The sequence below is a fragment of the Dicentrarchus labrax genome, unplaced genomic scaffold, assembly GCF_905237075.1.
Source record: "Dicentrarchus labrax unplaced genomic scaffold, dlabrax2021, whole genome shotgun sequence".
Lineage (NCBI taxonomy): Eukaryota > Metazoa > Chordata > Actinopteri > Moronidae > Dicentrarchus > Dicentrarchus labrax.
In genome coordinates, this window is record NW_026136701.1 from 13,872,057 (window position 1) to 14,010,279 (window position 138,223).

The 138,223-nt window shown below is 40.1% G+C and overlaps 7 protein-coding genes across 24 annotated transcripts; all 7 read right to left on the bottom strand.

Annotated features, from left to right (window-relative positions):
* Positions 1-19,907: 19,907 nt before the first annotated feature.
* On the bottom strand, positions 19,908-54,846 carry LOC127360853 (myoneurin-like). Of its 3 annotated transcripts, none has more exons than XM_051395301.1 (5): positions 54,311-54,846; positions 23,572-23,671; positions 23,366-23,483; positions 23,008-23,266; positions 19,908-22,487 (listed from the first exon to the last, which is right to left on the bottom strand). In XM_051395301.1, exons 1-5 carry the CDS (start codon positions 54,602-54,604, stop codon positions 21,096-21,098), a joined length of 2,163 nt encoding a protein of 720 aa, XP_051251261.1. In that variant the 5' UTR covers positions 54,605-54,846; the 3' UTR covers positions 19,908-21,095. The 3 variants fall into 3 exon arrangements, with proteins under 3 accessions (XP_051251261.1, XP_051251301.1, XP_051251406.1); XM_051395341.1 differs by lacking the exon at positions 54,311-54,846 and adding an exon at positions 27,283-27,688; XM_051395446.1 differs by lacking the exons at positions 19,908-22,487; positions 23,008-23,266; positions 23,366-23,483; positions 23,572-23,671 and adding exons at positions 50,716-52,316; positions 52,481-52,730; positions 52,815-52,935; positions 53,025-53,115 and having other exon boundaries at positions 54,311-54,800.
* On the bottom strand, positions 29,663-49,683 carry LOC127360397 (RE1-silencing transcription factor B-like). 9 transcript variants are annotated; one of them, XM_051394876.1, is made up of 8 exons: positions 49,231-49,683; positions 48,555-48,650; positions 48,397-48,471; positions 38,877-39,186; positions 32,833-32,932; positions 32,638-32,740; positions 32,283-32,532; positions 29,663-31,480 (listed from the first exon to the last, which is right to left on the bottom strand). In XM_051394876.1, exons 1-8 carry the CDS (start codon positions 49,416-49,418, stop codon positions 30,119-30,121), a joined length of 2,484 nt encoding a protein of 827 aa, XP_051250836.1. In that variant the 5' UTR covers positions 49,419-49,683; the 3' UTR covers positions 29,663-30,118. The 9 variants fall into 9 exon arrangements, with proteins under 9 accessions (XP_051250836.1, XP_051250801.1, XP_051250903.1 ...); XM_051394841.1 differs by lacking the exon at positions 38,877-39,186 and adding an exon at positions 45,919-46,228 and having other exon boundaries at positions 49,231-49,681; XM_051395100.1 differs by lacking the exons at positions 29,663-31,480; positions 32,283-32,532; positions 32,638-32,740; positions 32,833-32,932; positions 38,877-39,186 and adding exons at positions 35,855-37,312; positions 44,449-44,877; positions 45,919-46,228 and having other exon boundaries at positions 49,231-49,665.
* Positions 54,847-59,786: 4,940 nt separating the features above from the next.
* LOC127365388 (angiomotin-like 2a) lies at positions 59,787-67,626 on the bottom strand. The gene is made up of 11 exons (XM_051403430.1): positions 67,443-67,626; positions 66,067-66,874; positions 65,402-65,570; positions 63,836-63,980; positions 63,653-63,742; positions 62,711-63,006; positions 62,430-62,605; positions 62,229-62,330; positions 61,914-62,110; positions 61,622-61,753; positions 59,787-61,152 (listed from the first exon to the last, which is right to left on the bottom strand). Exons 2-11 carry the CDS (start codon positions 66,786-66,788, stop codon positions 61,067-61,069), a joined length of 2,115 nt encoding a protein of 704 aa, XP_051259390.1. The 5' UTR covers positions 66,789-66,874; positions 67,443-67,626; the 3' UTR covers positions 59,787-61,066.
* A 17,539-nt stretch (positions 67,627-85,165) lies between these two features.
* aire (autoimmune regulator) lies at positions 85,166-91,707 on the bottom strand. Of its 2 annotated transcripts, none has more exons than XM_051405577.1 (13): positions 89,862-91,707; positions 89,494-89,668; positions 88,932-89,078; positions 88,674-88,739; positions 88,457-88,591; positions 88,235-88,371; positions 88,035-88,156; positions 87,834-87,903; positions 87,341-87,478; positions 87,111-87,232; positions 86,404-86,482; positions 86,098-86,196; positions 85,166-85,336 (listed from the first exon to the last, which is right to left on the bottom strand). In XM_051405577.1, exons 1-13 carry the CDS (start codon positions 90,006-90,008, stop codon positions 85,256-85,258), a joined length of 1,518 nt encoding a protein of 505 aa, XP_051261537.1. In that variant the 5' UTR covers positions 90,009-91,707; the 3' UTR covers positions 85,166-85,255. The 2 variants fall into 2 exon arrangements, with proteins under 2 accessions (XP_051261537.1, XP_051261529.1); XM_051405569.1 differs by having other exon boundaries at positions 85,166-85,339.
* Positions 91,708-91,795: 88 nt separating this feature from the next.
* Positions 91,796-99,833, bottom strand: rab6bb (RAB6B, member RAS oncogene family b). The gene is made up of 8 exons (XM_051405590.1): positions 99,632-99,833; positions 97,082-97,140; positions 96,341-96,394; positions 95,676-95,781; positions 95,175-95,286; positions 94,919-95,012; positions 94,072-94,138; positions 91,796-92,883 (listed from the first exon to the last, which is right to left on the bottom strand). Exons 1-8 carry the CDS (start codon positions 99,699-99,701, stop codon positions 92,819-92,821), a joined length of 627 nt encoding a protein of 208 aa, XP_051261550.1. The 5' UTR covers positions 99,702-99,833; the 3' UTR covers positions 91,796-92,818.
* Positions 99,834-102,751: 2,918 nt separating this feature from the next.
* Positions 102,752-107,629, bottom strand: espnlb (espin like b). Its single transcript, XM_051409463.1, has 7 exons — positions 107,615-107,629; positions 106,919-107,054; positions 106,177-106,295; positions 105,301-105,480; positions 103,987-104,356; positions 103,945-103,954; positions 102,752-103,853 (listed from the first exon to the last, which is right to left on the bottom strand). The coding sequence occupies exons 1-7, from the start codon at positions 107,627-107,629 to the stop codon at positions 102,752-102,754; spliced, it is 1,932 nt and encodes a 643-aa protein (XP_051265423.1).
* A 3,053-nt stretch (positions 107,630-110,682) lies between these two features.
* Positions 110,683-136,093, bottom strand: kif1ab (kinesin family member 1Ab). 7 transcript variants are annotated; one of them, XM_051400773.1, is made up of 49 exons: positions 135,895-136,093; positions 134,564-134,740; positions 131,870-131,943; positions 131,524-131,703; positions 131,325-131,393; positions 130,323-130,501; positions 130,070-130,181; positions 129,744-129,821; positions 129,517-129,582; positions 129,407-129,424; positions 129,216-129,294; positions 129,045-129,123; positions 128,504-128,646; positions 128,303-128,341; positions 127,047-127,177; positions 126,790-126,869; positions 126,021-126,096; positions 125,862-125,941; positions 125,666-125,772; positions 125,418-125,501; positions 125,075-125,255; positions 124,898-124,970; positions 124,720-124,810; positions 124,464-124,612; positions 123,428-123,606; positions 123,087-123,224; positions 122,856-122,974; positions 122,658-122,743; positions 122,361-122,496; positions 122,001-122,184; positions 121,428-121,518; positions 121,194-121,312; positions 121,048-121,103; positions 120,817-120,925; positions 120,107-120,173; positions 119,855-119,939; positions 119,658-119,763; positions 119,376-119,399; positions 119,108-119,222; positions 118,873-119,006; positions 118,686-118,747; positions 118,445-118,590; positions 118,057-118,245; positions 117,887-117,958; positions 117,090-117,199; positions 116,015-116,134; positions 115,549-115,741; positions 115,337-115,455; positions 110,683-114,457 (listed from the first exon to the last, which is right to left on the bottom strand). In XM_051400773.1, exons 2-49 carry the CDS (start codon positions 134,667-134,669, stop codon positions 114,400-114,402), a joined length of 5,091 nt encoding a protein of 1,696 aa, XP_051256733.1. In that variant the 5' UTR covers positions 134,670-134,740; positions 135,895-136,093; the 3' UTR covers positions 110,683-114,399. The 7 variants fall into 7 exon arrangements, with proteins under 7 accessions (XP_051256733.1, XP_051256692.1, XP_051256716.1 ...); XM_051400732.1 differs by having other exon boundaries at positions 127,047-127,246; XM_051400756.1 differs by lacking the exon at positions 128,303-128,341 and having other exon boundaries at positions 122,001-122,187.
* Between the last annotated feature and the right edge of the window lie 2,130 nt (positions 136,094-138,223).

The window sequence follows — 138,223 nt, forward strand, 5'->3', positions numbered from 1 at the left end:
GGCTATAGCCGTATTGAATACAGGCTGCATTTTATTATTATTATTTTTATGAATTTGAATACAAAAGTCTGTTATTTTCTGAACATGAAAGTTTCCTGTGTCAGAAACTTCCATTATCTGCACATAAAGCCAGCTTTAAGTTCCAAACCTACAGTTCATACAGCTTATTGACAAGAGGACAAAACTCATAACGATAACAGTGAATTCTTTTTATAGCTGCTGCCTACAGAACCTGTCACTGTGAGAAGACGAGGAGACGAGAGGGAAGGAGGTGACAATCACAGTGAGACTACCAGAATGAGAGAGTGCACTACTGAAACCACACATGCAGCTTTTAAATGGACTCAGAAGGTAAATTAAGAGACACAATTAGTGTCTTCTGTGCCAAACTAATGGGTGGCTGCCAAAATGGAGAAACAGGAAGAAGAAGATTTGAATAGATTCTCAAATCAAAACATCCACGTTATGAACAAAGGTGTGTGCCTGCACCCTTTATACAAGGTTGAGGATTCAAACTCTTAAGAACTGTCTTTTTCTCTTGTCTTTTCCCGGAGCTGAGCAGAAGCAGTGATTAAAACACTCTTAGTCTGGAAGTGAAGATTTAGTGAGCAGAGAAAGAGAGGGGAGGAAGAGTTGAGTGGAGGGGAGGAGCAGCAGTCAAGGCCTGTGCCAGACGCTCTGTTCTCACGTGGGATGGCTGTAATTAATTTGGACACTTGGCTGCTGGGTGGCATCAGCGATAATGGGTGTGTGTGTGTCTGTGTGTGTGTGTGCGTGAGTGTGTGTGTGCGTGCACAAGCCTTTTATCAGTGATGGCATATCCCCGCCCTCCTACTGTATGTTGCCCTTGAGGTGGCTATTTGCATTAGTGTCAGAGGAGGGCACATAAGCTAGCTGACACACAGACTCACACACTCAGTCAAACACACACTAGAATTTAAAGTAGTCATACAGTAAGTAAGTTTTCCTCCTTGAAGACAATTTCCACTGTCACATTTTATAATAAAAAGACATTATCAAGAGAGATTAGGTCTGAATAAGGAAATCTTTACGACTGTGGAAGTTGTCATTGATGCTCTACCTCTGCAGCCCTGCAGTTTGAATTTAAAGCATGGCTATTAAAAATTAATTCATGCCTTCTTTTCAGGGCCATAGGGGGCTGTAGGGTTGCAGGTGGTGGCAGGATATAATGAAAATAAAGTGGAGTAACATCCTGTATAGGTCACCAGTCCATCACAAGGCTAACATAAAAAGACACTCACTCATGCTCATAACTATGAATCAATGGGACAAGTGGTTCACCTAACCTGCATGGCTTCAGACTGTGGAAAGAAAGAGCATGGGAAACCTTCACCTTCCCTGGCACAGTATCCTGGGTCTTTCTTATATTCTTTTACATACTGCACACCTCAGACGGAAGTAAAATATTATCCACAGAGCACCGTCCATCTTTGTAAGGGCCAGGCACAAGCCACCTCCAATCATTTCAAGAAGTAATTGATAAAGTTGCAACACAAATCAAGACTGGACCCAAACGCAAGACACCACAGATGGCACGATAAATTAGGTGATTTATTGTGACTCACGGGTAGGTGCAGAAACAGACCAAAAAATAACAAAACCGGGAACGGAGTAGGCAGGGACAAAATGAACTGACAAAGAAAACAAGGGAACACAAAGACTAAATACACAGGTGAGGGGAAGGATAATGAGACACAGGTGAAAATAATCAGGACGGGGAAGATAATTAAAACTATAGCTAAAAAGACAAAGACAGGAAGTTAAGTCACAAGAGGAGGAAAATACAAAATAAAACAGAAAGCAATCAAAGAAAACTCAAAAACATGACAGAGAGGCATAAAACTAAACTCAAAGATCCACCTGATGTGCAAAAGCAGGCACATAACTCACACCCATACAGCAGATAATTATCATTTATTGATTTTATTTGGCCACTTGGGGGCAGGGCTACAAGCTGTAAACACAACACTGATATGTTATAACCGTACATTGTAGCAGTCCAGTATTCACACTGCTTTTAGCATTCCCCGATCTATCTGTCTATCTGTCTATCTGTGTCTATTGTTTGTTGCTACGAGTGACCCCTTTAATATTACATTATCATCAAGTCATTTGATTCATTGTTAATATAAAAATACTTATTAGTTCAAGAATTCACGGCTGGGAGCAGACAATCTCTTCTGAAATGTCATGCAGTGTTGATGGCCATCAGTACACAGATATATATGATATAATAAGACATTGAGTGCAGCTAGCCAGCAGCAGTGAAACAAAGATGAAAGTTCAGTTGAAGAAACATCCAGAAATATCCAGGGAGAAGATGCAAAACCTTTCTATGGATTTCCTCAAACTTTTATTTACTTATCCTTTTATTTATTATTTCTTCTGTTGCTGACTGAGGGGGATGTTTCAGCTGCTGGGATACTCCCGTCACCAACTGCAAATAAGAATTTCACACTTTCTGCACTCAGTTACGTGAAGTCTGAAGTTACTTTTATGCAGGCCATCAAAGAGAGGAAAGTCATGTACAACGTCTCACCTCTGCCCCTTTGGGGAATACAGTCACCAAAGGTATGATGTTGAATAAGGATTATGCAACTGTCATTGATGATTTTGACATACTGGTGTCACAGGCTGCCACTAGGTGTCCATCGTGGCAATCCAGGAGTCCATTGGGAAATGTCTAAGCTCTGTTCCTGAGGACATTTTTTTCTATGCATCACATATAAAAGGTCCACAAGCTGGTCCAGAACATCTTGTTCTTGCAGCGACTGTATGTAGATCAGACACTGGGTTAGGACCCCTAACCCATAGCTCTTGTGAAATAGAAATCCAGTTTGAGTAGCTAGGATATGTCCTGTCTGTGTGTACAGCATTTGTTTTGGTGCAGTTGTGTAGTATTTGCTCATCTGATGTGGTTCAGAGTGTCTCCCCATAGATAAATTGGGCTGTCACATTTAGGTGGACAAGAGTTCAGGTTTCTCTGGGTTTAATTTACAGTTAAAAGGATTGTGGGATCGACCACCAAGTGGGTTCAGCCACTGCATTAATACACTCAGTGGTCAGTATTTTTACTGTCTGGTCACATATTTTGGGTAATAAAAGAATTCAAATGCTGGTAAAATTAATCAAAACAAGGCTATTCCTCTGTGTGACTGAGCTCATTCTTGGTGGTGTAACAGTCTTTGTTATCTGCAAGAACCTCAGAGTCAGGGCCACTTATCCTCTTCAGGTGAGAGGAGCCAGTTCAGGTGGTTCAGGCTCCTCATGAGTCTGCATCTAGGGCTCTTTTCACTGGAAGCATGCCAAGTATGGCTGAGTGCAGACCCTGGAGGTACTGGAGGGACTTCTTAGATGGCCTGAATCATCCGGCAGCTCAGTATCCCAAGGCATCACGTCCACATTGGATGAATTTCCACCTCACGATTTACATGAAATGCTTATGTTTAGTGCTAATGCGAGACATAGTGTGCCTTAAATGTAGTGAGGATGAGCATTAAGCCGATGCAACTTTAATGCAGGAGACTGGAGTTATGTCTTTGTTTGCCAGTTGTCACAAACAACTGCACTCAAATCAATATTTGCATTTTAATTGACCATGATGATTATTATAACCATGATCTTTCCCTAACCTTAACTAAATATTTTAGTTGCCTAACCCTAACAATGCCATAAGATAAAACATAGTAGTGGCGTATAATATGTAACACTTAATCTGACATTTTCCATAATACAGTTCAGTAGCATCTTTCATTAGACCCCTGTTCCCAGTGGCGGACAGGCCATCGGGAGCACCGGGACATTGGCCCGCTCGGGACCAAAGGTTCGGTTCGGGTCGCGCTTGATTTTTAAATAAACAATCCGTCGTGCGGCTCATTAGGGTATCTGCCTCGCTGAAGCACACACAGGCTGAGCAGCAACGTTGGGTACAAACACACAACCTCCTCTCTTTTTCTGAGGCTCTCTGTCACAGCACTGCAGGAAGACACACACACACACACACACACACACACCAAGTTGCGCCCCCTCCTCCTTCCCTCCTCCTGCACCTGTAGTTCTACATGCTTTTACAAGAGGAAAGGTGGAGCAGAGAGGGAGAGGTTTAAAAAGCTAAAAGCACTGGCCCCAGATGCAGCGTAGTGCTGTAAAATAACTGACGTGTTTGTCAGTAAGGGAGCAGGTAAGACATTAAACACTAGTGGTGACAACAGACACACAACCATAGCCTATCCAGCACGACCAGCTTAATGAGGAAGTTCCACTTTGTGGAAGCTGATGGGGCTAAAACGGACTTAATAAATGTTTTAAGTTGTAACAAAGGATCTTGAAAATTTTAGAATATGGTTAACTAACATAGACACAACATAATAAATTATATGACTATTGAAATCCTTGTATTATATTATTTAATTTAACCTTTACTTAACCAGGTAAAATCCCATTGAGATTAAGAACATATTTGTTGTTATATGAACATAGCCAATGCATATAAAAATGGTCAATTAATGAATTTGAATAGCTGGAAAATTATGGGTGGCTTTTGGATTTTTCTTTACAATGGTGGAGAAGGGAGCAGTGTCAGTACGGTCAGGTTTTACATGAGTGAGTGAACGTTGCAACTTTTTCTTTCTTTTTTTTATTCACTGTGACTATTGTATTATATTTGAAATTTCTTTCTGTGTGTATTTTAAGTTTCCTTGTTTAATGTTACAGAGAATAAACCTACACATCTGCAGTGCGCCCCCTGTGTACCTTTCACTTGTGGTATGATACCATGGTTGACACAGTGGTCAAATTTATAACTAGTCTGGTACCTGTTACATTAAAAATAGGATTGGTCTCATGTTTAGGTGGATTAAAAGTGTGGTAGTAAATGAAATAGAATAGAAATTATGTGATTTGAGTAAAGGTTATTGCAGCACAACAGAAACATTTATTTTGTAGGGGAAATAAACAGAAAAAGCTGTGTGTGTGTGGTGTGTGTGTGTGTGTGTGTGTGTATGTGTGTGTGTGGGCACATGTGGAGCGTTCGCTTTATTATTTTACACTCTTACATCAGTAGGCGCCCAGCCTAACTCACTCTTGGTGTTTTGCGTTAATCGGGTGGTGGTGGCCTGGGATGGTATCAAATTCCCGGCCTGAATTATTGTCCCAGTCCGCCCCTGCCTGGTCCCCACTTATTTCAAACCCTAGACCCTCAGTTTGTAACGCAGGATTTCTGTTAACGAGTTTTAAGTTTCTCTTGTTTTTCTTTTACTTTCTAAAGCTGTGTAGTTGCCAATTGTGATATTGCATAAAGCAACTTTAAAAACTGTTTATGTCCTTCCCAACAATTTTTGCTCTGTGCTGAGCAAGCCTAGGTCAGAACCTCTGTCAACCTAATGCTATGGCTTGTCTATGTTGAAAAGACACATTTTGAAGATGGTTAAAAGAGATCCGTGACCGATATACAGTATGATCACATCTTAAGTTACCTAATGCTAGCAAAATGCTAGTTAACTAGTTAGCTAATCTACATCAGTCGTTTGCTAGCTAGTTACATCTGATATTAGCAAAACACTAGATTTAATTTTTCCAATATTGACGTTCTTGTCTGGATGGCAAAGGCATGACCCGTCATACTCTGACTCTGAATGGCTTACCCTGATATTCTTATCCTAACCCTAATCAGTTTCAGTCCTCATGCGTAAACGTAACCAATCCCAACCCATCGAAGGCAACAAGTAAATAGTAAATGGACTATACTTATATAGCACCTTTATAGTCTTTTGACCACTCAATGTGCTGTAAACTACATGCCACACTCACCCCATTCACATACATACACTGATGGCAGTGGCTGCCATTCAAGGTGCCAACTGCTCCACCAGAATGGAAACTAATCATTCATACACTCTCATACAGCATTGGGAGCAATTTGGGATATAGCATACTTACAGCTAGAGGAGCCGGGGATTGAACCGCCAGCCTTCCAATTAGTGGACGACCCGCTCTACCTCCGAGCCACAGCCGCCCCTCGAAGGCAGCAAGTACTAACCAGTCAGAGGCAGAGTAGTGTGGGCAGTGCCTTCGCCATAGTAGGATTTATAGACGGTTGGTACGGCAACATCTGGGGGAAGAGAAATTATTGAAGGATACCTACGATTGAGTTACTTACCACTGAGACCCCAAATGGATGAGGAGGTGGATATATTTCCTGTTTGAATGATGACTCAGTCCCAGCACTGTAAATGCATGTTTACCTGTTTCATAATGTAAAGAGGACAGCTAAAGGTAATTTACACCATCAGAGTGTTTACAGTCACTTGAAAATACACAGAAAAGTAGATTAGTATGAGGAAAATGTGGTGCATGTTTACTCTATTGGACTTGTCCACTTACCACAGAAGGACTTTGGTATGACTCATGCTGACATAAAATAATGTTCTGAGAATTCAAACTCAAAATCTGCTTTATTATAGATATTCAGAGTGCCCCCTAATGGTCCAGAGGGGATCATGACAAGCTGTAATCAAGAGTGAGTGCTGTCATTATATAGTATTTCATGAAATATTTGAATATCTGCTGCAAATTTATAAAAAAAAGCAAAAAGTAAGGATAGAAGAGAGACATAAAAATGGAGACAAATGAGAATATTTGAGGTGGAGAGGAAGTGAGTGGAAAAGAGGAAATGTGCATGTGCCACAGTCCTAATTAGTCAACCTTGGGCCGTCTGATGAAGGACAAACCATCGACAGAAGCAGGGCTGTGCCTGCAGGCAACCAGAAAGAGGAAACACACACACGGACACAAAAACACACACTGTCTCTCACTCTGCCTCTCTCACACACAGAGCTTTAATTAAATTTACAGATGTCAAAGCTCTGATCACGAAAGCAAACCCTCCCCCCTCCTCCTCCTCCTCCCTCCTGTCATTCATCCGTCAAGCTCTCCCTGAATCCGTCCCTTTTTTCGCTCCCATCCCGAGCCACGAGGACAGCTCTGAGTGGTGTGACGGTTAATACTGTGTCGTTCAAACTGAACCTCTCTCGCTTTAACACACACAGACACACACTCTCGCCTACATACACTCTGTGATGCACACATGCTCAGACAGAGAGAGTGAAAGTGTTTCCAGACAGCTATTGATCTGTTATGTGGCTGATAGGACAGTAATGAACTTCCTGTAGAACAAACAGCAGCCTGTAGAAAGAGAAATCTGCTCTGAATGTCCCAGGCACATCAAAGTTTTCAGACTGATGTTTTTTATAGTTTTTTATAGTCTACAGTGGCGTTTTGAGAGCTTGTGTCTTTGCAGCACATAACACTGCAGCACTGTCAAACAGTTTAGGGTCGTAATTCTGATTTTAGTGACGATTCTCTTCACTGAGGACACAATGGATGGAAGATGATATTTTAAGTTTTACCACTTTTCTTTCTTCTTAGTCTCCCCTAAATTATAGTTTGTTTGTGCACACACCAAAGCATTAAACATAAGGGATAATAAACTGCTTAACTATTCCTAATTACAGGTACAAGAACCCCATGGGGGTACATGAAAAGATTGTAACTCAGCCTTCACAATCACATATTTGTGTTTAGGAAGATAACACACACACACACACACACACACACAAATGGGAATACAAATTGCCGTTAGTGTGATTTTTCTCCCAACCATAGTCAGTTGTAACACCTGTGTAAAACTATGTGCTGCAATTAAGCAAGTAAGTTCCAATTAAGAGGATCAGCTAGTTAGAAGGTGAGCAGAGAAATAAAAATATATAGCTAAAATGGATAATGGTTCAAATGTCATATTGTTTTAATATTGGCTTAACAATCGACACTTAGTTCTTAAAAGCTGTAGGCTCTTATAGATGTGCTTCAGTAATTACTGAAATGATTAACATGGGTTTTATAATAAAAGTCTTGCAATATAAAGTCATTGAAGTGTTGTATGTTTTAATTGCATTTTAGAACAGAAAAGCTAATTTCTTCCAGCGTAATCATACTTGGATATTTATACCAGCAATTGCTTAAGAGCATAAAGAAAAGTAATTGATGTTGATTCAATATTAGTATCAGACATCTGCTCCTCAGTTACATGGAGTTGCCAAATAAATGAAACTGAGATCGTCTTGAGATGATTAACAGGATGGGAAAGACACAAAAAAATATGATATATTATTAACATTCCTTAGTCTTATACTGATATTCAGGCCTTTGGGTGTTGATGGTTGCCCTGGTAGAAAGCTGAAAAACAAAGATGATGTATGATGAGGTAAGGGGTCTGTAGATGATTATTGGAATTGGACAGCTTAGAAAAAACTAACCTCTAAAAATCATTTAAATGAAACAATTTAAAACGGGAAAAAAAGAGAAAAGAGTTGGCAATCACTGACTTAAACTAACCAAGAGGAAATTAATACCAGTTAAGACACCAACTCTCAAGGCCCTTGCTGTCTTTCATTATTAAAATCACCGAAAGACGTTAAAAACACACTCACTTACTCTGGCTGTATGAGGATGAAGCCCCCTTTGAGTGTCACGTTTGCTCCACGAACACCTTGTCAGGCACTTACATGGATGACCTGCGGTGCTGATAAGCTCCATCACCCTCTCTAAAGGAAATCAAGTGATCATGAAATAACATGGTAAAGACTGACCTTGCTTCCTCCTCTCTTAACAAAAGAACTAAGTCTCTTTGTCGCGCTTGTCTCTCTGTTCTCCTCTCTCCTCAGAGCTGTATCACCATTAAGGTAATGGAGCAAAGTCTGAGTGTGCATGTGACAGAGATACAGAGTATGTATGCCCTAAATGCCCCCGGCACCTCCTCTGAATTTAGAAAGGAGCCCATCAATCTTAGTGTCCAGCTGCCCGTCCACTTCCAATGACACAACAGTATCTGTATTTGTGGGTATGAGTGTGTGTGTGTCCTGAGGGGACTGTCTGCTAAAGGGAAGATAATGGCATGTAATGGAGATGAGGCTTATACTCTTTTTCTCTCTTTCCCTATCGTCATCCTTCCTTCATCCTTTCCTTTCTTACACATTCTTCACAGTCTCTCCCTACAGACAAGCCTGTAACGCTTCACCCTCTGACTAACGGACAACATGCTATACAGTTAATACCTCGCCCTGGGCAGCAGCTGAAGGTAAATCTTAGATATTCCTGCAGGATGCGCCACAGCCAAAGACCAGGTATACACTTCATTTTCCAACCTGACTCCATGGGAAAACTGAATCCAAGCAGAATTTTAAAATGTATTAATTTTGCCCGTCTGCTCTCTCCTCCTTGACGATAACAAGCTCTTAATCCACTTAGTTTTTTTTTTTTTTTGTCAGTTAAAAAACCCCACCGGTAGTTTCCAACTTGGCAGGGATCATTCACTCCGCCCCCCAACAACATGCATAATCTAAAATTAAAAAAAAACATGCCTCTTATCAAAAATGTCTACCCTCTAGTGAGAGTGTGGAGAAAATAAACTATAAAAACAGGCTCAGATAATATACAGCTCACAGAAACACACACATACACACGCAGATAGTAAATCATAAACATGCACATGTATAAATATAATGTATGCACACAAGCTGCTCCCATCAGCATTACTTACACACACACACATACACACACACACACACGCACACACACACACACACACACACACACACACACACACACACACACACACACACACACACACACACACATACACACATAGGGTTTCATGGAGAGCTTTAGAGGCTGGTTTAATAGACAGGGATTTACCTTTAGGATTTACCATAAGAGCCCTGTAATAAGAGAGACAGAGAGAGAGTAACACATAGCAAACTGTGAGCAGCACTGAGCTCCAGGCGAGAAGAAGCGATGTGTGGAGAGAACTAAATTACAATTTCAAACATTGCTTCCATTTATCCCTCCTCCCCTCCCCCCTTCTCAGTTGTTCTCAAACATCCTCCCTCCCCTGCTCTGCTCGCACCTCTCCAGCCTGAAGTTGAATTCATACTTCTGTGTCGGGGTGTTGCAAAGTATGCGGCCAGAGCAATTGATACAACACTCACATGCCAAATGGGACGTCCATTTTGACGCAATGCTTCTGACAGGACTGTAACTGCTTGTTTTTTTGTTTCTTCAACTTTGTTTATATGCTGTGATGTATTGAACTGGCACTTTTTGAAGTTTGTTTCCAGATAATATGACTGAAGTGAACGTAAGATGTGAAATATTTCGCATGGTGTCCCTTAAAGCTGGAGTGCTCGACGTGTAATGTCCGTTAGATCCACACATGCGTAACAAACTGGTCTTTTTTTTTCTTTTAAGGCAGTATGAGTGATTGAATATGTAAGTGTATTTCAAAGACTCTGGGTGTTGCAGTGTGTTACATCACTCATCAGTGTATTCAGCTATTCAATAATAAATATTTCAAACCGGGTATATTAATGAAAAAAATTAATTAATTAAAATTCATGCACATTAATAATTTGACTTTAGTTAGACGATTACATATTTAACTCTTTAGTATGGAGGGTGTGGAGGACCTTTTCTTGATGCCCAGATATTTCACTCCAAACCATAAATATGGACCTCATGGGAAAAGTCAGGTGACAACCAAAGTCAGTGGGATACATCATCTGAACCTGTATGAAGAAAATGTTGTGCCAACACATGAAAACGTACCTGCTAGTGTGGTTGAAAAACCTAGAAATGACAATGTCTTAAGGTGCTCTGTGGACATTTTCCATATAAAGGTAAATGTATCAAAGTATAATATCATATGGTTGTAATTGTTCAAGGTTTGACTGATTAGCTTCCACAACAAATCCACCATTTTGCAGTTTTTTGAGCATCATTTCAATAATATCTCATTGTAGAAATATGCATTAAGTTAGTGATTTCAGCAGGAGAGCACTGTATATATATATATATATATAGCCCATATCTTTATTTAATACATACATATTTTATATATTCTTTATTTAACCAGTTAAAAGAATAAAATCTCTTTTTCAAGAGTGACCAAACCAAGACCAAGAGGGCAGCATAAACATTGTTACAACAGTAAACAATACGCACAGATAAATACAACTGTCAAACTATAAATATGAGTAAACACAATATTCAGTAATTACAAGCTCAAAAAATAATTTTGTTGCATAAACAGGTACAATTTTCTAAAACAATTTAAATTAGTTAGAAGCTATAATATTGACCAAGAGTACTATTTTCTCAATCGTTTAAAACTGACTTAAATTCCCAGATAGTAATCAGCTCTGAAAGTTTCTAAAGTTACAGGAGGACCTTCATTACATCGTTTCAGGAAGAGGGGGCAACGTATTTAAAAGCATTTTTATTCATTTTTAACCTTGGAAATCTGTAGGACCACTTGCTGCCTTTCAACCACATCTCCGGGTCATATAAACTCATAAGCTGAGTCTTATAGTCTTATAGTCTATATCTTGACTTCTTTTACTGTTGAACATATGTGGTTTAAGTGCGTTTTATGCCACTGGGAATCGTGCTGTTTATGCAACACACTCAAGCAAAACATTGCCTGCCAGAAAAGAAAAGAACAAGGAGAATGAAATGAGGTTTTTGTGATATGAAACCCACGCAGTTCATACAGTATGTATAGCATTAGATGTATTTATTTGTTGTCACTTGGGCAACAGAACATCATAAATAATTTGTAACTTAACTTTCTAGTTTATTCTTACTTTTAAACCAAAACAGCACAAGTTCATGCAAGTGCATTGCCCTGGAAACCAGTGTTATGCCAACAAGGTCAGGTGGGGCCAATGATAATTATTTTAGAGTGCTTATCAAACACCATTACACACACCATATATCCTTTTATATGATCTCTGAATGGACTTCACTGAGGAGGATGTCCACATTGTCCTTGTGTTTATGGCACTATAAGTTGATAGAGTCACTGCTACATGATGTGCCTGATGTATCATATTCCTCTCTCTCATTCTCTACCCAGTCAAACAGCAGTATGTACGCTGTAAGGTCATCACCATGACTTCACCACAGGGTTCACGGCAAACAAACGACCCATGGACCCTGAAGAGGTGTCATTTGAGAGTAAATAATATTTTAGCTCTGCGTATCACTCACGACTACTACAAACCCCCCGGGACTTCATTTACAAGCAACATTAGGAGGCAATGTTGACAGCAGTTATCGCTAACAGTATTTTCACCATAGTGTGGGTTCTGCAATACCTATCATATCATTCACATATTGTTCTCATTCTTACCATGCCAATCTGAAAGTTGTTTGTCTGGAGCCCCTTGTGTCCAAATACCGCTGACCTCTAATATGAGAATAAGAATAAAGCAGTAATACTGGTAGCAGAATGACAGCAACAGTAGAATTTATATTATATTTGTGGAAGTTAGCATGCGCAGCTTGTATTTGAGCGACCGCACTGAGATGGAGAGATAACCCCGTCACTTTCTTCACTGTTATCTGTACTCAGCGGAGGTATTTAGCCTGACAACCCCTTCTTTGAAAGTGAATGATATTTTATACATATTCATGATTCCCATGGTGTATCCATCTCATGACCTTGGAATTACTAACTCATCTGCAGCGAGCGTGGTCTCTTTCTCTCTCTCTCTCTCGCTCTTATACACACACACACACACACACACACACACACACACACACACACACACACACACACACAAAGCCTTGAACTGAATAACATGTGCCGACTCAGAGCACTGAAGCCAACAATGTCTATTTTTTCAATCAAATCCAATTATTTCTCGTGTGACTTGTAAAGCAGTGGTATGGAAAGAAGGACGGGAGCAGAGATGCATGAGATGTGGAATGATAGATTAAAAGGTAGAAGTATATTCAGAGAAAATTATGCAGTGAATGTGGCAATGGCCACATGAATAAAGGAAAACAAGTAAATGAAAGAAGGAGTATTTATAACAGAAGAAAGGAACAAGGAAATGAATACATCTAGAAAGACAGTGAGGGACTGTATGTTACCTGGGTAAGGACAGAGGTAACACACAGAAGGACAGAGGAGGTGAGGAACAATAAAAGCTTATATAATTTCAGTGCTGTAAAGCTGGATCAAAGCATGACTCAAATTGCATTTTGTAATGTAGCATAAAATAGATGGCGGGAGAAGGGAATAGATGAAGATATTAGAGAGAGAATTGGGGTTGGCAGAGATATAGATTATAGTGAAGGCAAAAAAAAAAAGAAAGAAATTACACCACTTCTAGGGCCAGTAGATTTGTTGGCTGCCAGTGCTGTTTTTGATCATCTGAGGTCAGGGGGGACTGAGTATCTTAGCTTCCAGAATAAGAGGGAAGGGTCGACTCAAACAAGGAGCCATGAAAAAAGATTTGAGTCTTTAAAGACTCTTCTGCTATTTAACTTTCTGGATGTAACTATTGCAAAATTACAGCATGCATACATGTTTCCGTTGGATTATAATAAACATTATTTCGAAGGATGACACTTGGGCTGGTTTTGATTTACAGGACGACCAGCAAATTAGCTGAAAACCAGAGCTAACTGGGGTTGTAGTTGTTACGACTGTAGGGGTGAAAAAATAAGCACAGGCGCGCTTCGGACGGGTTTAAAATCGTTGACCAGATCATCCAGTTAGGCTGATAGAAATATTTTTCAGTATTTGTATTTGGTATTTGGTCCTAAACAAAAACAGTGGACAAAATAACATTTCAACAATTCATCAAGAATATCAGAGTTCATGGAAATCCATCTAATAGTTATTGAGATGTTTCTCAAAACCAGTAACATCAACTTCATGTTGGTGTTAGAGGAAAATCTGATTTATCCTCTGCGGCACATGAATGTCTATACCAAATTTAAAGGACCAGTGTGTTGGATTTAGTGGCATCTAGTGGTGAAGTCTGTATTTGATGTTTATACACTGGACCTTTACTGGCACTCCATCCAACAGCTGTTGAGATATTCAAGTCTGGACCGAAGTGGTGGACCTACTGATTTACCATCATACACACTGCCATGCCGCCAGCATGGCTGAAAACACAAATACAGAAGTGACAGTATGCTGCTTAAGATTTGTAAATATAATTGAGAAACAGACATATGTAATATGTAATAAATATTTGCAGTGTGACACAGGCTGTGTATATTGGTACCTGAATTGTCTCAAGTTTATTAATATTTTAAAACGAAGTTGCAAACAGACAAGTGACGGTGTCTGTGGATCCTACAGGGACATATTAATCTTCTGTGAGGCAGTGAGTGGAAATGTAATATGCCTGTGTCGATTTGGAGGAACACAGTAGCCTTGTACAGATAACTGTCTCTGTCTCAGGCTGGCAGTGTCACAGCCACTTGGGGGTTTCTGTCACCTCTGATTTTCCACACGCCGCCATGCTGCATGTGTGTACTTGTGAGTAACAGCGCGATTAACATTTAAGGGGTTGATTAAAGTTTTTGATTCAAATGACTGTAACTAAGTAACGGGAGGGGAACAGGAAGCAGTTGTAAGATCTCACAAACATGAGCTCGCTCTGTTTATCTTCTGACATCGACGCAAGTCTCCCTCCAGTGAGAATACGGTTAAAGTGAGAAGAAAGGGGGCAGGATTGTTAGGTGAATTTTAGGTGTTTTTACACATTTTATGGCACTAAAACTGCAAAAAAGGAGGAGGGACATTTATTTCTTTTACTACACTTTTTAATGAACATAAGCAAGTCAACACACTTTAAGAATCTGACACACTTGAAGTAATATGATATGAAAAAGGTGGTTTATATGACAGATATCTCTCCAGTTTTGTCATCATTATTCACCTCTGACATACGACTGAAATGATTTCTTTATTACTGTCTCTTTGTCTGTTTTACTTGTTGAGTACATTAGTATGCACGCCACTGACAGCCTAATGTTTTCATATTATGAATATGTCACAAAATAATTCTGGTGCAGCATATTTTTCTCTAACGCTGGATTTCCTTATCTGCTAGAGTCTGAAGGTTTGATCCCTGCCGAGGACAGCAACAGGCAGAGTTGCTGAATGCTGAATGAATGCAGTATGCTGGAGATGTTGATATTATCTGTCAGGTATCATTCCTTTTACACTGGAAACTTGTAGACCACGAACAGGTTCAGCGTTCCATGTCAACTTCAAATATGCAGCTCGTTGCCTTACCATGATGCATAATACTTATAACAGCACCTGTCTGAATGCATCTCTCAGTTGCAGTTACAAATCTTAAAATACCAGTGACATGAATAGATGCGATAAGGCATGAAATCTGCACTAGACAGCAAGAAACGCTCAATACTTCTCACTATGTTGTTTAAGTCAGTGTGTTCTTTTCTAAAAATGCTTTAATGAATGTTTCATAGGCAAGCTTCCAGTACTGCAAAAAAAATCTTTAAGTTTTTGTTCATCAAAAGGGTTTGTTCTATTAACAATGGAGCTGCATGCATGCGTATACACTAACATGTGTATCTCTGCTGTAAACAATAAAACTGCCATTTGAAACTCACACAGATTTAATGAAAGGGTTCACAATGCGGTGATCACATGTGGATTTATATTCAAAACTGACAACAGTATGGATTTTTTGGCCCCTCTCCCATCAAATTTATGCTCATCTCTGACTAAGATCTAACACAGCTCCCAACTCACGGAGAAAAGTTGTTGACATCCTTGACATACTACTCAGTCCCTGCTGGTTTGGATTGACGATGCTGCACTGTGACACAGGGTGCAAACTAATACTGCCAGTCAACCAGGCTGGATAGCAGGAGACAGGTGATTGCACTGTTGATGGGGGTAATTTTGCACAGATAGGGGGGGGTTACGGTAAATAACAGAATACAAATGTTGCGTGATTGATAAATACTGTATTACAGCACTCAGTCTTCCCACTGAACATCAGCAGAAGAGGAGCCCGTTCTAAACAATGAATGACAAAGAAAACTACTGCAGTGAAACTTTATATACAGAGGAAGAGATATCGAGAGGAATATGTATGCAAAAACCTTTCAAGATAAACAACAGAAAATTTTTTCATATCAGGGGATCGTTAAACAGTTCAGGTGGCTAATCCTCCCATTAAAAGATTTTTTTTTTAGATTTATATATGGTAGATATATTTACTCGCTTTCTTATCAAGAGATAGATGAGACTGATACTACTACAGCCAGCTGGTTAGTTTAGCTTAGCACAAAGACTGGAAACAGGGAGAAACAGCTGGCTCTGTTCAAAGGTAACAAATTCTGATTCCAGTCTTTATGCGGCTATCTTCAGCTTCATATTTAAAAGACAAACACCAACTTTCTCATTTAACTCTCAACAAGACAGCAAACGAGCAAAGAATGTCAAAATGATTCCTTTAAAGGACCGGTGTGTAGGATCAAGTGGCATCTAGCGGTGTAGTTGCAGATTGCTACTCACTCGCTTCACCCTCTGTTTGCGTGAGGGAGAAACTACCATGGCCGACTGTACCAGTTCCACACAGAACCCCTGTAAAATTATGTTTTTACACTTTTCTGCAGATTGAGCAAACAACATATAACTTGTAAATAAGTGAGCTTTAGAGGTGTGCATTTTGTTACCTTTGGAGAGAGCTAGGCTAGCTGTTTCCCTATAGTTTCCAGTCTCCATGTTAAGCTAAGCTAACCGGCTCCAGCTTCATATTTCCCGTGTTGAACTATTCCTTTAGAGGTCTGGTGTGTAGGATCTGGTCTAGCAACATGGCAGGTCAATATGGCTAACTCCATGGAAGGTGACCTGTGGCGTCTATATATAAAAACGGCTCATTATAAGGTAACAAAACATTACATGATTTTAGCTTTAAAAAAAGGATAAAGAAAATATTACACTTTATTAGACATCGGCTTTGAAGGTGTCAAATAGTTTATGACAGAACATAGAGAACCACAACACAGAGAACAGAAGACAGTAAAGGTGAACAGTCTAAAGTGCCTTCCAATAAACAACCAGTAACATTGCCTGGGAAGTGGTAAGTGAGAAAATGTCATCTTGTCCAGGTGGATTCCTGTCTGTTTGAACTCTGACATTTGGTAGACATTTGAGTTCCTGTGTGAGAAACCCATTTTCAGATCTGATTTCTCAAGCAAATAGGAAAAAAAACCTGAATGTAAAAGAAGTTTGTAGTGGCTCTAGCTGCTTGTGGAAATACTCCTCACTTTCCACTCACAGCTCATTTGATTTCAGCACCCCTCTTTCTCGTAATGTTCCTGACTGGAAGAAATGAACAGAAATACAAGTGATCTACACCGTACTCAGTGGATTTACGGTGCCAAATAAATATTATCCTCAGTTCACACTGATGGTTCTAGCTCATGCCAAAGCAGTTATTATCTCCATGATGCACTCCTCATCTCAAGTCTCAAAGCATCAATCTAGTCTTCTGTCAACAGAGAGCAGCTCTGATTGTTTAACTGACATCTTTAAAAGACCAGCTTCAAATCATCAGACCCCAGAGAGGGAGGCAGAGAGTGTGAGTTATACCAGTAGAGAGAGAGCCTGAGGAAGAAAAGGCAGAAAATAAGGGAGGAAAAAAAAACATGTCAGCCATTAAAAATAATAAAAAACATAAAAAATGTCAAGAAAATAGATGTAAAATGTCCTTGTGACGTGAGTAAATGACATTACTTTTGCCAGCATCAGCAGCTGGCTCTGTCAGGGCATCTTAGCTCCTATTTAATACTTTACTCTCTAAGAAGGGATATCTGCAAGACCGGGAGGTCACCTATAGAGCCTATATGAATGGAGAGGGAGAGATACTGCACTAAAAACCTGATTTCTATACTCCCAGGGAAGAGGAAAGGGAGAGAAAGGAGGAGAGGAGAAAGCACACTGACTCGTTGGACAGGCCAACTCAGGTATTACAGCAGAAATAACTGTGACCATAGTAACTGCCTTGGAGAGATGGGTGTCATCTAATTTATTATGCTGCTAAATGAGTTTGTGGCCCAAGGAGGACATCTAGTGGTAGTCCGGTAACTAGCAGGTAACTACAATCACTCGCTGACATTTAGTACATTTACATTTACAAGTACTGTATTTAAGTAAAGATTTGAGGCCCTTTCTGCTTCTTCCCACTACATTAAGCTCACAGCTTACAGTAAGTAACTTTTTTTGCATACAAAATATACAAAACTCTTACAAAATATGATGTTTTATTATAATTTCAAATATCATATACAAACACAGCGTGGCACCTATTTGATTTTTTTTTTTATGCAAAACCATTTTGGGGTCCCAGCTGGAAGTAATATGGGGGCCTAGATAGCTCAACTCTTCGAGCTGGTGCCCCATGTACAAAGGCTAACTCCTTGCCTGACCTGTGGCCCTTTGCTGTATGTCATGCCCTCTTTTTCTGCCCTCTTCCTGCTTATCTTTAGCTGTCTTATCTAATAAAAGGGCGGAAAGTCACTTCAGAATTTGTACAAACCAAACAATCAATTCATAAAAAAAAATAATCAGCAGATTAATCCACAATAAAAATAAGTCCCATACAAAATATTTCAAAATTAGCTCCACCTCAACAAGTGCAACAGTAACATTACACTTTTACATTAATGCATGAATAATAATCTATAAAATAGTCATAAACAGTAAGTGTTTTAAACACTTTGAACTTTTATTACCCTAGGGGAAAGTCATGGATGGTTTTTAATGTTGTGCCATTACTTGTAACCACCTGGATAAGTCAAATACACAGTTTTTACCTGAATGTGCTGATTTCAGAAGTCTCACTCTTATTAAATTGCAGTGTCTTGTTAGTTAATTTAGACAAGATGGAAATCACCCTAAACACATCACTAGAGCGAAGAGAAATGAAAAATACAATTTCCTGAATAATCTGTAATGCACGCTAAACTAATTACTGTGTTATTGGTTATACGCCGGCCTTGATTTCAAACCTCAGTGATGGAAAAGGAGCCAAAGTGCAATGTGACAAAATGAAGATGAAGTCTCAAATGAATTAATTCTGTGGCTGATTTCTCAAATTGACAAAATGATTAAGACCAATCAGGAGGCTCATATTGCTTTCTGTCTTGTTATTTTTATTAAAACCCCAACTGCGCGATAGTTTAGATGTGTTATTGAGGGCTTGTAATACTTTAAATAAAAGTATGAATCAGATATCTGATTTACACATCTGGTTGAATTAGAGACTTCAAAAAGACTCATATACGTCTATGTGCACACATACTTCATCCTCAAATATAGCTCTGAAATGTCTTAGTAAAGTACCAGGATTTGTACCTCATTACAAATCTCAAGAAATTCCTTTTATTTCAGTTCTCCAAACATTAGCCCACGTTTAGATCTGCAAACCATCAGCTAGATAATCCACAAAGCAGCCTCGGGCTTCCCCAGCAACAGGCTGACTCTTTCCCAGAGTGCAAAGCAGAAGAAGTTTCTGCAACGCTCCAAAAAACGTGACAGGCCTTGAAGCAAGCTTAAGCACTGGCACACACACAGAAAGAGGATAAACATGTAAGCGGGGGGGATTCATTCAGGGTTTCTGATCAAAGTGGGAACTCTGGACTACAATACACATACATTCAAGAATTTCAAGGTAGAGGGAAAAGTGCACTCCTTTGGCAATAAATTAAATCCACAGCAGCTCCATTAGAGTTGGATAAGGACCAGTTTGTCTGATTTGGTGTTTTTTAAAGTAGAAATGTGAAGAACGGTGAATACTCTACAAGCTAACAGGTCAGGTAAGATGACAAACTCTCAAAAAAGGCAGTAGGACACATTTATTTTTACGTTTTATGTAGAAATCTGGAGTCCCTTAACAGACCACGATACTGACTACTAAATTGATGCATTTATTGACATAATCATAGCGTCTATATGTTATGGAAAGACTTGACTTGAAACTATGTTTTGGATAGCTTTTTATTTATTCATTCATTTATTAAACTGTATTTTATACACTTGTGTTCTAATAACAACATTACCAAAGCCCTCCTCAGTGGTGCATTCAGGGAAGCTCTGAGGTCTGAGAACTGATATTTTGTCACAAAATCACTGCGCTGATGAACGCTGGTGTCGGAGAGGTGACAACCAGAAGGCAAACTGTGATCCAACATTGATATCATGAAAACACACTGTGGGTTGGGTCAGTTTGCTGCATTGAAATGTTGATGCACAAAAACATCTCAGATGACGGTTTGTCCTCGAACGTTCCAAGATGAGTTTAATAAATGTATAATTATTGGATCAGAACAGAACCATAACAAACTTTGTAGCATACTGAAGAAAATGGAAACCAAAATTAGCAGCAATGTAAACCGAATCATCAATTTGTAGTGAATGGAGTAAACAATACAAAACAACTGGTACGGGCCTTTAAAATCATCTCTGACAGTGAGGCCACACTGATTATCACTGAAGCTCGGGCTTAAGAGGAGAACAGACATTTTTATTAACACTCCAATACTTACATGTATTAGGTGGAACTACAGAGATACTGTTGTTTCTATAGATTTGAAGGCATTGTGTAAGTGAACATCGTCATTGATTGAGTCTGATTCATTAGCCTTAACTGGTAAAACTGTAATACTCATAAATCAAAACATGTAACAATGAACAATCTGAATACTTCAAGATACAGTTATTGAGTGAAATAAGAAAAGAAACTGTCAAAGTGTCGTAAGTAGAAAGGTATTTTTTTTAACAATATTATTACAATATATAAACTTGACCCTGACCCCATTTATTGCCCATTCACTGTCAGTGACATCAAATAATCGAGAGGGCTGGTCTCATTGGTGAAAGTTAACTTCTCTTCGCACTGATTTTGAACAAAAAAAAAACAACTTTTTTTTCTTGAAAGGAACTCGAGACTTAACATAAGCCCATGTTCAGCTAACAGGTTTAAAAGTATCAGTCTTTAGACTAAAAGACAATTTAATTCAGAGAGACACTGGCCTGTGTGGATGTTTTGTTTTTATATATCTACTCAAGAGATATCAGTCCAGTTCTCTGTGGGCCTCTGATCTTAATGGCTTCTTTCTTTTCACCATCACTCACACCAAATTAATCCTTCAGCTGTGTGTTTTAAGGTTTTTCACACTGCTACATTCTTCTTTGGTCTGCCCCGGCCTCTCGCCAAGCTCTTACCACTGCTCTGGCTGCTGTACCTCTTCTTCTTGGTTTCTTCCTCTGGGTCGAAATCAGTGTCACTGTCATTTTTTGGTCTTCCTCTTGATCTCGCCGTGCTCTTTCTCGCTGTCTCCTTCTCTTCTTCTTCCTCTTCCCCAGAGTCAAAGGATAAGTCGCTGTCTGATTGCTCGTCCTCACTTTCCTCATCGATAGAACCTGTTTTCTTTGACTTCTGCGCCTTTGATTTTCCAGTTTTAGTGTTCGAACGTGGGCCCTTTTTTTCCCCTTCCAAAACAAAGTCGCCTTCTGCATTCCTCTTCGGCCTTCCTCTGGGTCTACCTGTGCTCCTCTTTCTACTTTTTCGTATATCGGTTCTCTCCTTCCGCACCTCCTCTTCTGTGTCTTGTTCTTCTTCTACATTGTTGAACTCAGAGTCTGTGCCCTTCTTGTTCCCGTCGTCCTCGGCATCACCAGTGGCGCTCAGCCTTTCCTTGATCTTTTTTTTCTTCCGGCCGCGTGCAGAGCCCGACGAGTGGTATCGCTGGACATGACTCTTCAAGCTCACGTTGTGATTGAAGCTACGGTCACAATGCTGACACTTGTAAGGCTTCTCTCCCGTGTGCAGACGCATGTGGGACTTCAGGTGGTTCGTCTGGTTGAAGCCGCGCTCGCACACTGAGCACTTGTACGGTTTCAAACCCGTGTGCACTACAGAGTGTCTCCGAAGATGATGCACGTCCTTGAATTCAATCCCACAAACTCCACATTTGAACTCCTTCGGCGTTCTGTGATTTGACAGGTGGATTCTGCGTTCTTTACTGGTGGCGAATGTCTCCAGACAGTCTGGACATTTATAGGGATCTTTGTTATCTTTATGCGTCTGCTCGTGTTTTAGTTTGTCCAGCCTTGTTTTGAAGGTAACGTGGCAGTATTTGCACGGATGCTCGTAGGTTTCATCGTGGATTTTGCTGTGAGTTTTTAGAGAGATCTCGGTAACACATCGTTTGCCACAAATGTTGCAGGAATAGGGCTTTACTTTGTGCTCGCACGTGTGAGGCTTCAGAATACTGAAAAAACGTCCACACTCTATGCAGAGCTCATTAATTTTGAGGCCACCCGGGGAATCAAAATCTTCCTCCTCTTCTTCTTCTTCATCATCATCTTCGGTTTCTTCGTCAGACTCCTTTGTGAGCTCTTGAGCGAGCAAGATGTCCTCGGTTGGATTCCATTCCCCGTCTGAACTCACCCCGCCTTCATCGCCTTCCTCCCCGTCATCCGAGGGATCACTTTCTTCGTCGCTAAAGGTGACGATCTCAGAGAAAACTGTTCTGCTGAGGTTGTCGTCTGTTCGCATATTCTGTGAACAATACAATGATACAATAGCATTAACAGCAGAATATTATAGCTGAATTACCAAAAAGGAGGTGCAAACTGAGAAAATATTAAGATTCATTATTGTAATTAAACTGAATTCTAGAGCTGCAACTATTAGTCGATTCATTGATTAGTTGTAAATTATAATATATCTTAATGATCGATAAATTGTTTTGAGTCATTTTATAGGAAAATTGTACAAATTCTCTGATTTCAGCTTCTCTAATGTAAATACGTTCTTGTTTTTTTAGTCCTCTATGACAGTAAACTGATTATCTTTGGGCTTTGAAAAACAGTGTTCAACATTTTTCATTATTTTCTGACATTTTATGGACCAAACAACTTATTTATCAAACCATAAAGTGATCTGCAGATTAATACATAATGAAAGTAATCATTAGTTGCAGCCCTACTGAAATGTGAGCTCTGTAGTGTAGAGCAGGTTCTGAGGTCATTATATTGCAGGCAGAGTGTCGGGATATGTCTGAATATTCACGTCCTACCTTTTGGGTGTATGGAGTTCCTTCCGTGGCCCCTGTCAGGTGTTGATCCTCAGCTGTTGGGACGCTGGCATTGACTTGGCTTTTCCATTGGTATCTGTACTCACACTGAAGGCACTGTTGGTTCAAGATAATGAGCACCCCATAGGTGACCTTCTCCATCTGAAGTTTACAGTCACATGATGGACACTTGCGGCGGAACAACTGGAGGAGGCAGCTTTCATTAACAGCAAACTTTCCTTTCATCTGTAGAAGCGCAGCTCTAAAAAAAAAAAACAATAAAAAGAAGATTTAAAAAAGAAAACTTAATGTTAAATATAAAAAAAAAAGTAAGCAAAAATGTTGAAAAAGAGCAACTCACTTTTCCTGGTTTAAATCATTAATGACTCTTTGTTGTATTTGGTCAGATCCAGAGGCGACAGCATTTGAAACATCAGGTGACACTAAGACACCACTGGACTCAGGACTTCTTTTGACATCTACAAAAGAAAGTTTAGTATTCACATGAAAAGAAATAATAAATACCCTCCTCAGTTTTTATGTAACACTACATGTAAAGTTTCTTACCTCTTACAATATGTTTAGACTTTTCAGAGTAGGAAGTTGGACTGTTGCATGCGTTAAGGTTGTCACACTTAAAAGAAACATTTGTGGTTTCCACAGGCTCCTGTACGAAGGACAAGAATAAAAGCTTATAGTTAAAACTACATCCAGAGCTCTTTACAGGACAATAAACGCATATCTTTGACTTTATATGAGAATAAATGTGCACTGACTGGACAATGTGGATACTGAATGGCCAATGGCTACATTAGCCGGTAGTGCTCATCATACTGTATGCCTCCAGTTCTCCACCTGGGTTATGGGGACCCCTAGGGGTCCTTGAGGGGGTTTCAGGGCATCCACAGAAAAATGAGGAATATTATATTTCACTATTATTTAATTGGCTGAAAGTTAGAATGTAAAATAATCACTATTCTGTCCACAGATTTCACTGCTGATCTGCCAGTGAACTATACATCATATCAAATACGGGTCCACGGCCTGATGTGTATCAATTTGAAATGAGATTGAGAGCCACTGCTGTATGTGACCTCAACAGCCCTATGGGGATAAGTCAATGAGCCATTGAGCACCTGTCAGTGCAAGCAGCATTTAAATTAGGCTGCACAAGGACACACAAGATGTGGACTATAATTTATGAATATTTTAAAATTGATGATTTACTTCATGCAGACTTTACGCTGTGAACATGGAAGTGGACAGTAAATCTCTTAAAGAGGGATGTTGATGTTGATTTGTAGAGTACACTGTGATTATTGTGTCGTACAGCATGTAGAGTCTACATTGTAGACAGATTGATTATGTGGATGCACAAAGGGGTTAGTTACTATAGTTATGACTACTAACTGGGGAAGGCTAAAGGGTAAAAAGTATATACAGGATGTGTGGAAATATAGATTCCAAAATAAAGAACAGGGAGATGATAATCTATGATGCAATAACTATATGTGTCTGTTACAAAATTTAAGGTGAAGTGATTCCAGTAGTGTGAAATTTTAAGTATAATATTATATATTCAATTATTTAGGCCAAGATAATTGTCACATCAAATTTTCATATCTTCCCAGGCTTACTACTAACATTCCTCACGTGTTTATCTGAGAAAATTAATAATAAGGAACCTGTGTCATCTTTTATTATAGTGAAGAGAAAAAACTCCTATAACTATGTGTATGATTAACCCCTTATTGCCAGATTTAAGTTACAGTTATATCAAAAAATTAATTTTTTGTGTTTTTGCATTCAAGCAAATTTTCTGAAATTAAAAGCCAAAAATTCATGTGCTCTGCCGAGCCGACACTTCACGTTTCATCAACCGGATGTAGTTCACATTCGACCAGTAGATGGCGGCAAAGTGCTTCCAATACAATCCTTGGTATGTGTGGGATATTGGTGCGTTCTTTTTGTCCAACCGACTCGATCTGCGAGTCGATTTCCTGAGTTACGGACCGGAAGTTGTAAACAGAACGCACCGAGGTCGGAAAAACGACTCCTGAAGTCGTCTGAACTCAGAAGACCCCGAGTTCAGTTACCAAGATGGCTACTCCGAACATCACACGTAGTAAACATTGTGGTTTTCTACTATTTTAAGCACTTTTGTCTTTGTTGTAACCAAATGAAGAAGTCGTACACACAGCACTGTATAATGTTACCTATAGGCATGTCGCTACAGTCTTATTATGTGTTAAATACGCCTAATTAGTTATTTTGTAGCTTGTGCAGCTGAAATTGGCTAGAGACGCTCCATGTTGCTATGACAACAGTGCCGGGTCTTGAGCAGAAAGCAGAGCAGTAGCCACGGTAACGTTAACCAAAACAGAATATGTGACCTGCTCCATCATTTTGAGTCACTTTGACCCAGAAACACATTTTGAGTTTTCTTCATGGCTGTAAAGAGGAAAGTCTCAGCTTTATGGCGATACCAAAATTATTTTTCTACTCCAAAAATTGTATGAGACTCGCCCTTCCAAAGGTTGACTGTCACCAAACCTTGTTTTTGAGAAAAAGCGCTCTAAAGATAGCAATCAACATTCCGCCATATTCCAAATGAATTGAAAGACATTTATAGACAGTTTATATTCAAATAAATAAACTTTACTGCTTTACATCATTATAATCAGAGACATTGTATGCTACCATCTTCCTCCTGGCCTCCGTCACACTCACTTTCTTCGCCATCGCGATCGGAGCCGGCCGGTGTCGGTAGCGCGAAATACCGGAGGTCGAGCCGCCGCTGTCACTCTCACTCTCAGCTGCCAGTGCGGTGAAAAAGTCCGTAATAAGGTCGATCCAGTTGTCGTAGCATGTCTTACAGGAATTGAATTTAAAAGTCGAGCAATTTAGTCGTCGCGAAAATTAATTTTGTCCAAGCTGTCAATCAGTCAATCTGTCAATCTGTCTCCATGTCCAACTGACAGTTGACAGATGACGTAGATGAGACAAACACGCTAGCCGGTGTTTTGAACTCTGACACCTGTTTCGTTTTATTTATGCTAGCTATATTTATCCTTTGTATTTTACATTAATTTTGACATGGTATGAAAGCTGAGACTTTATTTAATTAGAAACATGTAAAAACTGAAAATAGACCAAAATTGTATTTTCTTGTAAAAACGTGTTTCTACACAAACGGGCCGCTGCGACATCCGACTCATTTTGATGGAACGCGTCACATATTCAGATATCAAACTGTGAAATATGATTGTGTAATATGTAATGAACATGTGAAATCCGCGGTGGGCACACCGTAAACCAGATAATCACTATAAACGTTCCGAAACGTCCCAACTGCCTATTGCAACCAAGCTCGTCGTGTTGTGTGCCAAACAGAACGCAGAAACCCGCGGTTACTCGTTTTCAAACACAGATGTGACGTCGCTCTCGAGCTGCACGTCGCGATTACAAGACAAAAGGAACGCTCCATATTGCATCAACAGGCATTAGTGGGATACATAGGCCACCTTGGTCTGAAACTTGTTGCAGGAAGAAAGCACTGAGCGCAACAGAGACTAGCGCTTCCACAGGATACACACTAAACAGAGGGCGGATCATTCAACCGAATTTGAAGACATTGACAACGAGTGCTTCTCTTCATGCTGAGTGCTTTCTTCCTGCAACAAGGTGAGTTCAGAGAGTCACTTCACATCTCAGACAGTCCCACTGGTTGCATGACTGTTTTCCCAAGATGGCCCCAGCCTGTACACGTGAATGCTACTGTTGTTCTAAACTATCTTTTTAATAAACTGTCTTTACAATTACAAAGTTCTCAATGCTTGGTTTACAGGTAGGGGCCCTCGTTATGCTACCGTGTAAGCGTGGTGCTATTTTGAGCCTTGTTAGTGGTATAGAAATAGGTTTGTTTTCACGTTACTGTGTGCCCCGTTGACCAGCGTTATAAGGTAACTATCGGTTTGTGCTAAAAATACTGGTCACGTTGGATTAACATTAAAACATCCCAGAGGACAGACCACCTCGGTACACAGGTGTTATTAACCTTCTGTTCATTTTGCGCCGCAGTTGTCCTTTAAACTGATATATTTCCATTATCCTGCTTTATAAGAGTGTCATTCTTTAGTTTGATAAACCTTATCAATGAAAACAAGGGGGGCTCTGTGGCTAATGGCCTGTGGTCTTTATGATTGATCACTTAATGTATGTATTTACATTGCACATGCATTAAACTGGATGTGAAGGGCTATCAGGAAGCAGACTCACCACACATTGTGGGCTCTCCAGAGGCTCCTCTGGCTCTGACTTTATACACAGTGACGGGACAACACCTGGCTTTAACCGAACCGAGCCAGTCTGCTGTACAAAGCAGTCAGCAGTGAAGTGTTCACAGCAGATGGTGATATCAGTCCAGGACGATTCTTTGAGCCGCTGTCCGTTGACATCGAACAGGAACTGGACCCACTCCAGTCTCCTCTCGGGATCCTCCGGTAACTTGAACCGCTGCGCACTGCGACGCCCCGACTCACACCCGACCACCGAGCACATCCTGGACCCCGGTTGGGTTCCTCCAGGTTTGAAAGTGAGCGGACAGCGTTACGGTTCAGTGTTTTATGAGTCCCGGTCGACTGCTTTCCAACGGCAACCGCGGGGTCGAGCTAACGGTTAGCCGTTTGTGCTAGTGGCTGCAGTGGTAACGGAGTGGGCGTGGTTCTGTGGCCGGGGTTCGCCTGGTTTTGTATCTGGCGTTCACCGGCGTTAAATTTTACTTTAAGATTACCTTGTATACAAAGGTTGGCGACAATAGAGCCACTATTAATGCTGTAAACTTCAATTATTTGAACTGAGACAACCTCAAAACTCGTCAGGTAACATAAAGCCTTCAGTGTCTATATAACCACCGTGTACAGTAGACTCAGTAACATGTGGTTAGACGCGGGGTTACAATATAATAATTACCTTTTAAAAAATGTAGTCAGTAACCCAATCCAAGTATCACAAAATTAAAGTAACGTCACCTCATTACTTCCCGTTACTTTAGGATGACCTAAACGTGAAATATGTAACCAAAAACAAGACAAAATAAACTTTAATAAGAAGTATTGATGAAAGTGTTTTCTATAAGACAACAGAACAATGTAACCTTTAAAAAGGAAATGGAAACTGGAAAGATTTTTAGCATCAGAAGTGTATTTTAAAATTGTTATCCTGCTAATAATCCTCATTTTTACTAAATACCACTGTAATCTGATTACTAATTTCCAGGTGGGGCTACTGAGTTTAGTAAATTTTACAGAGCAACACAAATTAAAAGGTCAGTTCAACCCCAATTACAAGACATTTCACAAGACATACTTCTATTTAACCTATTTTTATATCCATTTTGTTTTGTTTTGCAGTAGTTGTGGAGTGTCTTGTTGATAACATAACTTTAAAACCATTAATTAAACAATCCACATATTGGTATTTTTCTTTAATTACTGTAAGCAGTAAATGTTTACAGGATGAACTCCTCTACTGCTGCAGACTTTGTTTGCATAGTTCAACACAGAGATGTGGTTCAGGTCTGACCTGGGTTACAATAAATCTTATGTTTAATTTATTACTTATTACTTTACTATTATTATACTAATAATAAATTGGGCCAAATATAAACATTTTATTTGAGTTTAAAGTAAAAAATAAAAAATAAGTTTTTCTCTAAATTCTGATTTTAAACTAAAGAATTCTTAAACTTATTTTTACTTTAAAAATTTTCACATTTGGCCCTAATCCTCTTCCGTACCTATTCAATAGAATATTGAATTGAATGCCTTTCCAGAACTTCCTGCTGGCTAAAGTCAACTCCTGCTGCAGCTTTCTGTCTGATATGGAGAACTGTGGGTTTGTGGCAGGCAGTCGTTTCTTGCACAAATCTCATAAAAGACAAGTGACAAAAATAAGTTGTGTATATATATATATATATATATATATATATATATATGATGTTCAGTTTTATTCCAACTACACAACAGGTCAAACAATCTGTGCGACTTCAATGGGTTGTTCTCTCCCATTATAAAGGTTTCTGTGTGCATCTTTACTTCACAAACACACAAAGTGCTTAGAAGGGTGCATTTGATTTATTATTTGCATACTTTAGACAATGCACCTGTCTTACCCTGTATGTGGGCTATACCACTCACTTTAACAATTATTCCTATATAATTTCCAACCAAACCTCTACATTCTGCCTCCATCTAACTCTTCAGTTACCCAATACAACTATATTACTTACTGTTATTTCTTGCCTATTTCTTCACAGTACTACGTAATTAATGTCCTGTAAATTAAAGGGTTATTTCCTAACTTGGCCCCAGTGATATTTGGTTTGCAGATTTTTTTGTTTTTATTTGGGCAGGTTTTACAACATCCATTTCCGGCATTTCTGCCTCCACAGTGCAGGTTAACTAATTTGAGCCCGATCTCTATCCCGATTCAGTGTAACTTCTTAATGCTCACAACACAAATAAGACCAAATCCTTTCACTCTTATTGTTGTGGGGTGGAGACAGAAATATTGGATTTACACACTGCATGGATGCATGAATCTGCAAGGCCTGGCAGCTGCTAGTTGTTGTCCATGATGTAGCATTATTAGAAGTCACTTCAGTTTTCAAGAGTTTAATTTGGATGTCGCAAACACAGCAGCCAAAATGCATTCTGACATGTCACAGCAGAAAAAGCGAAGGTATAAACGTAATAAAGTTTATATATTTAGATGCTTTAATTTCAGGACCTGGTATTGTGCATGCGAATGACGGCCATGCTGTCACGGCTTCCCGGGAGACATGTATAATAAAGCAGAATATGCACATACCATCCATCCTTTCGCCAATGAACACATCCGATGTTTATATACAGTAAATGAAACTATTATGGAGTTACTGAATATTTACAACACAGGCACTTAACACCATGTATGTGTTAACAGTAAAAGGCAAAGAAAACACTCCAGTGTGCATGTGAAACGTCACGGAAGACCTTATGACACTCGAAAGTGTATTTCTCTTACTAAATGCTCAACTCGGTAACTGTTTTTGTTTTTCCAGCTCAATGTGTTTTTATGTGTCTTCAATTACTTGATTCTTTCTTGGTCTTCCTCTGCGCTTCCCCGAGCCCTTCCCACTCCTCTTGCTGCTGCACCTCTTTTTCGGTGAGTTTTCGGGCTCAAAAATTGAGTCACTGTCAGAATTTTTTGCCCTCCCTCTTGACGTGTTCGATGTCACTTTCTCGCTCCTTTCTTCCGACTCAAAGGATATGTCGCTTTCGATCAGCTCGCCCTCAATCTCTTCATCGCTGCAGCGGGTTCTCTTTAACTTCTGCTCCTTTGCTCCGCCAGTCTTTGTGTTTGAACACTGACCTTGCGTTTCCTCTGCCAGAACCAAGCTGCCTGCTGCATTTCTCTTCGGCCTTCCTATGGGTCTACCTGAGCTCCTTTTCTTTTTAGGGGTATGTATTGTCTCCTCCTGCTCCTCCTCTTCTGTATCCTGCTCCTCCTCTACATTATCAAGCCCTGAATCTGCGCCTCTCTTGTTCCCGTTACTCTCAGCATCAGCAGCGTCACTTTCCCTTTGATTGATCGTTTTCTGTTCACGTCCAGAATTGGACGAGTGGTAACGCTGTACGTGACTCTTCAAGCTCACGTTGTGATTGAAGCATTTGTCACAATGCTGACACTTGTAAGGCCTCTCTCCGGTGTGCAGACGCATGTGGGACTTCAGGTGGCTTGCCTGTTTGAAGCCACGTTGGCACACTGAGCACTTGAACGGCTTCGCTCCTGTGTGCACAGCTAAGTGTCTCCGGAGAGCGAGGACGCGGTAAAACTCAATCCCACAGATGTCACACTTTGACTGCTGGGGGCCTCTGTGATCCTCCAGGTGGATTCTGCGTTCCTTGTATGTGGCGAATGTCTCTGGACAGTCGGGACATTTATAGGGCTTTCCCTCAATGAGGTGAGTCTGCTCATGTGTGCGTTTGTCCACCTTGGTTTTGAATGTAACGTGGCAGTATTTGCACGGGTGCTCATAGTTTTCATCGTGGACCCTGCTGTGAGAATTTAGAGCGACCTCACTAACACATCTCTTCCCACAAATATTGCAGGAAAAGGGTTTAATTATATGTTCACACGTGTGAGGCTTCTGTTTATTGAAAAACATCCCACAATCTGTGCAGAGCTGACTGTGTTTGTGGGCAAATGGAAGATAATAATCATTTTCGCTTTCGCTTTCCTCATCAGATTCATCATTGTGAAGCTGGTTGTCTATTAAACTCTCACTCGTTGGCTTCCAATCCTCGTCTGAATCCATTTCACCTTCATCGCCCGATTCCTCCGTTTCATCCGTGGGATCGCTCTTCTCAACAATAACAGCAACAATGTCAGAGACCCCCGTGGTAGTGCTGTGGTTGACATCTGTTGACACTGTCTGTGGAAGATACAATAACAAGAATGGGTATGAGGAAAAAGTCTGTACAGGATTAATATGGAACCAGACAACCCTAGAGGAGCAAGAACAGATAGTATTAGGATTTATTGCACTAACTGGCCTATTTGGAGGGCTGCAACTAACAATTCATTCCTCATTATCAAACAATCTGCAGATTATTTTTTCAATTAACTGATTAATTATCTGTTCTACATAAAGTACAAAAAATAGTAAAAAAATGCTGATCACGCTGCCAAGAGTCCAAGGCAAAGTCTTCAAATGTCCAACATCTAAAGGTATTCAGTTTACTATGATATATGATGAACAGAAGCAGCCAAACCAGCACTCCACTACACTATTTTTGCTTGATAATTGACTTGAATTGGTTGTATTCACACCAGGTTCATTTGTTCCAGAGCAGGGGAAAAATATTATAAATTGTTGCATTTTAGTTCTGGTCCGGTTCCTGTTCACACTGACTTTTTGCAAACGAACGAACAAGAGTAATACGGACGGTTTGGACAGAAGTTTGGGAAACAATTTAATGCTTCTGATGTGTATGTTTATGTTCTTTGGTGTCACACAGAGCTCACAAAGAAATAACTCATCAAAAGCATTATAGTTATGAATAATAACATAGAGACGGGTTGACTCATGGCTCACTGATGCAAGTGGGTGCCCAGGTGGTTGTAATGTTATGGCTCATGGGTGTAGCTTGTGTATGGTTTCAGTTTAAAAACTCGGATGCACAATTCAATTAAAAAGATATTAAGCTGGCAGTGGATACGTTGTAGCATCCTACCTGTTGCGTCTCTGGAGTTACATCTATGCCTCCTCTCGAGTGTTGATCTGGGACGCTGGCGTTGACTTGGCTTTTCCACTGGTTCCTGTACTCACACTGAAGGCACTGTTGGTTCAAGATGATGAGCACCCCATAGGTGAACTTCTCCATCTTTACCTTAGAACCACATAACGGACACTTGCGGCTGAACAACTGGAGGAGTCGGTTTTCATTCACGACGTACTTCCCTTTCATCTGTAGAAGTGCAGCTCTAAAAAATTATTCAAACAAAAATAAATAAATAAATAATGAGACACAGGTTTAAAACGCCAGTCTGGTGCAATAAAAGGACAACTGTTACAGAGGATGAACTTACTTTTCTCTGATCATATCAATGTTCACAATATTTTGTAGCATCTGTCCATAATCAGACATGAAACCATCTGAAGTAACACTTGGCACTGGGCTTTCTCCGGCAGCTGCAAAGTACATTTAAAGTTTATTATTCACAGAAAAAGAAAACATTTGCCGCTCAGTTTTTATTAATTTATAACAACGTTACGTTTCTTACCGAATGAAATCAGTCCTGATTCATCAGAATAGGAAGATGGACTATCACATGTTTTAGGTTGATCACACTGAGGGTCAACTTCTGGGGTTTCCACAGGCTCCTACAGAGTAACACAAAAAAGAAAAAAAGAAACTAAATAAGCATAGACTGACTATGAATTGTGGTAACAAAGGCTACACAGAACACACCAAAAATGTGTTTGGTTGATTTATACACTGAAAGTACCTTAATACATTATTTATTTTATATACGAAAATGAATGAAAGCTTAGTGTGTACACCGACACAAAAGGCCTGTAAATGTGAGCAGAGGGGGTAACACAGTATCACATTCCTTTAGTTATTATTATTATTATGTTATTATCTATATACTGAGGACATGGCAAGTGCTCATTATACAGCATCAACAGTACTACAGGGTTCTGGCTCAATAAAGACACATTAAACATCCTGTCAGCACAAACAACCTTCAACTGGGGGCAATACAAATATTTAAGTGTGAATCATATAATGTACTCTACATGTTGCATTTAGTATTCCTGTTATAACTCTTAATGTGTTTCTTAATTAATCAGTTATTTGTAAGAAGGAAATTTGGTATATAAACACTAACATACTTGCTTATTACTGATGTATCTCTTTAATAGTGAAAGGAGGAACAATAACTATAAATATAATAATATAAACTGATCAATAATTATCACTCTGATAAGACCCTCGTTTGTTAATACCTAAAAACACCAAATAGTTTACCAAAAACAACATGTGCTTGTACTGTGGCTCTGGCCAATGATTAATTTAAATCATGTATTAATTCAATAAGAAATTAATACCCATTTAAAGGACTTTATTAGGAAAAAAAGTGTGAGTGAACTCCGCCCACTCATACAGGTTTGTGTATCAAAACAAACAAACCTCTCAGGAAATATGTTGTCAACAGTCTGTAGCATTGTTTTGATCTGCTGTGTAGGTGGGAGTGTGTAACTTCAGTGTCTTTCTGTGCACTAAGAGCCGGAGGTTTGAGCTCTTCAAGCAAAATCCCCCACATATTTTAGTCTCACCTGAGGAGGCTCAGATTCATCCGGCTCTGATTTGATACACAGTGACGGGACAGCACTGGACTTCAGCTGGACTGTGGCCGTCTCCGGAGTCTGCTGTACAAAGCAGTCAGCAGTGAAGTGTTCACAGCAGATGGTGATATCAGTCCAGGACGATTCTTTGAGCCGCTGTCCGTTGACATCGAACAGGAACTGGACCCACTCCAGTCTCCTCTCGGGATCCTCCGGTAACTTGAACCGCTGCACACTGCGACGCCCCGACTCACACCCGACCACCGAGCACATCCTGGACGCCGGTTCTGATCCAGTTTTTAAAAGTAACCGGACAGCGTTGCGGTTTCAGGGGGGCTGAGGACAGACCACCGTCCCACACATGAGCTAACGGCTAACTGTATATCTGCAGCAGTGGCGGGCAGTGTTGACAGCGGGGTGGGCGGGGCTTAGTGTCAGGCTTCGCGTGGTTTGTTATCAGGCGTATCCCGGCGCAACATAGCGTCAGACAACTAACCAGGAGTGCCCAAAGTTTTCTCCCTTGAAACTTTATGGTGTGCCACAGGCCAACAGCAAACAGCTACTGTCAGTGGTGTAGTGGTGAACTGGAGAAGTGGATGTAATCTTAATTTATGCCCTAAATTTGATTTTAAAGCAGCCCATCCAGCAAAGGATAAACACCCCGTGTTATAAACAGTGACATGTGAGACTACAACTGCATATTTAAGAAAAAAAGGGCCAGTGGTATTTGAACATTGTCAGTTAACTTCTGCTACTTGACCCCAGGCAGTAAGGATCAATATGAAATTAACATTAGCCACAGAACAGGGTGAGACAGCCACATATATTATGCATTTTGAGTGAAATATTCCCTATTCCCTACTTACTTTTATTTACTTTTCCACTCCACGCTATGTCTTTGCCATTGTTTTTTGACCTTGCAAAACTAAAACATCACAAACAACCACCTAGATAACCCTGAGTGTCACTTAAAATAAAAATAATAAATATCTAACCACTTAAACACACCAAATTGTCTACCTTAAAAAAATAACGTAATGTTTCTCTAACTAATATTTGTTTATTAGTTAGATAAAGCTAGAGAGTGGCACTGACCTCTTTTATAATGAATAATTTATATGATGTGTTCATGTAATAAGCAAATAACAGGCAGCACTTCTGTCAATTAATGTGTGCTAGACACTGTGTGAATGAACTTTGTGCACTCAAGACAGGCTTGTACATAAAAACAAACCTGGTGTCAACAGTTTGTGTAGGTGGGAATGTGTAACTGAAGTGTCTTTCTGTGCACTAAGAGCCAGAGGTTTAAGCTGTCAAAGCAAAATTACCACATATTTTAGATGGTAATTATAGGCCAGGTTTCCTATACAACAACAGAGAGTATCGACTAATATGGGTTGAACCACTATATTAAACGAGTTATACTATAAAATGACAATACAGAAAAGCTAATACTCAAGTTGACCACATGGTGGCTCTCTAACATCACAGGAGCAACTATTCTTACACAGGGAATGGAAATATTTATCATAATAACAAACTAATAGCAATGTACATTGATGCTGCACCAAAGTATGGGCTTAAACTACATTATTTACTGAATCAACATACTCTATAAGCAAAACAGATTAACAGGGTACATAGGTGTATCTCATGCACACAAAACAGCATTTGGAGCGCTCGATGCAGTAAAACTGGCCATGATGTATATTTATACTCTCTATGGCCACTCCGGGGCTCCGTTGGTTAATGAAGCCCATAAAAGCCAATTTTTCTAACAAAATGTCACAGAGCCAGCTACTAAACTACTTTTATTTGGGACAGCCTCATTAAAACAAATATAAAACGTTATGTATGTGGATTATTCAGGGGAGAGAGAGACACTGTTGGAAAATATATTAGTTTAATTTTAAAATGTAACAAAGCTTCGTACAATGATGTGAACACTACAAACCAAATTCATCTCTTTATTAGACAGATATCTCAGATACCTCAAAACATGGTAAATTATACCAAAGTAGAGTGAAGACAGTGAGAAAATGTGCCTTTTAAAATAATAATTAACTGACTCTTTCAAGCTTTAGCCAATATAAATAAGTGACACTAAGGAGACCATTTTTCATTTCATTTTCCAGTCCCACAACGTTAAATACACACCCAACACTACTGAGAATCAATGCTTTTATACCAGTACAAAAGATGACCTGTCAGATGTCTGTAGAATTAAATGAACCTCTCAGCAGAGTGTGTGACTGACAGAACAGAAAGGAAGATCAGCCCTGTTTAATATACTTTTATCCAATATGATCTCATACTTTAAACATCAGGTAACACATTTCAAAAGTACTTTCAAATCCAACCAACAGCTTCTCTTCACAGTAAAAACTAATGTTTTGTCACATTATTTAATTTTCTCAGAACTCAGTCCAGTTCTGTATAAATGTCTACTTTATATATTATTTAAACCGAATTCTTTAAGAATCTTCACACCACTAGATTTTTTCTGGGTCTTCCTCTGCGCCTCCCTGAACCTCTACCACTGTTCTGGCTGCTGCTTCTCTTTTCCTTTCTTTCTTCTGGGTCAAAGTCTGAGTCACTATTGGAAGTTTTTGATCTGTTCCTTGATCTCGCTGTGTTCTTTATCGCCTTCTTGCTCGTCTCCTCTTCCTCCTCCTCCGCTGAATCAAAGGACATGTCGCTGTCACTCGGCTGGTCCTCACTAAATTCATCACCGCGCTGTGTTTTCTTTACCTTCTGCGCCTGTCGTTTTTCAGTCCTTCTGTTTGAACACTGACCTTCCACCTGAACGTCCAGAGCTACGCTGTCTGATTCATAGCGCTTCGGCCTTCCTATGGGTCGACCTGTGCTTCTCTTATTTTTCTTCTCCTTCGGTTCCTCCTCTTCCATTTCCTGTTCTTCCTCTGCATTATCAAGCCCTGAATCTACACCTCTCTTGTTCCCGTTACTCTCAGCATCAGCAGCGTCACTTTCCCTCTGATTTATCGTTTCTGTTTTCTGTTCACGTCCAGAATTGGACGAGTGGTAACGCTGTACGTGACTCTTCAAGCTCACGTTGTGATTGAAGCATTTGTCACAATGCTGACACTTGTAAGGCCTCTCTCCGGTGTGCAGACGCATGTGGGACTTCAGGTGGCTTGCCTGTTTGAAGCCACGTTGGCACACTGAGCACTTGAACGGCTTCATTCCTGTGTGCACGGTTAAGTGTCTCTGGAGAGAAAGTGGTGTGACAAATTCAACCCCACAGAAGTCACACTTTAACTTTCGGGGGCCTCTGTGATCCTCCAGGTGGATTCTGCATTCCTTGTACGTGGCGAACGTCTCTGGACAGTCGGGACATTTATAGGGCTTTCCTTCACTTAGATGAATCTGCTCATGTGTGCGTTTGTCCACCTTGGTTTTGAATGTAACGTGGCAGTATTTGCACGGATGCTCATAGTTTGCATCGTGGATTCTGCTGTGAGATGTCAGAGCGACCTCACTAACACATCTCTTCCCACAAATATTGCAGGAAAAGGGTTTAATTATATGTTCACACGTGTGAGGCTTCTGTTTATTGAAAAACATCCCACAATCTGTGCAGAGCTGACTGTGTTTGGGGGGCAGCGGAGGATTATTATCACTGTCACCTTCGCTTTCTTCATCAGATTCATCATTATGAAGCTTTTTATTCAGTAAACGCTCATTCACTGGCTTCCAATCTTCATCTGAATCCATTTCACTTTCGTCGCCCGATTCCTCCGTTTCATCCGTGGGTTCGCTCTCCTCTTTGATATCAGCGACCCCGGTGGTAGTGCTGTGATCTTCATCTGCTGACACTGTCTGTGAAAGACACAAGAACAAGAAGTGCTATGGGTAAAATGGAACATACACATTAGGATTTATTATATTAATGAATCAATTTATAGGACTTTTTTAAAAATCATTTTCATTATAAAAACAATCTGCTGATATTTCTACCGTTTGATTAATCATTCAGTTTACTAAACAAAAAATAATAAAAAAATGCCAAGAGTCCAAGGTGAACCTTGAAATGTCTTATTTTGTCAGAGTACATAATTTAAAGATATTAAGTTTACAATGATTTATGATGAAGAGAAGCTGAGAAATTACAGCATTTTTACAGTTTATGTCTGATAAAGAACTAAACCATTGATCAATTACCAAAATAATTGATCATTTTCTGTCAACTGAATAATCAACTAATCATTTCACCTATTTATTTAATCAAATTAGCAAAAAAAATAAAATAATAATAATAAATAATAAATAATTAAACTATATTTATATAATAAGTTAAGAGGTCAAAACATTGGGCAGTGTGTAGACTTTATATAGTCTTCTTGGATTCACAAATACATTAAAAAATAGACTGAACTCTTAAGGTAGCACATGGTGGAGTATGTCTATTATCTGTTGGATCCCCAGAGTAATTGTTGTATTTGTAGTAAAGAAATATGGAAATACCTCCAGCATGAACACCTAACATACCTGCTTATTTATCTGTTTAAACTTTTACCAAACCCTTGTTTGTAAGTGTGTCACTTTATGATGTAAAGTAATAAAGTAATACAATCCTAACTACTTAAACACACCAACTTGTTTAGCAAAAAACACACAATGTTTTGGGCACATCTGCTGTACTTAACAATTACACTTGTACTGTGGCTCCGGACAATTTTTCTTTTAGGAGTAATCTAAATTAAGTATTAATTCATTATGAAATGGATACCCATTTTAAGTAGTTTTCTAGTCAAAGTGTGAGTGAACTCCGCCCACTCATACAGGTTTGTGTATCAAAACAAACAAACCTCTCAGGAAATATGTTGTCAACAGTCTGTAGCATTGTTTTGATCTGCTGTGTCGGTGGGAGTGTGTAACTTCAGTGTCTTTCTGTGCACTAAGAGCCGGAGGTTTGAGCTCTTCAAGCAAAATCACCCACATATTTTAGTCTCACCTGAGGAGGCTCAGATTCATCCGGCTCTGATTTGATACACAGTGACGGGACAGCACTGGACTTCAGCTGGACTGTGGCCGTCTCCGGAGTCTGCTGTACAAAGCAGTCAGCAGTGAAGTGTTCACAGCAGATGGTGATATCAGTCCAGGACGATTCTTTGAGGCGCTGTCCGTTGACATCGAACAGGAACTGGACCCACTCCAGTCTCCTCTCGGGATCCTGTGGTAACTTGAACCGTTGCACCTTGCGACGCCACGAATCACATTCGAAGACGGAGCACATCCTGGATTTCAAGGTGTAGTCAGTCATTCTGGAGAAAGATTGTTGAGATGTGTTGACATTTGAACTCAACAGCCAAACAAATACACCTTTCCTTTACTGCTCCTTGAGGAGCAGAGTGCACCAGCTGGCCGTAAAGAAACAGGTCTTCACTCTTATGTCCGACATTGTGATTCGACTTTACAGATTGCATCAGGCCTGACTGACCACGGTCTTATGAAGCACATCCATGTGAATACACGTGAAGCAATGATTAGGTGAATTCATTCATTCAGAACCAATTGTAGAAGATTGGTTTTACTGTTGTTTTTGTTGATTATTTTTATATTATGTATTTATACATTAGGCCTATTTTATATTGATTTACCAGTACATGAAGGCACAAACATAAAACATATTTATATATGATATATTATTCAGCATCACAACAATTAACTAATTAAAAGATGACTTTATTAAATGCAAAAACATGAGAATAAAATTTAAAACAGCAATGTTAGATTATGAGGGTTCATTGTACATTTTACTGATAGTGGTCATTTATTCATTTCCAACTTCTGTTACAATAAAAAACATTTTCCAGGTCCTATAAGTGGTTTATGGTCTATTCAGAGATGACAGGACCAAAGGGCTTCTCATCTGCCTCCAGCTCCTTCCAGTGCAGCGTTCAACAGTGTTCCTCCTTGTTGCATGCTTTCAGGCGCAGTTGTACTCTTGTGCGGGCGTCACTGCTATAACAGGTGTCCTAGCCAATGCTTCAGAGTGTATCCACTGTCTCCGAGGAGAAGACCATCCACTTTCCCTGCCTCAAACTCCCAATAAAGTCCACTGTCTGAGAATGCAAACATCATGGACTGACCCAGGCCATCTCGCAACGAGGTCCACAATGGCCATGTCAGAGTTGTAGACATATTGAACATTAATAGGTCGGATGTAATGTTACACTCAGGCGTACGCACAGCTGGTGCACTCGGCTCCAAAGGCTCTGCCCCCCCTCCAAATTTAAGGATGTGAATTGCCAAGCCAATGACACTAACAACAGCAGGAGAAAGAAGATGTCTCTTTTCTCATAGCCAAAGCAAAACAATCATAATAATCAGTGGTGTAGTCCAGCATATACACAGGTATATACCCACTTATTTTCAGGTCAACATTGGATATACCCACTTCTCTCTGATGCACATACTTCAGGCTGATTTCTTTTTCTAGGATGGTGTAGACATGAAATACAGTAGTTGTTCAGTTTTCTTTAGTTGATGAAGTAAGGAACACTTGTATACTAACAATGCATAATTGTATGTAGCTCACAGTTACCTGAGGCCAGTACTGAATGCAAAATCTGCACCTCTTCTGTGGCTAATGTTACCTTCATATTGATCCATACTGCCTGAAGTCAAGCAGCAGAAGTTGAGTGACAATATGCAAATACTGTCCCATTTTAGTGTGAACTAAATATGCAAGGGTAAAGAGTAGGGCATTCATCCTCTGCTGGGCGGACAGCTTTAAAGAATAAACATTTGGAGCGAGTTAAAGAGTATATCCACTTCTTCAGGCATCACTACACCACTGATTATAATAGGAAACATCATCAAACAAACGACATACAAGCACACAAACAGCATCCCAAACACAACACAGTAAAATCTGAGATTGGTTTTATAGAACTACAGTAAGGACAGTAAGTTAGGTTGGAAGGTAAGCTAACAAATAAAGTAACGTTACCGATCATAACCTTTCTATTGATCCATCAGCACAAATAATCTAAAACAAACGTGTGTTTTCAGGTCATCGTGGTTGTACAACCCTTCACTAACGTTGTAGAGACACACACCACGACAGAGACCGAAGCACAGCAGAATATAACATATATATATATATATCTGTTATATAACACTGACTTGCTGTTTCAGTGAGACATACACCGATGTTGTTACCCACCTATCGAGCAGAAACAGAGCAACCTCCGCATCCGTCTTCATGCCTTTCAACTTTCGGAGGTCTCTCCACCGTTGGAAAGCCTTACCGATGTTAACGCGGCTCTTAGACCTTTCCTGTTCATAAAACTTCTTTTTCAAGTTTTGTTCTTCCGACTTTCTCCTCCTCTTTGGCTGGGTTTCGGCCATGTCTCCCTTTCTTTTGACACTATTACAGCTCAGCAGCGCGCTAGCTTGTTCATGTTCATGTTCATTTTTCTTAGGCTTTTTCTTCTTCTTAGCAAAGCAACGTTCAATGTGCCGATACCGCCACCTATTGTACAAGAGTGTAACTGCATGTCATTTTACCTTATTTCTTATTGGCTGAGCTCATTAAAGGCCTGTGGTTGCTACATAGAGTGGGTACGGAAAGTATTCAGACCCCTTTAAATTTTTCACTTTGTTTCATTGCAGCCATTTGCTAAAATCAAAAAAGTTCATTATATTTCTCATTAATGTACACTCAGCACCCCATCTTGACAGAAAAAAAAACAGAAATGTAGAAATTTTTGCAAATTTATTAAAAAAGAAAAACTGAAATATCACATGGTCATAAGTATTCAGACCCTTTGCTCAGAATTGAGTAGAAGCACCCTTTTGAGCTACTACAGCCATGAGTCTTCTTGGGAATGATGCAACAAGTTTTTCACACCTGGATTTGGGGATCCTCTGCCATTCTTCCTTGCAGATCCTCTCCAGTTCTGTCAGGTTGGAAGGTGAACGTTGGTGGAAAGCCATTTTCAGATCTCTCCAGAGATGCTCAATTGGGTTTAGGTCAGGGCTCTGGCTGGGCCAGTCAAGAATGGTCACAGTTGTTCCGAAGCCACTCCTTTGTTATTTTAGCTGTGTGCTTAGGGTTATTGTCTTGTTGGAAGGTGAACCTTCGGCCCAGTCTGAGGTCCTGAGCACTCTGGAAGAGGTTTTCTTCCAGGATATCTCTGTACTTGACCGCATTCATCTTTCCTTCAATTGCAACCAGTCGTCCTGTCCCTGCAACTGAAAAACATCCCCATAGCCTGATGCTGCCACCACCATGTTTCACTGTTGGGATTGTATTGGGCAGTTGATGAGCAGTGCCTGGTTTTCTCCACACATACCGCTTAGAATTAACGCCAAAAAGTTCAATCTTGGTCTCATCAGACCAGAGAATCTTTTTCTCATAGTCTGGGAGTCCTTCAAGTGTTTTTTGGCAAACTCTATGCGGGCTTTCATATGTCTTGCACTGAGGAGAGGCTTCTGTCGGGCCACTCTGCCATAAAGCCCCGACTGGTGCAGGGCTGCAGTGATAGTTGACTTTGTAGAACTTTCTCCCATCTCCCTACTGCATCTCTGGAGCTCAGCCACAGTGATCTTTGGGTTCTTCTTTACCTCTCTCACCAAGGCTCATCTCCCATGATTGCTCAGTTTGGCTGGACGGCCAGGTCTAGGAAGAGTTCTGGTTGTCCCAAACTTCTTCCATTTAAAGATTATGGAGGCCACTGTGCTCTTACGAATCTTGAGTGCTGCAGAAATTCTTTTGTAACCTTGGCCAGATCTGTGCCTTGCCACAATTCTGTCTCTGAGCTCCTTGGGCAGTTCCTTCGACCTCATGATTCTCATTTGCTCTGACATGCACTGTGAGCTGTAAGGTCTTATATAGACAGGTGTGTGCCTTTCCTAATCAAGTCCAATCAGTTTAATTAAACACAGCTAGACTCCAATGAAGGAGCAGGACCATCTCAAGGAGGATCAGAAGAAATGGACAGCATGTGAGTTAAATATGAGTGTCACAGCAAAGGGTCTGAATACTTATGACCATGTGATATTTCAGTTTTTCTTTTTTAATAAATTTGCAAAAATTTCTACATTTCTGTTTTTTCCTGTCAAGATGGGGTGCTGAGTGTACATTAATGAGAAATAAAATGAACTTTTTTGATTTTAGCAAACGGCTGCAATGAAACAAAGAGTGAAAAATTTAAAAGGGGTCTGAATACTTTCCGTACCCACTGTATAAGCAGGGATTGTTTTCTCTTTTTATATAAGTATAACATAAATGCTTCTGAAATACATTACCTACTCTAGGTTTAAGTACCAGATTGGAGGATACCTCTCCTCTCAGCAGAGTGTGTGACTGTCAGACAGTTTACAGATCAGTCATTATTGCACATAGCAGTATGATGAAGAATAAAGTTTCGGACAACAGAAAGGAAGATCAGCCCTGTTTAATATACTTTTATCCAATATGATCTCATACTTTAAACATCAGGTAACACATTTCAAAAGTACTTTCAAATCCAACCAACAGCTTCTCTTCACAGTAAAAGCCAATGTTTGGTCACATTATTTAATTTTTCTCAGAACTCAGTCCAGTTCTGTATAAATGTCTACTTTATTATTTAAACCGAATTCTTTAAGAATCTTCACACCACTAGATTTTTTCTGGGTCTTCCTCTGCGCCTCCCTGAACTTCTACCACTGTTCTGGCTCCTCTTTTCCTTTCTTTCTTCTTGGTCAAAGTCTGAGTCACTATTGGAAGTTTTTGATCTGTTCCTTGATCTCGCTGTGTTCTTTATCATCTTCTTGCTCGTCTCCTCTTCCTCCTCCTCCACTGAATCAAAGGACATGTCGCTGTCACTCGGCTGGTCCTCACTAAATTCATCACCGCGCTGTGTTTTCTTTACCTTCTGCGCCTGTCGTTTTTCAGTCCTTCTGTTTGAACACTGACCTTCCACCTGAACGTCCAGAGCTACGTTGTCTGATTCATAGCGCTTCGGCCTTCCTATGGGTCGACCTGTGCTTCTCTTATTTTTCTTCTCCTTCTGTTCCTCCTCTTCCATTTCCTGTTCTTCCTCTGCATTATCAAGCCCTGAATCTACACCTCTCTTGTTCCCGTTACTCTCAGCATCAGCAGCGTCACTTTCCCTCTGATTTATCGTTTCTGTTTTCTGTTCACGTCCAGAATTGGACGAGTGGTAACGCTGTACGTGACTCTTCAAGCTCACGTTGTGATTGAAGCATTTGTCACAATGCTGACACTTGTAAGGCCTCTCTCCGGTGTGCAGACGCATGTGGGACTTCAGGTGGCTTGCCTGTTTGAAGCCACGTTGGCACACTGAGCACTTGAACGGCTTCATTCCTGTGTGCACGGTTAAGTGTCTCTGGAGAGAAAGTGGTGTGACAAATTCAACCCCACAGAAGTCACACTTTAACTTTCGGGGGCCTCTGTGATCCTCCAGGTGGATTCTGCATTCCTTGTATGTGGCGAACGTCTCTGGACAGTCGGGACATTTATATGGCTTTCCTTCACACAGATGAATCTGCTCATGTGTGCGTTTGTCCACCTTGGTTTTGAATGTAACGTGGCAGTATTTGCATGTGTGCTCATAGTTTGCATCGTGGATTCTGCTGTGAGATGTTAGAGCGACCTCACTAACACATCTCTTCCCACAAATATTGCAGGAAAAGGGTTTAATTATATGTTCACACGTGTGAGGCTTCTGTTTATTGAAAAACATCCCACAATCTGTGCAGAGCTGACTGTGTTTGGGGGGCAGCGGAGGATTATTATCACTGTCACCTTCGCTTTCTTCATCAGATTCATCATTATGAAGCTTTTTATTCAGTAAACGCTCATTCACTGGCTTCCAATCTTCATCTGAATCTATTTCACTTTCGTCGCCCGATTCCTCCGTTTCATCCGTGGGTTCGCTCTCCTCTTTGATATCAGCGACCCCGGTGGTAGTGCTGTGATCTTCATCTGCTGACACTGTCTGTGAAAGACACAAGAACAAGAAGTGCTATGGGTAAAATGGAACATACACATTAGGATTTATTATATTAATGAACCAATTTATAGGGCTTTTTTAAAAATCATTTTCATTATAAAAACAATCTGCTGATATTTCTACCGTTTGATTAATCATTCAGTTTACTAAACAATAAATAATAAAAAAAATGCCAAGAGTCCAAGGTGAACGTTGAAATGTCTTATTTTGTCGGAGTACATAATTTAAAGATATTAAGTTTACAATGATTTATGATGAAGAGTTGATGAAAATCAACTAATCATTTCACCTATTTATTTAATAAAATTAGTACAAAAAAATAAAATAAATAAATAATAAATAATTTAACAATATTTATATAATAAGTTAAGAGGTCAAAACATTGGGCAGTGTGTAGACTATATATAGTCTTCTTGGATTCACAATTACATTAAAAAGAGACTGAACTCTTAAGGTAGCACATGGTGGAGTATGTCTATTATCTGCTGGATCCCCAGAGTAATTGTTGTATTTGTAGTAAAGAAATATGGAAATACCTCCAGCATGAACACCTAACATACCTGCTTATTTATCTGTTTAAACTTTTACCAAACCCTGGTTTGTAAGTGTGTCACTTTATGATGTAAAGTAATAAAGTAATACAATCCTAACTACTTAAACACACCAACTTGTTTAGCAAAAAACACACAATGTTTTGGGCACATCTGCTGTACTTAACAATTACACTTGTACTGTGGCTCCGGACAATTTTTCTTTTAGGAGTAATCTAAATTAAGTATTAATTCATTATGAAATGGATACCCATTTTAAGTAGTTTGCTAGTCAAAGTGTGTGTGAACTCCGCCCACTCATACAGGTTTGTGTATCAAAACAAACAAACCTCTCAGGAAATATGTTGTCAACAGTCTGTAGCATTGTTTTGATCTGCTGTGTCGGTGGGAGTGTGTAACTTCAGTGTCTTTCTGTGCACTAAGAGCCGGAGGTTTGAGCTCTTCAAGCAAAATCCCCCACATATTTTAGTCTCACCTGAGGAGGCTCAGATTCATCCGGCTCTGATTTGATACACAGTGACGGGACAGCACTGGACTTCAGCTGGACTGTGGCCGTCTCCGGAGTCTGCTGTACAAAGCAGTCAGCAGTGAAGTGTTCACAGCAGATGGTGATATCAGTCCAGGACGATTCTTTGAGGCGCTGTCCGTTGACATCGAACAGGAACTGGACCCACTCCAGTCTCCTCTCGGGATCCTGTGGTAACTTGAACCGTTGCACCTTGCGACGCCACGAATCACAATCGAAGACGGAGCACATCCTGGATTTCAAGGTGTAGTCAGTCATTCTGGAGAAAGATTGTTGATATGTGTTGACATTTGAACTCAACAGCCAAACAAATACACCTTTCCTTTACTGCTCCTCGAGGAGCAGAGTGCACCAGCTGGCCGTAAAGAAACAGGTCTTCACTCTTATGTCCGACATTGTGATTCGACTTTACAGATTGCATCAGGCCTGACTGACCACGGTCTTATGAAGCACATCCATGTGAATACACGTGAAGCAATGATTAGGTGAATTCATTCATTCAGAACCAATTGTAGAAGATTGGTTTTACTGTTGTTTTTGTTGAGTATTTCTTTATACATTAGGCCTATTTTATATTGATTTACCAGTACAGGAAGGCACAAAAAAAAAAAATAATTAATTATAATATATTATTTAATATAAAAAAAAATAAATAAAAAAAAAATTTATTAAATGCAAAAACATGAGAATAAAATTTAAAACAGCAATGTTAGATTATGAGGGTTCATTGTACATTTTACTGATAGTGGTCATTTGTTCATTTCCAACTTCTGTTACAATAAAAAACATTTTCCAGGTCCTATAAGTGGTTTATGATCTATTCAGGGATGACAGGACCAAAGGGCTTCTCATCTGCCTCCAGCTCCATTTCTCCTCGCCTCAGAAGGGAGAATCTCTTTTGATTGACAGATGTGCAGCACCGCAGTGGCAGCAATGACACAGAGACGTTCAGGACTCATTCACTGTGGAGGTAGTGACGCCTAACAAGCAACAGAAATAAGCCAGTCAATATCATTTCAAAATATAGGCCTTTATCTATTTATATTTATAGTGTCCGTTATCACAAGCATATCTCAAAGGGCTTGACTGTAGATATAGATAAGGACAAAAAATGATGTACTACATCATTATATAGATTACACACTGCATATTCTAGTCATATTGTATTTTACTAACCTGCGTTTGCGGATTCCAGTGCAGCGTTCAACAGTGTTCCTCCTTGTTGCATGCTTTCAGGCGCAGTTGTACTCTTGTGCGGGCGTCACTGCTATAACAGGTGTCCTAGCCAATGCTTCAGAGTGTATCCACTGTCTCCGAGGAGAAGACCATCCACTTTCCCTGCCTCAAACTCCAAATAAAGTCCACTGTCTGAGAATGCAAACATCATGGACTGACCCAGGCCATCTCGCAACGAGGTCCACAATGGCCATGTCAGAGTTGTAGACATATTGAACATTAATAGGTCGGATGTAATGTTACACTCAGGCGTACGCACAGCTGGTGCACTCGGCTCCAAAGGCTCTCCACCGTTGGAAAGCCTTACCGATGTTTATGCGGCTCTTAGACCTTTCCTGTTCATAAAACTTATTTTTCAAGTTTTGTTCTTCCGACTTTGTCCTCCTCTTTGGCTGGGTTTCGGCCATGTCTCCCTTTCCTTTGACACTACTATTACAGCTCAGCAGCGCGCTAGCTTGTTCATGTTCAAGGCACACTATGCAGTTTCCGGTTTTGTCAAACAGCTACCCCTAGAGTCACTGCGGTGTACTTGTATTTAACGTTACTGTTGTAAAAAACACTCACCAGAGCCGTCTCTCTATATACGGCTCTGCGTCTCTGCACTCACGGCCTGATCCCGCCCCCCCCCTGTATACCGGTACATGTTCAGTAGGATGGAAGCGTCAGACATCGAACAGGCAAAGATAGACTCCGAAGATGTCTACTGACCAGGTAATGTTTAACGATTTCATAAAAATATTAGGCTACTGCATAATTGTATATGTTGTGCTATCGAAGATGGAATACTGGTGATGGTAGCCTAATACAAATAATAATAATAATAATAATAATAATGTCAAGCATTCGTCTAGGCTACTTATACTATAATAATAAAGTGGCTTACCGCGTTTGATGGCTTAAATTGTTTACATGATTGCAGCTAAATTACAAGAAAATAGCCTATAGGCCTACTGTAAAATTTCATTTATTGTGTTTGAGTGTAACGTAAACATTACAAAATGCCAGATGACACCAATAAAGCAGGCTAGCCTACGTCGCATTAATTCATAACATCAGAGTTGATGTATATATATATGCACACACACACACACACACACACACACACACACACACACACACACACACACACACACACGTTTGTGTTCCAATGAAAGACACCAGATCACAATGTCAGAGGGAAAGCAATCTCACCTGGATTCCAAAACATCAACCTCTTCTGTCTCTGTGATGAATGGCTGGACATCAGGTACAGGGAAATCTTCATCCCTAATTGAAAAGATAAACTGGTTAGTTTACAATGTGCTATGTCCAGAGAACCTGGATTATTAGGATAGAGCAGAAAAACACACCGATCACGGTCTGACTCCTGTATACTGGACACCAGTGGCTTTGGTGGTCCTTTGTGACCCTTGCTGGGTGTAGACGTCACTTTCTGATGCTGGTAACTGGAACAAAAGAGCAAGATCAGCATGTTCTCTGCAACAGGAGTAGTGGTGAACAAGGGTGATCAGGGTGAAACTAGGTATGATTCCTGGGTTCTGTAATTCGGTCAGATGTAATTGACTCGTAAAAAGCACAATTTCAAGTAAAAGGTACAGTCGAGAGTTCACTGTTAGCCAGCTAAAGTTTGCATACCGTAAAACTTCAAATAATAGCCCGGGCTTTTATTTGAAGTATTACGATAATCACAGTTCACACGCCATACGAAATCGGAACCAGATAAGGACTACGTGATAAATACACCTCACAACACCTGAGTTCAGCTGGCCAATAGAAGGACGCAAACACAGGGAAGGGAGGCGAGTGTTTACTAGGAAGTCTGCAAACAGCTGCGCTACTCTAACTAACTAGACATTGGACATTAGTTAACTGGTAATATTATTATTATTATTATTATTATTATTATTATTATTATTATTATCAACAACAATGGATGAATAAACAACTTCGTAAATGAACTGACATACAACAAACAAGCGCAACAACATACCACATAGAAAGTAAGTAAGTTTTGGATTTACTCACTAGTCCATCAACAAGAACGCGAGGTGAGCATCGCTGTTACATCCTGTGCTGCTCTTTAACTCTCGCCAACGAGAGAAAGCCTGACCGAGTGGGACTCTGGTCCGGTTCCTCTCGCTGTCCGTTTCTCGTTTCCTCTTCCTTGACTCTTCCGACCGCGCTTTCTTCGGTTTCTTCGCCGAATCTGCCATGATTCACGTCTGAGTGAAAGCCTGCTAGTGTCTTCCATTGAGGCTGCTTCTTATGTCGCTGATGTATGTGACGTCGCGCCGTAAAGCAATCCGTGATTCTCGCGAGATTTGGCGGGACGCCACCTTTCAGACTTGCGTTGCTGGTTCTGTCAATGGCTGTCGGGATGATTCGCCATACTACCAGGTCGTTTACATCGAAATGACTTCGAAGCTGTTATATTGAGGTAAAAATCTTGCATAGTGTGCCTTTCATGTTCATAGGCTTTTTCTTCTTCTTCTTAGCAAAGCAACGTTAAATGTGCCGATAACGCCACCTATTGTACAAGAGTGTAACTGCATGTCATTTTACCTTATTTCTTATTGGCTGAGCTCATTAAAGGCCTGTGGTTGCTACATTTGAGCAGGGATTGTTTTCTCTTTTTATATAAGTATAACCTAAATGCTTCTGAAATACATTACCTACTCTAGGTTTAAGTACCAGACTGGAGGATAGACCCTGGTGTCAACTACTATCCCAACATCCAAAACACAGATAAACTAACAGCTGGCTATTTCTGTGTCAGCCGGCAGTGGCGGCAGTTTTGGAGGTTGAATGGGTGGGGTTTTGGTTGGGGTCTGTGAGGAAATTAGGAATATCCTGCAAAAATATTGTAAGAAAACTAATAACTATATGTAGGTTAATGAGGTCCATGAAAGATGATTTTTCCAATGAAAGGCAGCTGACAGCTACTAAACTACTTTTATCTGGGAACTCATCAGGTAAAATGAAAACCGTTCATAATTAGGTATGTTGATTATCCCGGACAGAGGGACACTGTTAAAAATATATATTGCTGTTTAATTATATTAATTGATTAAAATGTAATTTATTTCTATATAAACACTACAAACCAAATTGACTTCACCTCTACTGTACTGGACAGACATCAGACATATACCTAAACAAGTGGATTACATCAAAACTATGTGCATGGTAGTCACAGGAGAGAGAGAAAATACGCTTTAAAAATGTAATTAAGTAACTCTTTAAGCTTTAAGCAATATACAATCACTATGGAGACCATGGCTTCATTACTCTTGTCATTATCTAGCTGTCACTGAACTACAAAAGCAGCTGGATCTATTTTTTCAACCCTGTTGCCACAAAAATGTTAAAATGTACACACACACTAACCATCTTAAAAGAAATAAATGAACCTCTCCTCTCAGCAGAGTGTGTGGCTGTCAGACAGTTTACAGATCAGTCATTATTGCACATAACAGTATGATGAAGAATAAAGTTTCGGACAACAGAAAGGAAGATCAGCCCTGTTTAATATACTTTTATCCAATATGATCTCATACTTTAAACATCAGGTAACACATTTCAAAAGTACTTTCAAATCCAACCAACAGCTTCTCTTCACAGTAAAAGGTAAAGAAGTTTAACCCAGACTCTGGCCTAGGTGTGCATGTTTTGTCCAGTTCTGTATAAATGTCTACTTTATATATTATTTAAACCGAATTCTTTAAGAATCTTCACACCACTAGATTTTTTCTGGGTCTTCCTCTGCGCCTCCCTGAACTTCTACCACTGTTCTGGCTGCTGCTCCTCTTTTCCTTTCTTTCTTCTGGGTCAAAGTCTGAGTCACTATTGGAAGTTTTTGATCTGTTCCTTGATCTCGCTGTGTTCTTTATCATCTTCTCGCTCGTCTCCTCTTCCTCCTCCTCCACTGAATCAAAGGACATGTCGCTGTCACTCGGCTGGTCCTCACTAAATTCTTCACTGCGCTGTGTTTTCTTTACCTTCTGCGCCTGTCGTTTTTCAGTCTTTCTGTTTGAACACTGACCTTCCACCTGAACGTCCAGAGCTACGTTGTCTGATTCATAACTCTTTGGCCTTCCTATGGGTCGACCTGTGGTTTTCTTTCTTTTTTTTGGTCTATATATTCTCTCCTTCTGTTCCTCCTCTTCCATATCCTGTTCTTCCTCTACATTATCAAGCCCTGAATCTACACCTCTCTTGTTCCCGTTACCCTCCGCATCAGCAGTGTCACTTTCCTCTTCATTTCTTTTTTCTGTTTTCTGTTCACGTCCAGAATTGGACGAGTGGTAACGCTGTACGTGACTCTTCAAGCTCACGTTGTGATTGAAGCATTTGTCACAATGCTGACACTTGTAAGGCCTCTCTCCGGTGTGCAGACGCATGTGGGACTTCAGGTGGCTTGCCTGTTTGAAGCCACGTTGGCACACTGAGCACTTGAACGGCTTCATTCCTGTGTGCACGGTTAAGTGTCTCTGGAGAGAAAGTGGCCAGAGGAATTCGATGCCACAGATTTCACATTTTAACTGTTGGGGGCCTCTGTGATCCTCCAGGTGGATTCTGCGTTCTTTATTTGTGGCGAACGTCTCTGGACAGTCGGGACATTTATAGGGCTTTCCTTCACTTAGATGAATCTGCTCATGTGTGTGTTTGTCCACCTTGGTTTTGAACGTACTCTGGCAGTATTTGCACGGGTGCTCATAGTTTTCATCGTGGATTCTGCTGTGAGAGGTTAGAGCGACCTCACTAACACATCTCTTACCACAGAAATTGCAAGAAAAGGGTTTAATTATATGTTCACACGTGTGAGGCTTCTGTTTATTGAAAAACATCCCACAATCTGTGCAGAGCTGACTGTGTTTGGTGGGAAGTGGGGGATAAGCGCCATCCTCTTTCGCGCCTTTGCCATCTGTTTCCTTTTGAAGCACTCTAGGCAGCAAAATATTCTTCATTGGCTTCCAATCTTCGTCTGAATCCATGTCATCCGGATCACTCGATTCCTCCATTTCTTCCAAGGGATCATTGTCCTCACCAACAACAGCAACAATCTCAGAGACCCCTGTTACACGGCTATAGGTGTCATCTGTTGGCACTTCCTGTGATACAATGACAAAGATTGATAGAGATAAAAATTTGAAATATGACAAACAATATCGACCAGTGTAGTTTGTTTTTCTATGGTTTTCTTACAGACATTTTCTTGGATGCACAATTCTTAACCTACAATCAGCGTATCTGAATATGTTGTATTAAGTCCTACCTGCCGGGTCTCTGGAGTTACATCTATGCCTCCTCTCGGGTGTTGATCTGGGACGCTGGCGTTGACTTGGCTTTTCCACTGGTTCCTGTACTCACACTGAAGGCACTGTTGGTTCAAGATGATGAGCACCCCATAGGTGAACTTCTCCATCTTAAGTTTACAGCCACATGACGGACACTTGCAGCTAAACAACTGGAGGAGGCGTTTTTCGTTCACAACATACTTCCCTTTCCTCTGTAGAAGTGCAGCTCTAAAGACCAATTTAAAGGAATAATATTAAAACACCAACCTGATGTAAAAAAGTAGACAAAGCACGAATTGAAAGAAAACGTACTTTTCCCTGATCAAATCAGTATTCACATTTCTTGGATGCATCTGGCCGTATACGGACGCGACACCATCTGAAGTATCAGTTGAACATGAGACGCCTCTTAGGACTGGGTTTCCTTCAGAATCTGCAAGGAAGTTTAAGTTTATTGTATATGTGAGAAAATTATCGAATTTACATAATTTTCACAATTCAAAACACAGACATTTTCTTTACCCATTGAAGCCAGTCTTGATTCTTCACAATAGGACATTGGGCCATCACATGTTTTTAGTTGACCATAAACTAATGTGGTTTCCACAGGCTCCTACACAAAGAAATAAAAGAAGTACAAGCTTGTTGTTAACATACAATATATCAGAAAATGTCCTATTTTGCCATCCATTTCTGTTTCTTTATCGTCATGGATCACTCATAAATTTAGGCTATTATTGATGTACGATACATTCCAACTTGAATCACCATCGAAGCATGGCGGTGCAATATCATGAACTTCACTCATTATAACTCAGAGATAAGAAGAAAAAAAACTGTCTGCACACCAAATTACCATCATCCATTTCTCTTTACTGTAGTCAGGATAAGTCACAGCCAGTCACCGTGTGTGCCGCAAAAGAAAGTGAGCTTGTGCATAGTTTGCACACTGGTCCAGACAATGTTACAAATGTTACAGTATCATGTGTTTTTGAGTATATATACAGTATGTATATGCACACACACACACACACACACACACACACACTTTGTGTGTGCACTAACTGCACAATGTGTCTTCAACTGGATAGTAAATGGCTACATTAGCATGTAAATATGGGATAACACAAAATCACTGTGGGACCATGTGGTGTATACATCAAGTCAATAATGGGATATTACACACGTCAGTGCTGTACAAGCAGAGATAGGTTGTATTTCAATTAACTGTATTTAATGTATTAAATTACTGTTGAGTATGTTGTCATTCGTATTTTGCTGGGCAGAAAAAATAAGATGTAATTTGTAACAATTTGAAATTAAAAACAACTTACAATAATGCACAGCAAATCTTTTTATTGTTTGTACTGCTTATGTTTTGTATTGTTATTGTTTATTATGATGATAAAGTTTGTGTTAAGCCATTTGAATTGAACTAATGGACAGGTGGTCCATTACACCCACTTATTTTTCCCTCAGCATTGGGTACTTCTAAATCCCAAGGCGAACGCATGACACACTTGTCCAATTTTCATGAGCAGATGGAGCACTGAATAATAGTTAGAATAGGACATTTGTTGCTAAGTAAAGAGAAGTCTTACATGCCACTGTCCTTTGCTGGGTGGGCTGCTCTAAAATCAAATGTGGGGCAGAAATTAAGAGTACATCCATTTCTCCAGGCACCACTACACCACTGGCTCCATCCAACCACCTGCAGACCCTCCCTAAAGCATTCACCGGGATATATAATGTCATAGGAAGGATGCAGCATTGGGGGATGCCTCGTTAAAGCCTATGTTTAGACTCACCACACATCCTGGGCTCTCCATATGTGGCTCCGGGTCGTCTGACAGTGATGGGACAGCACTGAGCTTTAACGTTAGCTGGACGCTGCCTGGATGACCGTCAGTCAGGTTCTCAAAACAGTCATTTTCAAAGTGTTCGCTACAAATTGTAATGTCTGTCCAGGACGATTCTTTAAAACGCTGTTTATTGACTGTAGCGAGAAACTGGACCCACTCCAGTCTCCTCTCGGGGTCCTCCGGTAACTTGAACCGTTGCGCACTGCGACGCCCCGAATAACATCCGACCACCGAGCACATCCTGGATTTGAGTTCCCTCCAGCTCTGTAAATGGCCAGGCCGCGTTTTTAATGTTTATAAAGAATAAACCGCGGACAGGTTGAATAATATTCCAACCTCAACACAGCCCTAAACTGATGTAAGCTAGCTGTTAGCTTATGTTGCTACGGTAGCGGTGCTAGCTGAATGGGCGGGGTGCTACGGGCGGGTACGCACGGTTTGTTGTCAGGCGTACACCGGCCAGTGTAGCTTCACTCTGTTGTGAGTCAATGATGTTGCTACTGTCTATAAATCCAGCCCACCCAAGGTGACGGTTGCCTAGTTACATCGCGATAATTAAAGACCGCTATGAAGGCATCTAACGTTAGTGCATCTTTTTAGAAATATGACATTTGTGTCATGATATATAATAATATTATTTTTGTTTTTTGGGACATGCATTAAACCATTTGCACTGTTTTTGTTTTATTTTATTCCTTTATATGTAACGTTAGGTTCAAAGTACGTTTCTGAATTGCAGTTTCGACCATTGGCGATACTAGAACACCTAAATATAGTTATTTATTGACTATAAAATGTAAGAAACCAACCAGAGTTTAGTCCAATAATAAAGTAAAAATACACTGATACTGGCAAAATGCAGATGTGTACGTTACATATGTGCAGCAAGTCTCCAAAGTGTCCAGCAGGTGGCGCTGCTCGGCTTTAAAAGTCCATGTATCATGAGGTTTTCAAAATAGTGAGGAAGTCAAACATTTAGATAGCTGATAGGGTTTTTTAATTGTGTGTTTTTGTTATATTACCCTTTCTCTCAGGTTATGCAATCTGGACTCTGGATGCATGTATGGAAGGCTTTATTCAATCAGGGAAGTCCCAATGAGATTAAGATAGCGAGAGATTGCAAAAGTGCATTGTAATTACATCATCTATATCATATCTAATAAAGTACTGTATCCTAATACGGTGGGGGTCAAATGTCTAAACACTGCACTGGCTGCTCTGCTCTTTAAGTTATCTGGGTATCACCTAACACCAGGAGCAGTTGTAACCTAAAGCTTCCTACTCTGTTGTCAAGTTGAGTTCCTCAGTCATACATAGTGTGTGTGTGTGTGTGTGTGTGTGCTTGTGTGTGTGTGTGTGTGTGTACCTTTGTAAAGCAGTTAACAGATCTAATCCCCCAAGTCAAAGAACACATGTTTTCCAGGGGGGTGGAGCACATACTGTAGCTACAGTGCATGCCTCATGTTTTGTGAGTCTCTGAGGACCTGTAAGTGTAAATAATCCTCAGGACGAGGTCGAGTCACTGAATTCTGTCTTTTAACTATTTAATGTCTACAGGGCCACTTGTCAGGAGTGAAACACATGCCCATGTATTGACACATTGTGCATTGTATATGTCCAGTAATTAAATTTCTTAAATGTTTCTATGTAGATGATTTTCAACAGATAAACAACTTAAGAGACCCATAATGCAAAATTACCCTACATGCTAAGAGTAAAAAAAAAAATCTAGCCTAATTTTAAACAACCCAGTAAATAGATTTTTAACTTTTAAGGGTCCAGTGTGTAGGATTTAGTGGCATTTAGTGGTTTAGTTGCAGCTCTCTCGCTTCACCCTCTCCTTTCCAAGTGAAAGGGAAGTGAAAGGAGAAATTATGGTGGCCGTGAAATGTGCCCCCCAAAAAACCCCTATCTAGAGCCAGTGTTTGGTTTGTCCCTTCTGGGCTACTGTAGAAACATGGTGGTTCAACATGTGCTATTGATATAAACGGCTCATTCTAAGGTAACAAAAACATAATAACTCCTATTTTCTGTTTATTATACACTAATGAAAACACATTAATATTATATTCAATTTCTGCCAATAGAACATCCTAAATGTTGCACAATGGACCCTTTAGGACCTCTGCTTTATTTACAAAAAAATCATTAGACATCCTGGCCATATTAAAACCCGCACACCATCTTATAATAATTACTTTTCAGTTAAGGCCACAGCAGGGACGTGTGGCTGAAATATGGGCTCAGGGTCATCTCTGTGGTTTTAAACATATGGCCATCTGAACATACAGGAATGTCACTCACAACTGCAGCCTCTGCAGCAGGCTTGTGTAGCAGGTGGTGACAAGTTACTTTTTGTTAGAAGACACATGTATTACCGATGTCCAAAAACATGCTGGGGTTTTATGAAGGGAAATGATATAGGGCTTTGTGGATTTACTTGCATTCCGCTCGGTGTTTTGAGGATCTTTGCTTGCCGGCAAGTTATTCCATGTGTCTGTTCATCAGGTGCTGCATATATCTGAGGAGTCAGTTAATCTCTCATCACACTGCTGCCTCAACAGTCATTTGTGTCCTTGTGTTTGTTTGCATGGGTGTACACGCTTGTGATATGTACACAGCAGCTATTATTTGTGTGTATTAGTGCAGAAGTCAAAATTACAGTTTATCTTTCTTAATGAGTGTTTGGCCTTGTATAGAGTAAAGTCCATATTAATAACCACACAGATGTGAGTCGCAGACAATCTGCATTCCAAAAACCTCCTCTTTTACACTCCGACTTTGATATCATCATTCACCATCAGCATATTTGCTGAATGTGCTGAAACTTCAAAGGCTGATGCTTCGTAGGAATGTGCTGTTAAACTGTAAACACGAGGACAGGGCAATAAACCCGGCAGCGCACACAAACACACAGTGTGAGAAGATCATTTCCACGGTTTACACAGCAACAAACCCATTCCTTTCATGGTGATTGCGGTCAATATGGAGTTCCCATGTGACTGCGCCAGAGAGAGAGGGCGAAAACTGTTCCAAAAAAGTGTTGAAAATGTAATTTGCTTGGATGTTTGAGCACAATGGAATTTGACCCCTGACTCCCATTTACGTTCTACCCTGCTTCATCATATCAATTCTGGGAAAAATAGAGAGCTGCAGTCGAAACATGTCAGCTGCCTTTCACATTCACAGAGGAATGTTGGCGAGTCTTCACAATGTTGTCAGTCAGTACGCCAGATAAGAGCTCTCAGTTCATAAATAAGATTGATGGCAACGCATACCACCAGTTCCTGCTCTGTGTTTTCCCATACAAGCATCCGTACTATCTCATCAGCTCATATCCTCTCTGCCCAAGTCCAGGCATGCTTCGGTGTTTTAACATATTCCCCATCCAATTATCAAACCCCAGTACAGCAGGATACATTTTACCTTTGCTCACTCAGTTGTGAATAACAAACAGTTTCAAAGCTGGAGCAAAAAAATTTATCATAAATAGTTTTCTTGAGGTCATAGGTTAATAGATAACTTTAAAAGATTATCCCCACAATGCCACTCAATTACATTAAATCAGGAGCCATCAGAACCTTTTAGAAATGTCTTACTGGCAGGTCATTTGGATCAAATACAGCACACAATCAGTCAGCTGCATAAACCAACGTCAACAGAGTAAACGTGGTGAGTATAAATGATCAACAGTTTACAGGATTTTCTGACAGGTCTGTTTGTCTGAGAATGATTTGTGTTGGGTCATAATATTGCTAATTAAAATGTACAGCAGTTCAATTCCAGTGTGCAGGTGCTTTTATATTGTATTTTTGTTACTTTTTGATATTTAACTTCAATCCCACTGAGGTTTCATGGATGTGCACAAGACAGTTTGAGTCCATGTTTTATTATGTCTCACCTGGAGTGACGCTAAGACAGTGTGATGCACTTCCAGAGACATTCACTGTTTGATTTCCTCACTCCACATAGTTCAGAGCATCACGCCTGGAGCTCCAAGAACAATCCAGCATAAAGGAAGCTCTGCAAAGTTGTGAAAACACCGTAGACAGTGATAGACGTCCATAATTTTATTGTTCTGCCGTTGACAAAGTCTGATATGTTGTATTGATGCCACTTTCCAATAAGGTACTCTTTATGAAGCGTTTATAGGTTGTAATTTATGACTTAATCAATGATTAATAAGTAATGCACTCATGCTTTATTGTATCAGCATTAAGAAGACCAAAATTTTGGTCTTCTTAATGCTGATATGTCGTCAAGTCAAGTTGTCAAGTCTCAAATTATACGTGTTAATATGTCATTAATAAAGGGGTTTAATATCAAGCTGTAAGTGTAAATAAGTTGTTAATAAGTTGATTTTGGTCCAGATGATCTACAGCCCTTTTTCTAGCAACAAGTGGTAAGTGGATTTTCACAACTACTTGTGTGTAATTGATGTATTAGGCACTAGTGAAGTGTTTTACCTAAAGCCATTAGTTACAATTTATAGTCCCTTTATAAATTGTATCGTATTAATATATTAAATTGTCAATAAAGCAAAACAGAAATAATTTAAAAAGAAGTTTAAAAGTGTGACCTGTTTTTATTCAAACAAACCAAACCAGATATTTAAGCCAGCTCCTCCAGACTAAAGAGTCTCACTACTTGTTGCTCCTCTCCACTCTGCATTTATCCCTACAAATGTGTGGAATCATCTCTACCATGACCATATCCTATATCGTTCATTGTCATTGTCCTTCTGCATTGTGAAGTCTCATTGTCAGTGCTGCTCAACCGCCCCAAACTGGTACAAGTCGATATCTGTGGCTCTGTTGTGTGTGTGTGTGTGTGTGTGTGTGTTCATGCACGTGTGTGAGAGAGAGGCAGATCTGTCCTGAAACAGATACCACATAACAGAATGGAGAGCTCCATTCTCTCATCTTCATATTCAATGGCACGTCCTGAAATGCTTCATAAACACCTCTGGGTGTGAGTCAAAAGGAGGTAATAAAAGCATTTGGGAATGCAGCACATGTTAGCAAAGGTGGACGGCGGCATGCCGGAATTTCAAATGGCATTAGTGGCTAATCTGGGAAAAACCTGTCTTTGTCACTTACAGGGTTACGTGTCCCTGTGAGAATGTGATCTATGTCAAGCACGCTCTTCATGGCAAGAAGAGAACAAGAGAGCAGGCCACCCGAGAAAGTTGAACCCAAAAGAATGCAGCTCTGGTATTCATTAATGAAGAGCACTCTTCTCTGTGGTGGAACGAGAGGACAGGAACGAGGAGATAGGGTGACGATAGGAGAGAGAAGAGGGAGTAAAACAGGAGGAGATTCACAGCATTTACCAGAATAACTTATGAGCGTGTATTAGACAATCTTTATATGAGCAAACAGAAAAAAAGACAGTACTTTAAATGACACAATTCACAAGTCAGTTAATGTATATTAGAATATTTTATTGCTTTATGAAATGTTGCATGAATTCAACTGTAAAAACCTTCATATTGTTTGAAGTTCACAGAAATGTCCGTTTGAAGTCAACACTTGGTTGGTTGTGTACAGCTTGACATGACCGTGATTGTCGGCACATAACTTACAACAAACATACATTAACTCTTTGGCATCCTGCTCAAAGCACTATTATAACTAAAATAACAATACAAACATCTGTATAAAATATATAAATAATAATAATAATAATAATAATAATTAACCTGTTTGTTAGTTCAAAGCTCACAGTAAACAAAACAAAAACCAAACACGGTGTAGTTTTCAACTTTTATCCCACAGTGGTGACCGAACCAGCAGAATCACCACATCATGAAACACACTCACATACTGTAATCACACACGCAAACATACTTTGAGAAGTTATCAGAAAAAGCAACAGATGATGAAATCAACACCACGATGCAACACCCTCACAAAATTACAAACAACACCAGGGTTTGTGTCAGTTTGGCAAAAAATAAACACCAAATTGTCTTTTATATATGATGCATCTCACAGTTTACACACCTCTCAGCTCCTGCAGAACCAGCTGCTCGGACTTAAGAAGCGTGGACAGTGAGAGCATTTAAATCAGCAGTGTTTCATGTGATAAGCTTAAATTATTGAATGTCATCTTCCAAACAGATAAGATCTATGATGGGAATGAGGTTACTCAGATTGACACCACATTTTCTTTTGGAGAGGAGGGGAATGCAGGTCACATAGATAACCTTGTATTGAATATTTATCTAGACGAGCATGAGGCTTAAGTTAACATTTGGGGAATGTGGAAACCAGATAAGATAAATATGTAGCTTCTTAATTCACTGGATTCTGATAGGAGTTAAAGAGGGTAATAAAGGGGGGGGGAGCAGCAATTATAGATATATTTATATAAATATTTTGGCATACACTCTCTGAGAACATGTTGCCCTATTACAATCCACAATACTGTCCGAGTACCTCAGAAGATTCATCCTTTCTCTCCCAGTCGGGCAGACTGCCTGCAGCTGTCCAAGCTTAGTGAGAGCAAATGAGCCGGAGCACAGCTCTGTCTCTAAAATGTGAAAACAGTCTTTTTTTTCCTCCCCCGTGCATTGGCCTCTTTCCACGACATTCTTTCATCCAATATTTAATCCATTCTCTATTCAAAGACTTGCACTCTTCACAGATTCTCAGAATTGCTTTTTTTTCCCCTCTCATTCAAAATCCACCTTTCAGTTCTTTAAATGAAGATTTCCACTGCCTCTGACTCCAGCTCTTCCAGGCCTCTGAAGGGGTTTAATAGCAACTTCTTAGGCACTGTCTTGTCTGGGGAAAAAAAAGAAAGAAGAGAGGATAAATTTAAATGTTTTAAGGATAAAACAGTGGAAAAATGTCTCATATATAGCTCAGCTATCAATGACTAAAGGTTAACAGAGATTTTCCACAGTCAAACAGACCACTCTGGTAAATGTGCTCAGTCAACAGATCCACATTATTTCCTAACCATGCAAATTCCTCTAGGCCCACATTATGAACCATGACCTGGACAGATGGTATCTGATTGGCCCGTTAAGCAGCAACATGGTTAATCAATGTGAACATGCATGAAGTCGAGGTCCAAAACAAGAAAAGCTGCATTTAACGCTGCATATGTGTGTGTTTTGTGCCGTGGAGTCTGAGATCTGTGATGCATGTGTGCAAATCATTTATCACTCAAGTTTTATACTGGCAGCGTTATTGGATTATTGGCCCCTCGTAAACAAACACACTCATGCATATTTGATAGATCACTCACCACTGTTGAGCTTAGTTGTGCTGGCAGCCTCTTTGGCTTTGGTTCCCTCCACCTGCCGTTCTAGCGTTCCAGGTTCAGACTGAGCAGAGAACTGACGGTTTGGCAAAGTCTGATCATCTGAAAGACTTTTACCTAAAAGACAACAAAGACACAAAAAATGTCAGCATCAGAAAATCTTATACTTTTTAACAGCTTATTTGAACTGAATATACAAGGTGTGTAATGTCAGAAGTAAAGTAGCCTTAGTACCACTCAAATGAATTATTAAATAAGGCAACATTATGCTCCTCACCTCTACTCTTTGTGGTGCTGGTGGTGGTGCTGATAGAGGGGGTGGAGGAGGCGGGTCGGAGAGATGCCCCCGCCGTAGTCAGGAGGTTTGTACGTGGACTTTGCTCGTCCCTCCGGCCCTGGTCCTGGTGCAGCCGCTGGTTGAGGATCTTGATCACAGCATCCTTCTCCAAGATCTGAGCGTAAAGAGCGCGGATCCTGACGCAAAAAAGAAACAAAAATAAATGTCAGGAAGCAGATAAGCTATAGGAAAAAAATGTCATGATTTGTAAAGGTGACTCTTTGAAAAGAAGAGAGTTTAATTATAAGTATGCACCTGTTCTCCATCTCCTGATTCCTGTAGTCAGCAACTGGCAGGTCCTCATTGAAGCTGTTGTTAGAGGAGTGGCAGGGCGAATGGTTGATGATGGTGGTGTCTCTGCAAAGGGAAAGACTGGGTCTTAACTCAAAAGCTCCAAAATATGTGTGTGTAAAAATAAATAACACATAGCAAATGTCAAGCAAAAGCATTCTTTACCTCTGTGCAGCGGCAGTGGCAGCCACTTCCATTGCAAACTGCCTCATGGTGCTCTCTTCCAGGTACTTCTGCTCCCAGCGCACCATGTCGGCTTCGAGGGCCAGGATTCGCTCCTCACGCTCCCGCAGACGCTCTTGGAGGGAGCTCATCGTCACTCCTGGAGGCTGTGATTGCCTCTGAGGTGGAGAGAGGAGAGGATTTTAACCACAGGGCCAAAAAATACTAAAATTATTGGAGTAGCAGCAAGCAGTTTGATGGTTTTCCTCAGATGGGATATTTACCTGTTGCGCCCTCAGACTCCTCAGCTCCTGCTCTAGTCGTGTCCTCAGCCTCATCTCCAGGCTCTCCCTCTTCTCACAGGTGGACTGTAGCTGAGCCAGTGCACTCTGAAGTCTCTCCACCTTCTCCACATAAGCCCTCTTCCTCCTCAGCTCCTCCTCAAGCTGGCGACCACGTCCACGAGCGGCGTCCAGGGCCTCCTCAAGCCGCTTCGCCCTGCCGCTCTGCTCCTCCGCAGTGGTTCGCAATCGCTGCAGCTCCCGCTCCACCCGCTCCCTCTCAAAGTTCTGCTCCTCATCTGAAAAGCAAAGGTGGTCAAGTTAATTCCATGATCTTAAGAGACACACTGTGAGATCAAATATGAAATCATTACAAATCTGCATGAGGTTCTTCTCCCCTCCCCCCCAAAAAAGTGTCAATTTCCAATTTCTCCCTCCTGAGTCCAACTCCAGTAATAAGTACCAGAGTTGCTACACGGTGGCCAGTGTTCCTCATTTAGTGAAGCACTCCTGGAATGCTGAGAGGAAGAAGCAGGAGAAAGGGGGAGAAAGCCGCCCTATCCCTTTGACCCACATAGCACAGAGCATTCCTCCTCATCAAGGCCGTACAAACACCAGCACTCTGCTTGAGTCCAGTTCCTTAAACAGACAACATAAATCACACTAACAACAGGTGGGGGAAGCTCATTTCTACCACTTCCACTGCTGCTCTGTCATTTAGAGCACATTCGTTTCCCTTTTGCAAAGAGGTGCATGGATTGGATTCCCTATTATTAAGCCTTCTTAATAAAATAAAACCAAATAAGCTGAGGTTTTGCAAGTGAAATTCCTGCATGCAGGATGCCCTTAGCTACAAAAAGGGCCCCATGCTTTGCACCAATCCAATCCAATCAGGCTTGTTGATTGAAAAGGAGGATGTAACAGAGAGCAACATGACAAACTTACTTTGTTCAAGGAGTTTCGCCATGATGTGCTGGTTATGGTCGGCCGCTTCTACTTCTTTAGCAACATGCGTTCTGGCATTTTCCAAGTTTTCTGTAATGCAAAAAAAAAAAAACATTTTAATGTCAATTCTGGGTCTGATATTATGGTAGAATATTATGTGTGTCTTGTGGTAGGAGTCCATACCTCTAAGGTCTCTGTTGAAGTCCTGCAGCCTTCTGATCTCAGCCACTAGCCTCTTCCTCAGTGTCTGCTCCAGGTTTTCCCTCTTACTGCTGCCCTGCATCAGTGTCTCATAGGCCTCAGAAATACGCTGGATCTCCTGCTCCAACTGAAAATGGAAGAAAAGTGAGAAAAGAAGAGGAGGATGGGGCGAGGATTGGAGGAGAGAAAGAAAGAAAAGGAGATGGTAGAGAAGAGGAATTTTCGGTTAACCTACTTCACATGCCAGGGAGGAGCTGGAATGTGGATTTATGTTGTTACAGCACATAGATATACATATTTGTACGATATGGGTACATATGCGACTGTGTGTGTATATACAGTACACCCAGTGTGTATGTGTGTGTGGTATAATTCAGGGAAGGAATTCAAGCCCGCACCACTCCCTGTGAGACTGATTTATATCTACATTCCTGAGGGCTGATAGCTCTAGTTCCAGGTGTGTGAGCGCACACGAGCACGCATTTACACAACACACTGTGAAGCACAAGTTAACATGTACACAAAGACTCACACAGACGCACGCGCGCACACACACACACACACAGAGGTCTGGGAAGGATGCCAGCGGAGGGAAGGTGTGCATGCCTGTGCCTGGGTTGTGGAAACGGCAAAGAGAAACCCACCATTATAGCAGTCACACAGGCATGTTTACTCAGGGCTGCGGCCTGACGGAGAAAACTTTCCAACCCCGGCAATTATCATTCTTTAAGGCTGAGACAAGGCAAGGGCCATGTGACATAACTCCAGCAGAGTGGATTTTATAGACTAGCTGAGGTGTCAAATGTCTCTGAAGCCGTTTCCACCATGTTGAACAACAAATTTTTAGGTCTGTTTGGTTACAGAGTCATGAAAGGCCCCAAAAAATGGCAGGAAACGTGAGGTGGCGGAAAAAGTTCTGTTTGCTGGAAAAACAAAAGAGACCTTTCACTTTTTACACAGCAGCTGACCACCTGCCATGGACCCCCTCCCCACCCGCATCAGCTGTGTGCGTGGGTCACAACCTGATCGACTGCTGTCTGACAAGCCCTAGATTGCCCTGAAAATCTATGGCCTCCCTGGGACTAAAGCACACACACACACACACACACACACACACACACACACACACACACACACACACACACACACACACACACACACGCTCTCTGGCCTCCACCAGGTCAGCTCCACAATGAAAGGAGTGTGTAAACACAGTAGCAGGCTGTGACCTCTGTTTGTGCCACTGTGGTATGGAAGGTAGCAGCTGCTGATCTCATCTGTCCAGTCCAGATGAGGGAGTGTGCCTGGAGTTGGATGTCGGGGAGACAACTGTCGACCGGGGTTGTGTTTCATAGACAGGTGGCTGAGATGGAGGATGTTGTCTGGCTTTCCCTCTGAATTCACTAAATTTGACTCCCACATTTAAAGACTGATGTGTGGATGTTGGGAAATGTAAAAATTGCCAATCTAGCTCGATTTTGGGTATTCTTACTCCTGATGTCAGCTGCATAAAAATTATATTTTCTCTCATGTATTTCTTCTCCTTACCTTCTGAATACGGCTAGTCTTCTCTCTGTGTGCCTCCAGTTCTTGCCTCAGCCTCTCATTCTCCATCAGCAGCAGCTCCACTTGGTTGGGTTCCTCCAAGCCAGCAGGTGGCAGGCTGTTGAATGTGCTGTAGCAGGGGAGTTCAGCTGGCTGAGCTGACTGGACATATCTATGAGAGAAAGAAAAAATTAATATCTTAAGCCTGAATTTCAGCTGAATCAGAATGTTCTAGGGGGACCCAGCTAGAGTTAAAAGTGTGAGGCATCTGAACTATCGCTCTATTCACATCTATCAGCAAGCAGACAAGCTGACTCCAGTGGCTGTGAAGAATGTAAAAGCCTATATGAGGAACATACTTCTATAAAAGCATCTGAGGCAACACAAGCATGCGAAACTATCCTGTTCCAGTATGCCAGGCATTACAAACACCTACAGGGCTGGACTTGTTTTGCTCTAAGTATTTCAAGAAGGAAATGTGAAGCGTTACGCAGCCTACGGTGTGACTCACATCGATTACTATGTGTTTACGCATGTGAAACACAACGACGAGTCCTGGAAGATGATTGTAAGTCTGGCTCTCGTACAAAACTTCACCGAAGAATATGATGCAATGTTAAAAAAACACAATCACACATGATCACGTCCTCCAAAAGTTGTCTTTATACCTGTGCTGCTGTGCCTGCATCGGCTCCTGGACCTGGTGAGGGATAAATCCTTGGCCCTGGATGGGGACTGAGTACTCTGGAGGTGGGCTTCGCTTGTCCAGGCTCTGGTTTGTGTTCTGGAGGCCTTGCGGTGTGTAGTAAGGCAGCTCGGGGTAGCTGTGAGAGGCGCTCTTGATGGCCTCCGCTTTAGCAGCTGCATCGTGCCTCTGTAGAGATATCTGCATGCGATGCTCACTGAGTGACCGCACATGGCTGCACTTCAGCTCCATCAGATCTGCCTCTTCGTGGAAGGCCCCCTCGTGCAGGAGCATCCCATCATGGAGCTGCGTGATGGGGCCTGTAGGGGCCCAGTGAGAGGCCTGATACTGAGATTGCGCCTTGGCCTGCTCATAAGTTGGCAGCTCCTCCCCGTGCAGCTGGTAAAGCTGGTAGCCACTTTCTGAGTGGTGGTAGTCCCCCTGGTGCTCCTGGCCTTGGGGCTCCTGCCTTGCAGAGAGCTGAGGGAATGGAGGGTCCTCCTGGGTGAGACTCTCAAGAGAGGATCGTGGGCTCCTGCCCATGTCGCCTCCACTGCTGGGTCCACTGTTGCTTCCACTGCCTCCACGCAGGGCCTGCTGCTGGATGGCTAATAAGGTGCGGGTGTCTGTGGGGTTCCCATAGCGGAGCTGCTCCTGGATGAGCCGGTGCAGGACCGTGCCAGACGGCTCTTCAGTGGACGACATATCGCTTTGTGTACGTTGTTATCTTCTCTAGGGATCAGTTGAGCTCTTTCTTATTTTGAAAATATCTAAATAAATCAGCTGTGAACCTGAAACAGAGCAGAATAAGAGAATAAAGTACAATTAGTCTGAGGTTAAACATATCTGACACGAGACAACTGATACATATACAGTACATTAACATACTATTAATACAGTCACATGCAGAAGGAAGGTTGTTTGAGGCCTTTACAATAACAGTAAAACATACTTTAATATCAGGTATCATGTATCTTTCCTTTCAAATAAAATGTATAATTCTCCCTGATCACGGTTTTAGTTCTGCTATTATATCAGAATAGTGTCAAATTGTAAATCTACTTAACCAACAGCGACAACACAAGAGATGTGGAGACATTTTTCCACAGCAGGCAAAAAAATGCATGCGCCTAAAATTCCAATCTCACGGGGGAGCAAAAGCGCACAAAACCGCATTGTAAAATAACTTTGGTCTTAAAGCACATTTGTCGTGTTCAAAACACCGTCAACAGCCTTAAACTCCCTCAGAACACACTACACTATCAAAACCGTGAACCAGAAGTCACCATGTCGCAACTTTATTTATGTTTGAGCTCGTTTTTCTGTTTTGGCAAACATAGAAAAATACGCTCTTCTTACCAGCTCACGCTCTCATCATAACGAACCGTTGTTCTCGACCTCGAAGTAAAACATTCAGAGTAAATCCACTATTTCCATTAGGTTTGTGTTTTTTTTTGTTCGAGTCAAACGTGTCTCATCTTCCTCCCCCCGGACGGGCTGCCTCGCTCCTCTGTCTCTCGCTGTGAAATGATTGTGGAGAGAGCAGGCGGCGATAATAAGTAACCGAGGAGGGACTGAGGTCGGAATGCCAGGAATGTTAAACGCGAGGTCCCTCTGGGATCAAAAGCGTAAAACCACACGGGGGGGAGGCTGCAGTGCGCTTTATCGCTACCAATGAGGAGTTAAAATGTAAGTATAGGACGGGGCATGTGTGCTTTTTTGGGGAGTAAATGCGTTCATGCTCAGTATAAAGGGCACAAATAAAGTCCTTCCAACGAGACTTCACTGAGGTGTTCAGCGGCAGCGCGGGTCATTGCACTGTTTCTGTGTCCCTGATGAACTCATTCAGTGGAGGAAGAAGTCTTCAGATCGTTTGATTAAGTTGAAGAATATTACAGTCCATAATAAGTAAAGGTACTGCATTCAAGTATCAATAACAACAAGTGGCCTACTATATATGCAAAATGGCCCCTGTCAAAGTTATAGTCATATATCATCATTGTATCCTTATTATCTATTAGTGTTTCATAATTAATCATATTGTTCAGCTCAGCTGCTGTGAGGTTCACTGGCTGATTAATTAAAATCTTATTGAGTGTACCAATTGAACACTGTATCTAACGTATTTCATACAAAATTAGTCACTTTAATCATTTGTTTGTGAAACTTTAGGAAATTATTTTAAACAATATTTTGACACAAGAAGTACTTAATTGTTGTAGTTGGTCAAATTTGAGGTAATCTTATCTATTCTATACTGTTTTTCTATGCCTTTTTTTAATAGGACAGGGGAAGGTTGACAGGAAAGGGGGGAGATCTGATCACATGTTTTGCATGTAAAATCTTAATCTCTAAAGCAGCAACTATGGATGTAATAATGTAGTAAAAAAAAAGTGCAATATTTCTCTCTGAAGAGCAGAAGGATAAAGAGACATAATAGAAGTACCTCATTTATCTTGAGTAAATGTATTCACTCACTTACTTCACTACTAAATTCATTAAGTGTCTCTCTAATATCTCCCTGTAATGTGTAATTTAGCAGAGGAATTCAAGCTCTCAGCATACACTGCAGGACACTATGGAGAATTATTGTCTGCAAGGGTCTTGAGGTAGTGCATGCCTTTGTGTGCGTGTCCCGGGTGTGTGTGTGTGTGTGTGTGTGTGTGTGTGTGTGTGTGTGTGGCAGCTGTCCCCTGGAATCTGAGGTCTGGGTATGCCCCATTGCTACAAACACAGTGGCTCTTTGTACCCAACAGCACACTACATGGTGCAGAACAGGGCCTGGGGAATGCCACACATGGGCACCACTCCTCCCGCTGATTTACAGGTTCAAATCTCAAACATGCAGAGGTCGCCCTCCCGCTGAGACGAGGTCACACAGAATCACGAGATGTATGGATGGACAGCCCTCCCTCCGTCGACAAATTAGGTCATTTAATTGGTCATACAGTTCAGTTTCTTTCTGCATCTTCTCCAGATGATAGACCACAGCACTGTTTGACACGTGTTTATTTTTGCTTCCTTGGTAGAGATAAACGTCTCGCCTTGAGGGAGAAAGCAAATCTTTATGACAGGCTTTATTTCTGTCCAAGCCAAAAGACAAGACGGAGCTATTTATTACCTCTCAGACCTAACTGCTGCTATTTTGAGGCCTATATTGAGGCCTATATTGAGACAGAGACTCTGACTTTTAATGTGGGCCCTTTAAATAGCAGAGATTTCAGTCATAACAGACTAATCATATCTTTGGGCAGTGGAGAGAGAGACAGAAAGGAACTGGGAGGGTTACAGATGCTATCCTGCCATTGCATGATCCACATTTTCCCTCCAAACGCCTACAGCAGAGAAAACACATGCAAACTCAAACTGAATTGGTAAAGAAATGGGCCACAGGAATTGATTGTTGTACAGTATGTGGCCACTGGCCTCAGGTCTATTATCTCATCAGACCTAAAAATCTATAGGCCCAATGAGTTTGTATTGAACTGCTGATGGTATGTGTCAACAATCATCTCTCTGACTCTTTCACCCTCCTTAATTAAACACACACAGACACACACACACACACACACACACACACACACACACACACACACACACACATTCCCGTCATGTTTCAGATGCTGCGTATTCTTAAATGGGCTCTTTTATTTAAAAAAAACATGCAGACACTGCGTCTCTGTGGGCGGCACTCACAAGGAGGCGACTGGTCAGCAAAGTGGGACATGTTTGCATTTCCCCTTCAGATCCACACTGTGAAGCAGCACCGTCTCCACCTTTTTAAAAGTCTGGTCATGTCATTTAACACCACCTCACGACTTCCTCTGCTCCCTCCCTGTGTGTGTGTGTGTGTCCTGTGTGTGTGTGTGTGTGTGTGTGTGTGTGTGTGTGTGTGTGTGTGTGTGTGTGTCAGCATGTATGTGTGTCTCTGTTGGTGGACAACGCCTCTGGCCATTTTGTCCTCCATTGTACCACACTTCCTGTGAACTTCCAAAGGAATGCAGGGCTGACCCTTTGAAAATTATGGATGCTTTCAAAAAGTCATTACAGGAGATGAACATCTAAAACGGCATGCCACAAAGACTGTCTGAGGCCCCAAAGTGGACCAAACTTATAACTTCATGAGTTATTCCTTGTTTGTGCAAAGAAGAGTGGCATTGATGCATTTTTGAGGACACCCTGCAAAATAACACACAATTGTGTTGTTGCTCTACACAGTAAAAATCATATTGCTCCTGAGGTTTTGTTGGAAACATGAGCACAAATGAGGCAACAGTGAGAGTAGTCAAACTACCAGTTACACAATTGGAAACAGTCTGACTCTAAATTTACTCATCTGAGCCATGTGTTAAAGTCAGTATAAAAATGCCTTTGTCAAAGGGAGGCAGACAGGAAGTCAAAATCTGTCTGTGTGTTAACAGAGGGGGAGCCCTTAAAGGCACACTACTATTTCTGTTATTGTAAGTAAGCTCTTTGATCAACACAACTTTATTGATTTTTCAAATGTGTATTGATTCATTGTTTTGTCCGCAGAACAAAGTTTAAATCAATGATAAAACAACATACACACCCATTTTGTAAGTGCAGCGCTTTAAGTTTGTAACTCAGCTATTTTGCAACAGGAGGACAGATCATGTAGCTGAATGGGCATAAATTGGTTGCATTTACTTCAACAGCTGCTGGAAGAGGATATTATTCAACCACTTATTATCTCATAGTTGATTTCTGTAGGAAAATATCCCGAGACAATACTGCACGTGAAGACAAAGCTACTGTAGTGTACTGTGTCAGTGAGCAGTAATTTCAGATTAAAAGGACTAAAGACAACACACTATTAAACATTTTGATAATTTAACCACTAAAAGGGATCAGTGACATTAAGTTGGTAAGTGTCAAAACTATTAGTCACATTAATAATTTGTCCTATTGACAATGAAGATGCTATAACAAGATTTAGTGTAAAAAACAAAGCTTTTGTTGATTGTATATCATTTTCCATGGGGTGTATTACAGCAACTACAGAGAGATGAAATGAAGACCAAACTAAACTCAAGTTCTCAAGTGTCACTTTCATTCAGTTTAGTATTTGAAGTCCAATTTGACATTTAAATGAATTCACCACTCATGTTTGGACTTGTATTTTCTATTTCCTCACTTTAAAAATAAATTTTTCACAACCACTAAACAGGGATGAACACATCCTGTATGTATATAGCCCCGAAACCAAACTTCATATGTTGTTAAATGGCTTCATTAATGAATTGATTCACATTCAGTAATTGGTGGATTGATTGATTTTTAAAGAAAAGGTGGCACTCAAATACTATCCTTTATGTACAGTTGTTGGCAACAGAAACAAGCAACAGCACATATAATTTACACATGAAACTTACTCGTGGTTGATTTTGTCAGAATTCACTGACATATATAACAGGTAATGAGCAGTCACAAGTAGACATTGCTTTGTTTTACAAGGTCACAAGCCCCGAAAAAAGGTTGGGAATCACTATTTCAGACGTTTGTATCCCAGAATAAATGACAAAATGCAAGATTTTAAGTTGAAGATGGTGCTGTAATTAGTCAACCTTCATGTCAAAATAGATTTGTCTTTAATGTGGACTTTATTCTTAATTTAAATACTTATTTGAAGGTTTAAACTGTGTCAATCAACTTGACACATACAGTAAAATTAGAACTTTTAACTGCACCACAAACCAGTCTTTAACTCTAAATAAAATGTTCCTCCCAACGAAAGCTGCAGTTGAGGCTTCACATCTACAGATATGTACAGTACGTGATGAAGAGAGCTGTTTCTCTTGTGTCATTTGAGAGCAGCAGAAGTTTAACCACATCAAGATATTGAAGACAACCCACCCTTCAAACAATGGAGACAACTACTCGACAGGCTTGTAATAATTATAGTCTACATTGTAATTAAGATCTATTTTTTTAGTGTATTTTACTCTGGGATCGTTTAAAATTAGCTTATGGTTTATATATCAGGACACATTGTATGGGCCTGAAGGCTGTTTCACTTGTCATAATTTAAATAAGTGATTATATGAAGAGAGATTTGTGTTAAACTGAAGGCGAAACAAAAAGATGTTTGACTCTGTCTCTCTTTTTATCTGTCTTTATCTTAAAGTCTGCGGACTACTTTGGAGATGATCAGAGAGTGCGATGTCTGTATCTGGCTTGAGACAGATTTAAAGGGACTGGATAGAACAGGATGCATGTTACAGTGTCAAACTGTGTGGGAAAGAATGACACAGAATAGCAGACAAGGTCATCTGATATGGCAGGATTGGTGAGGAATGTAACTGATAGTGTTGGAAGGAGTGGGATGGATTCCTCTCCTTGGCTCTCACATCCATGGACGGCTTCCTCATTCACACAGTACACAATAGACAAGGACAAGGTGCGCTGCACTCAAGTGGTATCCTGTTCTCAGGAAACCACGGACGACAAGCTTCCCATGTATTCGTATTTCGCAACAGCTTGGATTGTGATGGCAGGGTTGGTTTACAAAAATTAAGTTGAGGCAAGCAGGCGAGCATGATATAACTTAATTCTTCTTTGATACCTTAAGAGCAAAAGAAAATAAAATAAATAGGCTATCGTTGTCTTATTTATTTAAAGCAAAGAGTGAAGAAATCGCTGCATGTTGCAGCAAGTTGAGCTGCATTCAAGGGAATTTCCAGACGTTCACAGCAAACAGACTTCAGACGTGAGTCAGAAGAGATGAATCTGTTCAAAGATGACAAAACAGATGTGTGGTGCAGTCATATCAAGGGCAGGTTATGTTATATTGATTTTCACAGCTGATTGAAAGGAGGTGAAAGTAATCAATTAAATCATGTGCATAAATTGTTGCCCAAAAGAGGATTGATACCACTCTCATGTCTTTACCATACTGTCGGTGGTCTGTACGGTACACATGAAGCCAGCCGGTTAGCTTAGCTTAGCATAAAGACTAGACAAAACAAGACTTTTCAATATTTCAGTACTGATACAACAAATTAGATATAATGTGTTAATTAGCGAGCTTTAGAGGAGCTAGTAGATGGACGTTGTTGCCTTTGGACAGAGCTAGGTTAGCTGTTTCCAGTCTTTATGTTACCTGAGCCAAGCTAAGTGTCTGGCTGTTATTGTACACACATGAGAGTGGTATGGATCTTCTCATGTAACTCTCAGCAAGAAAGCCCATTTTTCCAAAGTGCCAAACTATTCCTTTAACTTGGCTCAGTAATATTACAATGTACCACTGAGAGATTCCTACACTGGTAGTAAACATAACAACTTCATTTATATCATTATTTAAAGTTTTGAATGGCTTCAGTTGACCCCAACTGTGATCTTCAGGTGTGTTTTCAAAGAGACCACATGCACCCAACCCTGTCTGTCTGCAGAACTGGAAAATCCACATTTTTCTCCACCGTCATGATATCTGAGAAGTCTTCTTGTGTATTGTGCTTTGTTGTGTGGATATCATTGTTAACAGCATTCAAAATATGAAAGGAGGGCTAAAATAAGATGTGTTCCATTAAAGTGGAAGCTTTTACAGGAATTGTTATTGACCTCGGTTGGCAAGTGAATGACCACAGCATTAACCAACACAGCACACTGTAATTTTGGCAAATAGTCAAAAGGAACTCTACAACAGAGAGGAGCCAGCGAGCTAATTAGAGCAGTTATTCAGCAGAAATGCTTATAAAAACAAAGAATATAGATTGGTATGTGAGTTTTGAAAGCCATAAATCTCCCTAACATGGTGAACTAATAGTTGAGGTATTCACAAACAACCCAATTCAACGTCAATTTATGAGAATTTTGTTCTATTGGGTAATAAAACGCTTACATGTTGCACCTTTAACATATGAGCTTTACATGTTGACGTCGCCATGGCAACTTCACTGTTTCTTTTATACTCAAAACACTCTGAATATTTGGCCTCTGCTCTCAGACGTATTACTCATACAGCGCTGAGGGCAAATAGCTGAGTGTCACTGTAATAATGTTCCCTTTTCCATTTTCTTCCCATCCCCTTATTTCTCCTGCATCTTTTCTTTCACTTATCTTTGAGTTCTGCAAACGTAGCTTTGCCTAAGTTAACTGTATTTCTGGTATGTGACAGGAATCTTGACAGGTCAAGTGTCAAGATGGAAAACAAGTCACAAAGTTGTACAACAAAAGCTATCGGCCACAGGCTAGCAGCCAGACAACATTAAACATTTTAGTTTTCTAGAGGGGCCGTATACTGTAAAAGAAACCAAGACTTAGACGTAGCTAGTAGCCCGCATTAATCAGTCTCTCAGAATAGAAAAACTGGTCTTGAATTACAAAATAGATACTCTTAAAGTCTTAGTTATCCTAATCTTCAGGGAGAAACTGCACCCAACTGAGCACCGTTACTCTGAGGCACAGCCCTGAGGCCCTTTATAAATACCAGCCCAAGCTGCCCTTTCGAGGTGTGAAAACATTTTGCAGCCTTCAGCCCCGGAGACAACATGCCTATACTGCAGACGAATGACACAGCAACAAGCCATGACACCCTGTCCTAAAACAGCCTTCCACCCCAGCGGTCGGCTGCCATCCTGGGAGGTCACCAGAATGCCAGTCATTCATTCGGGCCCCAGCATGTGTGCCCCCAGCAAATAGCTGTGCTCCTCTGCTGCTGAGGCTGCACATAGCATGTGATCTGATGGCTGGCTTTGGCCGGCGGCACGGTGGAAAGAGAGCGAGAGAGAGTGAGAGAGAGAGGGCTCTGTGTCTGTATACGGTGCTCAGCAAGCTCTGAAAATGTACTAGGGGCTTTCCATGGTCCAGAAGCAATGAGGGGAATGTGGGCCGGGATGGTGAGTGGGGGTGTGTATGAGGGTTCAGTTGAGGGTGAGACCAGAGAGTGAGCAGGTAGGTGATGGACGTAGTAGGCTGGAGGGGGTCGGGACGTGACGGAAGGATAGAATTTCTTAGGGAAATGTGATTACAGTTTCCAGTATTACCACAGTCTGGCACACAGTATTTATACTACATATATTTCCAACAGCAGGACATATTCTCAATGTACTTTAATCATGTGTTTTAGTGCAGGTGTTTACAGTAAATCTGCAGGTGAAACATTATCTACAATCATTGATGTATTCTACTGGTCACACTGCCATACTGATATTGTGCAAAAATAGTGTTTATTAAATGATACTATGCAACATCCCATGGTTATATCTCTTCCACATACTTGACTTATACTCACCAAAGGACACCTTATTAATATAGTATGTATAAGTTGAGAAACATACACAGAGGTCATTAAATGGTTTCATGAGGATTAAACTGATCGTCAGTCATATGCTACTAAACATCTGTGGGAAAAGTCTCAAAGGTGTGGTGAGTGATCATCTTATCCTTTCTGAATACCTCAGCTACCATTACTCCATCTTTTAATTCACACTTGTTGTATCTTACTCTGCATATGTGTGTGTATGTGTGCCAGTTACTGCAGACTCTGATTCTGGATTCATTTTAGAATAATACTTTTAAATTATGTTACTAATTTATTAACTTAATGTTGTTATTGACTTTCATTCAGTATTAGAGTCCAAACAGTACATTGGCATAGCTGATACTGCTGATGTTGGCTTAAGAGGGATCCTTTTCAAAGACGTTTATCTCAAAAATAAGTGTTACATCAGCTTTTAGTTGTCTTTCAAATATCAATATTGGTATCAGCCCTGAAGGTCCAGTTTCCGTCAGGCTCTTCTTTCACACTGTCATGATCCTCCTTTCTTTATCTTTATTTTCTATCAATCTTAACTTTTATGTTTTTTATTACTAAAACTCTAGTTTCCCTTTAGTTGTAAGGTTTTTATTTGCTATCTACCGATGTTTTCATTCATAAATAAATAAATAATAGGACTGTGTCTGTCAAATTACCTCAACTTGATTGTTTGATACAAAGAAGAAAGTGCTGTCCTGAAATGACACATTTTAACACATACCATAACATTTTTATTTGATTTATTTTTTCAAATAGTTCAATAGCTCAGCTGTTTGTTTTTTCTGCTTGGCTTGCTGTAAGTCTATTGTGCAAATCAAACAGTTTCTTGAAGTGTCAACTGGAAAAATCCATTAAAGTACGGATGACTTCTAGCTTTGGCATTACCACCAGTAAGTGATGATGATTCAGCTATGAGATATGTTAATAGGGGCAACTCAAGGCCTGTATGTGTCTGCTGACACACAACACTCTATTGTGTTGACTAAAAGAAGCTCATTGTCTTATTTTACACAGACTGTCTATTTTTAAAGTTTTTTCGGGGGGAAGCCAGGAGAGAATTATCTATTCTGAGATTTTAAATGGCCAATAATACAAAATGGGGGAAAAAAAACCAACATTTGAAACACTTTAAAGTTGATGAAAAGTCACATTGTGCATTGACCCAGATAGATAAAGCTGTCAGTGAATCAGCTGTGGCAGAATCAGTGACATGTTTGTGATGTTGACTGGATGTCATTGTATCTCTCTCTGCTATCTACTTGTTTATAATGTCTGTCACTAATCTGACATTATCATTTGATCAAACGCATATTAATCTTCACACAAATTACATCTCAATGTAACTTTGTTCTGTGGAAAAAATGTCAAGAAATGTCAAAATCTTTAGCATTGTAGCACAGTTGTGCTTACATTATTGTAATGATTTATAGTCAACTCAATAAAATAAGTCGAAGGAGCTGCTAGAAGCTCCACTGTATTCAGTCGCTAACTGTGTCTGTCTGCCGCTTGGTGTTGGGCGAGTAGTATACAATGGGTTTTTAGAGCTTCTTTTAATGAAAACTGCTGAAAATAAGGTTGATAAGAAGAGTGACATTGTACCAACAGTTAAGTTGCTGACTGTAAAACCAAATCAATGACCTGAAAGCTGCTAAAACGCTCCATAGACCTGAGGGGATCTGAGTTGGTAATAATTCACTATGTGTTTGTCACAATGAGTGACTCCTTTTACAGTTTTCATTTGATCCAGTGGTCATTAGTGCAGCTTTAAAGTGCTACCTTGTAACTTTAAAGAGAAAAAATAGCACATCAAGTTGAATTCATTACTAATAAAACACTCTCAATTCAATACACTCAGGAGTTTGCTCCTGCTTTGGCTGATTCATAAACATAACTATTTATTGTTTTTATCTGACAGTTTCTACATTTTATTGTTTTTACTGTTGCTGTATATCCTGGTTGGCATGCTTGTTTTTGTTGTTATTTGACTTTTTCATCACTTTACTGTTTTTATTGCTGTATGTCATTCTTGTCAGACATGACTTTGTTTTTTTACGTTATTATTGTGGTTATTTATTATACTTTATGTCCTTCTGTTAGTGTGAACTGCTGTTAAAGAGCTTAATGCTCAGTAAATTTCCCTGAATAAACAATAGTTGATGAAATGTGAAACAGTGGTTTAGCTTTTAGCATTATACCATCATCATCCCTTGTGGCAGCTGTCCAATGAAAGTTACATGATCTCACTTTGTTTGAAGAATCTTAACTGGCTTAATCTTCAACAAAGTATAAACTTATATGATCAAATTAGATTTCAGCAGCATGAAAAACAAACATTTACTGTACTGAAATTGTTGGCTGTACCTGCGTCATCACTGTCCAGTTCACAGTTTGCAGAGGAATGCTCAACATCTGCTGGCCTTCATTTCTCCTCATATAATTCTCACTCGGGACAGGGCAGTGATCACAGGAGACGCTGTTAGCGCTGCTGTCCCAAAGGAAGAATGCAAACACACGAGAAGCTCTTCCAAGAATTCCCAGTTGAGGACCTTTCTGGAATGTCCTAACGAGCCTTCTCCGCTGTGTTTACAGTTCCAGACCGATGGCAACCCTGCAATCTGCCCTGCCAGCGTATCATTATCTGGCCTCCTTAGGGGACACACACAGAAACAGAGAGTTAGAGGAGTTTTCTTCTCCCTAACCAGAGGTTTAGATGTTTGTCTTTTGAGCTGACCATACTACTCTAAACAGCGAGGGAAAGACAGAGACGAGAGGCAACCACAGACAGTGACTTCATGAGTTTTAATAAATTGCTCTAAACCACTTCAAATTACGGAGATGTCTAGACAAACAGCTAGATGGTGGGGAGCCGCTGTCTTGTCAGATTAATCTTGTTGTGTTGCGGTTACTCAGTGCAATGGTTCTCCGCTGCATGGTGAAAAAGAAAAAGGCATCTATTCATTGTCAGACTGAGCAAAGTGATCATTGTTTTTGACTTAAGTCCCGTGTCAGGTTACAAATTGAGCATCACTCAAACCAGGAAGGAAAACTGACCTTGACGTTTTACTAAAAGTGGAAACTTCATGTCGGGAAGAGAAGAGAGTAAATTTTTCTTGGCAGAATAGAAAAAGCATGTGACACAGCTGTGTTGGTGGTGGTGGTGGTGGTGGTGGTGGTGGTGTGTGTGTGTGTGTGTGTGTGTGTGTGTGTGTGTGTGTTGGCAGTGTGTTCACCCCCAGCTAACAGTATGTTCAGATCTACTTCAGTGAGATCAGGAACACAAATAAGAACTCAGACTTTATTGACTTCAGTTCACTCTTATGCAACACAGGAATGTTGGAACTGCACCATCGCACTAAACCAAAACATGGCAAAGGAAACAGAAGTTGCAATATCACATATGTTCAGGTGTCTCTTCTCAAATATACATCAGAAAAACCTTCAAATGTACACTTTAAGCCAATACCTTTTAAATTTACAATGTTCTGTTTTTGTTCAGAATATCAGATAGGTGTTGAGTAAACCCGAGGCCTTCGATGTATTGATTTATTACGCATGTGTCTCCCCTGGTAACTTGTTTGTTTGAATTTAAACCCACTCTAGCAGCGATGAAATAAAATAAACATTTATACCACAATGTGAAAATACTACTGCATTCAAAAAATCTTCTTAAAGAACCAGTGAGTAGGATTTAATGCCATCTAGCAACTCACTCGATTCACCCTCCTTTTCCAAGTGTGAGGCACAAACGGCAGTGCTTGGTTTGTCTGTTCTGGACTACTGTAGAAACATAACAGACTCAACAGAAGGCAACCTGTGGCATCTGTGGATAAAAACAGCTCATTCTAAGGAAACCAAAACACAGTGATTCATATTTTCAGATGATTATAAACTAATTAAAAAATACAGATGCATATTATATTCCATTTCTGCCAATAGATCCTCCTAAATGATGTAGGATTTAGTTGTTTAGTTGTAAATCACAACACCCTTGCCTTGGTTTGTCTATTCTGGGCTACTGTAGAAACATGGCAGTTCAACATGGCACACGCTCCCTCTGAAGATAGAAACGGCTCATTCTAAGGTTACAAAAACCCATTTGACAAACATTTTCAGGTGATTATACACTCATGAAAACATGAACATATTTTTATAAAGTGATAAAACACAAACACCCCTCCAAATCTACAAACCATATTTCCTACGGAGTATTTTTCCTGGAGTATTGCAGGAAACCGCTGGAAGTCAAGTATATTAAATTGCAAGATAAATAGGGGAATTATCAAATCTACTTCAAAATTAGTCAGTACAGTCAACATATGTGATTAAAAGTTGTGCTATTTGTGACTGTACGTTGAAGGGCGTGTCTGTGGCGTGCCGTCAAAGTCCGCCACTGTGATGCCATTTCCGGCATTTCAGGGCTTCTATGTTAACTAACTCCTACAGATTTTATCATATTAACTTCATATTCGATCACTGCAATCTAGACACATTGGTGATCATAAGTTAATCAAATATTTACTGTGCGTCAAACTGTTTGTCATGAAAAACATGAACATATTTTGAAAAAGTTTCTCATTAAAGGTCAAAAAACAGTAAGACAGTCTGGTGTGCACGAATGTTCATGTAATTGTAACCTGCGAATATTCAAAAGAGCATAATTTTCCTTGAATAAAGGCAAATAAACCTTTAGTTACACTGGGAACAACGTTCAAAGTCTCTTTCAGGGCCATGTGCTGTTATTTCTCAATGGTTCAAAGAAATAACACATTCTGCTCTGAAACCTTGTGCCAGCACAATGGAGGGCTTCTCGCAGTTTCCTGCCCACAACAATAGTATGAACAAAGAGTGAAGGGTCCTGACTGGAAGTCTCTAGTAACCCTCAGACAACTGGACAACTGCCCACACTGATGAAGTGCCAAAGAATGTGAAAAGATGATGCCTAAAGCGTGGGAATTTCACCTATCATATTTTTCCAAAGGATTCCAGGCCTGTGAGTTGAAACAGGATGTGTGTTGTGTGTGTGTGTGTGTGTGTGTGTGTGTGTGTGTGTGTTTGAGGAATTTAACCTTTTCACACTGCCACAGAAAACTGGGTGTTTAAAGTGTCTTACTAATATATACATGTTTAACTCTTGCTCACTCACTTCCCACACATGAAACACTCATCTCAGAACCACTCTGTCTCCCAAAATGAGTTCAGAAATATTTATTCATCAGCCTGATGAAACTGAGTAATTTACGGACCTTTAACATGAGCACCTTGAATGTGTTACATATTTTTTATTTTCTCTCCCAGTTACCTCATTCAAATTTTGTGTATTTAAGTCTTTAAAGGAATATTTTTGCCATTTTACAGCGGGTTATGTGCCAGACTCTTTCTTGGCCGGGACCAACTGCTGGACTCTAGGAACTTACTGGAAGTTACTCATCCCACAAAAAACAAGTTTTTAAATTTGAGGCTTTGCATGGATTGAACAAGAAAGATAAAACATGCTAGCTGTTTACCCTATTTCCAATCTTTGTGCAAAGCTAAGCTAACCGCACATTTGTTCACAAAGTGTAAAAATCCTGTTATAGGGTTGCACTCTTTTAAAGAAATCATTTTACAGGAGTTTTGCTTGCTCACAAACGACGGTTAGCCATAGGTGGTCATTGTTTATGGGACACGTTTTAGCTCGCTCTTGCGGTGCGCTTGGCTGTTCTCACCACAGCCGATTTTTCTGAATAGACATTTTTCACAGCAGCCATTTTTGGTTGTTACCAACGATATCAACAAAGGCTCTGTCCCATTTAGTGTTTTCCAGTGAGCCAACATGCGCCCTGACTCTGTTTGACCTACATGGAACACAACCTTAATCAATATCAATGGTAACACCTGTGTTTACCCTACTATTTCTTGTCAAAATCTCTGATGTGAAAAAGGTCTATTGACCACAGCTTTTCCCTAACTGTAGCATTAATTTGGCCACAGGGCAGGATAAAATACAGTAAAAAACATTGATTATTTCCAAGATATTTGGTCATGTTAATCAATTTCCAGGTGTTTTAATGACTAGAAAACTAGTCTCTGACATTCCAGGTTTTCCAGCACACGTGGGAACCCTCTCTTATCTAATTCTTGGCAAGAAAGCAAGTGGGTTTATTTCCCAAAATGTCTATTTCTTTAAACAGCATTAGGCGAAAGTACATAGATGATGACAGAGATGTTACACAACACACTCTTCATACTCTTGATAACCTTTGTGACATGTCTGCCTCATTAGACATCATATAGGAATGCAGTGTGGCAGGAAATAAGACATGTCAGATAAAAGAGAAGATAAGATGGGAATCAACCCCACAACACTGAACTATTTAGTACATAACATACTTTGGAGTATATAACAAACATCTGTGTGATTACACAAACAATATTTAATCCTTTTTGCACTCTGACGTCTAAATGCTATTACTCATGTTTGTTTTATCTAAATAGTTAGAAAAGTGACCATCTTACCATTTATGATTAGATCATAGTTTTTAAAAGATCAGTGAGAAGTAACAGCGCAGAGAAAAAGAGCTGTATGCCAGGTAAGGTCTGCGTCAGCGATAAGGAAGTATCAAGATCCTTTACAAGTAAAAGTCCTGTGTTCATAACTTTACTTAAATAGAAGTTTTAGGAGCAAAATGATCTTAAAGAATAAAAAGTAAAGGTACAACAGCAGGATGGCCCATTCCATAGTGTTATGTTAATTATTACTGATGCATCAGTGTGTATGCAGCATTTTGATGTTGCATTTGGTTGGGACGATGGTCATATATCATAAGATGATTATGTGCTTTGTATATAAAATGTTGATTTTCTTAATAACTACAGTTGTCAACTAATCCAGTTGAGTCAAAAGTACAATATTTCCCTCTGAAATGGAGTGAAATAGAAGCATAAAGTAGCATAAAATGGAAATGATCAAGTAAAGTACCTCAGAATTGTAGGTAAGTGAGGTCTACTTAATGCCCTGGTCTTTGTGAGCAAAACCAAGACATGTTCTCTTCATGCTCCATCTTTAATGCCATATAATTTGTTTGTGTTGGAAATAGTTGTGATGAATTCCTTTTGTTCTAATGAAATCTGGGTATTTCCCGCCATACAAACACAAACATATTCTTCATAGTCAAAGGAAATACTTCCTCTTATCGCATTGTGATGGTTCCTTAAGAATCATGGCTCAGTGAAATACTCTGACTCTGTTTTACTACATCAATCACAGATGGATGCCACCTAGTGGTGAGAAAGTTTTCATTTTGAAAAGAGAGAGGGGATATTTATCACTTTTTCCATTTGGTCTTCCACTAGAACGAGGAGAAAGCTGCATGATAGTAGAGCATGATTAAAACCTACACAGTAAAATAAATAATGTAAACAGATTTTTATGCAAAATATCCTCCTCAATCAGAAATCATTAAGACTGTAATTACAAATTAAAGACAGGAAATCAGAGCATAGAAGTGTTAACTTACTGCTATTTACACCCACTTTGACACCAATTCAAGATATATTTCAGATATATTTATCTCATTGCATAAAACATCATTAGATTTTTCTCCCTCGTATCTCAAATATTAAAAGAAAATGGGTTGTCTCTCCTTCAGTGATGCTGCTTTCCCTGCAAGGACACAGACCTCTCAAGTATGCAGGATGTTTCATGAACCATTTAGAAAAGTGGATTCATAAACAAATGGAGACACACATGCACAGATACACACACTGCATGTTTCTCCTCCTCCTCTGTTTTGGGCCTGTAGGAGCTAGGAGCCATAGCAACCAAATACCAAGGGGAGAAAAATCTGTGAGCTGCCTGGCCGGGCTCCATCCCTCTGGCAGTCATGCTTAAACTCTCGAATCCCATGACAAAAACAACATTCCACATCTAAGTGATAGTCTTCAAGGAATTCCTGTTAAACAGAGGCATTTCTCAGCGTGCATACCTCATTGTATTGAAACCATCTGGTATAACGTGTGAATGTGAATTCTTCTACAGGTCCACACAGTGAGAGAAATATTTTTGTCTTTGTGCACACGTGGAAGTTTGCATTGTCTCTGTTAGTGCAGTTACAGCCTGGGTGCTGATCTCAAACCAGAAAGTGCACGATCTCCTCCAACAATGTCCACCAGTTATTAACTTGTCAGAAATAAAGGTGTGGATGTCCTAAAACTTTCTCCAGCTAAATAAAAACAAATGTGAAATCCTTGTTTTTGGTCCTCTAAACTTTAGAGTCTAAAGTCTATCCTCATATTACAAAAACATCTTGGCTGCCTGTCTACAATGTAAAATGCAGGCAGTGTTTTTGTAAGTCATGTTTTTATCAACAGAGGAGGATGTGAAAAATCAGGTATTTTCCTCATCCTGATCTCAAGAAGGTAATTCGCACTTTTTTTATATAATCTTGGTTAGATTATTGTAATTCATTGTATTCAGGGGTAAAACGATCTCATGCCTTCAGCTGGTACAAAATGCAGCTGCTCAACTTTTACAAACACTAGAAGACAAAATTACATCAGCTGTTTCAGTCTCTTCACTGGTTATCAGTAAGTTTTAGATTTAAAGATTGTACTCATTACCATTAAAGCACTTCTAGCTCCCAGTTATATTGCTGAACTGCAACACACTTTCGTGTGGGTAGCGTAGTAACCAGTGATTTAGGTTTCACATAGGCCTATCAGTCACATCCTTTAAATCACTTTGCTATTTCGATCAATTTTATTTCTGTTTAATTTTTAATCGTCGATTTGCCAGTGATACAGTATAACCTTGTGCTGTATAAATAAGTTTTAACACTGCTCTCTTCAAGATATAAACACATTCACACACACACATGAAAACACAGCTAAAACTAGAAAAATACATACATATGTATCACTGGGTTTCACAGTGGTGGGCTGATGACAACCTTAAAAACTGTTTTTGAGTTTGTTAGGCCGAGTTATCAAATGTTTGGCCTGAGCAGAGTCCAACGCCCAATGCCAGCCCTCCCACATCAGTGCTGACACCTATTCAGCCATGATGTGATGCTACACAGAAAAAGAAAAGCAAAAGTCTTACAAGTAAAATATGATGGTGTGAGGATTAGGGTGACAATGAGATGGTCAGAAAAACCTACAGTTGCAGGCAACCCCAGATCCTCGGGGACCCTGAAAATCCCAGGTTCACTGCCTGACAGTAAGTTTTGGTAATTTGATTAATGGCCAATTTGTACCAGTACATTATCAACTAAAGCACGTCCTTTAGAAGGCACAATGTTCACTAATATATTATATACTATATATATATACATTACTCACATGGTGCATGTGTAGTTGAAGTTCTACAAACTAACACAAATTAAGTATTATTCCAGCAAAGGCGTACTGGTTGTACTGGGCTTAATGGGAACAGATGAAGGGTCAGAAGGAGCCCAACTGCTCCTAACAGGTTAATCCGGACATACTTGTTTTGGAGATGATTTAAAGGTGGGGTGTGAGATGGGGGGAAAATCCCATAGCATGACAAATACCATTACTAGTGCGAACAACGGCACAGCACGTAATGTAACTAATGTCAGCTATGATGTTGCTGTGCAGCTAACATGCAGGACGAGACAGTTTCACACCAGCTCGAGACAGAGATATTCACAACTCTTCTGCTACAGTATATTATAGCAGCTGTTGCACATCACGGTCACCTGAACACTTTCTTTGAAAACTGTACTTAGATGCAATGTTTTCACCTAAAATCAATAAAAAAACAAAATAATACTTCAGGCATGGCAGGAAACAAGAACATAATCTCTAATATATTAAGAAATCTCCATTTAATTATTTATATTTAGTTTATTACTGTTACTGTACAGTATAACCTAGAGCATGGATGATCGTCTGTCTGTTACTGGTAGCATCCGTCAGAGTCTGGAAGGGGCCGAGAGATGTTGTGGAAAGCCCACTGCAAGATGCCATCAATGGAGCCCTGCTGAGATACAAACACAGATGGATCAATCGTTGCACAAAGGAGTCCTGGTGACATCATCTGGCACATGCGTGCAGTATGATGTCAGCGACAGCGATGATATCACACAGCAACCAGATTATCGCTGTAGTTATCAATTTATATCAGGTCATGTTTTTAGTTTGTGGGGAACGTTTTCATTTTTTAGGTCATTCTGTCGGATTCAGGAGGATTCGAGTAACAATTCTGAAAATGAAAATAAGGATGAGATCAATATAATTACCTATAATTAACCTAATCAATCTGTTCCTTACAGTAAAATCCAAAAATATCCACCTTGTTTAAGAGTGTGTTGTTTTTTGAGAGGCAAGTGCTGAAGAATACATATTGACTTTGAAAAATAAAAAAGATCTATTGTTATTATTAGAAACATTTCACATCAAAGAAATCAATCTTGCCGTCTTGCAGTACATTAAAGTTTAAACATGAGCTAAAGCTTCCTACCTCTCCTTTAAAGCTTTAAATTAATTTACATATGAGTACAGTGTATATAGGAATACATATATATGTATTAATGATTGTGTAAATCAATAAAACCAAAAACACTAAATAAAATTAAAATAACTTCAACATCTGTACACAAATATCTACAACACTAACAACACCATGACAAATATTCCCTAGCTGTGTGATAAAGAGGGGCGGCCATCTTGTGTATGACATGCTTATGGTGATATTCATGTCACGTCTGTGGTATCGACATGTAACTGAGCCTCACTTACGTCTCCCAGGATGGAGTCCAGTTCATCTTTATGGAGGATGGGCTCAGGGACGGAGGAGCTCTGATCATGACCGAGCGTATTTTGAACCACTGGGGCGAGCTGGACACACACACACACACACACACACACACACACACACACACGCACACACACACACACACACACACACACACACACACACACACACGCACACACACACATACAGGAGAGATTACACTCCATCATATCCAGATAATAAAGAAGTACAGTGTATATTATCTGTACACACACACAGGCTATTTAAACTATGCACACGTGCAGCCACACCTGTAAGCCTCTGGATTCTGCCTCCTTCTCTGCAGAGCTGCCCCAGGGCCTGGAGCAGGACAAGCAGATGGATCTCCCTCTAGCAAAAACAAGGATACAGTGAGTGAGTCAGACTCTCTGTGGTGTATAATCTTACTGTCAATCAATATGTGACTTGAGGATCACAGAGAAAGAGGTTCAGACCATTTCAGATGGCAACCTAAACTGTTTAGCTGGAACATGGGCTCTCTGAGGTAATGGTTGATAAAAATTCAACTAAACATGGTGAAGGAAATCTCGTATTTCTTGTCAATTTATTGCACATTGCACAGCATTTAGAAAAGCAGTCAAATAAGTGATGCTACAAGAGATCATCACATGGATTTACATTGGTTTTATTTGTCATCTGTATCTCTGGTAACATTTTGTAAAATCATTGACCTTCATTTACAGTAGGCCATTATACTGTATACCCTGCTGCAGCTGTCCATTTATAATCCATTAGTCACCAGATAATGATCACAGTAAGCGCACACCCTGTAATGCACATTGCTGATCAATATAACAGGAATCCACAGGAAGTTCTTTATGTATGTACACACTGATGCATAGATCGCATTTAGGCCCAGACTGGGATTTGTCTAGCTTGTTTGGTAAGTGTATACATATTCTCATTATGAGTCTACAGATAACACAGTGATGGTGAAAGTGAGGAGTGAATGTCTTACTTGGAGAAGTGGCAGTGTGCATGGAAACGCCTCAGACACTGGAGGCAGTGAGTCAGGTCTCCTCCAGCCAGGTGACAAACACCACACACTTCTCTGACATTGACCAGCTCTCCACCTGAGCACTAGATACACATTTTATTTATTTTAGCAGACAGGATTGTTCTGTCAAACAGATACAAGGAGAACAAATAAAGAAGACTGCACCAGGCAGAACATCACTGAGTCTTTACCTGGTTTCTGCCACTAGGTCCGTTCACAGACGTGGTTACACTGGTGAGAGACGAGGGCGACAGCGGGGAGAAGAAGGAGATGTCTGTGATGGAGTTACTGGAGGTCGTGTTTGTTTCCTGCGGCTGGGCAATGAGTGGCTGTGATATAAAATATTGTATTATGACAGGATAAAACAAGCTTTTCAGACTGTTTTAATAGTAAAATCAATCATGAAGATTTTTAGAGGAAGGGAGCAGCGTCTTTCGCCATTAAAGACATTAAAATGACTGGAAATGTTTAAGGAAGCTGATCATTAATCATTATTTTCATCCCTTTTGTAACACAATAAGTCAAAAATTACTACTACTACTACTACTACTATAATACTCAAAAATTAGTATTATCAAAATATACATTAAAATCTGAAAATATTTAATCATGGCTTGCATAGATTTTTATACAAAAGTGAACATATTCAATGTGTCCTCATAATCTTCATTGTTGTGTCCTTACTTGTAAAGGTAGTCGGGCTGTCTCTCTTTTCACTCTGTTGCCAGAGCACCACTCACACTGCCACGGACCACTGCAGATTAACAATTAAAACTTTATTTTCAGAGCAAAAGCTGAAAAAAAACCATGGCCTCCTTGAACCCACATGCATATATATTGAAAATAAATGAAAATAGATAGTGATTTAAATATTTTATTGCTCACCTTGGTATGGATGTGAGCGGAGGGTCCAGGCAGGTTAGATGAAAAGCTTGAGGACAGCCATCACAACAAATCAGCTCCCCTCCGTCCTTACACACTGCACACTCATCATCATTATAGTGCACCTACACACATACAGAACATATATAAGACACAAACATACACATAGGAAAATACAGATGTCTGTGAATGATGTCCTCTACCATGCTTGTGTTTGTCTCCCTCTTGTGGTAAAACATGTTCTTAGCCGCTTTGGACTGGATGGAAGGTCCATTTATCTCCTCTGGCTGACCACAAGAGTAAAACTCCCCACCGACGTTAATGCACTTTCTGGCAGTTCCTGTTACATGACGGACTTTTCGTGTCACAATAATGCCATTTTGTTGATATTTGTGAGCATTAAAAAGAAGAAGAGAGACTCTCACCCAATGGCTTTTCATCTGAGCCAACCACCTGTTTGATTTGGATCTTCTCTCTGGCTTCATGGCGGACTGGTGGCTCAGTGGAGGAGGAAGACAGAGTGACGGGTTTCTGGACCGAGAAGGACACCGCCTGAACACCTGTGGCAGAAAAATGGTTGAATGTGTCTGTAGTAATAAAGCATCGTCTATATATTTTATAATATGACCAAATTGTACTTACTATTTCCAGATGTTAGCTCTGGGGCTGGAGCTTCACTTTTCACTCTGTATAGCCTCACTTTACCGCCTGTAGGAAAAGAACATGTTTTATTATCATCAGGAGCTTATTAATCGTTTTTCACAGATTACCTGAACGGCCCAAAAGTAAGTTGTTTTGACATTTTTAGTTTAATTTGTTAAGGCCACTAGAAAGTGAAAAATATCTCTGAATGAGCTGCAGTGATAGTGTTAGAAGAGATGCATTATGAGAAATAAAAACCTGGTCCATCGCTTGTCTTGGCATGATACTGAGGGTGCTGATTGTGCAAGTTTTTCCCTCTGTCCTCGTGGCTCCTCTTCTTGATGTGAGGGGTTTTGTGGCCTCCAGAGGATCTCTTCTCACTTCTAGAACCGGCAGCATCCCGTCCTGTCAATAAAATGGAATAAAATTAACGAATAATAAAGACTAAACTTAAATTATTATTTGCTCTAAATGCATTCAATAGTCGTAGATAGAAAACTCTGTCCTGAAAGCACACAAGGACAGGGAGGACTTTCTGCTTCTATTCAAATTACTTCTGACTTCTTTATCAAATATAGTTTATCTAAAATAATAGAAATTGTATTTTCAAAATAAATCTCAGTTTGTTTTTGAGCTCACACTGGTGAGTTATGCTGAAGATTTATATTCATGTTGGTTCTTCTGTTGGTAAGAAGGTTATGCACAGAAGCATACATAATCACTTAGATGACATAATGGACAGTAGAGCCTCACAGTTCAGTCAGACAGACATATTAGGAACATTTGCCAAACATCTTGGTGAAACTTGAACGCCACATACTCAAGTGCAGGTTAGTGAGCAGTGTCTGCAGCTTGGGGTAGCTGTCCAGGTTGTAGTCTTTGGACAGGTTGCTCCAGAAGGCCTGGATGGTGGATCTGCTCTGCTCCAGGACCCAGGACAGGAGCGAGTACATGGCCTTGTGGGTCCCTTCTCTGCCCTCCTTCCCCAGAGTGTCCTGTAAAAACAACAAGAGATATATGAACTCTGCAGTCTGGATTAAACCATAAATCCATGCAAATACTTGTCATAATCTACTGTAAAATACTGTCAAATCTATCATCTAATGCTAAATACTTGTCATTAAAATGTAAATACCAGTGAAAAGTGACATTTCCAATCAATGAAAGCACACTTTTTTTCTTTCTTACCTTCAGTAGTTGGTCAGTGATGATGTTTTTGTCCGCCAAACCATAGACGAGAGGGAAAGAGTCATCTACAGCCATAGCAATATCAGTCCGCAGCTCCTTCAGCAGGGAGCGAAGGTTTGTGTCTCTAAAACTTTCCACTCTGGACATGATCCGCTTTGGGTGTAGATGAGATCCAAAGTGACCCAGACCTGAGAGGACCTGATCATACCGGAGGTATTTTTTGATGGAAGAGGTGTGTCCTTCTTTGGGGAAGGAAAGATTATACAGGTGTATCGTTTAATGCGGACTGATAATGTGGGATATCTTGAATCATTTGTGTTAAAAACAATCTTTCATGACTCTTTCATATAATCTAGTGTTTCTGGTTTTTATCCATATATAAATATCACTATACCGCCGTGCATATGTACAACACTGATGCTGAGATTGTCAGAAACTCTACATTGAAGCTTTCACCCTTCAAAGCAAGGCCACCCTCGACCTCTTGTCTCTGTGGAGTTCATCTGTACACTAACAGCACTAACTGTCTGCGTTGACCCCTCAGGGGGATCAAATGACAGGTTGTCCATCCAGGGGAATACCTGTCCTCTTACATCAGGAGAACTAAGTGCAAACGACCTGATGCGTCACAGTGACAGTTTCCTTCTTAAAAGGTTCTTTCCACCTCAACTTCCCCTTAACGATCAGGTTTTTCAGAAACTGACTCACCACAGGGAGCTCAGGCTGCTGCAAAATTAACACTGTAAACAATTAAATGATTAACAGATTGATGTGAATGGTTGGCTGTTTGCTAGTCTCGCTGCCCGTTTTCCTGAGTTGCTTTTACTGTGTTTATGTTTGGGCAACAAAATTTGTTTTAGGCAACTTTTTCTACCTTTTTGGTGGTTTCCACCCACAAAAAGTTATGTTATATTCCAATTAATCAGCCCCTTCTCTCATCTAAGTAGTATGATTGACACTGACAGGGCGCACACAATGATTGATAACTGATTATCATTAAAACCAGATAGAACTAAACTGGAAATATTTTCCTAATCCAATTATTATTCTGGCATCTGTCAGTATGAGTGTTACATTAAACATCATGTAACATTATCTAAAATACTTTATTTCATGTTAGATGTGAGCTAAGGAACATTCAACATTTTGGTAAAATACACTTATTAGCTTTAAATAAGAGGATCAATACTACTCTTATATGTGTTTATTAAATATAAAGCCAGAGGCAGGAGACAGTCAGCTAGATGAGAAAGTTGGTATCACTCTCGTTTAATGAAGCTGGACTTCCTGGACTGTTTCATTTTCAGTCTTAATGCTAGGTTAACCTAACTATCCAGAGTCGTTAAACGGATATGAGAGTGGTACAAATATTCTCATCAAACTATTGGCAAGCGAAAATAAATCCTCACAAAATGTTAAATATTCCTTTAAATGTCTTCAATCAAACTATACTCTTAACGTTAAATAAATATAGGCCACAAAGCAGCATAATGATAAGTGAAACAGAAAAAGCTCCATCAGTATTATGCTTTCTCTCACTTTAAAGATAAAACATGTTTCATTTTAAAGAAGTAACTTGGCTAACAAATAAAGCGAGCTAACACTAGCCATAAGTCAGGGAAACAGGATGTGTGGCTAAAGTTAGCTAACATGTACGTTTTTAGAATAGTGTGTGAAGAAAATTAGCCTATATGGTTTCTTAGATTACATAAAATAAAATAAAAATTAAACCTTATTTTCTTATTTAATAACTATCTATTTTTCCAACACCTTTTACTGCTATCCAATTAATTTTCAGTTAATTCTTTTTTGTCATGTAACTGGTTATGTGATTAAAGAGTTGGATGGATGTAAAACTAAAACCTTTTTTGGATTAAATCAGTAAAACCAGAATACAGTCTGAGATAAATAGAGTAGACCATTTTGCTATCAGGTAAATGTTGATGGTTAGGAGAGTGAAGCCCTTTAATCTGTAATTTATTAATCATTAAACATTATTACATTATTCATACTGGTGAACAAGGACCACTTCTACAGAGGGACGTTCACAACATACATATTACATTATTATATACAGTGCAGTGCATTACAGTGGATCGTTATATGTGTATTACCGGGATGGAGGAATGGGGAGACGGGAGAGGAGCGAGGGGTTAGAGGAAAAGAGGAAAAGGAGCGGGAGCGGTTGGAGGGACGGGGGAGTTGTGATATTAAGTTGTCTTTTTATTACTTCTTTTTTTTTTTTAACCACAGTACAGTTTGTTCTATAAAAGTTAAACCCATAGAGAGATAGAGTGCCACATTTTCACAGCTACTGTTAGGTGAACCTACTGGAAGTTGACTCTTGTGGGAATATCAAATGAGATACATTTTTGTCATGAGATGCTATAGAGAGATGCTATAAAACATTCTAAGATAGTCAACCTCCTTCCAGAGTGTGGAGACCCTGGAGGGCAGGCCAAAGGTCAAAGGTCAAAGATCAGATCAGCGTGCATGCGTGCTGCAGACATTCAGACGCGTCCGGCCATCTAGAAAAATGGCCGACCCTCCCCCCCATTATTTCTCCTTCTATGTTTAGGCATCATTTTTGGTGCTTTCCCTTTTTATATATAAAAAATACAAAACATAACAGCGAAAAGAATTCCGTTGGTTGTCCCGTTTTTCTCCTTTTTCATTTTTCCAAAACTGAGTTGTTGTGTTTTTTTTTTTTTTTCGTTTTCATTTCAACATTTTGTTTTTGTTGTTTTTTTTCCCTTTTCTCCTCCAGTCACTTACATATTGACAAAGTATACAATATTTTACAACTGAACAAGACTGAAAGATAACATTTGATTTGTCCAATCAGATACAAGGCCCGCATCCTATATCCAATTAGAGAAGTCAACTGGAAGCTAACCAGTAGTAAGCAACACAACAAGCCTATGGTGTGAAGGGAGCTGTCCGATCTCAGCTCTGCATTAACATGAGCACCCGCCCTCAGGGACAGTAGGCTCTGCCGGTTTGTCCAGCTTGATGTCGATCACTGGGAGTTATCCAGTTAAGGAAAAAGTCATATATTATGTCCTGACATGTGACAGTAAAATTAGTAATGCTTTAAATATACAGTCCCACAAGTTAAGAGTGTAACTATTTCTACATACAGGGTACCAATTAAATACTAGGCACTTTTTTATTATAATCTAATATATTAGCTTTATTGTACATAAACAGCTTGCCGCACAACTCTTTCTACTGTATGTTGTCCTATAAAACACAGATAAGTTTGTTTCTGCTATGTATACGCTCCTTAAAATCGCACTTTAGTCCCCCAGATTTCTTTAATTTTAAAGCCTTTAGTCTTTACAACTGAGTGGCGCAGATATTCAGTAGTTCTCCCCAAAACCTGTAAACAGACTTTATTGTGTAAAATCTGCGGAGTTCCCCTTTAATAATCTGCTGACGTGACAGGACAAAACAAGTCTTCTCCTTCTGTGTTCTTCTTTTTGATCATCAGATGATCTTACATTGGATCCCAAAACTACATAACTACTGTTACTTTATTATCATTTAAACATATAAACACAAGTCTTTTATAGCCACAGTTTAGTATAATGTTTTATAACCAAGCAACAATAATGTTATAATAATAATATTAATGCTGTAAATGTTTTACAATGTAAGTTTTACTGCAATGTTAACACCCATTCTGTTTGTCTTGCAATAATATTAGTGTAACCTACAATAATTAAAAAGATAATATTTTTTTAAATACTTACGGTGCATTTATTACGGTCATTTATTTAAAGTCCCTCTTTAACACAATGTTGTTACCCCTTATCCCTTTTGCCCTTGTACATATTTGTCCAATATAGATACAGGTAGTATTGTTTCTAAATTGTTGTTCTAAAGCAGTTTGCTGAGTTAATTCACATTTACTGTTATAGTATTTACCTTTTAAATCACCTTCCTCCATCACACATCCCCGGTGTATGTCACTTCCCAGACAGCCACTATGTGGTGCTATACCTGTGCATCCACAGTACCTTCCAGGCTCTGTGCATTTCCTCTCTATTAAAGAATAAAGGTTTAATGGCTGATGCCTCAGCGGACAGTAGGCTGGGCGGTCTGTTTGTACTAGCGCCAACAACCACTAAGAGATTAAAAATAAGCTGCCTATTTCTTGGCTGTTTTGGCTCTTGGCACAGTGAGTCACAGTGGCTGTAAAGGATACTGCCTTCAGGATTTGCGTCGTCCAAGCTTTCCATTCCAGGTAGGGCTGCTGCAACCCGACGAAACAGCTAGGAGGAGAGGAGAGGAGAGGAGAGGAGAGGAGAGGAGAGGAGGGAGAGTTAAGGATCAGGAAAGTGGAAAAGAAGATTTACAGAGAGGAGAAAAAACAGGGAGGGGGAAGCAGAGAGCATGAAAGAGAGGACAGCAAGAGCAGGAAGGTTGGAAATGTGTAAAAATGTGCATTACGTTTGTGAATAGGAAAAGGTTCATGTCGACATGTTGCATCATCACATTTCTGAACCTTGATGGAGAGAAGTAGATCCTTTATTTAAGTAAAAGCAGCAAAATCACACCATTACAAATTAAAAAAAAGTATAAGCAAAAGCATAATCTGCTAAACGTACCAAAATTATCAACAGTAATAGAATTGCAGAAAACAGCCCCACTGAGTGTTAGCTTATTATTGTATTATTTTACTGTGCATGTTTGTTGTGGTTGGGCTAATTTAAACTATTTTATATACAAGTATCCTCTGTTTTCTATGTAAAATCAAAATTTGTAAAACAACCAGTAATTATAGCTGTCCGATTACTGTAGTAATCTGTAATCTGTAGAAATATAAAGTGACATGAAATAGAAATATTTATCAAAAGTACCTCAAATGTGTGCTTCCTACCGTTCTGTGGAGCTCCTACCCAACATACCCCCTCCACATTATTTACACACAGACATTTTATTCATTCGTGTTGTTGACTCGATCACCTTGGAGGGACACGTGAACGGCAGAGAAGCTGAGAGCAAACTGACGCCCAAAATGTTGCGAAATATGGTGAAACTGCGGGGATCACCTGTTTGACATTGCAGCCTGTCTTGGCACTGGTCTCGATGAACATGACGTTCAGCTCTTTGGCTCTCTGCTCTCCTTCCTCGATCATGATTTGCCTGCAGGGAGATCAGGCCAGACTTTAGCACCGCCACACACTTTGAAGGCTGATTTATTCAGTTCTGGCACGTTGAGGCTTTCAGTTAACAGAATATCTTCAAGACTACATTAACTGCAGCTAAATGCTACAGTCCATTATGACCCATATCTGACACACTCACCTCTTCTCCTCCAGATCTGTTTTGTTGCCGACTAGCATGATGATGACATCACTTCCTCTCTCTGTCCTGACATCATCAATCCATTTGCAGGTCTGCTGGAACGAGTTCACATCTGTGGAGACCAGACTCTTATTTTATATCCAGTCTTTTGTGTGTGTGTGTGTGTGTGTGTGTGTGTGTGTGTGTGTGTGTGTGTGTGTGTTAATGATGTACAAATAGTCATTTTAATACAGTACAATTGACCTTTTTCACAGCAGCCATTTTGACATGAAATAGTAGGGCAAACACAGGTTTAACCAATGATACTAATTAAGACTCAGTTCATTTAGTGTAGCAGAGTCTTTCCATTGAGCGAACATGCACAGTAGCAGCACTCTGACTCTGTCTGACATGAATTGAACAAAACCTTAATTAGTGTCATTGGTAACACCTTTGTTTACCCTACTAGTTCATGCCAAAATGGCCGCTGTGAAAAAGGTCAGTTAGGAGGTTGCTGCTCACTTGTAATGTCATAGACAACCACAGCTACTGTAGAGTCTCGTATGTAGCTGGGGATGAGGCTCCTGAAACGCTCCTGTCCAGCAGTATCCCACAGCTGCAGCCTTACCTGCATTCACACACACACACACACACACACACACACACACACACACACACACACACACACACACACACACACACACACACACACACACACACACACACACACACATACACACACATACACACACCTTTAGCAGCTGCTTCAACATTAACCATCACACTACACGCAGACCACACAGATGTAAGGGCTTTGTAAGTACACATCCACAAGGGATAAGCCAGTATCAGCTTGTGTGCAGGCTGACAGAGCATAATATCCTGACCAAGAAATAGTATTATTACTAACTAAAGTAGATGATCCATAGGAAAGGCTTTGACTTCTTAGGGCTAGAAAAGCCAAAGCACCAAAGCTATTACTGCCAGAAATAACCTTAGGGTAATCGTGTTAGTCTGCGAAGAGAGCAGTAATTAAGCAAATCAAATCAAGGATTAGTGAAAACAGAGTTGAAATTGGGACATTTCTTACTTGGATGTTGACTGGCTAAAATGACAATGCAGTAAAAATGCATGAATTCATCTTTACATGCAACTACATGTGAATTTTAAATGACAAGGCTTCCTACTGTTCGGTCTTCCAGGTACATTGTCTTTGATAGGAAGTCTATTCCAATGGTTGCCTGTGGTGGAGAAAGAACAAAAGAGGCGGGGAAACAATCATCAGTGTTGCCCAGATTTTAAAGGCTAAATGTCTCCCTGCACCATCTGTTGTTCCTAGCAGAGTGACCATTTCAATGAAGGAAAATACAAAAAGCTGTTAAGAAAAAAAAAAGAGCCAATAAGCACCGGAATTGAATCAGACTGAAAAGCTAATTTAATTCGTATTGCCCTCAGGGCTCAATCATTCAGACTCGTTGTGTACCAAACTTTTCTACAATAGACAGAATCATTTGTATTCGCTTTTTAAGAGCCTGAAATTGCTATTCTAACATTTGCTTGTTAACAACATTCAAATTTGGACATCATTATGTAAGCTTAAATTACATGGACCCTGGTTGTAATATATGTATATGTATATATATATAAGTGGACATTTGTGGCCAAAAAGTTTTCAATGTAACTTCATTCAGTGGTTAATCAGTCTCTATTATGACAAAGATGGCTTAACCTATTGTCGACCTACAATGTGATTAGTCCCATTATTTCATTTATTTAAATCTAACATTGGAGGACAATTGGAGGATAATTTGTTTATAAAATATGGCTTTGGCCAAAAGAAAAGTGGTAACCATCATCTCATGCATTCAATTCTTCTACATGCCTATGTTTTATGATGTTTCTGGTTCTGGATGTGGTCCGAGTCTCACCTGATACGTGTTGTCGAAACTGTCATACATGAATCTAGTGATGAGAGATGTTTTCCCCACTGGAAGAACAGAGAACAGAGGTTGGTTTTTAGTTCAGTTCATAAAGAATCTCCAAACACATGAAAACAGTTTCCTAAATAAAAAAATGATCACATAATGATATGAAAATGTCATCTCATGTACCTGAGGACAAAATCTGCCTGATAATCCAGCATAACAGATAGAAAAGGGCCCCAAACATTAAACCCACAATTTTGCTTTATCAGACTTAATTTCTGTGATGGTAACATCTGTGATCATTAAATTAAATTATAACTTGAAATTCATCTTCATTTTCATGCAGAGACAACAAAATACACATCACTGTAAAGTAAACAATCAATATTAGTTGCATTTTCTGCTCTTAAGAGAGAGATGAGTCATTTAGAAGATACAAAAAATGGACTACAATCAACATCTGACACTGATTTAGCTAAAGTGTGAATAGTTTTCCAAAAAACAAATACATTTTTCACACTGATGAAAAAGACATTCCTCACAATCAAATCAATATGAAAGAAAGAAGAATTGGCCATAAACAATGTAAATATAGAGAAACTGACTGACGCAGCACATGAGTTTGATAATTTATTCTTTCTGGGCTGCAACTAAAATAATTTTCATTATTGAATAATCTGTCTATCACTTTTTTGTTTAGTCAGCTTATCATTTAGTCTATGAAATGATGAGGAGATGACTTCAAATGTCTTGTTTTGCCTGATATTAAGTTTACAGAAATACAGAACAGAGACAAGCAGAGAGAAGCTGCACCACAACAGTTTAATTAAAATTACAGTTATTCTTATTAGTATTGTAGTATTTAGAGCTTTTTCCTTGTTGAGTTTTTGTGTATTTGAGTGGAAGCACACCGCAAACCACCTTAGATTATAAATGCAGTGGTGTGTGGCACTGGTCCACGCTATAGGCATAGATGTACTTGTCCTATAAATACAAACATCAATAAAATAATTAATTCATTTTCTGAGTTCCAACTGACCGACCAATGGACCGATTGTTTCAGCTCTACTCTCTTTTATTCTCTATTCTCTCTTTTATTGTGATGGTGGGGGGAACAAATGCTATCAATTAGGGAAACAGAAGGTCCAAAAAATGATCCATGATAACTAAAAACTGCACAAGGCGAATCCTTAAGCAGACAGATACAAAACACATCAGATCAGACAAAAACACAGCAGCTGCATGGTGACTTCTCAGAGAATCAAGGTGAGCCCATATAGTGAGCTTGATTCTTTTTTTTAATTTACATCCCACCCAGCACCATCTTTAGCACCATTTTACATCAGATCTACACACGAGTGAGGAGGACTGGACTTATTCCTGCAGGCCTGGGGCTCTCATGCAGAGTCCTCAATGCAGACAGCAGTAGTTTTGAAGCCAGCGATGGGCAGTGGCCACACCAGGCCTCGATTCAGCACCGTGGACAGCAACATTGCAGCACAGACCACACAAACACACACAAGGAGGCTTATAGTCGACATACAGCTCTCTCTCACACACACACATACACACACACTGAAGCATCACAATGTAAGACACACACACACACACACACACACACACACACACACACACACTAGTCAAGCTGTTGTCATATTAGGCCTGATTATGTGTATTTTATGGGATATGTGCTCCTCTGCTGCCACTCTGGATGTCTGATGTCTGAACACGTATTCAGGCAGCTTTTACAGCGCTAAACCATTATCGACCAGCACCTCCCGAATCTGTGCACACATCACATCAAATCACACACACAGTCATTCCCACCCCCCAGAATAGATGGATTATTGAATATATAGTATAATGTTGTGGCGGTGTCAGGCCTGTTTTCTGTATTATTATTATCTTTATTAGATTATTTATGGGACCGAACCGGAGACTGCGAGGTTTTAGAGATGCTACAGACATCGCCAGCCTAGGGTGTGTCCCGAACTGACACATGGGGGGGGGGACTGTTTATTATCTTCTCTATAAAACCAAGTGAGTGATGGAGAAAATCTTAGACACTGTCATGCGATGGAATAAAGGTTTGTTCATGTTAGAAATAAGCGATGTGAGTGAAATAATAAACCCGTTATCTGAAAACAGGCTGAGCGTCATTTGTCGGTCACTGCAGCACATCAAAACATCCCAATTCATATCGCCTGGTAATGATGCGAGCTGTGACCATTTGCGTCTGCTAAAAACAACCCCCAAATATGTTCAGTGCAATAAGCAGTTATATTTCAGTGATCACGGTGGTTATGTTTTATCCAAGGGTGCCATTTACATGCCTGCGGGTTTTTTTTTCTTCTTAGGTTAATCAAATTGTCTACAGTCACAGATTGTGCCAAGAGGGCGTCAAATCAGCCAAAGGCAACCCGGCACATCCTCTAGATTCAACTAAAACTTTCAAAATCAACAAGGATTAACATGCATGGCCTTCATCATATATACGCATGTTTGGCATTAAGGGGGAGGATAACCCAAAACCTTCCCCGAGAACTGACTCACCGCTCTGCTCTCCCAAAAATACAAGTTTAAATTTCCTCAGGGGGTTCCCCAAATCTCCTCCAGCTGACATGATGGCAGATAAAAAGCTCAACGTTGATTATTTTTATATGTTCTTATCGCTCGGCGTCTCCTCCGTTGTGGGTGCGCAGGGGGATCCTCCTCTCCTCACAGAATGATGGGAATGCAGCTCAGCATCCTCCTGTCAATTTATGGGGCCTGTGCGCATGCGCGACCTCACCTTTTTCAATCCGTCACCTTTCCATTGGACCTGAAACAAAAAACTGGCTTTTATGGCTCAGATATGAGATAATAAATATATGCATGACGGTTACATAAAGGTAAATAAAAGTGCGGCCGATTACAGTGACGGTAGACTTTATAAGATAAAAATAGGTATGTTTACTCACTGTACTTTCAATTTATTTAAGTCAATTTATTGAGTATTTTCAGTTCATGCTAATTCTCATCCCATTTCTAAGATGAATAATATACCTTTTACACCAACATTATCTGCCTCACGACCATGCTGGTTATTGCTGCTGAGAGACATTTTTCACTAATAATTCCCGTTAATAATGACCTTCTTCCATCCTCACCCATGAAATTCAGAAAGCCTGAGGCCATTGCATTTGCTGTGTAGTAAGAAATTTAAATTTTCTCCATCTGTAAGGCTTCGCTGTACTTAATAAAACCTTTTTATATGCTGATATGCACCGATCAGCCATAACATGCAGACTGGGAACACCCCACAAGAGCTGAGGTTTTGGAGATGCTCTCAACCAGTCGATAAAAAAACTGGTAAAAATCTGTGTTTCTCCAACACTGTTGGCTCACAAGTCCCAGAGCTGCTACTAACGTTAGCTCAGCTTGTTTCTCTGATAAATTAAGATCCAGACATCCACTGACTAAAATCCTTCATCCAGATAAAATAGATTGTTAAAAACGACCAAGATATAAATAGTGCATCATAAAACTGGATACAAAAGTCAATATATGAGAGCTTCTGGCAGACAACCACAACGCTAATACATGCTCAGTTTGAATATGTTGTAAACATTTGGGATAACATCAGTAAACAACTCAACAATATATAAAACATAGGTATATTGTTTTTACACATTTTAATGTTGAAATGTTACAAATTATAGATTTAAATGCAAATATATGATTGATTTAAAGTTGCTATAATTGATATTTTTAATTTTGTCCAATCAGTTTTTTCGCTACTTCTATCTACACAGTCTGAGCAATCAGCACCAAATTTGGTTTGCGTAAATGTGCAATATGTAATTTCTGCCACTAGGTGGTCTTTCACCTCAAAACAATAACAAAAGACAAAGTTGATGAGGTTGTGAAGTAGCATCCAATCATGGGAGTTGTTGTCTTCACACCACAATTGCCGTCATTGCAGTCAGCTGCTCCCAGAGGTCTCCTCTCCTCTCCAAAACAAACAGACCTAGAGATTTAAACCAGTAACAACACTGAATAAAGCAGTTTCACCTTGAAAATCAGAGTATTGTGGAACCTGCTCGGCTGACATACAACCTCCTGGACAGCCTGCAAGCAGAGCTGTTGCTAATGTTAGCTTAACTGACAACATCAGATCCAGACGTTCCAGAGGTTTTTACCGGGACCCGAATTATCCCCAGAGGTTTCCTCATCTTCAAAACAAACTGATCCAGTGGTTAAAATAGATCATCCTTTTCCAGGATGACCTGGCTCACCTTCCTGTTGAGTTTGGCGGCTACCTCCTCCTGTCTCACTCTGTATTTAAGGCCATCAACATCTTGTCAAAGGCAACTTTGATGTCCTTGACGTCCTTCTCCCAGGTCTCTCCAGTCCTGTTGTGCACAGTGCCCCGGCTGAACTCTGCACTCCAGTTGCGATTGGCACTCTGGGTCAGACTCTGCTGCTTGTGCAGAGATGCCTCAAGCAAGCAGACCTTTTTCTTGTTGTCTTTGATTTCCGTCTCAATCTTTACTTTTTCTGGCTCTTGCTGACTTTGGCCTTCATTTTCCTTTTTCTGTTTTGGGCTCAGCTTATCATGACCTTGACTCCTCCACCACCGTCAGTTATATTTTGTTGCCCTTCCAAGTTATTAAAGTTACATTTTGTTGATTCGACCTTCTGGTGTGTCCTGTCTGAATTTTGGGTCCACTTTGAACTGAACAGACATCCCCCACACAATTTTAATAATCAGGCCTTTCACAAAACCAACACAGAAACTCATGCAAATGCAGCAATACAAAAAATGGCTGTAATAAAAGATATTGTTGCTGTACTGGAGAACTGCTGTATTGTCTTTGAAGTCGCCAATTGGTCTGTATCACTAGACACTTTTGTTTCCACTTTGCAATTAGTGACACTTTTTAGCAAAATATTATATATAAAATGATGTATTGACGCCAATATTACCTTTGCATACACATCTTTGCTGAAGTGAAGTGTTATTCTTGACACTGTGTCACAATAAAAAGTGTCAACAACTGATGTGAACATTAACGGGAACATTGTGAGACAGCAATCTTCAAAGTAACATTTTTATGACACATGCAAAAATTATGACAATCATCAATGATATAGCCTACGTAACACTCACATTACATTCTAGTTTTCCACTTTTTTAATACATTTGAAAGTAAAAGAGAGGAACAATGCGGTGTTTGACAGTGATATACATACAGCGTTCAAGCAATGGCTTTTCTTTGGTACAGCAACACTACTTGGACAAATATCACAAATATATCAATATATTAGGGGGCACATTTGGAGCATATTTAAATACTTACGTGTTCCACTTAATATGATTAGCAAATTGACTTTGAGTCAGTGGAGAGACCCTTAAGTGGCAAAAAAGTGTATTTAATGTTTTCTGTGGCCCTGCTATCAGAAAATAAAAATATTAAAAATATATGTATAAATGGAAATTATAGGCATTATTTTGTGGATATAGAAAGAAGCTTTGATTGACAGGAGGACTGTAACTATCAATTAAGTTTGCAATAATAATGCATCAATAATGCATCCTTAGCATAATTTTATTCAGCCCCATCAGTTAGCCAAAATAAACGCTCCAACATATCACCATTTTGTGCAAAAATGTCAAATTCACCCTCAATACTAATGTTCAAAATCAAACAGCTCTGCCTCCTTCTCTTTCCAGAAAGCAAAGCTGCGGTCAATGTACTTACAAATGTCTTCGTTATTGAAGCAAGAGAAGTCTGTGTCACTGCCACTCTCATCTGGAGTAGCAGTTTGAACTATAACTTTGGGTACGAGTCTGGAATCTGACAGCAGCAGTGATGACGCCGATGACGGACAGCGGCATGGTCTCGAGTCCCCAAAGAAGCTAACTTTGATGTCTTCGAAGCCGTCACTCCAATGTCGCCTCCCTGCTTGAATCTCCTGGAGAACGGCCTTGTGGAAGTCCCTCACCATCTCCCAGGGGAAACTGCCGACATGGTCAAAGACTTCGAAGCAGAGGAGGTGCCTCATCTTCCTCTCCTCAGGCGACAACTCCTGCTCCAAGATGTGGAAGTAGCCCAGCATGAAGAGGTCGAGGGTCAAGCTATCGTGGCTCAGTGAAACACCATCCACGTCTGGCAGGAATTGCTCTGGGGAGTAGGTTTCTCGCGGTGGTGGATTTTGTGAGGAGTTAGAAGAGGACAACAGGGACTTTTGAGCATCTTTAAGTTCTAGTTTAGTCTTCCAGGAGTTCAGCATTTTGTCCACAGCACCTCGCCGTTGGCAGAATTGAAACATGGAGGTCATCTTCTGTGGGTGCGATGCTCCCGCCGCTCTCCCTAACACTGCTTCCTGTCCCTGTTTCTGCCTCGCTGCTCTCACTGAAATAGCATACGCAGATTTCTTCCAGTGGCTCAGGAAAAGCACCACTATACGTTCTTTCCTTAAACTGGTTGTCTCCATCACAGGTACAAGTTTTTTAGGATCACAGTGGCTCACCTCACAGCTGAGGTCTGTGTTGGCGTTCTGGTTGCTTACTCCTGTGGATCCAAACACTACCTGGCCCCCTTTCACAACCCCAGCAAAGGGATAAATCCCACCAATCTGACCCTCGAAGTTGGACCTGAGGTTTCTGACCGACACCCCAGACTGCTGGATCTCCCTTTCCACCCTCTCCCGCCGCGCTCTGCTGTAGCTGTTAGTCTCCAAACGATGGCTAAATGCTGACACCATCCCTATATGAGGAATCCTGCATCCACTAGAGGTCTCACCATGTGCTGGCACTGTCTCTTGGTCCTGTTTCACCAATCCAAAATCAACTTCCAAACTATCTGTTACCCCCTGCAAACCCGTCATCTCCTCCATCATGCCTTCCACTATCTTCCTCTCACCCCCTTCTTCTGTGTTTTGTGTTAGATTAGCTACCAGCAGTGACATACTCTTAACAATCTCTGAGACACGACTGCACCACAATGGCAAAGTCTGTTGCATTTTCCCGTCGGAGTCCATCTTTTGTAGGACCTCTTTGTTGAGGGAAATGTTCACAATTGGATCAGGTAAAATCGACCTCAGCTCCTCCGTCAGCCGGGTCAGCTCCAGTTCATAGGCCTGGCAGCGCTTCTGCAGGGAAACGGTCTCGATCTGCTGCTGCAGGTACACCAAGTCATCCTCTGTTAGGAGCTCACCAAAGGGCCCCAAGACTGCATTGTGGGTTTGTGAGTATTTCCAGCCATCCACTGGTTGACAGCCATTAGTCATGTCCTGTTAGAGGGATGAAGAGATGTTAGCAAACAATCCTGAGAGAAGATGAGTTAGATGAGAAGACGTGGTGTTATGTGCTGGACTATTTTCTGACCAGGAGAACCGATTTCTTTAAGTTGTGTCATCATCATGAGGTTTGAAATTACTGCTCCTATCCAACCTATCCAGCGACGTGGTGTTTTTACACTTGTTTTTTGTATGCATTAAACAAACAATATGTTACTTGTTATTTGTAATCTATTCTATATACTTTATTTCAGTATTTCTGCTAAGCTAAGGTAACCGGCTGCTGTCTGGAGTTTCATACTGAGTGGACAGACATGAAAGGGGCATCAATCTTCTAGCCTAACTATTGGAAAGAAAGAAGAAAAATATTCCTTTACAAAATCATCTTTGAAGAAGAGTTGACTGACATTAACTAAATACTGGAAAATACAACAAAATTAAAACAAAACAGTGAAACTGATACAGTTTTATCAACCTCAACACTACGGGAGAAAATATATGCAAAATGAACTTCAAGAATTCCTTTTTCTTATGCATGTTTCTAGGTTCTGTTGTACAAAACTTACTATTTACACACAGATAAGAGGCTCAAGGTGTCTCTAGTGTCTTTTGTGGTTTCTTCATACTTTGGATTCGAGTGTCATTTTTGTGGAGTCTGTGCATCTTGTATCTTATGTGTCATTTTGCTGTATGAAACCTTGACTCTTGATATTCGGCTAGCATCAGATAAATTCAGTATTATTCCTCCAAGAATCAGGTCAATCACTTTTAGACGCACTACACCTTTTTCCTCTTGACCATGTGTGCTCTTTTGCAAAGGCTCTATTCTCCCCCTGGTGGGCCCACCCTCTAGTTTGAGAATATGATTGTACATTGATTTGTGCACATACATACAGCACTTACAGACTCACATATAGCACAGTAGTACAGTTGAGTACCTGTCTCCTCTGTTCCTCCTCATCCTGCAGCCTGATTTGCAGCTGCCGCACCATCACCTGTCGTTTCCACTCTGCTATGGGGCGGCCAGCTTCATCGTGAGTGGGCACCAGGGAGTCGATGTCAGCCAGGATCACATCGACGATTGGTACCTCCTCCAGGAACTCCTCGCTGTCAAGCTTCTGTTAGTGTTCAACAATGAAAGTGACACTGCTGTTTGAGGAAATATCACCAGTATCATACTATCATAAAAACCTCACAGAAGTCTTTCTGATGCTCTTCATAGATTCTTTATTTTATTCTCTGGAGTATTATGATTATCATCTGTGTACCAGTGGGTCCTAAAGTTATATACTGTATATTAAAAACAAAACAGTATTAATTAAGAGGCCATCAATGGTTTGTGCTTACCGTAGCTAATGGTTAATTAGCCAGAACAAGTGTAAATAACTGTATCTATGTCCTGGTAGAAATGTAATACAGTATTCATAGGTATGTTTTGATCAGTCTATAATTATCTGAAAATACCTTAGAATTAGCAGTTTTGATCTACAGAGGGAGCGGGTCCTCTTCTAAGAAGGCCGCCATTTTTCTACAGTAGCCCAGAATGGACAAAGCAAACACCGGCTCTAGATAGGGCGAGTTTCATGGCTATCGTCGTTTCCCCTTCACGCTTGGAAGGGGAGGGTGAAGTGCGGAAGTTGCGATCTGCAGCTAAATGTACGTGTATGTACATGTACATGTATCATGTAGAGCTTGTCTACAGTTTATTTTTGTATCAGTATACAGTATATTGTTTATAATTCCCTATTTACCCTGAAGGCAATATCATCCAACTTTTACGGGATTTATCTTGACGGCAGTGCCAGCCGGCTCACCGTTTGTCCAGTGAAGACCGCGGTGAAGCCAGCGTGTCTCAGAGACTTAATAGACTTCATGTGGGACATCAGGGTGAGATCCCTCTCTGGAGGCTTCAGATGGTTGAATGATGTCACCACTGTAAACCAGCATAACAAAGGCTAAAGGTCAATTATTTTAAATTAGTCAATATGGCAATATGTCATATTAAAAGCACCAGTTATGTGTAAAATATATTTGATGTGTTATTTAATAGATAGATAGATAGATAGATAGATAGATAGATAGATAGATAGATAGATAGATAGATAGATAAAAATATTTTATCTATACCCGAAGGGAAATTATAATGTTATAGCAGCTGATTAAGAGTCAATTATTATTAGAAAGTCTTATTGCAGTGGGAAGGAACGATTTTCTACATCGTTCCTTTGATCAGCGGGGATGAATGAGTCTGTTGCTGAATCTGCTCTTTAGCTTGTCAAGTGTTGTGTGTTGTAATATTGTTTAATTTAATTCAGTTCATGTTTAGTATTGGTTCACTTTCAGTTTCATTGATTAATTGTAGTCACTGTGGCTATTCTTTAATATAAATAATCGGAAAAAAGGTAGGCAACATAAAACATAAAGTGATTTTCAGTATATACTCATATAATGAATAAATAAATGAACAGTTACAGTTATAAATCACCAAATAACATGGCTGACAACAGCAAATGCTATTTACATATATGACTGACGTGTGGTCTCTCTGTTAATCACCTGAGGAGGCCACTTGTACATGCTGGATGGAGCCTGGGGAGTGTTTCTTTGATGTGGCAGCAGGGGTCAGAGAGGAAGAGGTCACAGGAAGTGGAGAAGGGTGGCGAGGCAGGGGGAGCACTTCCTTCACTGGCTGCTGGGGACACACACACAAACAGCAGGGGTGAGCCATGCTTAAAGGGACAGTTCAACATTTTCTCCCACTTAAGCTAATTCAGTCTGTTGTCAAACTGAGGGGCGGGCCCCCCTGGTGGGGCATAGAGTCACTGCAGCTGGGGCGTGGATGAGCAGTGGAAAAAACATAGAGTGGAACAATATGATTTATGTAGAGAAAATAAACTAACAAGTGTTTGCTGATAAAAATTGTCAGCTTGGATCCTTTTTTATTAGTTAAATCGTATCGAACCGTGAGTTGAGTGTATTATTAAATCTCTAGCAAATAGCTTTTATTTATATGCTGATATTTTGTGATTTCTGTAAACTGATCCTTTAAAAGTACATGATATCAGAATATAACAAACTCTGCTTTTAGCCATATACCTTTTTTCACAATGTATACTTTTGACATGTCATGGAAAAGCATGCAGGAAAAGCACAGGAGTACAAATGGTGGCTCCTTTCCAACAATTAGTGATGTTTATCAGTTACACCAGTGGGTTAAAGTCTCCTACTGTGCCTGCACTGATGATTGGTCACCTTGCTGTTCTCCATGTTGGCTCTGCTCATTCACAGTCCGGAGATTCGAAGCAGCAGGAGTTCCTCTGTCTGAAAATGGCAACACGAATATAAAGAAAGACCCCTCCAAGAGAGAAATGTGAGAATCACACAGCAATGAGTATAAACGATTCAAAAGTAATCTTCTAAGAGACGGAGACCCCCTTGATGGTGCACACACACACACACACACACACACACAAACGCCCAATGTAAAGAACAGAGGCCACAGCTTGTAGTACTTGGAACAAAAACAAGAAGTGGTGAAACAGGACCCTCGTCAGTGAAAGTAGCGTAGGCCACACAGAGTGCAGTACAAAGTGTGTTAGAGTTTAGAGAGACATGATATCCTGCTTCAGGTAACCCTACTGATTCACAGCTCCATGCCATTCAATAGCCCAACTACTACACGGACAATTACAATGTTTCTTACAATTAAATGCTCACCTCAGCGTAAGAAGTCAGATGACTTGTTAGTGGTGGTTTTGTAAATACAACATACATCACCATAATTTAAAAGGATTTAAAGTACATTTAGCTTCTAATATCTTCATTCCAGCTTTGACAATTCTTTAAGTTTTAATTGCCTTATTTAGTGCATTTACCAATCTGGTACCAATGATTTGGTTGGTGTGTAATATATTTGCAAATAAAATATGAAGCGTCACAGACATTGTGGTATTTGCCATATGTTTTTAGTCTGTAACAAATTTTCATTGCTGCCTATCTTAGTCCAGACACCATTGAAAAGGAGATTTTATTTTATCTCAATTAGACTTGGTTGGACCTGTTTAAAGAAAGATTTAATTTCAAATGCCACCTGTCCAAAATACAAATTTCTCCTTTACTACCAGATTTTTCTTTTAAAATCATTCGATGTGATATATTTCCTCCAGTCATCATAATCTAAATGCACAAATATAAAGCATGCAGTACTTACAATGTAGTCCAGAAACAGCAACAAGACAGTAGATAAATACTGGGAGGTTTCAAAAATAATAATAATAATAATAACAGAAAAAACATAAATAAAAAGGAATAAAGTCCAGATGGTGTTGTCTCTGTACTCAGCCAATACACAGTAAGACCAAGGAGCAGCATCACCTGGACCCAAACCTCAGATGGGGGGCCTTCTTAGTGTGCATAATTAAAGAAGCGGGATAGGATGACCTGCACCTGGAAGTATAGGACAATAGCTCTGTGAATGTATGTAGGAGACAACATACTGTAGACTCGTGGGGCAGGTCTAGTCTGTGCTTGAACACCTCCTCACATGTTCAGATGTGTGTGTTTGTGTGTTATGACACAAGATGACAGCCACACTACATCCACAGCTGCTTGACCATGGCCTCCTGTGGCACGAGTTGTGGACTTCTTGTGGCATAGAGAACTGGCTTTGGAGCAGCATGGAGTTTATTTATTTTAGGTTTTATTAATCATCCTGCCACCAGCTGTTGGTTTCATTATGTTGCTATAGCAACCCCTATTGGCACAGTCACACCGCAGTTAAGCTAACGTCATTATGTCCACCATTTTGTCAGAGCTATGACCAAGCATAAATACTGACACACACCTTTTTATCTATTACCCAAATACCCTTGTTGGAGTATTATCTTTTATTTTGTTTTATTATAGCTGTTTTGTGACTATTTGAGTTTTCTTGTGATCAATTTACTGCTAACCAAGCTAGCCTAGTTATCAGGGGCTAACTGTTTATTTACTGTTTACTTTTACTGTATTTTACTCTTTTTACTTTTATGCTAGTGAACCACACTATATGTATATGTTTACTAGATTCATTATCTGGTAATACTTTTCTTTGTTTCTTCATACGTTATATTCTGGAATGAGAGACAATTTAACTAATTTAAAAGTTAACGTAGTCTATACTTTTGTGAATCCAGTTTCCTTGTTACTTTAATCAGGGGCGTGTCCGGGGGGGCGCCTGGGGTGGCACTGGCGATCTCATTCTTTTTTTTATTTGTAATCACTATCATTTCATTGGTTGACGAAAAACTGTTTTCACGTTCACCTTTTTCACAGTTTTTTTCAATATCAAAGGCCAGTTGCTGCCTTCAAACCATTGACAGTATATTCTTATCGTATAGTATGTGCTTCAGACTTTACTGGAAGTGTCTTTGGCTCGCTGCATAGCTGTGCACCTACAGTACAAACATAGTGAGGGGGGCAGGATGACAGGTAGACAGAGATATGGAAACAGAAGCACAACACATGGTTAAATATTCAACATTCATTACATAGAAAAGAGCTTAAGCCAAATGTATTGTTCATCAATAGTGTACTGTAACTGCCCCTCACTCAGTCCCGGGCCTTTGAGTGGAGCCCAGTATTTCTGCGTCTGTTATTAGGGGATTAGTCCGACTGGCCTTGCTGCGGCTGAGCACATGGTGAGTGCATAATCAATAATGGAAGGCTGCACATACACAGAACAGTCTCAGGCACATGTTCACCCTGTGCAAAAGTACAAACCGTTATGCAACAGACATGAGAGCTTTTTGTTTTGTTATCCATTTGCTGTGTAAAAGTCTTGTTCTATTTCTTTAATATGTTAAACCTGATGAGATTTCTGTACTTGCCGGGAAGACATCATATTCCTATTTGACGACATGTTAATCTGCAAGTTGCATTCGGACAATTGTGTTTTTTCATTGAAGGGGAATTCAATATCTGATATAATTCTGTTATGGAAGAAGTCAACCCTTTCTTTATATTGTGCTGATCAAACAAATATGATAAATGTTTAATAAGAGTTCAAACTTAATACTGTGGAAAATAGAATTCTACAGTTATTATTTATATTGGAGAAATGTAACCAACCAACCTGTCTTATATTTCTATAACTATTTTCCTATTGGTGTCAAGGTGAGTCATTGTGACAATACAATAACAAGTAAAACAACAACAGAACAAAACAACAGAGCTGCAAACATCTACTCATCAATCTACCGTTACATTGAGGTTTCAAGTGAATCAACTGTACATGCTGTGTAATGTATAAAGGCAACAATAAGACACATCACACTAAGATGTTGCATAAGTTTCAACACTCATTTATTTATTCGCCTTATTTTGTTTCTTGACAACTTTTGTTACGTGTCCACAAACATGAGAAAGAACTCCAGAACACTCAAAAGATAAACGTGAGCACTGAGATTAAGACTTCATCACAGGCTGGGACCTGTGTCTGCTTCTGTCAAGCAGCTCAGAGCAAGAGAGCAGACCTGGGATCATTTACCCGGTCCACAGTGACCACCTCACCCACACTGAGCTGAAATGTGCAAAACTGATCTCTGATCAGCGCTCTTTACTCTGGGGTGACACTTGACGAAGCAGCAGGCCAGTTATTCTTATTCATCATGGTATACAGAGGAAGAGAGAGTTAATATCATCTGTGTGATGAGACCCAACACAGAAAATCTCCATTTATATACAAGACAGAGCCAAGAGGAAGGTTTCCAGTTAGTCATTACAAGGATCATGAATGACAATACTTTACAAGCAGCACTTCAGGAGGGGGGAAAGCTGTTGTCATTAGCAAGCGGTAAGGCAGGAGAGAGGGACAGAGTACAGCAGAAGATAAGAGGACCTGCATGCTTTCGATCCAGCTATGACAGTTAAAAAGCAGCCAAATATAAAATAATCAACTAATTTACCTTTCAACAATTATCGGCCAGTGCACTAAAACTCTCTCACAAAGTGTTTTTTTTATTTTTTTCAAACATGATACCTGTGAACTATTAGGGTTAGAAGCACTGCAAGTTATCTGCCAGTCGGAAACTTAAAATAAATAAATGCAATTTGGTTCAGTGTTGTTAGTGGTTTGATTGCTGAAGCAAAAATAGCAAAGTTTCAGAATCTAATCTTCTCCACCCGTCAGGACAGGGCTGTTATATGTTTTAAACACAAACCAGGCTTTTCCATACATTCTTAAAACATAATCATACGAAATCATAGTAAATAAAGATGCTTTGTGCATGAGTGCAATATATTTTAAGGACATAATCCATCTTTCAATTTTTACAAATATTCTGTTCCAGCAGACAACATAGAGGATATATCTATTAGCATTTTACAAAACAGTTTATTATACCTAGATGACCCAAAAATGACCATAAATAAATAATGTAATGCCATTGATTTATTATGCTAACAAATAATTTTAAAAATAAAAGAAGGCACAAGTAACAACACATCTAAATGACCAGCTTTGTGGTAGTCAGATTTTGAACAATTGTTTAAGTATTAGGCTGCATTGCCTAACAGGTTGGTTGGCCTGTGGCATGCAGAGTCCTGAATACGTTTACTGATTGTAAGTCAGGTTTGATAAAAAACTGAAAACAACCAGTCAGACAAGAAACAAGAGAATAAATCAGGAAAGACGAAATGGTTGGCTGACCACGTCTTTGATAGAGATTTACAAAAGAAGAGGGTATGACAACAAATACAGATAATATCCCTTTAAATGCAAATCATACAGTACAATACAAATTCCAACCAACATTTGGGGTCATCTTGGTATAGTGCAAAATAACATACAGCAAGTAAAAGCAACTAGAAACCATCCCTGGACATAAAAGTCATAATAACACCAAGCTAATCATACTGTACTGGTTTCTGACACAAGCATCAGGCTGTCAAATATCTAGCAGCTACAGTACAAAAGCTGAGAGGGGGATTGCTTTTAAATGTGACATTTACAGTCAATGATAATGAGATTTACGCCGTACCGTACTGTTATAGGTTATACCAACATACTATATAGCATCATTGATAATATTCACTCTCCAAAACATCGACATAGATCATCAATATAAAAAAAGACCCCTAGCATCTACTTTTACTCTACATAAAAGCTAAATCTTGGACACATATAACTAACTTTTAGTGTTGATGTCAAAGACGGTGATGAAGGAGGGAGAGAAGAAAACAAGGTGAAGAAAGGGAGGCACTATCTGGTGCATGGACAACGCTCTTGCCCACTCAAAGCAACTGCCTTCAACAGATTTCAGGTCCATGGTCAATTACAACTTTCCATTCAGCTACTAGACAATAGTAAACTTATTTTTAACGTAGCAACTCTGCTGGCCCATCACAGACAGAATAAGTGCTTATTTAATTAAAGTAAAACTATCCACATACTGTACAGTTGTCCTCTTGGGAGTATTCATCATGTAAAACATCTTAGGTTAATTTGGGTATAAATGATTAGTTTAAAGATAAAGTTCAACGTTTTGGGAAATACGCTGATTCGCTTTCTTGCCATAAGTTACATGTGGAGGTTATGCATAAAACCAATGTTCCCTGAGGGAGGGAAACTCGGCACAACCCATCAGTGTGAAGACTGCAACCTTGCAAAGATATAACACACTGGTTTGCACCAAAGTCACGGTTAGCTTAGCATAGCATAAACACTGGAAAAACCTGGTAAACAGCTAGCCTGGCTCTAATACAATAAATACTCAGCTGTAGAGGTGATGGTAGACGGATTTTGTTACATTTAGACTGAGCCAAGCCAGCTGTTTACCCGTTTCCAGTATTTATGCTAAGCTAAGCTAACCGGCTGCTTGCCGTAGCTTCATATTCACCATAGAGACCGTTGACAATCGTCTCATCTAACTCCTGGCAAGAAAGTGAATACGTGTATTTGCCAAAATGATTCAAAACAGTCTCTTTAGTATCGTAAATGTCTGCTAACACAACTGCACAGTGGACGATGGTTTGAACCAATTAAAGCAAGAAAATAATGCTTTGGTTAAAGCAAACTGAGTAAATGATGCAATACATTAACTCAATAAAGACAATAAAGTGCCATGCAACAAAACTGGTCAGTGGTCCTGTCACAGATAAATATCAGTGCAGAGAACCTACAATAGCAACAATAAATAACATTATTCTTTATGTTTATACGTACAAGGTTATTGTAAAAAATTAAATAAAAGAAGCACATACTGAAAACAAGGCAAGGACATAAGTCTCCTGATAAAATAATTATTTTGTCTAATCAACAAACTCAGTTTTCATGGACCCAGTTAAAAAAAGCGACACAGGAACAACAACTTACCCTTTTGTCCTAACAAATCCCTCATGCTACTTCAATGTTAAAACGACAGTTTGCTTTCTGAAACCTCTGCAGTAAAACAAATACTCTATGCTGTAGAGCACCAAGCCTATCCAAACTGAGGTAATGTACAGTATATGATGGGTGCTTGTGGAGCTATCATCCCTGCACTTACACAGAGAAACATCTAGTTTGATGTTTTCTTTTTTCCCCCTCACCTGATGGCGTTATTTTGAAATACATGAATGGCTGATTTAAAACTGGGGACTTATTTTCAGTTATTATGAATGAAGGAGGGACTGACCACGTACTAACTTTCTACAGGGAACTGGTAGCCTTACAGATGACAGAGTTCTACATGAAAACTAATCAGAACTAGTCCCAATGCCCAGCAGAGGTAAGTTAATTAACAGGTTTGGGTGGTTAGTTTGCCTTATGTTTCTTCTAAAGGGAGCACACCATGCAGGGTTTTGAGGTGGCGACTGCAGAAAACAGAGACAGCTTTTCTTGGGTTGAGCGATCGAGTGATGTTTGGGACTGGGAGAGTCGTCATATACAAGGTTATTTAAATGGTTGTATGTGTTTGTTCATATGGTCTATGTTCATTAGAGGAAGATGATGAGTGGAGCTTTTAGATTGTATTGTTTTGTTCGTTTGTTTGTTGTTTTCCACCAGGCTGGTTCACCTCTCACATCCTCTGAGCAGGCGGGGCCGACTGGATCGACTTTCTCCGGGAGAGCTTTGACCTGAGGAGAGGAGATCAAAGAAACAGGGAGTTAGAGGAAGGAATAGGAACTATTTGAAGAGTAGTTGTGGTTGTGCTTTATTGTGTGAGTCCTGAAATTTCTTAATCATTTCCCAGGAAGTTTCTAGAAAATAACTAAATAATTTGGCAGTAATTATAGAGACAAGAGACAAAATGTTCTGAGACAGTTATTTAAGTTTACTTCATAGTGTTGATTTAATAAGAAGTTGTTAACTTTCCTGAAAAGAATCTTAATGAGGAAGATAACTGAGATTCATTAAAGATATATTAATGTTCTACATATTTACTACATATATTTTACTCTGAGGGATCACCACATACTATTGTTTAACAAAATAATGATTTAGGTTTTACTGTACTGACATTTTTCACCTCTTCAGGCCTAAAATCAAATGAAACAATATAATAAGCACTCTTTGGTTAAGGTGCTCAGAACTCACAGGTCAGAGGTAGAGTGTGTGTCGCACAAAAATACACTACTGTCCAAAGTGGTGATACGTAAGATATTGACGGTATACAGAAAATTAAAGACTGGATCTCTGACAGATTGTATTTTAATTTTTTTATGATATGATGATATACAGATCTGGATACCGATCAATAAACTTGTATACCATTGGAACTTTCTGAATACAGTTCCTTTTTGACCTGTTTATCTCCATTTTCCAGGTAATAAGTACCAAATTACATATTCCTATCCAGGAATCTTTCTAATGATTCACAGTTATTTTCTCTGTTTCTATCTAGTTATATTGTGAAATAGTTACGTTAGATAAATGGGTTAATCTGTGTTGCTAATAGCTGTTTTTACCAGTTGTCTGTGGTCTGATTTTCCCTCTATAGTTTCTCCATCACTCACCTGATGGTGCCAGCTAACAGAGGGTTAAAAGCGTACAGCCAGTCGTGCATCTCTTTGTCATTGGTGGCCTGCAGCAGTATCCCACGATGCTCAGTGCACACAGCAAACGTGTTGGGAGTCTGGAGACATGAAATAAAGAAATAAGTTCATTCAGGTTCAGTGGGTTACTATTTATTTATCAGTTTTACTATTGAAGTGAAGCTTGGACGTACCCGCAGTAAGGTCTGTTTATCTTCGCTGTATTCCACCTTTGCTGACGACAGATTGATGACAGCTCTCTCCACGCTGTCCCTCTCGCTGCGGTACAGGTAGACGTAGGGCCGGCGCACCACCACGTAACGCTTCACCCAGCCGCTGGTGTGGGGCTCCAGGAAGTGCAGGTAGCCTTTCTTTGAAACAATGGGGCTGCATACAAAGAAAGAAATACTAATGTTAAATGATAAAACTTGACCACAACCTTTGGTAAATGACGCTTGTTGCCCAAATGAGAACAGATGAGTTTGCAGTTTACAAATAAAATGTTGATTCTATCCACAGTGACTCAGGATCAAGTGTGTGTGTGTGTGTGTGTTTTGTGTGTGTGTGTGTGTGTGTGTGTGTGTGTGTGTGTGTGTGTGTGTGTGTGTGTGCATGTGTGTGTAGTTGTGTTTGTGTGTGTGTGTGTGTCTGTGTTCTGACCTGACTCGAATCTCCTGTATGTCAGGAACAAAGGTGCATCCTCTGAGAGCTTTCTTTCTGTCCACTGGACTGTACGGGTCCAGATCCGGTGTGGAAGCTCCTGAACTGGGTTCAGTGTGTCTACACAACATAAACAACGTGTTCATAATGTCACAAAAGGCACTGTGTCTCGGCCTGTTCATCTGACTAACTCTTTTTCTTAATTCATCACAAAAAACAAATGTTAAATTCTCATTTTCATTGTCTTTAATCGAGTATTTTTATTTTATGCTACTACTTCCATTACATTCATTTGATACCTGTAGTTACTATTTACTTTGCAGATTTTCCATACAAAACATAACTAACCTTTAAAATATGATATTAAAATTCAGCAATAATAATCCAATAGTATGTTATACACAATAATAAAACTCTCTGAAAGGAGCTATTTTGCACAAAGAGTACTTCAAGTACATTTTGCTGATCATACTTCTATAATTTTTCTTAAAGCAGCAACAAGTAACTTTCATTTTGTGTTGATTCTGGCGGCCCCTGTGGACAAAAGCAGTTGTGTTTACACTGCCAATCCAACTGAATCTGACGTGGCAATTAAGAACAACAATATAGAAAGGAATAGGTTTGAATTGAGAATGTTGTATAACCAATTAAAAACTCCTTTAACTACATTTAAGTATATTTTTTGAATACTTATTCCACCACTGCCAATTCTCATATAAATAATCATTTCATACCAATCAAGAATGGATATAAAATGCATATTTGAACATTTGACACCCTACTTTTCTTATAAAAATTTGACAGAGGGACCAACAACAATCGAAGAAATTGTTTAGGAAAATTTAGGAAAATTTAAGCGAAGCTGCAGTGCACAGCAAAGCAAGAACCATCTACTGTATCACCAAAGATGACACTGTAATCCAAAGGTCAAATTATCACTTGATCATAAATTATTCAAAATGTTCTTGAAACACAACATATACTTTATTTATCTTCTCAGGAACAGTAGACGGAAGTATCTAAAACCTGAAAGGCCGTTACGCTGTATAAGCTGATACTGCATGTAGTTACATACCTAATGTCATAATGTCCCTCGACCAGTGAGGGGCAGGTAGAGGACGGAGTGAGCGTGCTCAGTCCGGACGAGGAGGAGTCTCTCATTAGCGACGCAGACATCTCAGAAAGCTAAAACACACACAATCACACACACAAACACATTCACAACAAACCATGCATGGAGAAGCACACACACACAAGACAAGAGGGACAAATACAAATACAGACAAAACAAACCGGCAAACAATTAAGCACATACAACACAGACATGCATTCAGAAAACAATTCAATCAGACAATTTGTCATTTTCTAGCAATGTACTGCAGAACCATCTCTGTACCACTGTAATAATAATCCTCATTATCTAAGAGCCCCTCACTGATTAACATGTTAAAGAGGACATGCAGGAGTAACATCGGGTTAGTGGAAGCCTCGCAGAGTCTAAAGAGGAGGGACAGTGAGGGATGAAGCTGGGTAAAGGAGGAGGGGAAACTAAATTATTTTAAAAGGTATGATATACGGACACATACAGTAGACATGAGTCAATATTATCTCTCATCCAGCTGGTTCAAACAAAGTCTAAGAATTGTTTGTGAATAATATCTAACTCAGGTCTACTGAGTGGTTAAGACATAAAATGAGATAAAGGAGAAAGAAATCTTCAAAAGAAGAATCTGAGCTGGGAAAATTATAATAAAACGAATAATGGATGAATGCAGCGGGCAGAGAGTGGCTGAAGTGCGGGGCTTAAATATTTAGCGGTAAAGGTTCAGAAGGATTAACGGGCCGGGTTAGAGGGCCTAGGCTGGGGCTCACCTTGCTCTCACTGGCACTGCTGCTCACCTGGCTGTACTCCCTGTTGAAGGTGTGCATCAGCAGACGCAGACACTGGAAAGAAGAAAGTGAAAGAGTTTTTTTTTAAAAAAAACAATAAAAAAAATAAGCTGAGACGAGTATTCTTGAGGCCTTTAGAGACCAGCAGTCACCTTGGCAGCCAGCTCTCTCTGCCTCTGGTTGGGGCTGTCTGGTGCAGGGCTGCTGCCGGGACTGTGGCTGAGGACAGGACTCTTTGCAAAATCGCTGATGTCGCTGCTCTTGTAGAGTGCATCCTGTCCTGCCTGCAAAGTCGCCTCCAGCTTCTCCCTCAGCAGCAGATAGTGCCTGGTCTTCTCCACCTGAGAACACCAGCAGCATTTCAATAGGTTGAGCCACAAACACTCTCCTTTGTTGAGATATCAACATAAATTATTTGAGTTTTTTGTCCTTGTTCAAGCAAATGTTGTTTCTATATATGCACTTATTCCAATAAAAGACACTTCCCTAACTTATTTTCCAGTTGCCATCTCTCTTACAAACTTCAGGCTACACACTGACCTCCTGCAGTAAACTGAGTTTCTCCAGCTCCCACTGGTGGTCCAGAATGAGGCTGTCACTGCGAGGCCTCCACCCAGCCAGGTTCTCCTCTCCTCGGACGTACGCCACAGAGGTGTCTAGCACACGCCTGCGACGGCGCTGCATGCCTGAAGAAGAAGAAGAATAAAAGGTTCTGTGAATATTGTAAATGAAAAATACAAACAAGAGTAGAAATGCTTTGGTTTTTTCTGTTTTTTCTCACCTGGACTACCATTGTCTGCTACATGGCAGAGGGTGACTTCATAGACTCCAGTGACACGGTTACTTAGAAGGAGAGAGGCGAAATTTCAGAATTAAATTTAAAAGAAAAAGTGATTAATTCAACTACAACTACATTTCTTAGATAGAGAGGTTGTGTAATCAGGCTGTATGAATCCATAAATCTGTACCTCTCAGAGGGCCGGAGGCAGCCGGTGCTGAAGAGGTTTCTGATGGAGCGAGAGGCTGGCAGCTTCGCGTCACGGGAATAAAACACCATGCAGAAATCTTTGGTGATCACTGTTGGCTGAGTGCAGTTCTCCATCTAGTTAAAATATATCAGACAGTAACAAATCAGTGTTTTGTTATAATGTGGCACAACTGTTCTTGGTTTAGGTAAAATGAATCACATGTCATCTCCAGTACCTCTAGATAAGCAGAGAGGGTGATGTAGATCTTCTCCCCATAGGGAGTGACTCTGTTCAGAAGCAGAGAGTTGTGCATGGAGCTGTCCCATGCTGCCTCAAATCGGTAGAAAGTTCTGCAGCGCGACATACAAACATGTTATCATTTTATCTGCACGATTTTTAAAGAAGAAAAGTGAATCAACCTGATGAAAAGCCCCAGAGCAAATGGACATTTTGTTATCAGAAGCAATTATTGAAAAGATAAAAAAATGATTGTCAATTTATACCTATGATCAACTCCCAAGGAGACGCTGCCATTAACAAAGGATAAAGAGAAACAGGACACGAGTTAGAAACTTTTAACTGCAGCTGTTAAAAGTTTGAACCCAGCAAATAATACTGATCCATGCAAACTGAAAAATGCATTGAAGCAAAATCATAGTTGACTATAAAAGGTAGGCTTAAGCAATGTCGAGCAGCCGATCTGCCGATATGATACAGGTTTGTTAACGAATTACAACTGTTGTTTAATATCATTCAGTAAATTAAAAATCTATCTAAGGTCATACTTGTCGTTGTGTTTCGGCCAGAAGTATCCAGAAGACAGGATGTTCAGGGAAAGGATGTTAGGGTCTATGATGGTCTCATCTGCCTCCGGTGTGTTTCGGATACGACCTGAAGGCAAACGTGTCACGATGAGAGAAAAAACTGTACTTTTAAAGATTTCTTTCCTCTAAAATTGAACCAACTTGGCCTCATCACTCACCAATAACCAGCTCCTTCACCTCTTTCCACTCAATATCATTTCCTGTTTCATGAGCGATGGTGACCGTGATCCTCCTCTGAATGCCCTGTAGAGTCGAGAGAGAAGATGAGAGGTAAACCAGCTTGTTACGAGTTCCAGTGGTGCTGTTGCAACAAGTTTAGACATCTGGAATGTAACTGATATATGCAATATATAGTAGTAACATATGTAACTGGGACAACATGACAGTAATTGAATGTAACATGCTCAGACCTGATGTAAGAGGAACGTGCCGTGGCAGGGCATCCCTCCTCTGTGGTCAACAACAGCTGGGATGTAGCTACAAACAGGAAAACAATCAACACATTAAAAGGTTAATACTCAAATGTAAAACTGACATGACCTTTGCATTCACTGCTGACACAGAAAGATGTGTTCATATGACCTACTGCAGTGGTTCCTTTCCTATCATTGAGTCAACTGATGAGCCCTGAGTACTTCATGGATATTTCGGTGAGTAGATTATTTCCTGTATATTGCATCAGAGGTGCGTTTTTCCTGATATTTTTAGGAACTTTTAATACAATTCTTTGTCTAATACATATATTTTTTTAACCAATAAACATATATAATAGGCAAATTCAGTGTCTTTTCTCCCAATTGTCCATTGTTCTATTAGCCTTTTGTTTGTTTTGTACTTTTCTAATGCAGGACAAGGTTGTTCAGCAGAGAGTGAAGGTTCTGTGAATAAGAGGGTTTAAATCGTAATTAATTAATTAATTAATTAATTAATTAATTAATAATAATCTAAACTCTAATAATAACAATTTCATTTAGTTTTCCACACAGTAATGAATGAAATGCTGACATATCGGGCTACTGTGAATGTATTTTAAAATAAAGCTTTGGCGACCCCTAGGTTGGGAGCCACAGATTTACTGTGTGCCTTGCTTTGTGGCATTAAAGTGGAAACACAGACTCACTCTCCGTTAGCTTCCAGCTCACAGATCTCAAAGAAGACCATGAGGTCATATTTGGCGTGACAAGGTCCTGCGGTGGAGCGAGTCAGAGTGCTGAGCTTTGTGGCTGGCACTGGAGGAAAGAAGAGAGGACAGATCAATGACAGAGTAAACAATACTGTACTAAATTGAACTGAATTGACGACTAAATATACTACATATTCATAATTAACAACATTAAATGTCACAGCCAACCTGGTTTGGATAAGGGCATCACCCTGGGGAACTGCCTCCTGGAAGGTCTCAGTGGACTAAAAACAAAGAAAACAAACTTGAGGAAACTTTCCTTCTATCTAAAAAATATTAACTCATTAAATTTAAAGGTCAGATTTCTCCCTGACCTGATCAGGTCTTTGCAGAGGGGAGGGAAGGGCTGTTTCTGATAGTGACCAAACACCTCGAAGACGATGGGCTGAGTCTTGATGTACTCCACGAAGGACTTTGTCACCTCCACTGTGATCTAACAGAGGAGAGAGGCAATTCAAATACATAAGTAATAGATAATCTAAGAACATATTTTAAATCAGGTTTAATATTTGTTAATAACAGGTCTGAATTGGCTGTTTGGAGTTTACATTTTGAACATGGTAGAAGCCCAGCGGAGGTCCTCTGCCCGTGTTCTTCAGCGGCTCAGTGGAGAAAGCTTCGTCATGGCGGTGGATGAAGCTGAAAAAAGTGAAGCTGTTATATAGACTGAACTCCCAAACATTTACAATCAGTTAACATTTACTGACATTTACTACTTATTGTTATAAATTAGAAAATGTAGCCAGCCAATTGATTTTACTTTTGTGTAGCAGCTTTAACTGCAAACTGGTTCTTAAGATCATATTTTAGTGCTAAAACAATTAGATATGAGCTTTATTAACAACATATGTAAATTAAGAGGTGTACATGTGCATGCATTGATATACTATTGTTATTCAAAAGTACAAAACTCCAGTTGCAATAATACTTTGACAGATATCAAATGAATGTATTTATTATGGTAAGGTTAAATTAGCATTCATTAGACTGTTCACAGAAGAGAGGATGCTAACAAAGACAAGGATGAAACTGGAAGCATTTACTGAGAATTGTATGTCATATAAAGTACATTAATATTAGACTGACAATGTTATTTAAAGGACTTTGGTGCTTGAACTCACTTGAACTGGCAGAAGATGTCGGCGTACTCGGCCGAGATGCTGGAGGCCTGTAGGACGGTGACTCTGAAGGTGAAGGTGCTGCCGATCTTCAGGTGGGACAGAGCTTTCTCTGGGGAGAGGTCCAGAGGAAGATCCAGACCCAGACCTGAACCCTTCACTGGGCTCGGTGGAGCCTCCTGGCTGGCTACTTAAAACAGGAAAGGAAACACAGAAACACTCATGTATCTGGTGTTTTAGATAATTTTCCTATTAATAATGATGACAAATATGTCATTATGTTCCAGTAAAGGTCCAGCATTTCCATTTCTCATTTAAATTCTGGTTGCTGGAGAGGATTTTCCACTGTGATCTGCACACTACCTGGACAGGTGTTGTTGTTGACTTCATCAGCAGAGATTCCTATATCGGCATTCTGTCCTTCTCCCTCCACGATTCGCAGCTCCTCCTGGGAGGTGTTGGAGTGGGAAAGACCACCAGGACACGACTCAGTCTGGAACTGGAGACAGTAAAACAATCAGCTTAAACTCCATTTAAGATAAGATAAACATTTATTTATTTATTTACACTAAACAACAACCCTAACCCTCATGACTAACATTATATCTGACTTTTATTGGTTGTAGGGGACACCAGTATAAATGTCCTGCTATGAAGTACCTTCTCAAATTGTTTGTCTTCAAAGGAGATCTTGGCAGTGCCTGACTGCCTCACGCCAGAGCCATAATCAGGGGCCTCTTCATCAGCTAAAGTGAGACAGAAGGAGAGGACAAGATGTTTAAAAAGTGTCACTCTCATTTTTAAATACAAAAGAACTCAAAAGAACAGCGACAATGGCACAAGACTAATATTTTGTACCTGAGATGGCCTGCACAGCCACTCTGAGGAAGCCTTTCACCTCTCCTTTCTCACTGACAATGGCCACGCGATGTACCAGGGGCACCGGGTACAGCAGGTTACTCAGGTACACAAAAGCCCTGAGGAGAAGGAGGAAGTGATTTTAGAGTCTATTGTGCAATAAAAGAGCAGGATTTAAATCAATACTGCCTCAGAGGAGACGGACTGGTTGCTGTTTAGTTGCTAACGGACCTGCCGACCAGACGGAACCAGGGGAAGCGGTCGTAGAAGGGGTCGCCTCCGGTCAGAGCGTGGTCACAGTCCTCCACAGCACTGCTGGGGAGCTCTGCAGCACGGTCGTACATTTCTCTCATCAGGTCCAGCCTTTGCCTGCAGGGGGAAGTATAAGAGAAACTGACTAAGGGCCTGCCTATCAGTAGTTTATGTGCTGGATCAAAATGGTATGTAAGAGACAGCCTAAATAAAAGACAATAAAAAACACATATTAAAGTAGATTAGAGGCACTATGTTTATGTGTGTGTGTGGTGATGTGGTCTCCAAAATTTCCAATCTTTATAACAAATCCGCTGTACCTGAGTTTCTCCAGAGTCCAGTAATGTGTGGCTCCGTTCTTTTGATCTTGGACTTCAACGGCTACGATAGTTCGGGGGAAAGGTCGTCTCTCCCTCTCTTTGGCCACACAGGGGGGCAGCAGGTCGGGGGGCAGGGGGGAGTAGAGAGTGTCTGTCAACAGGACGAACTGGAACTGCACCTGTGGGTTGATATAAGACATAAAACGTTAGAGACTGCTTGTTTATATCATTGCATCATATCTGCAGTGGATGATAGAGAGAAGAAAGAAGGTCTGATATGGTCACATTTGTGTTCATTAAACAGTAACATGTTAACAAGTGAAGCAGATTAAAGTCAGACACTAATACTGTATTGAATATTAATATTAAATACAGTATTAATAACCTACAGTTGCACAAAATCAGAAGTATTTCTTGGCTTCAATATTTGGCATAAAATTAAGAATTCGATCTTTTTGTAATACAACATGCAGCTCGGAGGGCTGGCTGAAATCAAAAACAGGATGAGACATGACGCAGTAAGGTTTCATTTTGGCCTAAATAAAGTCAAAATTATGCTTCGTCATATCACCTTTGGCTGGACTTTACATTCAATATGAAGCACTGTGAATTATATTGTGATGACTCACTAGAACACAATCAATGTTTTTTGAGAGACCCACACTGACACACTGAAATTAAATTAACTTTGCTCAATGGCCACTGACAGACACTTTCCAATCTGCACTCTGTCTCCTGTCTAGACTGAAGAGCAAACTCTTCATGCACCAGCATCACATTAAAATGATGCTAAATTTGCACTCTGACTTTAGATTATGATTATTTTCAAAAATAAAATATTATGATTTTAAAGAGGGATTCACCAAGACAACAACAACAGATAGATAGAAAGACATTTACACTAAAAACTGTTGTTGTTATTTAGAGAAATCTGATTTATGTTTACCTAAACTAAATAAATGTATATAAATGCTGACATAAAACACATCATATATCATAGTGCTGACTAAGGTCGGTGTGTTAAAGTAACAAACACCTTTTTCTTCAGCTCCACACTGATAGCATTGGCCTCTTTGAGGAAGATGGCGTTGCCCCACAGCAGATCCCTGAGAGAGGTGAACTGGTAGAAACGCCACTTTCTGAACGCCCACAGAGCCAACTCGGTCTCACGCGCCGTCCATGGCACTGGAGGACATGACACATGATACTTGAGTACATTTTGACCAAATAAAAGCCCAGATTCAGAGATTACTTTTTGATAAGTCTGTAACAGTTGAAAGTGACAGTACCACCTTCCTCTTCAGGCTCCTCTTCCTCTTCGGGAGACTCCAAGTACCGAGAGTCTACTTGTTTCTGAAGAGCTTCCAGTTTGCTCTCGTAGTCCTGAAAGAAAACATGAGATCCAAAATCAAAATGAGGGTGTTTGACCATAACTGTTAAATTACTGTATCAAACAGAGCTTGCACTCACCAGCCTCTGCTGTTCTAGCAGGTTACTGGCTTCTTCTCTTTCTTTGCGGTACTGATCTTCAAGCTCCTGAAGCCTGAAAGGGATTCAAATGTTAACAAAGTTATATAACTAAACCTAAGTAAATGATAATGCGGTGATCACATTCATCATCATCAATTTAATGTCTTCTCCACACACCTCTGCTCCATCTCCTGCTTCATGTCGATGCCTTGTTTCTCCAGCAGCTCTCTCTGAGCGAAGGCCCAGTCGACGGGTTCGACCGGCGTCTCGGCGCACGGCGTCCTCTCTCGCTCCAGACGAGCCTGCTCTGGGTCATTGAAGCGAAACACGTGGCTCTTTCCCATGATGATACGGTTCCCTAAAAAGTGCAGATGAATTTATTTATTACAGATTAGACCTTTGTTATTATATGTTCATGTTTTATGTAACGATTGTTTGTCTCTTCCTCCTGATATATTTCTCTGTTTACTCCCAAGATACAGTCGCTGTTTCATTTTTTAATCTGAAGCTTCACACGTACCAGACCGCAGAACAATTGGAGAGGTCACTCTCTTCCCGTTGACATACGTCTCTGAGCCCTCACATGGCTCCAGGATGACACATCCTGTTCAAGAAGATTATATAACTATTATAACAAAGTATTCAGCACATAAACAAATGACTGCCTTTTTCTATTTTCAATATGCACTTACATTTAACATTGTGATTTAACATCACAACATTGATTTAATGCTGTTATTTTTATGCCACAGAGAGAACAACCCTTACCTTCTCCCTGAGGGCCTGTGGTGCTGCTGAAGGTGCAGTGTTCATCTTTGATAAAATGGCCGCTGAGAACAATGTCTTGGCGAGTCTTGGCATTTTCACGGCCAACCCTGAGGGAAGACAAGATAATCCACTTGAGACAAATTCCCAGAAACAGCATCTGGATTAAATCTCAAATATATATATAAAAAAACCTTACTTGGTGGTGCCATCTTTAATGTAGTACAGCAGACACTCTGACATCAGTGGATCTTCGTTCAGGTTCACCAGATGAGGGGTCTGAAATGTAATTTGGTGTTTGTGTGAGTTTAGACAGTAAATATATCGATTTATTGTGCCACACTGACAAATATCTTACCTTTTTTGGGGAGAAGACGCCCACAGTGCCTCCATCTTCTCTCATGGCGACACCCATCTCAGCGAGCAGGGCCTCTCTACAGGAAGCAACCTCACGGTTAGCGTCAGCTACCTTATATCACCTCTACCATTAGTTAACCTTTTAACTCCCAGTGTTCATCCCACAAGATATGAGGACTATGTAAATCATTCTTGGACTGCTACTTCTTTTGAAACATGAATTTAAAATTAGACTGTGGTCATGTACAGCGCATTCTTGAAGAAGGGCAAACGATGAGAATGCTAGTACGCGGATGTTTAGCATTTGTTAATTAGCACAACAGAAAGTACAGCTGTGGCTGATATGAATTTCAATATGATTTGTTTTGCAGGTATTTGGTCAGGAACCAAAGTACAGGACAAAGTCAAAAGATCACTAAAGTATTTAGGATTCATCCTCTAGGGACCATGAATGTTTGTACAACATTTCATGGAAATCTATCCAATAGATGTTGAGATATTTCAGTCTGGACCAAGTGGTGCACCAACATTTCCATCTCTAGAGCTAAAAATATGATGTATTCCTACTTTCAAAATTGTCTAACAATCCAACAACATCACATATCCATTAACCAACCAACTTCATGTCCATGTTCATCTCAGGTGGACTACCCCTAAAGGCAAGTGGGTGTTAAAAAGTTAAACGTACCGCAAATTTCTTATTTATATAGGAGGATAATCTGATTGAATGTTACAAAACCATGAATCATGCATGAATATGTTTGACGCACCTATCCATACGGATGGCCTCAGTACGTCGCAGCTTCTCCTCCCATGTCTCATTGAGCTCTGCGATGATTTTCTCAGTTTCCTGTTGGCAGAAAGACAGATATGTAAGTTACACCCACTGGAAGTGGAATGATTTATCAAGAGCCTTTACACCACATTTATTAGATTTTTTTTATTCCCACTCACCTTTTTTTTCACATATCTAACCTCCCATTTCCCAACTCTACACCAAGAACAATTTCACCATCATGCTCCATACCTTGAGCCTCTCGATGGCCTCCTCACTGGCCGGGCTGAAGATGCGGTCGTGGAGGTTGCTGATGGACCCGGCACGACTGGACAGGGCCGAGAGCGAGGGGGAGGGACTCATTCCTGTCATGGCATTGGACACTGTGGAGAGATCACCCCTTTGATTGACAGCCTGGCGATTATTCACAAAGTTCTTGTAATCGCACAGGTCTGCCAGAGAGAGAGGCGTTGCATGGAAGTGAGCAAGGAAGGCAGGAAGGAAGGAAGGAAAGAAGGAAGGAAGGACGGAAGGTAGGAGCAGACGCCGGGTAATTCAGGAGAGACATCGGGGATTGAGAGGAACACGCGGAGAAACATAAAAAAGGAAAAAAAATGGGGGAACAACGGGGAGGAGTACAAAAAAAAGAAGAGAAAGCTCAAATAATGGATCAAAGAAGCAGAGGTCCTTTGCTTACCAAAGCCATCGCAGACAGAGAGAAAAGGCAACTCAAACTGATAGAGCACAAAATGCCAAATTTGTAGTTGACACTGAACTACACATGGACACACTCGACAAGCTCGCAAGCATGAGAATGTTATGAAAAAGAAAATATAAAAATATATACATCACTATAATGCATAAACATCTAATACAGCCTCTGTTTTTTTCTGTTTTTTCATGTGTTGCATGTCCTAATGTCTTTGAACTGTTCAGCACAGCCTTTGGTAGCGATGCAGGCCTCTAAGCACCTGACTTATAGCTTCAGTTAGCTCCACACACAGAGAACCAGGGTGCAAAGAAAATAGTTTCCCAGCAATCTAAAATGGCATCCTCCCAGTCAGTCCTTTCTTCCTTGACCACTAATCGTAAAAAGAAAAGCACGCTTTGACTCTGTCTGCTTTATATTCTTAATGAACCGCCATATGATCACGGTGCAAAGCCTTTTCAATGAAAAAGAAAATCCTACCCAATTCAAAATTGTGTTATGAGGATGAAAGTATTAAGAGGCTGGACTATGCAGATTAAACAAGCACATATTACCATGGAAACCAGAACTAATGGAGGAGGCCATTTTGCTGAATTCCTGAGAGTAACTTAATACAGCAACAACCTTATAGATTATTTTCTTGCTCTAATGCATCATGTAGGGTTTAAATATCTTTTTCTTTATTTATGTCCGACTCCACAAATTGGGAATGATAGTTTGGTCTCTGGTGTGGTGAGGAGGAAGGCCGGGATTTATTTCTATTAGTTGCAAAGCGCAGGCTTGCTCGAGTTATACACACATTTCAAACCAGTGATGACGGGGCCGGTGCAGCGATACGCTGATAGAACAGAGGAGAGAAGAGAATGAGTGTGAGAGACACCCACACTCCAAGTTAAATTGTCATCCTCTGTTAATTAAACTGCACACAAGGTTTGAATTCAGGTTTGTGTGTGTGTGCCTATGTGTGTGCTAGAGTTGTGTTTCCCTGTGCGACACTCACTCTCTATGATGTCTCCCAGTCCTTGTGCGTACAGCAGGTCTCTGAGGCGAGCCACCTCATCTTTCAGCTCACGCACCAGACGGTTGTTGGGATCCTCGTTAATCACAGCGTTACAGCGGATCTGTTTGGCACGATCAGCATATCTGAAGAAACAAAGGTCATTGAGGTTAAGAATCCGTTGCACTACGCAGAATGATTCCTCAGGCTGAATTACAATGACCAACTAAAGACAATATGGGCAAACTAAAATGAGAGGGATGCTACTGAGCATTAGCTCAGCAAAACTCACGAGAGAAATTATCATGCATGCATTTGTTAAGACACAAACACTTTAAACCACAAACAATGTGACACTACTGAGCTAAAAGAAACCATTTTCCTCATATAATATGCAAAAGTGTGGAGCAAAATGCTCCAAAATCTAATCTGCGGGTTGAACCTGTGGTGTAAGTGTGACATTATCTTTAAAAAGCTATTCCCTGGGGGAAAAAAACCTGATTTAATGATCTTTGAAAAGAGCCTTCATTGACATTGTCCTCACCGGAGGGTGCTGAGGGTCTCATCATAGTTAATATCAGCAGGGCTCAGGGCAGCCACCATGGCTGTACGAGAGTTTCCTCCTAAAAGACACAGAAGTGAGACAATGCATGAATTAATACTGAAAATGATTTTATTGTGGTAAAAGCTAAGGATTATTATTATCTGTGCATACCCAAGTTTTCCCTCAGTAGCCAAGTCAGAACTGAATCTCTGTAGGGGATGAAACTCTCCACCTTCTTCTTTTTCTTGTTCTGCAGAGAAAATAAACACAATCTCTTCTCTAAACATGTCGGAAAAATATTTTTTAAGTATTGTATATATTCTATTGGCTGTTTCAAATGTGTGGTAGTTGGTATTACTGACCTTGTTTGGTGCCGAGTCCTGATAGTTGGAAGAGAAATGCCAACATTTGTTATTTATAACATAACATAAAAATTGTAACAGCATATCTTTGTGTCGTGTAAAAAACATACCACTTCAGCAAGAGCTGAGATAACCTTCCCCAGTGTCGTTAGAGATTTGTTGATGTTTGCTCCTTCCTGCAAAGATAAAAAAATTAAATATTTCTTATTAAGAATTTATCCATCTATTCACGAGCACATTTTATATTTGAAATACCTCTTTCAAACAATCTTAATGTGTTTCTATTTCCTCTGTGTGCAGAAATACGATAAATACGACCTTAAAGGCTTCTTCTCACCTTCAGTCTGGTTCCTTTAGCTCCGGTTGAGTCGGCTCTCTCGCTGCCAGCGAGGTCCACCAGACTGATCTTGCTGACCTACAACGACACAAAATACACGTGGTTACATGTGGTTATCATTCAATACAACAAGACATTCATCAGACACTCAGGCCATAAAAGATAATAAATGCATCTCTTCTAAGGCCGCAGTGGTGAACAAGGCTGAGAATAAGAAAACTATTCCTCTTATTAATTTGTTTGTCTGAGAGGCAGAAAATCATCATCCTCCAGTCATGCAGCGTGATTTCTAAGGCAGGACTTTGAGCTGAGCCTGTTGTCAGAACCTTTTCAGATGTGTTTTCCGACTCCATGTCTTGTCTCTTCTGTGTGAATATGATGTTGAAGACGGCGTGGGAGCGGCTGCTGGTCTCGTTCATGTTGGTTGCAGCCACAGTCCTTAAAGAAAGAAAAAAAATGCTGCGTTAGGTGCATATTGCTGACTCATTATCTGCTCCATCCATCTTTTGTTACTACAACTGATTAATTTATTCATGCATCAAAAACCTATCTCAGGGAGTCCAGTCTCAGTCTCGTTACCTGGCCTTGTTTCCAGAGTCCATCAGGTCCTGGATGTCGTTGTATGACGTGACGGCGAGCTTGGACAGATCTTCGACGTAGGGTCCCATCAGAGGGTGCTCTCTGACACGAAGGTTTCCTTTGTTCTTGGGATTCAGCAGGTCGCGCACGCGCTCACAGTAGATCTCCATATAACTCACCTGCAGGAGGCAAGTTATTAAATCATAAGCTGGTTATCATGGTTATCGTTACTACTTGGTAGCTCTTGGGGCAATAAAAGGTTATAAATGAAGTGAATTAGTGTTATGACTATCTAACAGAAATATTTGTTATGCTTCCTTTAAATTATCTGAAAAACTACAATTTATGCCCGAGAGCATCACAACTTAATTCATCAAGTAGACTTTTGATATTCATAGTTTTATATGTCCACGTTTGTACAGGACATTGTGAATAGAGTAGAGTTGTTCCGATACCGATACCAATGTTGGAAATGCCTCCTATACTGTCTAAAATGCAAGGTTGTGTATCTGTGATAACGCTAACTGTGCACCAATCCGATACCATATTACTTATTAACCCTGAAACTGGACCCTGCAACTTCCCAGCAGCGCCGTGTTCGCCATTTTTCAGGATAGCGAAGTCATGACGTGGCCTACCCTGGCTTTGATTTGCTTACCCTAATAATTCTCCCCCCAACACAACCTAACCAATCTAACCAACCCAAACCAACGAAAGCAACAAGTACTAGCCAATCAGAGGCAGTGTAGGGCAGGTCATATAAGCTTTAAGAGCAGTGAAGAAGAGTTGATTTCCAGCAGTGTAACATTAGCCATAACTAGCTAAATGTCAGCAGTGTGATTGTCAAACTAGGTAAAAAATTATATATATATATATATATATATATATATATATATTTTTTTTTTTTTTTAATGCACTTGTATCGGATCGTTAAATGGTATCACCCGTTACACAAAGTTCAGGTATGGGAACATCTTTAAAGTAGAGTTGGACATCACTCACCTCCACAGAGTAAGACATGCTGTTCTCATTATTGCTGTCACTGATCTTGGTGAAAAGGTCTTCACACAGCTAAAAACACATAAAACAGATAGTTGTTGTGGTCAAAGTTGCACGTGAAAAAGATATTTGCTTTGTCAGTAGGAATATTCACATTTAGATTTTGTTTTTAATTATAGGTCAGAAATGTATTCTGTATTACCAAAGGTATAATTCCTTGCTGGTCTTGCTCCTGTCGCCCCATCATGGTGTAGCTTTTGCCCGCTCCTGTCTGGCCGTATGCAAATATACACACATTGTAGCCTTCAAAGGCATGAAGCAGCATCTCTTCCCCGATGTCCTTGTACACCTGCATCTGCGACGCATAGTTGATGTCCTCGGGCTGCAAGACAGAGAGACAATAAAGAATTAGAGATGGAAAGACAAACATTTGGTGCTAAAAGCAAACACGTTTCTTTCTCTATTAAGTTAAATAACATTATTATTATTAATAACTTGTTTTAGAGCAAATTTCTGATCTCACTAGTTAGCGATGCAGTGAAACTCACCGTGGTGTGTGACCAGTAAGAATAGTCAAAGTTGAAACTCTTATTTTCTTTCGGCTGTTTGGGGTTCAGGATCGCTAAAATAGAGGAAAATAGATCAGTTAGAGACATCAGAAACTAAGTCACTCTTATAACCTGCATATTCTTTTTTCCCTGCAGTCTATTTACAGTCAGTTCTACATACAAACTACAGGATGCAAACTGGGAAAACATTATGGTAAATGGACTGTACTTGTATAGCGCCTTGATAATCTTCCAACCACTCAAAGTGATTTTACACAACAGGCCACATTCACACACATTCATACGGTGATGGCAAAGGCTCATCACAAACGTAAACGATCCATTAATTCACATTCACACATCGGGAGCAATTTGAGGTTCAGTATCTTGCTCAAGGACACTTCAACACACAACGGGAGGAGCCGGGGATCGAACCGCCAACCTTTTGATTGGTGGGCGACCCGCTCTACCACCACAGTTGCCCCTGATGACTCAGCATCTTTCAATGCAAAACATTCTTGCACCTTTATCATGTCATAACACACACACACACACACACACACACACATATATCTCATTACTAAACATTTTCCATCATGATCAATTCAGTCCAGTTGTGTCAGAGACAGAAGTGCAGTTTTGAGAACAGGTGACACAAACAAATTTGCCAAATTTATGCTCCAGAAGGAGTTGTGTTCTCAAAACTCTTAATACAAAATCACATACTGGTGCCTAAAAGAAAATACTGTAACATTGTCTCCTCGTTGGGAACAAGACTGAGAACATTGTGAGCAGACTCTTTGAAACCTGCATTCAGTGTCTACACTTGTGTTAAATGTCTTGCAAACCAAGTTTTCTATTTGATCATTGTGTGAAAAGAACCAGAAATCCTGAAGAGAAAAGTGACAGCTTTCGGATGGAGGGAAACTCTTATGTGCTTATTTCTAAAGAAATTAATAAAAAATATCCACTAAAGCATGTAAATAGATGGACCACCCAGCATATAATCTGGCTTTAATGTGATTGTACCGTCCGAGGTTCAATTTCAGGCTGTTTGTTTGTTGCATGTCGTTCCCCCCTCTCTACTTTCCACCTTCAATAATGACAAAAAATCCTTAGAAAATATATAATACATAATCAGTAATGTAATACTTTTTTATTTAATAAAAACATGCCCTGCTCAGTTTAGTTGTACATTAGTAGAATAGTGTACCTCTACATTCTGCTTTCTCAACTGGTGGGGTAAAAAAACAAATCTATGTTAAAAGTTATCTGATGTCTTACTTTTATTTAGACTGAAAAGCTTCTACAAATGTCTGTTAAAGGAAACATGTTTTATAGGTTATGCAGTGATGTTATCTTATTCATATAATTAAGAATCAGCAGTTGTGATGTTCATCCTCAGTTTAGTATTAGAGATTGCAGGAATAAAAATATGTGTATTGTAATTTTTTTTTTAAAAAAGGTCATGATGACATGTGTTTACTAGACTATTTGAAAAATATATTTGCTTGGTTTGAATTTTGTAAAAGTGGGTCATGACTAAATGACCGTGGGAAAATGTGGGTCTAAAGGTGAGATCATAAAGTGTCAAAAGCTCATCAACAGACAGACGTTGATGTTGACAGATGCAGCCGTCTTAAATACACCGCTCATTATTTTTAAAGAATATTAATATTAGAATAATATTAGAATATTATATGAAACAAGAACTGAGCAGGAGCAGAGGCTCTTCAAAACTGACTACCACTGAATCGCCCCCTGTGGACAAGTTCAACACAGCAGCAGCAACGTCCTGCTGAAATACGCACCCAGCCAGAAACAACACAGTATGCATCCATCTATTAGCTACATCCACTTATCCTCGCGGGGATCAGCGTGACCATAACGCAGACAAATATAAGAAGACAACAGCTGGAAACTGTGAGCATTCAGAGTCAATGAAGTTAATGAGTTGAAACAATGCAAGTTTTAGCTCTAATGAGGTCATTAAAAACACCGACAGGCACAACAAGCTGACACACACACACACACACACACAGTTGCATCAGCTGACCCCACGTCTGGGCTCAACCAGAACAAGGAGGTCTTTTTGGTCCCTGCAGCTCGTATGATGAGAGAGTAGAGCTGCGACGGTCACTACATCCTACACACACACACACACACACACACACACACACACATACATAGAGACAGGCTTTGGGCCTGACTGAAGCTTTTGTTTCCTTCTCTAGCTTCCAAGATGCCTCCCTGCCCACTCTCTTGTTACTGGAGGGCAAAGCTGCCTGCAACGCAAATAACTGTAATTAAACGTGGCTAAATGTAGGTCACAGGAATAAGATCAAAATAGAAGCAATGTCGCTACATTTCTGGGTTCACACTCTAAAGTCGTGAGTTAAAGATACATGACCTTAAAACTGCTCAATTAGACTGTTACATATGAACATGTTGTGATTCAGGTCAGCAGACTGGACAATTACCTGACTAAGAGACTCTGAAGAATGTGTCAATACTCTGAAATTATGGCCATTTTCCACAAGTTTCTGACATTTTAGAGAACAAATAATGAATCAGCAGTCTTACTGAAACTCAGATTTAAGGTGAGCACAAAGGGCACTGGGGGTTCAATGGTGACTCCACATCCATCACAGTTCTGCAGTCAGGTCAAATACTCCAAATCGGATTTATACTCACTTGTGGTGTTTCCTGACATCTGAATGATGCACTTGCTGTCCTTCCCCATCTCTCTGGAGTTGAAGGGTCGGACTCTCACCGCCACCTTGACCGAAGCCCCCGCCATGTTGCAGGTGGGTGTTTGGGTGAGCAGAAGAGCTGAAGATCTGTGTGGCTACACAGACACACACCTGGAACCTGCACAGATAGATGATGATAGAGATTTAATACCAACGCAAGTGAATACAGACTAACCTGTCAGCTGGAAAACAGCCTAAAAATATAGAATTAAAAACAATACTCTGAATCATCCGTGTCCTGTTGTTTGTATTATAATTAAATACTGAGGACAGAGCCTTGTTAGCCTCACCAAACAGCTAAGACTATGACACATCCTCCATTTTCAGGCCCTGAATCAGTCAGCATCAGACGCACACAGCACAGCAAAACATGCTGACTAAATGGCTGGATCATTATTTGGCAGGAAGATCAACAGCATCCCTGCTATTCCACAATAAAATGGCTGCTTATTCTTCGGGCATCAACCCCTGGACTCATCTATCAGGGCTGAAAGGCCTTGTTATGAAACTGTGTCCCCCCGTCACAGAAGAAAATAACACACATTCATGTCTGGAATTAACTGTGGTGTTTTTCAGATCATCTTGACAGTAATTTCTCTTACTCTTGTTTTTCATTAAAACCTTTAAAAGGTTTTTTGTTTTTTTTTATCTGTGTTGACGATCAGATAAATTCTAAGGGTTTATATTTCAACACAGCGCGGCGCACATCCATCTTCCCAGCCTCCATCGGTGGAAAAATACAATTCCTCCTGAACAATCTTTGCAAGACACTATCTGAAGAGGAAAAATGCGACGAGGTCACAAATTCTAATAACATTATTGAATACATTCACGGTACAGATGAGATATATGTCTGAGCTGTGTAAATATTGTCTCCTCCATCTTGCTGTGCCTGCCGCACCTCAAAGACAGGCCGCGTAAACACAAACGGCACAGACTCCAAATCATCCACCACTGCGTCAGAAAGGAGGTCAGCACACATTAACAGGGCTGAAATTACATTTACAGGCTCCATGGGCCTAATTTGTATATCCATTTGATTCTGGGAGCCGATGGTGTGATTGTTTTTAAAAGCCCGATTCAAGTATTATTATTTTTTTAAAGACAATTGTTGACAGCGGCGGAATCTAACACCACACATCCTGACGCAGCGTCATTATTAAAAAGCCTCACACGTCCAAAAGGCCTCGAAATCACCAACAACACACACCTACTGCCCTCGCCGAGGCGTGACACCCATCAGTAGCGATGCTGTGCCGTGAAAAATCTTACCTCAGCAACTCACACTCGACGGCCGCGGAGGGTGAATCCTCTGCCCATTCAAAACAGCGCCAGTATCCTCCAGTCCCTCCTTCTTCAATCTCCTCAGCAGCCTGTGGTGATTTTTTTTTTCTATGTCTTTTTCTCTGTCTTTGGTCAGCCTACAGCATCCCTTTCCTTAGCGCATCCATACATGGAGAATCCGCCGGGGAGTGAGAGAGAGATTCAGCTTCAGCAGCAGCGCTGGGTGGGCTGGAGTGCTGAACGCAGCGGTGCGTCAATTAGAAACGAGAGTGGGGAGAAAGGAGGAGGGAGGGAGGGAGGGAGGAGCGAGGCCCAGATGGATAAACAGGAGGATGGGTGCGGGATGCTCCAGCGGCCTAGTCTGTCCGTCAGTCAGTCTGAGAAGAGGGGGGAAAATGGCGGCGCTGCTGTGCCAGGGATGCTGGGAGGCGGCGATGACATCAGCATCATCATCATCAGCAGCCATGAGGCAGAGCGATGCAGCACCGGGACATCAGTGGGGGAGGAGAGGGAGGGAGAGGCCCAGGGATGGACCATAACAGGCTGTAGAGAGGAAATATGGGTGAGGATTGTGTGGAGCCCAAGCTTGTCTTCTTATCTTGGTTACCATAAACATAAAAGAACATAATAGTGTTTATATTTCTTATGTATATCTTTGTTTAGAAAAATGTTCACAGTCTAAGTATTGGTAAATGGCTAACTGTCTGCATGTATTATATTAGAAAAACTTACATATTCTATTGAGGGAAAACACGAGTTATTAAAATAAAAAATACGGGGTCCTTTTATTAATTATCTTGAACACACAGATGTGGAAACTTTACTGGGTCAACAGAGTGAATTTGATGCTTTATGGTGACTGATTAGATACAGTTGGACATTGGTTATTAGAATTTATGGTTTTTGTATTTTTATTATTTATATGTATTTGTTTATTTTCTTATGTTTTATTCAGTTACCTTAATTATTTTAATTTCAAAGTCTTTTGTATATTTGTATGTTGACATACAATCCTTGTTTATGTTTCTTGGAAAACAAATAGGGGTGAAAATAGGAGACTAGAGGTTTAGAGAGACTCCAACGGACACGATAAGATGGAGAAAAAAGACCTTAAACCACCATCACACAGTCAGATCAGCTGCAATTTGATTTTCTTAAGGCAATGTGGCAAACCCTTTCTTGAAGAGTCGCTAAACCTAGAGGGGTAACACTTGATTTGGATAGTCCATCTACAGATATTAAGTATTTGTAACGTTTCAAAAGTAAAAGATATCTCTTGCGTCCAGCAGAAAAACTTTACAAACGAACACATTTTGCACGTTCATACATTCTGATTAAGCGTAGATGTCTTTTAAAGGGTTTTAATGTGGAAATTATTCTGTTCTGTGGAAAAAACATATCAGACAAACATTGTTGTTCCAGCAGACTTTGTGTAAATGTCTAAACACATCAATGAGGCAGTCCTGCGTAATGCTGTGTCCATGGAATCATCACAATCTAGTTTTGTTGTTCAGTTCAGGTTGTGCTCACATGCTGCATTATCCTTAATACAATTATGTTTAGTGAAATTACCACAAACTAACACAAATTAAGTTTTAACCCCAGCCCTTAATGAGAACATGAAGGTAACAGATTATGCACAGGGTAGCAGCCAGGGGGCAACAGCAACAGCCCACCCCTCATCATGTTACCATCTGACTATAGTTGGCTTTAAAAATTAAACCTTTATGTTCAATGACAACTGAGCAGCTCATAACTACCTGATACAGTTGAAAGCTAATGAACAAAAGGACTGAGTGGACCTTGAGATTGTTTGGTGAAGAGCTCTGAGGTGTTGAAATGTTGGTTCTCACTCAGACGATCAGGATTCGAGCTGTTTGGTTAACTGACTCTGATTTAGTATATCTTACTCTGCCACAATAGCACTGTGATAACATTATAAAATAAAGATGCACTTTCTGAGTTCAACCCAAAAATGTGGATGTTTACTTAAAAACTGACTGCTGGTTCAAGTATCATCATCATCCACAGTGTCCATTTCTAAAGCATCAATAGTGACACCATGTGGAAGGTTCACTAATGAAACGATGATTAATAAGTATGAAGAATGTCAGATAATATGTCGACTATATTTGGTGTTTAATATATAAAAATAAAATCTATGAAAAGTTGGGTGTAGTCCATACTTAATTCTTATTTACTTTTCAGAATTTTATAAATAAATTATTCAATTGTAGAAATTTATATATATGAAATTCTGAGATTTAAATCTTGATTTTAATTTAAAATAAATCAATTAAAAGCATAATTATGTCAT

What these genes read in the sequence shown, in the direction of transcription:
- LOC127360853 (XM_051395301.1), bottom strand. Translation starts at nt 54,604, where the DNA reads ATGTGCTCGGTGGTCGGATGTTATTCGGGGCGTCGCAGTGCGCAACGG. An exon ending in GTCTAAACATATTGTAAGAG is followed by an intron (nt 23,484 to 23,571) that starts GTAAGAAACTTT and finishes TTTCTTTTGTAG; the next exon opens with ATGTCAAAAGAAGTCCTGAG. An exon ending in AATGATTTAAACCAGGAAAA is followed by an intron (nt 23,267 to 23,365) that starts GTGAGTTGCTCT and finishes TTTTTTTTTTAG; the next exon opens with AGCTGCGCTTCTACAGATGA.
- aire (XM_051405569.1), bottom strand. Translation starts at nt 90,008, where the DNA reads ATGTCCAGAGTGGAAAGTTTTAGAGACACAAACCTTCGCTCCCTGCTG. An exon ending in CTCAGATGAAAAGCCATTGG is followed by an intron (nt 88,372 to 88,456) that starts GTGAGAGTCTCT and finishes GTCATGTAACAG; the next exon opens with GAACTGCCAGAAAGTGCATT. An exon ending in CAGAATCCAGAGGCTTACAG is followed by an intron (nt 86,197 to 86,403) that starts GTGTGGCTGCAC and finishes GTGTGTGTCCAG; the next exon opens with CTCGCCCCAGTGGTTCAAAA.
- espnlb (XM_051409463.1), bottom strand. An exon ending in TGTACAAGTGGCCTCCTCAG is followed by an intron (nt 106,296 to 106,918) that starts GTGATTAACAGA and finishes GCTGGTTTACAG; the next exon opens with TGGTGACATCATTCAACCAT. An exon ending in CGGTCTTCACTGGACAAACG is followed by an intron (nt 105,481 to 106,176) that starts GTGAGCCGGCTG and finishes GAACACTAACAG; the next exon opens with AAGCTTGACAGCGAGGAGTT.
- LOC127365388 (XM_051403430.1), bottom strand. Translation starts at nt 66,788, where the DNA reads ATGTCGTCCACTGAAGAGCCGTCTGGCACGGTCCTGCACCGGCTCATC. An exon ending in CTTCAACAGAGACCTTAGAG is followed by an intron (nt 63,743 to 63,835) that starts GTATGGACTCCT and finishes TTTGCATTACAG; the next exon opens with AAAACTTGGAAAATGCCAGA. An exon ending in GGCGAAACTCCTTGAACAAA is followed by an intron (nt 63,007 to 63,652) that starts GTAAGTTTGTCA and finishes TTTGCTTTTCAG; the next exon opens with ATGAGGAGCAGAACTTTGAG.
- kif1ab (XM_051400732.1), bottom strand. Translation starts at nt 134,669, where the DNA reads ATGGCGGGGGCTTCGGTCAAGGTGGCGGTGAGAGTCCGACCCTTCAAC. An exon ending in GCTACTGAGGGAAAACTTGG is followed by an intron (nt 129,124 to 129,215) that starts GTATGCACAGAT and finishes TGTGTCTTTTAG; the next exon opens with GAGGAAACTCTCGTACAGCC. An exon ending in GAGGGACATTATGACATTAG is followed by an intron (nt 116,135 to 117,089) that starts GTATGTAACTAC and finishes TATGTTGTGTAG; the next exon opens with ACACACTGAACCCAGTTCAG.
- rab6bb (XM_051405590.1), bottom strand. Translation starts at nt 99,701, where the DNA reads ATGTCAGCTGGAGGAGATTTGGGGAACCCCCTGAGGAAATTTAAACTT. An exon ending in ATTTTTGGGAGAGCAGAGCG is followed by an intron (nt 97,141 to 99,631) that starts GTGAGTCAGTTC and finishes CTGTTCTTCCAG; the next exon opens with TGGGGAAAACATCTCTCATC. An exon ending in GGTTGTCTATGACATTACAA is followed by an intron (nt 95,287 to 95,675) that starts GTGAGCAGCAAC and finishes TGGTCTCCACAG; the next exon opens with ATGTGAACTCGTTCCAGCAG.
- LOC127360397 (XM_051394876.1), bottom strand. Translation starts at nt 49,418, where the DNA reads ATGGCAGATTCGGCGAAGAAACCGAAGAAAGCGCGGTCGGAAGAGTCA. An exon ending in GTTGATGTTTTGGAATCCAG is followed by an intron (nt 39,187 to 48,396) that starts GTGAGATTGCTT and finishes ATCTTTCTCCAG; the next exon opens with AATGACTGACTACACCTTGA. An exon ending in ATCAGGACTGATTTCATTCG is followed by an intron (nt 32,741 to 32,832) that starts GTAAGAAACGTA and finishes TGTACTTTGCAG; the next exon opens with CTGCCGGAGAAAGCCCAGTG.